The 144179-nt window shown below is 38.4% G+C and overlaps 4 protein-coding genes and 1 long non-coding RNA gene across 8 annotated transcripts; 4 read left to right on the forward strand and 1 right to left on the reverse strand.

Annotated features, from left to right (window-relative positions):
- Positions 1-38895: 38895 nt before the first annotated feature.
- Positions 38896-44075, forward strand: LOC132637733 (aldehyde oxidase GLOX-like). Its single transcript, XM_060354780.1, has 2 exons — positions 38896-39755; positions 42339-44075. The coding sequence occupies exons 1-2, from the start codon at positions 38896-38898 to the stop codon at positions 43972-43974; spliced, it is 2496 nt and encodes an 831-aa protein (XP_060210763.1). The 3' UTR covers positions 43975-44075.
- A 517-nt stretch (positions 44076-44592) lies between these two features.
- Positions 44593-48304, reverse strand: LOC132636353 (uncharacterized). The gene is made up of 2 exons (XM_060353178.1): positions 47975-48304; positions 44593-44987 (listed from the first exon to the last, which is right to left on the reverse strand). The coding sequence occupies exons 1-2, from the start codon at positions 48180-48182 to the stop codon at positions 44704-44706; spliced, it is 492 nt and encodes a 163-aa protein (XP_060209161.1). The 5' UTR covers positions 48183-48304; the 3' UTR covers positions 44593-44703.
- Positions 48305-51492: 3188 nt separating this feature from the next.
- Positions 51493-55776, forward strand: LOC132636355 (uncharacterized). 3 transcript variants are annotated; one of them, XR_009581210.1, is made up of 5 exons: positions 51493-52066; positions 52628-52687; positions 53845-54030; positions 54131-54215; positions 54448-55776. It is a non-coding gene; the product is annotated as an uncharacterized LOC132636355 (long non-coding RNA). The 3 variants fall into 3 exon arrangements; XR_009581209.1 differs by having other exon boundaries at positions 51497-52066; positions 54123-54215; XR_009581208.1 differs by lacking the exon at positions 52628-52687 and having other exon boundaries at positions 51520-52066; positions 54123-54215.
- A 6696-nt stretch (positions 55777-62472) lies between these two features.
- On the forward strand, positions 62473-64829 carry LOC132636356 (uncharacterized). 2 transcript variants are annotated; one of them, XM_060353179.1, is made up of 6 exons: positions 62473-62638; positions 62767-62794; positions 63154-63227; positions 63326-63427; positions 63507-63863; positions 64506-64829. In XM_060353179.1, the coding sequence occupies exons 1-6, from the start codon at positions 62480-62482 to the stop codon at positions 64545-64547; spliced, it is 762 nt and encodes a 253-aa protein (XP_060209162.1). In that variant the 5' UTR covers positions 62473-62479; the 3' UTR covers positions 64548-64829. The 2 variants fall into 2 exon arrangements, with proteins under 2 accessions (XP_060209162.1, XP_060209163.1); XM_060353180.1 differs by lacking the exon at positions 62767-62794 and having other exon boundaries at positions 63135-63227.
- A 4293-nt stretch (positions 64830-69122) lies between these two features.
- Positions 69123-73411, forward strand: LOC132638557 (probable serine/threonine-protein kinase PBL23). Its single transcript, XM_060355396.1, has 5 exons — positions 69123-69468; positions 70165-70346; positions 70752-70941; positions 71544-71935; positions 72776-73411. Exons 1-5 carry the CDS (start codon positions 69336-69338, stop codon positions 73109-73111), a joined length of 1233 nt encoding a protein of 410 aa, XP_060211379.1. The 5' UTR covers positions 69123-69335; the 3' UTR covers positions 73112-73411.
- Positions 73412-144179: the final 70768 nt, after the last annotated feature.

A 144179-nucleotide genomic window follows, 5' to 3' on the forward strand; every position in this document is an offset into this window, starting at 1 on the left:
CGGAGCTCCATTTCATTCGGAGCTATAGCTTTTGGGTACTTATTCTTTTGTGTACATAATTATGGGCATAGCGGGGTCCTGTCCCGCCTATATGATATAACATACTCTCCTTAGAGGCTCGTAGACATGTGTATATGGTTAGATATGTTTGGCCTTGTCGGCCTATACTTGACATCATTTTATGATAGCCTTGTCGACTTATGTACATTGATATGACATAGATGCCAATGTTGATATGAAGGTGTTATCGTCCAATGGGACTAGCATGATGGATGAATAGAAATATATGTTTTATCATGTGGCTCACCTAGATGTAAGTGTAAAAGTGTGCTAAGGGGTGCCCGGGTGGGCTAGCACCGGGTGCCCGTAGCGGCCCCGAGTCGGGTCGTGACAAAAAGTGTCAAACAAGACTCAGTTTTTTTAAACAAAAGAGCTTAGGTAGTTTACTGAGTAAGCCAAGATTCACTTAATAAATCAAGTTAGATAAGCTTAGGCAGTTGACACCTTCTCATTTTGATCCATAAACAAACTATATAAACACAAGTAGTCACCAATAATCATGTTGCATTGGCTAGATTACAACAACAACAACCCAGTGAAATCCCACAACGTGGGGTCTGGGGAGGGTAGAGTGTACGCAGACCTTACTCCTACCAAGGTAGGATGGCTGTTTCCGAGAGACCCTCGACTGCATTGGCTAGATTAACATTCTTTATTACAAAAAAGAAAAAAAATCACAGGGTTAATCACATGCTAATATTGATACTATTTCAAGCAACTCAGAATACAACAAAGGGGAGAACCAACTTATTCATAGAGTTAAGACCAATTTTAAGCCATATTTAGCTACATTAAACAGGAAACCAAACCAGAAACAGACAATCAAACAACTAACATGAAACTCTAGGCTAAATACTAACTAGCTAAATTAAACATGGAACTAAAGCACAAACAGGAATTGAAACACACACAAACAAAAATAAAAATAAGAAAAATAGTAAAAAGGGAATGAAGATTACCTTTTTCAGAGGCCGTGAACTAAGACGGGGCCTCGAATCTACTCCCTCGCAACGAACAGATCCGAAGCTCGACAAATGAGTTCGAACGTCTCTCTTATGGCCAACAGAGACCAATGAAGCGTCTTAAAAAAAAAAAACTCCTCGACTCCGCTTCTTCCTCACATATTGAAACAAATCTGATCCGAACGCGTAAAATGCTAAGCTCCTATTTTCGAGAACGACGGCTAATTAAAGCTTTTCTTAGAGGTGAATAATAGTTAAAGGGCGAGAATAGTATATTTTTTTGATGTTTTAGAGAGGGACAACAACAGCCAAACTTACCTCAATGAAAACCAAACGAGAGTATTTATAGGATGAAATTAGGGTTGTAGATTTTTGGGCGGGATCTTGAATTAAGGGTTTAAACCGAGTCAAATGAAAATGTTCAAATCTGAACGTTGTATTCTTGGACGGACTCGGTCAGATTTCTCAGAAAGAGGAAGGAGCAGAGTTGAAAAAAATGAAAAAAAAATCGAAAATCAAGATGAAAGCAACATGTAATCCTATACCTTTCTGATATAAAGGTCAATCTTTCCCGAAATAAGGCATGCATTCCTCTGATATGGCTAAAGAGGGATGAATTGCTATGTAGAAGAAGAAACTGTGCCAGGGCGCCGTTTGGATGGTAATGAAACCCAGCGTTGTGTTTTTGTTTGTGAGATGGGCTGCTGGTAATTGGGATTAACTTGGTGAATGGGCTAGGCCTTCTTGGGTTGGAAAATACTTTCTTATACAGCTTTGGGCTTCTAAATTCAAATAAAAGACCTTCTTCAATTAATTATATATTAACGCGTGCTAAAATATTACTTAATATAAAAATATATTTATTACTACTCAAATAAAATTATACGATATCGTAATAGCCGTGCGATAATATTTTTAAAGTTTAAAAGTAAGTAAATGCTATTGTTTAATTGCATAAAATAAATGTGATGCGTGTGTGCATAAGACGGTAAATAGAAATGTTAAAGTGATCATGACGATTATAATATTAAGTGATGGCAATGTAATGAAAATAATAATAATAACAATAGTAGTAGTAGTAGTAGTAGTAGTAATAATAATAATAATAATAATAATAATAATAATAATAATAATAATAATAATAATAACGGTGATAAAATGATAATAGCCAATGACTATAGTTGGATAATGAAAAATGACGATATTAATAAAAGCTAAATTGTAATAAAATATAAATAATCGTTCTTAAGTTATCAAAAATATTAGAAGCGCAAATAACTATTTTGGAAGAAAGGCGGGACAAAATTGGGTGTCAACACCTACCTCAATGCCAAGCGGGTGCCACGAACTATCCCACGAGAGCCTTGCCCTTCCGAAGAGCTTCCGAACGATCTAAGTTTATTCAACAGCGTAATCTATGTTAGAAATGGAGACTAATGATACCCATATTACTACAATATTATTCGATTCGAAAACAACCCTTTTAAAGAGGAAACCAGGCCCATAAGGACAAAATGGGAATTTCAATATTAGAATCGGTAACCCAATGTTTAAGAAGTTCAATGCATCCCCAAATTACTGAATAAACTCTCTTACTCATCAATTTCACCATTAGATCGAAAACCCCCAATTTGGGAAGAAGCCCTAACTTTCCATAGTCATATTCTTAATCAAAGTAAAGATTCAAGCTTAGTATCTAGTTATTCACAAGGTTTCATGACTAAATTTAGCAAGATTCACCAATAAAACTCATTTTCAGCGTAAGACTCAAACATCAAAAATAGGGTTTGTACACACATCTTCCCCAACTATTCCCCTTCGTTCTACCTTAGAATCCATACTTAGAACATAAATAAACATAAATAGAGTAAGAAGACTTACCAAATGAAGATTCACTCCCAAGAACTTCTCAAATAGCCTCAAAGTCTCTTTAGGTTTCTAATTTAGTGTATGGAATGAAATGGTTCAGAATAGGAACATATAAGTTTCTGATCTCAGCGTTTCCCGCTTCCGCGGATCTCGGTCCACCTACGCGACTCTGTCTCAGCGGATACTAGTCCGCTAAGGCGGATTTCATTAAAGAGTCAGCATCTCTGCCGAAGCGGGAGATGCTTGCCTATGCGCATGCGCACCTGCGAGAAATCACCTCGCAAGTGCGGGAAGTGCCAACCCCTCAGAGGCCGGCATCTGTTGACCAGGCCTCGCCTAGGCAGGCCCGCAGACACGACCAACCAGTCGCAGAAGCGCACCAAGTTCAACCCTAAAATCCCGACATCCATCCGAGACCTCCTAGATACAAACAGACTATGCAGACACATGTAAAAGCACGCTACGAACTCAATCGTATCCTCAGGATTCCCAACAGGGGTCACCTTGAGCGGGTCAAACCCCAAACAGCCAACACCAAGTTTCCAACCAAGGGTACAAAACGCTCCCTAATGCCTCGAGAACCGAACTAAACATCCCACCAAGTCATAATCGACCCTCCGGACCTTATGGAATCGACGAAATTTTGAAAAAGGTCCGTTTACCCAAAAGTCAACTTTTGGTCAAAGGGTTTTCACATATTCAATTTAGAACCTCTAACTTCCTCAAAATCAAACAAGGCTGGCCTGATCTCTTCGGGAACCGTGCTACCCATCCCCACAAGTCAAACACGCTCTAACGAGGCTAGGGGAAAAGTCAACGGGGTAAGAGGGTCAAAAAAGTAATAACAACCAAACGGATCGTTACATTATTATAGGTAAAATGTTTGTTATAGAGAAGTAAAATATAACATGAAAAATCGGTTCTGAAGAAAATCAAGCCGCTATAGTGAAATGTTATAACGAGGTTTGACTGTACAATTTTGTTTGTAGGTGGCAATGAAAAACTAGAATTCTACCAACGGAAAAGAATAAAAAATGTCTTGACTTATTCTAATGGCTAAAAAATGTCTTCTTTCTATCTACTGTAGCAAACATTTACCCCTTCTTCCACCTATTACATAAAAAATGTCCTTAATCTATTAAATTTGGCTAAAAAATATCCTACTTTCGCCTATTGGGTAAAAATTCCCTCAATATTTTTCTGCTTAAAAATACCCCTAAAACTAATAGTTGACTAGATGGGTTTTATAAAAATGTCACTGGCAATGTATGATTGGTCCAAATATTAATCTAATATGAATTAAATGGGCAATTGGCAGGATTGCCCTTCGTTGGGGGTGGTCTTTAATTTTTACTCCTCAAAATGGTGGTTTTTAAAATTTGTCCTTCAGGCAGAAATTCGACAGAATTTGCATAGGCAGATTTGTAAAATTTTGCCTTTTGATTTTTTTTTTTACTGAGCTGGGTTTAGAATCCACAACGTCGAGATATTAGGCGTAGGACAAAACTTAAAGACCACCCCAAATGAAGGACAATCCCTAAAAAAAAAGGAATTAAATTACCCAACTCATATGTACTCTAGATCAGGGGGCATTTAGCTAGAGGTGACTCTTAAGTCTTTTTATTGAGAGAAGGTGACTCAAGTTTTAAATATTGAGTGGAGGTGGTGTTTTTTGATTAGTGATTAAGAGGTTTTGACCTTGCCCAAAAGTTTTTATTTTGACACTTTGACCCTTAACTTTATTTTTAACACTTTGCCTTCAAGTTTTATTTTTAACACTTTGACCCAGTCAATATAAACCCTAAAATACCAAAATGGGTCCAAAAAAAGGGCGCCAATAGCTGCACCCGTTTTTGCTCTTTTCCCTCCTCTGTTCTTCTTCTTCTTCTCCTTCTCCTTCCTCCATTCGTTCTTCCTTCTTCTTCTTCTTCTTCTTCTTCTTCTTCTTCTTCTTCTTCTTCTTTTCCATCCGCCTGTTTTTCTCCCTCCATTCTTCTTCCTCATCTTCCATTGCTGCTTCCCCTGCTTCTTCTTCATCCATTGTTGTTCCATTTTGAAGAATCTGCTCAACAAAAGAAAAAACTAAACCACCAAATTTGCAATTTTTTTGGTTGGATTTCGTTAGTGTCTACATGGGCATTACTTCATAAGTATTGCTGCTTCCCCTGCTTCTTCTTCTTCCATTGATGCGGCATTTTGAAGAATTTTCTCAACAAAGAAAAAAACGAAACCAGCAGATTTTGCAATTTTTTGGCTGGGCATTACTTCAGAAGTAATTTCCGCTCATTTGGTAAGTAAAATATTGTTGTTTTGTTTCAATTGTTTATGTGGGTTTTGCTGCTGATTTTCCAACAATTTACAGTAGCAATTGTACTTGTTGCAACAAGTGCTAAAGCTGTTGTATAAGAGCTTCTAAATTTTTGCAACAACTGTTGTAGTTGCTGCAGAAGCTGCTGTAGTTTATGCAACAGCTATTGTAGTTGTTGCCACAATTACAACAGATTATGTAGTTATTGCAACTTCTATACTAATTGTTGTTAAATACGTTGTATGAATAAGTTGCAACAGATTTGTGAGTTGTTGCAAGTAGTGTACTACCTGTTGCAACAAGTATATTACTTGTTGCAACAACTCACTGATCCGTCGGATTCAGCTTCAGTCCAACAGATTCCAAAAACTGGACCAAAAAAAAAAACTGTAGCTGACTCCAACAGATTAGTTAGTTGCTGCAACAAGTGTATTACCTGTTGCAACAAGTAATTTACTTGTTGCAACAACTCATTAATCTGTTGGACATCTTCAACTGTCTTTGGATTAAACAGAACTCAAAAAAACTGAAGCTGACTCCAACAGATTAGTTAGTTGGTGTAACAAGGATAGTACTTGTTGCAACAGGTAATCCACTTGTTGCAACACCTGATTCATCTGTTCCAACAAGTCATTAAGTTATTGTATTTTGTTACTATACAGTCATGACCTTTTTTTAAAAAATAAAATATATTCAGGTAGCATTAATGGGGGACTCAATAACAATAGGTGTTGATTGTCATGGCGAATGGATCGAGAAGACAATCGATATCTTTGGCGATGGAAGGGTAGTCACATGTTAGAGACGATAGCGATGAGTGTCCAAAGAGATGTTGTATTTGATGATTTTGTGAACTTAATCATCACCTATTGTGAATTAACTTGTGAACCGAAAGATCTTGCCATCACTTACATGCATAGCTCTTTTGAAAACCATAGGGTCTTGCCTTTTAAGATAACCGATCAGGATCGCTTGCGTACTTATTTGAATGATGTAGCTAGGCCCATTTTAAGGGTATACGTGGTTGGAAGCCCGGTAGAGAACCATAATTTAGGTCAAGACCAACAAGATGTGTTAAATGATAAATTGGATGGGGTAGATATGGATATGGATATGGATATTCCAGATAATGGAAGTGGGGGTGAGCCGATTCCTACACCCGAAGTTGCGAGCAATACACCGTGTTCTACACAATCTTTACAGTGCAGCCATGTTCAAGATGATGAAACAGGCTTTTATAAAGGAATGTCATTCAAGAACAAGGAACAACTAGCAACTATGTTGAAACTCTCTTGCGTGAAGAAAGATTTTACACTCAAGAAGGTGATTAATTCGCGCACTGTGTATTGCTTTAGATGTGTACATCCGGAGTGCAAGTGGTGGCTGAGGGCTATGAAGCTTTTAAGTACTGAAAAATTTTGTATTACAACCTACGTAAAGTATCACACATGTGGTTCTGAGCATATTACTAGCCATAATCCACACGCCACAGCGAAAGTCATTGGTGAATACTTCAAAGATAGGTTTCCCGACGGTAAAGGCCCATCTACAAAAGATATGAGCCAATCATTCCGCACAGAATTGGGTTGTAAGGTAAGTTATTGGAAGGTCTGGAAGGGCATGGAGATTGAAAAATCTTTGACAAGGGGGACACATGAGCACGGGTATGCAGTGCTTGATGCGTACCGTTATATGCTTCGTTCCGCAAATCCAGGAAGTAAGACGGCATTGAAGGTTGATGCTAATGGGAAGTTCAAGTACTTTTTTGTAGCCTACAAGGCTTGGATGCTTGGTTTTGCGCAAATGGGAAAAGTCATAGCTGTCGATGGGACATTCTTGAAGAGCAAGTTCGAAGGAGTGTTATTGTCAGCCGTGGCGCAAGATGCGGAGAATCATGTTTTTCCTGTGGCATTTTGTGTAGTGGACAAGGAGTGTGATGCCTCATACAAATATTTTTTTGAACAAATGAGAAGCTTTGTAGATGATACCAAAGAGTTGTGCATAATTTCTGATAGACATCCAAGTATCAAAAAGGCAGTTTCAATTGTCTTCCCTTTATCTCATTATGGTTGTTGCATGAAGCACCTTGGGGAAAATCTCCGAACCACCTTTCACAATACGAATGTCATATCTCAGTTTTATAAAGCAGCAAAATCGTACAATACAGATGAGTTCAATGACCATTTCAATCAAATCAGAGATACCGTCCCTGGGGCCGCCGAACATCTTGAACGTGTTGGATTCCACAGATGGAGCAGGGTATTCTTCCTAGGAAATAGGTATTCATACATTACCTTTCCAACAAATAACACATCTGTTGGAACAACTAACTAACTTGTTGCAACAGGTAAGTTAGTTGTTCCAACAACCCACTTAGTTGTTGCATCTTGGTATGACACAGAGACCATAACTGAAGCTCTCTCCAATAAGTAACACATCTGTTGGAACAACTAACTCACTTGTTACAACAGGTCAGTTAGTTGTTCCAACAACTCACTTAGTTGTTGCATTTTGTTATGGCACAGAGACAATAACTGAAGCTCTCTCCAACAAGTAACACATCTGTTGGAACAACTAACTCACTTGTTGCAATAGGTGATTTAGTTGTTCCAACAACTCACTTAGTTGTTGCAATTTGTTATGGCACAGAGATAATAACTGAAGCTCTCTCCAACAAGTAACACATCTGTTGGAACAACTAACTCACTTGTTGCAACAGGTGATTTAGTTGTTCCAACAACTCACTTAGTTGTTGCATTTTGTTATGACACAGAGACAATAACTGAAGCTCTCTCCAACAAGTAACACATCTGTTGGAACAACTACCTCACTTGTTGCAACAGGTGATTCACTTGTTCCAACAACCCACTTAGTTGTTGCATCTTGGTATGACACAGAGACCATAACTGAAGCTCTCTCCAACAAGTAACACATCTGTTGGAACAACTACCTCACTTGTTGCAACAGGTGAGTCACTTGTTCCAACAACCCACTTAGTTGTTGCATCTTGGTATGACACAGAGACCATAACTGAAGATCTTTATTTTCACAGGTATAATATTATGACGTCAAACATTGCTGAGTCGGTGAATTCAATGTTCAATGTTGAAAGAGAGTTTCCCATTACTGCTTTATTTGATGCCATAAACAGGAGATTTGCAGAAAAATTTCATGAGAGACGTATGGAGTTCATCGACTCACCAAACATCTTTGTTCCTTCAGTTGATTTTTTTTTTCAAAATTTGTCAACTTGGGGAACAAGTTGTTAGCCCATCAAATAGCCAACTACAAGTTCAGCATCATCGGTCACGGTGCAGTTGCGACAGTCGATCTGCAAAGTAGATCTTGTACTTGTAGAGTTTTTGACCTGGACAAAATACCTTGTCCACATGCAATGGCAGCGCTTCGTGTCCAATATGGTGACGACTTTGGAAGGCGGATTTATGACTACTCACCTCCATATTATAAGGTGGAGAATTACATAATTGCATAATGTGAGGAAATTTGTCCTGTGCCTTCTGAAGAATCTTGGGAAGTTCCTTTGGAGATTTTAGAGAGAGAGATACCTCCTCCATATGTTGATCCAAGCAAACCCGGAAGAAGGCGGACAAAAAGGAGGCGCGGAATCGGGGAATCATTTCCAACGAGGAAAAACAAATGCTCCTTATGCAAAACAGCTGGCCACAAAAAAATAACATGTCCAAGCCTAAATGCTCCATAGTTGTAAATTGCATTATGCTTTAACAATAGTTATCTGTTGGAACTTTATGACATTGTAATGTTATTGTTTCTTAGCATGGTAATTTATGTTTAACTTCCAGCAAGCAATAAATCTGTTGCAACAACCAAGTTATATGTTGGTGTTTTTTCAACTAAGTTATGTGTTACAACATGTGTTTTATCCAACACGAGTAAGGATTTGTTCAACAACTTAATCACTCAAAAGAAACAGATATTACAATTGTTGCAACAGATTCTACATATGCTGCAACAAATATTGTATTTGCTGCAACAGATACTGTACTTGCTGCGACGGATACTATAGCCGCTACAACAGATACTATAGTTGTTGCAACATATATTGTACTTGCTGCAACATATATTGTACTTGCTGCAACAGATATTGTACTTGCTGCAACGGATACTATAGCCGCTCCAACAGATACTATAGTTGTTGCAGCAGATTACTCACATGCTGGAGCAGATACTATACTTGCGGGAGCAGATACTATACTTGCTGCAGCAGATTACTCACATGCTGCAGCAGATACTATACTTGCTGCAGCAGATACTACTTGGTTCACCCATATTTAGTGATCAACTACTCGATTCACCCATATTTAGTGATAAACAAAGGAAATCAACCATATTTAGTGATAAACAATGGAATACTTAATCAATTTGATGTATTTTTAGTCAGCGAAGAGGATCTCCTAAGCCAGCATGCACTAAATCGAGTGGTCATTAGAGCGAATTGATGTGAACTACTCGATTCACCCATATTTAGTGATAAACAAAGGAAATCAATCATATTTAGTTATAAACAATGGAATACTTAATCAATTTGATGTATTTTTAGTCAGCGAAGAGGATCTCCTAAGCCAGCATGCACTAAATCGAGTGATCATTAGAGAGAATTGATGTGAACTACTCGGTTCACCCATATTTAGTGATAAACAAAGGAAATCAACCATATTTAGTGATAAATAATGGAATACTTAATCAATTTGACGTATTTTTAGTCAGCGAAGAGGATCTCCAAAGCCAGCATGCACTAAATCGAGTGATCATTAGAGAGAATTGATGTGAACTACTCGATTCACCCATATTTAGTGATAAACAAAGGAAATCAACCATATTTAGTGATAAATAATAGAATACTTAATCAATTTGATGTATTTTGTGGTAACAACTAAGTAAATTGTTGCAACAGAAGATCCATATGTTCCAACAGATTCTTTACTTGGTGCAACATCTTAAGCAGCTGCTGGATTATTTGCAACAGAAGATCCATATGTTCCAACAGATGCCTTACTTGTTGCAACAACTAAGTAAATTGTTGCAACAGAAGATCCATATGTTCCAACAGATTCCTTACTTGTTGCAACATCTTCAGCAACTGCTGGATTATTTGCAACAGAAGATCCATATGTTCCAACAGATTCTTTACTTGTTGCAACAACTTAGGTAAGTTAGTTGTTCCAACAACTCACTTAGTTGTTGCATTTTGTTATGACACAGAGACAATAACTGAAGTTCTCACCAACAAATAACACATATGTTGGAACAACTACCTCACTTGTTGCAACAGGTGAGTCACTTGTTCCAATAACCCACTTAGTTGTTGCATCTTGGTATGACACAGAGACCATAACTGAAGCTCTTTCCAACAAGTAACACATCTGTTGGAACAACTACGTCACTTGTTGCAACAACTAAGTAAATTGTTGCAACAGAAAATTCATATGTTCCAACAGATTCCTTACTTGTTACAACAAGTGAGGTAGTTGTTCCAACATATCTGTCACTTGCGTAAAACTACTGAAACAACTTAAACAATATATAAGGGTACTGAGCATATAATACATATTTAACAAATTTACATAATGTGTTCATCCACCATAATTCAAATGCAAGCAAAAAATGAGAGAAATTGTTTAATGCAAACATAGTTTAAGAGAAATTGTTTGTCCCCACATTAGGGCTCCAACACCATATCAATAATTCCACAAGCCCACCTCCATTGCATCCTCTCCACAGTATTGTCACTCAATAAGGTATCGGGCTTGGTCATATTCGTGCGGGTAAGCAAAGCTTCAACAAAAGCAAGTGACCAGGAAGCACATGCCTTATGGGTCTCATTGTGGGGGATATCCTTCTTCCGAACAAAATTCCATGATTCATTTAGCAACTTTTCAGGTAAGTGTGAGAACATGCCACTCTACTTTAGCAACTTGGGGAACAAATCCATTAACGGCTGCATGTGGCAGAAGAAATCACCGTCGTCATTACATGGAATGTTGCAATCATAAACATTTATGATACCCTCCTCAATGATGATCTCAACAGTGACAAAATGGTTGTCATTAATATTCATGACAGCTATGATCCTTTTGGCACCAATCCACTCGCAGCCACCTGGGTAGGGCACACTACCTCTGGGAAAAGCGAGACCATCATTGTCCCACCTAAAGAGAGCAAGTCTTTGATCATAGGGCACGTCACCCACATTTGTAGACTCATCGGACAATCCTAAGTACCTGTTGCGACAGTGATGGTAGAAGTTGAGGTCTATGATTTTATCAGAGGAATCATAGTACTCAGGGAAATTGAGTTGCCTCATACGCATCAGCAACAAGATTTCATCTACATACTGCAGTAAAAGTATCAAAACAGTCAGCCACTTGCTGCAACAGGTAGTTAGAGTTGTTGGAACAACTAGTGAACTTGCTGCAACAGGTTGTTAACTTGTAGGAACAACTAGTTAACTTGTTGCAATAAGTTAGTAACTTGTTGTAACAACTAGTTAACTTGTTGCAACAAGTTCATCGAATTACATGACTTGTTCAAACAGCATACTGAATTATATACATGAGTGTTGAAACTTACCCAATCCTCCCACCATTCGTGCATGTTTGTCATAACCTTGAAGTCTTCTGCCCCAAATTCATGCATTGAGTACAGTGCTCTCCCACTCTTTTTGGATTTGATCAAGGTTTCAAGCTTCTTCTTTTTTGGGGGGTTTACACGCTTGAAAATATCAACGTTTTCAGCACTTGTGGCACAACTTCAGCAGGAGGAGTAGCAATAGACTTCTATGGAGTACTTGTTTTCCTTGCTCTACAATCAGCAAGTGCCTTGGAAATTGTTTTTGCCCTCTTACGAATCCCAATAGGAGTATAGGGTGAGCTGAGGTTTTTGGATGGCTGGACACCCCTCTTGGACATCAAACTCTTTATAGCTGAATTCGTAACTTTTTGTGCCTGAAGCAACTCTTCAACCTTGTTTATCAAACCTTCCATTTTCAGCCTGCAAGTACTGCATTCACAAGCACAAGAATACACCTTGGAGGAACCGACACCAACTGAAGAATATCTACCCAACCTATAAGGGATATCTGTGGTCTGCCCACCACCACCACTTTGGGGAGTATATCCACCAACTCCACCACCAATTCCATCACCACCACCACCATCATCTCTTCTTTTATCAGCAAGACCTTCCACTGCTTGTCTTGCAACATCAACAACAGTATTCGTATCAACAACATCACCAACACCATCACCATCACCACCACCATCAACAATACCAGCCCTTATGATGGTTGTGGCTCCAACCAATTCTTCTTTTATCTGATCAATCAATTCATCATGCACAGATTCCCTATGCCCTAAACTAACGAGGCATGGCATCTGCACCTCTCGTTTTGTCGGGATTAGCCTTGGATGTACAACCTACAACAAACAAAAAGATATATTCAACTAATAAGTGTGTAATCTGTTGGAACAACCCCCACATATGTTTCAACAACCTCCTAGGTTGTTGCAGCATATTCTTTAGCTGTTGGAAAAAACAAAACAGCTGCTGCAGCTTCCTCTGCAACTGTTATGATATTTTCCAACAGATTGTGAACCTGTTGCAACAACTGATCAAGTTGTTCCAACATCTTAGGAGTTGTTGCAACATATTCACTATCTGTTGGAAAATATCAGAACAGTTGCTGCAACTTCCTCAGCAACTGTTTTGATTTTTCCAACATATTCTGAGGTTGTTGTAGCAGATAAATGTATCTGTTGCAACAAGTAGTTACTTCTTATAAAACTATTCAGGGATATTTTTCAATATATTCTGACTTACTGCTTCCTTGGGGGGGGGGGGGGGTTAAAAGGATCAAGATTCATTTTTTTGTTGCTGTTTTTGGTAGTCAACCATCTGAGGATCCTTGAAAAACAAACTTCTTCTGAGTAGTCCCTGACTTGACTCCGTAGGTGAGGAATGGCATCAAATGCCCAAGCATAGAAAAAATTATGCCACAAAAAATCAGAATAATCAATGAAGGAAAAGAATTAAAAAGATTTAACATTGAAGAAAGAAAGTTTACCATGAAGGCCCAAGGGAAGCCATAGATGTTGGAAGTCTTCACATTAGGGTTTAAAGTTTTGCACAAATATTCAACAATCAACTTAAAACTTTTATGACCCCATGGATAGTTATTGAATGCCTCATGATCCTCCGACAGTTTAATCAAACCAAGTTCTATATTATTCTTTACATCCCTTGCCCAAAGAATAGAATTCACAAACCAAACTAAGCACAATGACTCCTTGTGCTTTCTTGACATAGTTTCTGACTTCAAGTCTGCTAGCAAATCCGCTGCCTTGTAGCTCTTTCCACAAACATCCACTAAATCCAAATCATCATCAACCTTGGCTTTGCCTTTCTTGGCTGCCTTGGATGACTTGGGTGTCTTGGCTCCCTTGGATGACTTGGGTGTCATGGCTCCCTTCTTTAATGTAACTGTAGGAAGAGGCTGAGAAGGATCATGACACCTCAGTCCGGTGATTGTGGCAAACTCCTTGATGCCAAAACAAACTGGCATGCCGCAGTAGTTTATCCATATCTCATCAGTTTTGCTGCAAATAATTCTTCGTTTGAGAAGACCATACACAATGGTCATTTGAAACCTTACATTGTTGTCCTCAGGCAAATCTAGATACATGCCAAAACATGTGGCCCTGAAGAAATCCTCCAAGTCCTCCTCCTGAAGTATCTTCCTAAAGTGATCAAAGGGCTTGCCCATGACTGATGTTACAACAAGATCACCATTCGAATCACCTAGTTTATCCATCGGCATCTACACACGGAACTTCTCAATACTGAAAGTTTTGACAACTTCATCAGTGGAAGGTCTGTCAATATCAGTCCCAATAGAAGAATCAACAGCCCCGGTCGTCGACCTTTCAAAAGATGCAATTTTATCCTCTTCATTGTCATCATTATTTACATCATCTTCTTCTTTATCTTCTTCTTCTTCTTCTTCTTCTTCTTCTTCTTCTTCTTCTTCTTCTTCTTCTTCTTCAGCTTCTTCTTCTTCAGCAGCTTCTTCTTCTTCTTCTTCTTCTTCTTCTTCTTCTTCTTCTTCTTCTTCTTCTTCTTCTTCTTATTCTTCTTCTTCTTCTTCTTCTTCTTCTTCTTCTTCTTCTTCTTCTCTATTTTGTTCTTGTTCTTCTTCTTTATCTTGTTCATCTACTTGATCTTCTTTACTTTCTTTGCCAGAAACTCCTACTTGAGAGGTTTCCTGTTCAGCAGTTTGATCAGAAAGAATATTTGCCTGTTCAGCAAGATCATCTAATGATGGCCCCTTAGCTCTTTTACTAACTGTAGATGATTTCGATGATTCCTCCCCTTTTCTTTTTCGTGAAGACATTTTATTTGCACACAGGAGATAAGCAAAAACACTTTCAATTGATTTGTGCACCATTTAAAGTAAATAAATAATGAATTTTTACAAGAGCTGAATCATATGTTGCAACAAGTGTGTAATATATTGGAACAACTCCATCATATGTTCCAACAACTTCATAAGTTGTTGCAACAGATTATACATCTGTTGGAAAATATTAATATAGTTGCTGCAGCTTCCTCAGCAACTGTATTGATTAATTCCAGTAGATGGATAATCTGGTGCAACAACTGGTAAAGTTGTTGGAACATATGATTGAGTTGTTCCAACAGACTAATCTGTTGGAAACCATCAGAACAGTTGCTGCAGCTTCCTCAGCAACTATTTTAACAATTTTTAACAGATTTTAAATCTGTTGCAACAACATATTCACTTGCTGCAACAACCTCAGCAATTGTTGGATTTTTACTAACAGATTAGAAATCTGTTGCAACAGATTACTCAGCTGTTGGGTAAAAACAAAAAAAAAATGGCAAAGCCATTTTTCCTAAGCCTTACAAGGACAACAATAGGACAACAATATCTATTTCACTATCAGGCTGCAATATCAGTGTATTACAAACACACAACAGTAAAAAATTGAACAAAATACACAGCATTGCATAGACACCCTGCCCATGTTCTTCCTCTTCTTCTTTAACAAAAATTAGTTATTTTCGTACTTTTATTTCAAAACTCTAACTTTTGAACCAGAAAAAACATTTGTTTCAATACAAACACACAATCATCACAAGTTAAACAAAATAAACCAACCTCAACTGTCAAACAAGTGCTGAAGTTGCTGCAACAACTTACTCAGCTGTTGGAAAAAATCCAAAAAAAATTCAAACCCTTTTTTCGAAACCCCAAGGAGAATAAGAACACAAAAAGTACCAAAAATCATAATTTCACAACCACATACACTATTTAACAACACAAAAACCCCCAACAAGTGGAACAAATAGAGCAAATGCGGGTTTTGTCAAGCCCAACAAGCCCTTTTTTCGAACTCCTAAGGAGAACGAGAACACAAACAACACCAAAAACAAGAATTTCACAACCACATACACTATTTACAAACACACAAACCCCAACAACTCGAACAAATACAACAAATAAGGGTTTCTCAAGCATTGAACAACAAAATAAACAACATTGCAGACAAACCCATGTTATTCTTCTTCTTCTCTGACCAAAATCATCATTTTCTCACTTTGATTTCAAAACCCTAACTTTAAAAGAAGAAAAAGTTGAGCGATTTTACCTGAGAGAAATGGAGAGCAGCAGTTCGTATGAGACTCGGCTTTTGAAGAGGTTGAAGACGGTTTCAACAAGCATATTTAGCAGTTGAGATCAGTTCGTGGGTTTGAAGTTGAAAGTTTGAAGGAGCAGTTGAGATCAGTTCTTGTTTTGAATGAAGTTCGTATGGTTTGGTTTGATATTGGACCGATGTTGATTTTGAAATAAATGGGGGGTTGGATTAAATGATTTGGGGTCTTTTTTGTATTTTATAAAAGATTAACAAGTTTGGCAAAATACATTTTCAACTCCAATTTTCTTAATCCCAAATTTAATTGGGTTTTGACTTGATGTGGTCCCTACAAGTCACCTCTAGTAATTTCCAAACTTAAAGGTCACCTTCAGTTAAATTTTCGCTAGATCAGATCCATCCATATAATTAAATTCGGATTCCTGATTATTACTCCGATCCCCATCCCGGTTCCTTTCCTCTTCCTCATATATTCCTCTTGACCACAGAGACCACCTTATCATATTTTAATACACTATATTAGCCTCACTTCCTATATATGATCTTCGAAAAAGAAGCTTGTCCTTTTTTATAATTTTCAGAACCCAATAAACAAGCAAAAAATAACAGAAAACTCAGCTTTGCTTTTTTTTTTTTAACTGGATTGCCATTTAAACTATTGCTCGAGTGGGATAGTGTATCGGAATGGGAGGAGACAAAACAAATACTACTCTGTAATAAATATCCCTTAGAAGAACAATTTATTTGCATAAAAAAGAAGCTGAGGTGGAAAGAAATTGTACTAGTTCCTCCATTTCAAAATAAATGATTTTTTGAGTGTTGAGCCTCCCTTCAAGAAAGTTAATTAAAGATATAAAAATGAAAAAGTAATTTGTCAATATTTTCCTTAACGTCTTCCCAAACATTTCTTAAAACAAGAGATAATGAATGTTGGGATTTTTGAAAGACTCATTAAAGAGGAGTAATTTTGAAAAACATTAATTAAGTACATCTTTGGACTTTAAAACATTCATTCATTTGACTTTAAAAAATTCATTCATTTTCAACCATTAAAAGAAGTGTCAGTAATTCATTCATATTGAAACGGAGGGAGTACTACTAGTTTATATATAGTAGTTTGATTATTGAGGAAAGAAAAAATTTCGGATTTAACAGAAGAGCTTGAAATTTTTTGGACGATCAGAAAAGAAGGAATTAATTAAACTTACTGGGACGGACAATTTATTTTTGAATTATGAGAAATGTATGAGGAAGAAGAAAGAAATCGAGGTGAGGGGTTAATAATCAAGAACTCAACTTTAATTATATCGGTGGATCGGACCAATAATGTATATAGATTGTGTAATTTAATTCATATGTTGGATTAACATTTGGACCAATCATACACAGTCACGTGGATTTTAATAAAGCCTTCTTGAGTCAACTAGTCAACCGTTAGTTTTAGGGGCACTTTAAAGAAAAAATAAGTTGAAGACATTCTTTATCCAATAGGTGGAAGAAAACTATTTTTGAGTCAAATTCCATAAAGTTAGAAACATCTTTGGCCTTTTTCTGTTATAATAATTAAGCTACTTTTGCATTTGCGATTTGACAATTCCTTCTCTCCGGTTCCTTGTGGCGTTCTTTTAATTAACACAAAACTAGTGAATCAGTAAAATATCAATTTTAAGCAACACATTAATTAATGTGTTTTTGGTGTGTCGACTTTTCCCTCACAACATTTAATCAATCATAAATAGATGAATCCGAGATTTTAAATTTATGGGTTCTCAATCACATGCAACTCATTTACTTACTGAGTTTTGAATATATTATTTAAGTATATTATGTGCATTTTTTTTTTATAAATACAAATATAAGTTATAGACCAAGTTATTGGGTCTGCCATACCCATAACTCCAACTATAGTTTGCCCTTGAATTTATATAAGGAAAAAGGACATGGTATGACAACCAGCAAATAAAAAAAAAAAAAATTCAAGCAAATGACTCAAAATAACCCTTAGGCCCAAAATAAAGATAATTTTTAATCCATTTATCCGATTAGTTTTTTTTTCTCGTCTCTTCTTCCTTTTTGAGCCTCACTGCGAGTATGTTTAGCTTAAATCCAGCGTTTGCATTTAAGAAGTTCCCAGTTTCTGTCCTGAACATTAAAACAGATTTAGTTCTCTCCCATTGCAATAATAAGCAAACATTATTTAATTCAAAAAGGAACGTAAGGTGAGGGAATGGGAATGTGCAGGTTAGTGCATGAAGGTGAGAATTTTTGTATTCTTCTTACTATTTGTTATTTTTTGTCTTTTTCTATATTAAAGTTAAGAAAAATAAAAAATATAAACTTAAGAGAATAAGTGCCTCCGCCCTTTTCTCTTGTCAGTGTGCAGACCTGGCTGGAGATGATAACTCACAACAAAACACGCCGACGTCGGCTAGATGTGGATGAAGCTAACAATTGGCAACTGATTTAGAGATTCTTGTTGGTGATAATACAATGAAATTACAATTACAATTACAATTGAAAAATAAAATGAAGAAATAAAAAATATCTTCGGCTGAGGCGCGGATATCTCGCTCTCTTTAAGGAGATTCAAGTCCACTGCAGCAAATCTACCGGTCCAGCAATAATATTTCTGACTTGTCCCCTCCAGGATACAACAGCCCAATCACATCGTACAACTCAACAAACTCTGGACAAGATGTTGAGTCCAAAGCTCCACCAAAAAGAAGAACATCTTGCTTCAACTAATAAACTCTTTTTTTTTTACTCACTTTTCAAGAACTCTCCAAAGTATATATTTTTCTCTACACCCACAAGGTAAAGATGAATAACTATTTATAGGTGAAGCAAATCATCCTTGTAATAAATTGGATGAAGAGGTGGAATAATGGTGTATTCAAATGACGAGAATGTGGAGTAGTAAATGAGATAATGGAGAGATAAGTTTCATAAGAAGTAATGATCATATTCAGCCAAGTAACGTTGGGAAAATGAAAGCCCAAACAGATACATCATCACTACCTATTATGGCTGCTAACTGCAGAGCTTAAATGTCACTTTATTGCATCAAAAAACCATAAGAAATTAAGAGACCCATGCTGCTTCTTTGTGGCTACCAACGGAAAAAGAGTTACAAGACATAAATTGCCACAAAGAGGAATAAGTATGTTTACCCCGAATTTGGATAATCAATTAAATTTGTGAGTGGGTATAAGATATGTGGTCAAGTCTCAATCTACTTGACGAAAGAAAGATATAAATATAGATATAATATGACGAGAGCAATGATAATCTATGGTTTGCTATATACTCGTATGTTTACTAATGTATGAGTGTTACTCGATTGGAGAAATGCAAGAAATAAACACAACAAATGTGACCGAAATCAGGTATTTGAGAGAGAGATTTTGTACATATATATTGTATTACAAAGTGTTCTTGATGTGTGGAAGCCAACCCCCACAAAGGAGAGGGATGAGCCCTATTTATAGTGTTGCCTCCATGGCCTTATACAATACAAATTATTTAAAAAATAAGAGGAAGGACAACTCTGAGTGGGTTAGGTTGACCGTGCCGTCTGACACACGCATGGTTGGTGGTTGACCATGGCAGGACGCTACCGACGCGTGGCTCACGCGCAACAGCTCTACCGGACCAATAGCCACGGATATTCGGACTAACGACCCCGACCGACCCGGTGGTGAAAAAACCGGACCAAACGGTGCCCCTGCTCAGCTCCGGTTCGAGCGTTCCTCCGGTCCGAGCGTTCCTCCGGTTCAGAATGAAAGTCTTCACCTATGTTCTGGTAACCTTCTTCCTTCGGTCTCTCGTCTCACCGGTTTGACTAATATCCGGTTTTTACCGTATACAGATAGTCCCCACACTTCCCGGATCACCGATCTATCGGAGTAACGGGAAGTGGATGAATCACGAAACCGGTGACTCCGTTAGCTCGTTGTTATCTTCTCATTTCCGCGGGAACGGTTGCGTCACGTTTCCCTTTTCAGTGGCCACGTGTCCTATCCCGGATGGTCCGCTCTGACAACCGCAGCATGCACGTCGTTTCGAGTCGCTTCTCATTAATTATGGGGGCACGTGGCGCTCCCGGATTGGCCGGGGAATCGTAACTGCCACAGTCCCATGCCTATATAAGGCCCTTCCATTCATCATTTGAACATTTTAGTTCTTTGATTAATCCTTTCTGCTTCAAACGTTCCGCCTCTTACACATTCAATATCTTTGCTCATAATCTTCTGAAAAACTCGATTCTTGTTGATTTGCTGCTTGCATTACGTGAAAAGGATCGATACCGCCACCTTTTCTACTTGTTATTCTCGCCTGTTGTTGCTTCCTTCTGTAGCTTTTGCCATTTTTTGAACCTTTTGACTGTTCCCTTCGCTCTTTTTCCTTCTTTATCTCCTCTTTCGAATCCATTCAACTTCTTCCTTTCACATTTCCTAATGTCTGAAACCACTTCCCATGACATTTCCTCGGTTTCATCCCCAGGAACCGAGGCCGCATCTCTGATTAAAGCGAAGAGCTCCTTCGAGCCTATAGCCTCGGATATTATACCGGCCAAACCCAACTTCAACAAAGACCTCGAGGTTGAAAAACCTTCGTCGGTGTCCGACAAGGGGTTCGACGTGAGGCGATACCCCTCCTCCATTACCGAGGATAGGCTCGACCTGGTCCGGGCTAACTGCGGGTGGCATACGCGTTCGGTTCAAGTCTTCGCCCCTGGGCCAGACGAATCAGTCGCCGACCACCGGAAAGTCTTTTTGTACGTTTACACTTACCCCTTCACTCTCAAACTCGACCCTCCGATCGACCTGGTCATCTTAGACATGTGTCGGACTTACGGCGTGACCTTGGCCCAAATCGGTCCGATTTTTTGGAGGGTCGTGGCGTGTCTCCCGCTACTGGCCAATAATGCCGAGAAATAGCTCACGTTGGCCCACTTGATACGCCTATATTCCCCTAGGCTATTCCGGGGCGGCGTAATAAAACTAGCAAAACGCAGTCGGAATCCCTTTTTCTTGAAGATAGATGAAGACAGAGACCGAGGCTAGTTGGAGCGGTTCGTCCGGGTGCGGACCTCGGACATCATTCCGAATGATTTCATGCCCTTTCCGGAAGAGTGGAACAACAAGCGTAAGCTTGAACTTCGAGTTATTGCCTTTGTATGTTTTGTCATTCTTCGGTCCTATTTCCTCACTGCTTTTCTTATTTTTATTAGCCAACGGATACATTCCTCCGGTCGTCCGTAACCTGAATGAATGGGCCACGACACTCCTCAGCCAGTATGACCACGACAACCGGACATGGGCCCACCTGTCACGCGGCCGATGGGTTGCCCAAAACCACAGTAGTACTTTGTTTTTACCCGTGTTCACTGCATTTTTCACTATCCGTACTCATTGTCTCTTCGGCTTTCAGGTTTGCCCAAGGGCTCGGTGGATCCAAGACCGGAGTCGGGCACCGAACCCACAACGTCAACACCTGAGTTCTATTCAGCGGGTGCGTCTCGTGCCCTTGCTGCTGCTGCCGGTGCCAAAAGAAAGAGGACCTCGGAGAGAGGGCAAAATTCGAAAAAGAGGGCGAGGAGCATCGCTCGGACCTCACGGGATGAAGCAGAGCCCGATATCATTATTCGGAGAGTTGATGCCGATTCTCCCGTGGCTCCAATCCCGGATGAAGTTGTTGCCATTTCACCTCTTCCTTCTGCTGCTGAAGGACTTCTGGTTCCAGTCTCACAAACGGGTGCGGAAGAAATTCTTTCCCCGGCTCCTCTAAGGTCGACTGACTTTGTCGACATTACAGGTGAAACTTCTTCTGAAGAAGCTCCCCTGCAAAGGATAAGGAGGTCCGGGGAGGCGGCCGCTGCTGAAGTCGGTCAAAAGACTGGGCCGGTCCCCGAGACCGAAATCCCCGTTGACGTTGATTGACGCCCGAGCACGAGCTTGCCGCAACTACGGAGCCCCGAGCTTTGCCGAAGATATTAAGGCTTCTCCAAGTTCCTCTACTCCGGCTCCGAGGCCTGACGAGTTTGACAATATATTCTCGGGCACCCCTCCCACTACCGGCGAAGCTGCGGGATTCGGGCATCTCCCTATCCCTCGGGTCACGAGGTCGGCCAACCGATCCTCCGAATCTGGGTCCAGGGACAGCTTGGTGCGTATTTTTCCGGTGCCAAGCGTGGAACCGAGGAAAACAAAATCGGTCGTGGTCACCGTCCCGAGGACTGCAGCTTCCTTTCTCACCCGGTGGGCGTAGCGAGCTATCTGAGGCCTCTTGTCTCGGATTCGGACAAGTGGAAGATGACCGGGGTCACCTAGAAATGCCTCATCAACGAGGGTATGCATGCGGGCAACCGGATAGGATTTTAAGCCGTTTCTGCACACCTTTACTAAGGATTTTAACCCTGTCCCGTTCAAGTTTTTAACTTGCTTTCTTTTACAGAGTGTGGTGCTTGTCAACGTGGCCTTCGTCCGCACCTAGCAAGAGATGGATGATCTTAAGAGACAATTGGATGCCCAGGGTCAGGAAACGGAGAAGTATCTGCACGTTCTTTAGGAGAAGGAGGAGGAGTTGAGACGAGCAGTCGATCTTTCCAATCTTTAGCCGGAGCTTGACGCAGCGAAGGCCGAGAACCGTCAGCTGAGGAGTGAACTGGTTGCCATGACTGAATACAATCGGAGCCTCGAAGTTGAGAATATCGGCCTTAGCCGGGATAACGCTCAAATTTCCTCGAGGCTCGGTGAGCTTGAAACCACTTTCTCCCAACTCCGGGAGGAGCTGGATTTGGTGAAGTCGGATGCTGCGAGCTTGGCCGAGAGGAACCGGCTGCTCGAATCTGAGAGTGCCCGGTATCAAGAGCGTGCTAGGGTGTTCGAAAAGAAAGCGGAGAGCAGGGCCCGGATGTGCGATGATCTAAAGAACGAACTTAAGGAAACGGCCGATGCAAATGACAACCTCCAAGCCGAGCTTCAATCGGCCATCCAGATGCAGGATGTTCTTGGGGAGGCTCGGGATGCCCTAGCAGCGAAGTTAGCCCAGGCCGAGGCTGATTTGGACGAGGCTCTAAAGAGCGTCGAGGACGCCGAGGCTCAGGCTACTAGCGTTGCTGAGCACGAGAAGTGGAAGTCCTGGAGGATTACTCTCGAGCAAGCCGAGCATGGCTTTACCGATCTTCCGGCCCTTATTGCCGAGGCTAAAAGGGTCGAAGGAGAGGCTAAGGATGCTCTTGGTTCCGACTCCGATGACTCTGAGCGGACAGAGTCTGAGCGCTCCGGTTCCAGCCATTCCGAGTAGATTGGGGCCTGTACTTGGCTTTTATCTTTATTTTATGTTTTGCCTCTGTAGGACTTTGGTTTTCCGATGTAAAAAACATCCCTTTGTATAAATGAAGAATGCATCTTTCTGGTTTCCTTGTTTGAATGTTAGCTATTATTTTTGCCAGAAGTGTTGGTCCGTTTTGAGGGCGAGCTGGCTCGTGGTCGTTAGTTCATCGTGCCCGTAGGATTTACCCGACGCTTTTTTAGAACAAGTAGACTCGTAGTCGTTAATTCACTGTGCCCGTAGGACTTACCCGATGCGTTGGGAATTCAGATGTCTCCGAAACACGATAGGCATTTCCTTAGGGCCGGTATTTTTTTTGAAATATTTTAGGGCCGGTATTTCTTCGGCCTTGGCTAAATTTTGACGTAACAGTCCCCGTTTGGGGAAGGTTATCAAATTTTGGCTCGGATCACTGTGACCTTGTTGCCTTAGTCGAATTTTTTAACGATTTTGGCTCGGTTCGCTATGACCTTGTTGCCTTTGTCGAATTTCGACCATTGTGCCCGGTATATGGCATGTGAATGAAGCAGTGTCGAAATACAACGGTTATCACCGGGGTAAAGTCCATTTATCAGAAAGACACCCGAGATATTGTTGTCCGAACTTTCGATAGTTTTGTGCTTGCAAAATATTTGTTCACATGAGAATTTTCATTCCTTTTGCCTTTGCCGTAGCAAATACTAAATGGGACACGATTCATTATGATCGTTTGGTCCTTACATCGAATGCTAAATGGTACACGATTCATTATGATCGTTTGGTCCTTACATCTATGGCCTGTGGCTGGGATAATTTTGTCGTAGCAAGTGTTGAGTTTCTCCGTCTTCTTTGAACGGGGTAATCTTCGATGCGGGCATAGTATACCCCTAGTACTTATCCGAGCTGCAAGGTCAGGTGAGTGCTATTAAGTCCCCACTCGGAGGGCGTGACCTTGATGGTCCAGGCATTCGTCCTTTATTTTTGTCAAGTAACACGTTGTACTTGTTGCCTCATTAAAAACCTTGTCGGAAAACCCATTTTGGGACAAAACCGTACTAAGGAAAAGAGTGCAACACGTGTTTTCAGATTCGGGTTCCTTTCTCTGCCTGGTACTCGACTTTCTGCAAAACAGAAAGGTCGAAAATAGAGGAAACGTGGGGTATTCTTACCTCAGCAGTAGTATCTCTTTAGATGAGCCACATTCCAGTTATTGCGCAGCCGTTGTCCGTCCATGGACTCAACTAGCATGATCCTTTTCCCGCTACCTCAGTTATTTTGTAGGGTCCTTCCCAGTTCGGGCCCAGTTTTCCTTCGTTGGGATTCTTGGTGCTCAAGGTAACTTTTCGGAGCACCAAGTCCCCAACTTGGAAATGATGAAAATTGGCTCTCCGATTGTAGTACCTTTCCATCCTTTGTTTTTGAGCGGCAATACGGACCAACGCGTTTTCGCGAAGCTCGTCCGTGAGGTCGAGTTTTACGGCCATGGCCTCCTCGTTTGATTCCTCGATTCCATATCGGAACCGGAGAGTCGGTTCGCCAACTTCTACGGGGATAAGGGCTTCAGCCCCGTAAACCAGCGAGAAGGGAGTCTCCCCCGTGCTTGATTTCGACGTAGTTCTGTAAGCCCACAACACCTCCGGTAATATTTCTCTCCAATGATGCTTTGATGCTTCAAGTCTTTTCCTCAGGTTTTGGATTATTGTCTTGTTCGTGGATTCCGCTTGTCCGTTTGCACACCGGTGATACAGAGTTGATACAATTTTCTTGATCTTCAACCCTTCGAGAAATTTGTTAACTTTGCCGCCTACGAACTGGGGCCCGTTATCACAGGTTATCTCGGCGGGGATGCCAAAGCGACAGATGATGTGATTCCATATGAAGTCGATGACCCCTTTTCTCTAATTTTTTCAAAGGCCTGCGCTTCACCTCATTTGGAGAAATAATCAGTCATAAACAAAATAAAACGGGCTTTACCTGGTGCCCATGGTAACGGGCCGACGATGTCCATTCCCCACTTCATGAAAGGCCAGGGTGACACCACCGAATGCAATAACTCTCCGGGCTGATGAATCATCGGAGCATGCCTTTGACACCCATCGCATTTACAGATAAATATTTTTGAGTCTTCGTCCATCCGGTTCCAATGGTAACCGGCCCTAATAATCTTTTGGACCAGAGCATCGGCACCGGAGTGATTTCCGCATGTCCCTTCGTGCACCTCTCTCATCACATACTCCGTCTCCCCGGGGCCCAAACACTTGGCCAGTGGTCCGAAGAAAGACCGCTGATATAATTGGCCATCTACCAAGCAAAAACGGGCAGCCTTGGTCCTTAGTGACCGTGATTCCTTTGGGTCATTTGGGAGCTTACCATCACGCAAGTGTCGAGGTATTTGTTGCGCCAATCCCAAGTTAGACCCATAGTGTTTATTTCAGCGTGTTCATTTTCTATGGTTGTGTTTAACAAGTGCACCATCGCACCGGGGTTGATTTCCTCCCCTTCGACCGAGGATCCCAAATTTATAAATGCATCGGCCTCGTTGTTCTGCTCCCTTGGTATGTGCTGCATGGTCCATTCTTTAAATCGATGAAGTACCACTTGGGTTTTTCAAGATACCTCTGCATCCGTTCGTCCTTGACCTCGAAGACGCCATTCACCTGGTTTACGACCAAAAGCGAATCGCACTTTGCCTCGAATATTTCGGCCCCCATACTTCGAGCCAGTTCCAAACCTGCAATCATAGCCTCATACTCGGCTTCATTGTTAGTCAATTTAGCAGTTCTAATGGACTGTCGAATGGCATCCCCGGCCGGGGTCCTAAGGACGATCCCTAGCCCGGAACCTTTGAGGTTCGAGGCCCCGTCCGTGTGTAGAGACCAAATGCCCGAGTCCTTTCCCGAGGTCAGCAGAAGCTCTCTCTCGACCTCGGGGACCATAGCCGGGGTAAAATCAACCACGAAGTCGGACAAGATCTGGGATTTGATGGTCGTTCGAGGTTTATACTCGATATCATAACTGCTAATTTCTACAGCCCATTTGGTTAACCTACCTGATAATTCCGGTTTATGCATGATATTTTTCAGAAGGTAAGTAGTTACTACACATATTGGATGGCATTGAAAATAGGGCTTAAGCTTCCTGGAAGCGCTTACCAACGCCAATGCCAATTTTTCCAAATGGGATAACGGGTCTCCGCATCCCCCAAAGTTCTACTCACGTAATAGATAGGGAATTGTGTACCTGATTCTTCTCGGACCAAAATGCCACTTACTGGTACCTCTGAGACAGCAAGGTAGAGAAAAAGCGGCTCGTCCGCCTTCGGTGTGTGCAGCAACGGGGGGCTAGACAGGTACCTCTTCAGTTCTCGTAAAGCTTCTTGGCACTCCGGTGTCCAAGCGAAGTCGTTCTTCTTCCTTAGTAAGGAGAAGAAACGATGACTCTTGTTCGAAGACCTCGATATGAAGAGACTCAACGCCGCTATTCTTCCGGTGAGCCTCTGTACCCCTTTGACGTTGTTTACTACCTCGATATCCTCGATGGCCTTGATTTTGTCTGGGTTGATTTCAATACCCCGGTTTGACACCATGATACCCAAAAATTTACCAGATCGGACACCGAAGGCGCATTTTTCCGGGTTAAGCTTCATGTTATACTTGCGGAGCACGTCGAAGGTTTCCTGCAAATGCTTCAAATGGTCCTCTGTTTCCAGGGACTTAACAACCATATCATCAATGTAAACTTCTATAGTTTTTCCTATTTGTTCTTCGAACATCGCATTAACTAGGCGTTGGTAAGTTGCACCGGCGTTTTTTAGGCCAAAAGGCATCACATTATAGCAGTAAGTCCCATTCCGGGTGATGAAGGACGTTTTCTCTTGATCCCCCGGGTGCATCCGAATTTGGTTATACCCGGAGTAAGCATCGAGAAAACGTAACATCTCATGTCCAGCCATCGCATCGATCATTCTATCGATGTGAGGCAACAGAAATGAGTCCTTCGGGGATACTTTGTTTAAATCCTTGTAATCGACACACATTCGAAATTTGTTATCTTTTTTGGGCACCACTACTACATTAGCAAGCCAATCCGGGTATTTTACCTCCAGGATAGAACCTATTTTTAAAAGCTTTGTTACCTCGTCTTTTACGAAGGCGTGTTTCGCTTCCGCCATGAGCCTTCTTTTTTGCCTCACCGGGGTAAACTTCCTGTCCAAGCTGAGCTTGTGAGTTGCTACTTCCGGTGATATGCCTGTCATATCTATATGTGACCATGCGAAGCAATTGGCGTTAGCTCGAAGAAATTCAATTAACTTGTTCCTGAGCTTCGGGGTAAGCCCCGTGCCCAGGTATACCTTTCTGTCCGGTAGGTACTCGAACAGGATGATCTGCTCCAGCTCCTCTACAGTTGACCTGGTTGCATCCGAGTCATCCGGCATGACGAACGATCTGGGTACCTCGAAATCATCCTCTTCATGCCCTGGATCCGACCCGGTGTGCTTTGATTGCTAGTTGGTGTCCTCTCCTCCGGTTACATCCTTTTCCTCCTGAACCGATTCTTTGGGCCGAGGCGCTGCTTCCTCTACTGCGAACATTTCCCTTGCAGCGGGCTGTTCACCTCGGATGGTTTTCACCCCTTCCGGGGTGGGGAATTTCAGCAACTGATGCAGTGTTGAGGGCACGACCCTCATGCTATGTATCCAGGGTCTGCCCAGTAATGCATTATACTTTATATCCCCTTCGATCACGTAGAACATCGTTTGTTGAATGGTGCCATCGACGTTTACAGGCAGTGAGATCTCCCCCTTAGTGGTTTCGCTCACCATGTTGAACCCGCTGAGTACCCGGGCCACCGGTACGATCTGATCGAGCAGCCCTAGCTGTTCGACCACTCTCCATCGGATGATGTTGGCCGAGCTACCTGGGTCAATCAAAATACGTTTAACCTTAGTTTTAAAGATAAGTACAGAAATTACCAATGCATCATTGTGCGGTTGAATGATGCCCTCTGCGTCCTCGTCGTCGAAGGAAATAGAGCTCCCGACTGAGTGATCTCGGATGCGCTTTTCACGAACAATAGAAACCTTGGCCCGTTTCATTACCGGCCCCCGAGGGGCATCGATACCCCCAACTATCATGTTGATTGTATGCTGGGGTTTGACCGGCTCGGCCCTTTGATGAGCTTCCCTTTCCTTGTAATGACTTTTAGCTCGCTCGCTCAGCAGATCTCGGAGATGACCGTTCATCAGTAGCCGAGCTACCTCTTCTCTCAACTGGCGACAATCCTCGATTATGTGACCATGGGTTCCGTGATATTCACACACCATGCTCGGGTCCCGTTGGCCCGGATCCGACCTTAGAGGTTTCGGCCATCTTACATCCGGGACGCGACCGATGGCCGAGACGAGGCCCGAAGTACAAACGTTGAAATTGTACTCCGATATCTTTGGCAAACCCTTATTACCGGCAGAACTTCCGGCATCGCTCCTGAATGAGAGACCCCGGCTGTTTGACAGGCGTTCGACCCGTTTACTACCCTGACCTGAGAAACGGCTTGGGCTCACCCTTGACTTTTCCGACCTAAAACCTTGCCTCTCCGAATGGGAGTATGGCCGATACCTTTCCTTCGATGATTCGGACTTTGTTTCGTAACCCTTCCTTGGTTTCTCAAAACTTCTATCCACATTTATTGACCCCAGGGGGAGCTCGAATTGATCATCCTCCACCCGAATCTTCGACTCTACCGATTATGGACATCGGCCCATGTCACAGCCTCGTATTCCAGCAAGCTTTCTTTTAATTTGAACGAAGCTGTTGAACTTAGAACATTGAGCCCCTTTGTGAAAGCTTGCACGACCCATTCTTCTGGAACCGGGGGGAGTTCCATCCGTTCCCTTTGGAACCGGTTGACGAACTCACGCAACAACTCATCGTCTCTTTGGGTTATACGGAAAATATCGGCCTTGCGGGCCTGCACCTTTTTGGCACCGGCGTGGACCTTGATGAAGGCGTCGGCGAGCATTTCGAAGGAGGTGATCGAATGCTCGGGTAGATGGTCGTACCACGTCAATGCTCCTTTTGACAGGGTTTCCCCAAACTTCTTCAGCAGTACCGATTCAATTTCGTTCTCCTCCATATTATTACCCTTTATGGCACATGTGTACGAGGTCACGTGATCGTGCGGGTCCGTTGTGTCGTCATATTTCTGGATATCCGGCATTTTAAACCTCTTCGGGATTAATTTCGGGGTCGCACTCGGAGGAAAAGGCCTTTGGATGTACCTCTTCGAATCCGTCCATTTCAGCAAAGGCGGAGCCCTCGGGATTTGATCCACCCGAGAGTTGTACGTTTCAACCCTCTTCTCGGTCGTGTCTACCCGTTTTGCCAAAGTTTTGAGCATTTTTAGAACCTCGGTTGAGGATCCAGCTCCGGATCCATTTCTCTCAATAACGCGTGCATCCTCCCTTCTGGGTTCAGCAACACCGCTCGTTTTTTTCGGGGTCGTTGTATCCCCTCCGTTCTGCAACCGGGCTATTGCAATTCCCTGCTCGGCAATCGCCGCTCTTTGCTCCTGCAACATTTCAAAAATTAAACGTAGGTTGATATTATCATTGGGTGCACCCGGTTCTTTCCGATCCTGTGCCCGGGACGGAGTAACAGAATTGTGGGTATTTAGAGGATCAGTGGCCGGTAAAGTGGCATTCTCCTGGTTTACGGTGTTTCGTTGGTTGAGGCCCTCCCTCGAATTAACGGGGTTAGGATCAGATGGGTTTGGTGGTCCTCGGGGACCGCTTCCTTCGTTCTCGGCCACAATTTCGTTGTTCTTAACGTGACCGGATTGCCCACTATCAGCCATTTAGTCCGTTTTATCAAATACGAACAGAAGGTGTTTTTGATTTAGATGGGTAAGGTAGGGATCAAGACAAAAGGCCACTATTATCCTAGCCCCACGGTGGGCGCCAAACTGTTTACCCCGAATTTGGATAACCAATTAAATTTGTGAGTGGGTATAAGATATGTGGTCAAGTCTCAATCTATTTGACGAAAGCAAGATATAAATATAGATATAATATGACGAGAGAAATGATAATCTATGGTTTGTTATATACTCGTATGTTTACTAATGTATGAGTGTTACTCGATTGAAGAAATGCAAGAAATAAACACAACAAATGTGACCGAAATCAGGTATTTGAGAGAGAGATTTTGTATATATATTGCTATTACAAAGTGTTCTTGATGTGTGGAAGCCAACCCCCACAAAGGAGAGGGATGAGACCTATTTATAGTGTTGCCTCCATGGCCTTATACAATACAAATTATTTAAAAAATAAGAGGAAGGACAACTCTGAGTGGGTTAGGTTGACCGTGCCGTCTGACACACGCATGGTTGGTGGTTGACCATGGCAGGACGCTACCGACGCGTGGCTCACGCGCAACGGCTCTACCGGACCAATAGCCACGGATATTCGGACTAACGGCCCCGACCGACCCGGTGGTGAAGAAACCGGACCAAACGGTGCCCCTGCTCAGCTCCGGTTCGAGCGTTCCTCCGTCCGAGCGTTCCTCCGGGTCAGAATGAAAGTATTCACCTATGTTCTGGTAACCTTCTTCCTTCGGTCCCTCATCTCACCGGTTTAACTCATATTTGATTTTTACCGTATACAAAGTAATGCAGATTAATGGAAACTTTAATATGACATTTTTAATATTAAAATGTTCACTAGAATCATCAATCTCCCACTCATTTTAATATTAATATAAGAGAGTATATCAGTTGAAGGTAGACTATTGTGCATAATGAAGATGTGCTCTGCATTGAACCTTCACTTAGTAAAACAATAATCTTTACTCCAGAGCCGTAGTAGTCTCAGACTTGAACTATGACTGCTTTAGGGAAATAAAGAATTATTGCTTACACATAATAATGAAGGTGTTGACATGAGCTTTAATAGCCAGCACATTACGGCCTTGTGCTATCTCGATTTTCATGAGTGCTTTGGAGAACGAGCCAATTCTTATAGGAAGCGGCCTACTTTCACACTCACATAGGTGAAATCTGTCAAGGATGCTTCTGTAACTTAACACCCCACTCATACGAGCTATAGAATTTCATTAAGAGTTTATACTCAACTTCCACACACTGTTACAGAATAATGCACTCACACCATAGGGAGGGAATAAATAAAATAGTGAATTTTTTCATTAAGTCATCATATGATTCGTTTTTCACATTGAACCTGGTTACAGGATCTCTAGTCCCCAGGTTGGGTTTCCTCATACACAACTCATGACTTTATGGGCTTCAATCCCATCCCCCTTGATGTGCTCCAGAACCTTTCTCTTGCCAAGGCCTTGGTTAGTGGATTTACAATATTATCACAAGATTTGACATAATCAACGTTAATGGTATCACTTGTCAAATATGATCTCACAGTACTGTGTTTTCTCCTTATAGGTCTGGATTTACCATTGTAGTAACGGTTTTGAACTCTACCAATTGCAGCGGTGCTATCACAATGAATTAAAATAGGAGGAATTGGTTTTTAAAAATAAGGTATTTGAAATAATAAATCTCTCAATCAATTCGCCTCTTCACTAGCTGAAGCTAAAGCAATTAGTTCAGCCTTCATGGTAGAGTTAGCAATAATAGTTTGCTTTTTTGATTTCCAACAAATAATACCACCTGCCAACGTAAAAATCTAACCAGTGGTAGAACAGGAATCACCAGATAAAGTGTTCCAATCTGCATCAGAAAAGCCTTCAAGTACAGCAGGATATTTTTTATAAAACAAGCCATAAGTTTTTGTATCCACTAAATATTTCATAACTCTCGTTATGGCATGCCAATGTTCACTACCTGGCTTGCTCGTAAACCTGCTAAGTACTCCAACTGCATACGCAATATCAGGCCTAGTGCAATCAGTCACATATCTCAAACTTCCAAAGTTCCAATTAAACCTAGCATATTCCTTTTGATTTATCACATCATTTTCACTTTGAACAGGAAACAAGTGAACACTTGAATCAACAGAAGTTACAACATGCTTGCAATCAAGAAAGTTATATTTTTTCAAAATTTTCTCAACATAATGTGACTGGTCAAGGAAAATTCCATCACATGTTTTAGTAATTTTTATTCCAAGAATTAAATTTGCCTCACCAAGATCTTTCATGTCAAAATGGCTTCTAAGAATATTTTTAGTTTCACCAATGACATTCATGTTAGAGCCAAAGATCAATAAATCATCAACATAGAGGCAAACAATAACATGTGAATTATTCCAAGACTTATGATAAATGCAATTATCACACTCGTTTGTTTTAAAACCATTTTCAATCATGCAGGAATCAAATTTCTCATGCCATTGCTTCGGTGCTTGTTTCAAGCCATATAGGGATTTAGTAAGTTTACATACATTGCTTTCTTGGCCTGCTTCAACAAAACCTTCGGGTTGTTCTATATATATTTCCTCATTTAGGTCCCCATTTAAAAAAAAAACAGTTTTTACATCCATTTGATGAATATGCAAATCAAAAACTGCAGCAATAGCAATTAAAAGCCTTATGGATGTAATTCTAGTTACCGGAGAAAAAGTATCAAAAATTTCTAGGCCTTCTAGTTGTTTAAAACCCTTAGCAACTACTCTAGCTTTGTATTTATCAACAGAACCATCCGGTTTTAACTTTTTTCTAAGGACCCATTTACACCCAATTGTTTTACAACCCGGTGGTAAATCAACTAACTTCCATGTTTTATTGGAAATAAGTGATTTCATTTCATCATTTACAGCCTCTTTCCAAAAATAGCATCATGTGAAGATAAAGCTTCTTGTAAAGTGAGGGTCATCTCCAACATTAGAAACATAAAAATCAGGACCAAAATCTTTTTCTACTCTAGCTCTTTTACTTCTTCGTATTTCAAAATCATCATTTCTTTATTTTTCAAAATAGAAGTAGAAGAACTAGGTACTGATAAAATATTTTCTTCAGTCCTAAGACCCCCACTATTTTTAGAATCAAATGGAAATTTATTTTCATGAAAAATAGCATCACCTGATTCTATTATTATATTATCTTCAAGACTAAAAAATCTATAGGTTGTACTATTTGAGGCATAACCAAGAAAAGCACAAGTAGTAACTTTTTTACTCAACTTAGAAATTTTGGGATCCATTAGCCTTACATAAGCTAGACAACCTCAAACTCTTAGATATCCCAAATTTGGCTTGTGACCTTTCCACAATTCAAATGATGTTAATTTTGTCTTTTTATGAGGCACACAATTCAACACATAACAAGCAGTTAAAATAGCTTCACCCCAAAAATTTTGAGGTGCACTAGACTTAATAAGCATGACATTTGTTAACTCAACCAAAGTTCTATTTTTTTTCTCTCCGCTACACCATTAGACGTAGGAGAATATGGTGGAGTGGTTTCATGAATTATTCCCAATGATCTAACAAAAGAATTAAACTCATTAGACTCATATTCATAGCCTCTATCACTTCTAATTCTTTTTATTTTTCTACCAAAATGATTTTCAACTTCATGGAGATAAATTATAAAATTTTCAAAAGCATCAATTTTATTTTTTATCAAGAAAACATATGTATACTTATAAAAATCATCAATAAAAGCGATAAAATATCTATTTACTCCACGAGTCAAAATTCCTCCAAGTTCACAAATATCAGTATGAATTAACTCTAATAATTTAGTTTTTCTTTCAACTTGAAAATGAGGCCTTTTTGTGATTTTGGCTCTACTACAAGCCTCACATTTTTCAAAATCCTTTTTAATCATTGGGATTAATCCTAAACTACTCATGATTCCCACATAAAGATTATTAATATGACACAAACGAGCATGCCAAAAATTAGTAGAAGACAACATGTAAACAGAAGTAAAAACTTTATTCATCTCAACATTCAACTTGAACATCCCATCACAAGCATATCCCTTTCCACAAAAATACTTTTTTTACTATTACATATTGATCAAACTCAATAATTTGTTTGAAGCTAGCTTTATTAAGAAGAAAACTAGACATCAATTTTTTTCTCATGGAAGGAGTAAAAAGTACATCTTTTAAAGTTAACACCCTTCCTGAGGTAAAGCTCAACTCGACATCTCTCTTTCCAAGCACTTGAGTAGTGTGAGAATCACTAAGCATGATGGTTTTGGGCTCCTCAAATGGAGTATACACTTTGAACCAATCTTTGTCATAGCAGACATGACGGTTTGCACCAGAATCAACTCACCATCCATCAACATTTTCAACCATATTTATGTCTGTTATCACCACCACAAGTGGCTCTTCGGTAACGTTCGCCTGAGGTGTATGACCACGTTTTCGAAACTTGCAAAAATCGAGCAATATGCCCACTCTTGCCATAGACAAAGCATGGTCCTCCATTTTGTGCTTGGTTATTACCACCATTATTTTTCTTGGGAGGTCTACCATTATTTTTCTTAAATATTTTCTTCTTAGGCTTCATAGAGGTATTTTTGTTAGCATTAGGAGCAACATTATTTGAAGTAATTAAATTTACCTTATTTGTGACGGGTTGTAAGTTGCTTTCTTCCGTTTGCAAAAGTGCATATTGGCCTCTTGCCTCTTCTTCCATGCAGATTCGCATAATCAACGTCTCAAGAGAAGTTTCCTTTTATTTGTGGCGCATAGTTTTTTGAAATTCCTTCCATGAAGGTGGAAGTTTATCTATTATGTCACAAACAATAAGGTTATCTCCAATTTTGATCTCTTGGGACCTTAGCTCCCCAATAATCATTATAAAATCTTGAGCTTGGTCTACCACTGATTTGTTGTCCACCATTTGGAAACGAAAAAATCTACTAGCAGCATATTTTTTCGCTCCAGCCTCCTCGGTATCATATTTACTCTGCAACGCTTTTCAAATTTTCTTTGCAGTAGAGTAAGTTCTATCATAATAATCATAAAAATTATCTGATAGACAATTAAGTAAATAATACCGACATTTGAATGAATCTTCATCCTACTTTTCAATTTGTTCTTAAAGAGAAATAAGTTCTTCATCATTCATGGAAGAGTTATTTACTTTGTTTGGACTCTTCTCAGTGAACACATAAGAAACATTGAGAAGACTTAAGTAGAATAGTACTTTACCCTTCCATCTCTTAAAATGAGTACCGCTGAACCGAAATGGCTTGTTAAGATCTCCCACTTTGACATCCGCGGATTTTTCAATTGTAGTCATTTGAATCTCCTTAAAATTGTTAGTGATAATACAATGAAATTATAATTACAATTGAAAAATAAAATGAAAAAATAAAAATATCTTCGGTTGAGGCGCGAATATCTCGCTCTCTTTAAGGAGATTCAAGCCCACTGCAGCAAATCTACCGGTCCAGCAGTAATATTTCTGACTTGTCCGCTCCAGGATACAACAACCCGATCACGTCGTACAACTCAACAAACTCTAGACAAGATGTTGAGTCTCAAGCTTCACCAAAAAGAAGAACACCTTCCTTCAACTAATAAACTCTCTTTTTTTTACTCACTTTTCAAGAACTCTCCAAAGTATATATTTTTCTCTACACCCACAAGGTAAGGATGAATAACTATTTATAGGTGAAGCAAATCATCCTTGTCATAAATTGGATGAAGAGGTGGAATAATGGTGTATTCAAATGACGAGAATGTGGAGTAGTAAATGAGATAATGGAGAGATGAGTTTCATAAGAAGTAATGGCCATATTCAACCAAGTAACGTTGGGAAAATGAAAGCCCAAACGGACACACCATTACTGCCTATTATGGTTGCTAACTGAAGAGCTTAAATGTCACTTTATTCCATCAAAAAACCATAAGAATATAAGAGACCCATGCTGCCTCTTTATGGCTACCAACGGAAAAGGAGTTACAAGACATAAATTGCCACAAAGAGGAATAAGTAATGCATATTAATGAAAACTTTAATATGACATTTTTAATATTAAAATGTTCACTAGAACTATCACTTATGGCATAAGAGCTTCAGAGTGAATTGCTTGGACTTTGTAATGGTGCCGTAGACGGTGATTACGGCGGCGTCCCGAATATGGATTTAAGTAGTCTGCGAAAAGTACCAAGGTTGGGGAGGAGAGATTTTAGGCCTGATAGCATACAGAGTGTTAACTTGGGCCCCTTAGTTTATGGAAATATACACATAATATGTGTATAATTAGTGAGTACACGTTGATTATACATTTCTTATATACAAATTATACAAAAAAGATATATTTTCTATACACATGATGTAGGAATACATATTCTATATAATAATGATACAATTTCTATACTTATAACATTTTTTGTATACATATATAGTAGTGGTAAATTTTTTATACAACAATAACACAATTTCTATACATATGCTGGAATTAGTATAAAAGGCTACGAAATGGAATTATTTTCAAAATGCTAAAGAATTTCTTTTAAGTTTCTTGGGCCATCCGGTGTCAATAATTTTACGCGGATGACCATTTATGTATTTGTCTCTTTATATAATGAAAACCATAAACATAATCTAATTCGTCCTTTTGTCATCCCTAATCTTAATTAGTAACCTTACATTCCCTCGCAAAAGATAAAATCTCAACTATTAAATGATATATTATGGATGAACCAACTTTTTATCATAATTTTTAGGTTATTTTCTCATTCTCTAATCTATTACGTGGATCAAAACTTAAGAAGATGATGAAACTGAGAAGATAGAAAAGGAGAAAGATACAGAAACCTTAAATAGCTATGTTAACAAGGATTGTGATGGAGTGGTAAGTACTTCTTCGTCCTTAAGAAGAAGTTTCAGGTTCGAACTCTGAGTATTAGAATTGTCTTTGTTAGGAAGCAGCTACCGCTCAATATGAGACTTCGAATTCCCAGCGCGGAGTCGACTTTAGTCAAGTCTAATATTGCGACTATCGAATATCTGGTTGGGGGAAAATATTTTGATCAACGAGGAATAAGGAGTCGACTAGATAGACCTTGTTTATTCCTCAAATTTTCTGCGCAACGCATTGGCATATTATACAGAATAATATTTGTCCTTGTGAGGAAATAATGCAGAAGTAATTGCACATACAATTATGTCATTGCGCACTAAACAGCCATGACAAACCACCATCAGCATATCGATGAAAATACTATGTATCGTAATCGTATACTTATATATATTTCTGAAATTACATATTCTAAGGGAATGAGTGCAAATTAATAAGTTAAATAAACAATTATTTGATATCTAAACAGCTAACAAACAAGAGACATCTTTGACAGATGGGGAACTAATTTTAATATAATAAATCAATAAACTTCTTTATTCAAGCTCTAAACTAGAATTATTAGTACTATAATTATTATTATTGTTATTTTATTTCTTTCTTGGGAATGATATCGGACCAAATTAAAAGTACTTGAGATATACATTCCCTGTGTGCATCAGTTGACATCGTGCTGAAATTGTAAGTTTGGTCCATCATCTTTCACGGATTTGGTTTTTGTATGGGATAAAATCCGTCGACACCAAGTGGACGTACCAAAGGACGGCACGTGGTGATGGTGACATGTCAGATTTGAGTCAGCAAGCGAAGGGCTCCGGGAAAGCATAACGACGCTCCGGAGGAGTAACTTGACAGCTGCTACCGGAGACAGAAACTACAAATGGTCCGAAGAAGCATGCCAACTCATCGGTCAAACGTCATTCAATGTGCAACCGTTACAAGAAACCCCAAGTCTTCCTCCGGTCTTAAATGTGCATTATTTCCCTTCATTACCATAGCATTAAATCCCTTTATTACCTTTTATTACCTTTGGCATTAATATTGGTAATGAAGAGGGCATGATTTGTGGATCATGCATCTCATAGCTCTAGTATAAATAGAGGTACTCATTCTATCGTAAGGCATCTGAAACATTATACAGAAATACAAAGTATTCAAAGTATTCTTAGCCTTTACTCTTTCTTGCTCAATTCGTGGTGATTCACCGCCCGGAGACTCTAGCTCAAAGCTTCTCCAAGGCCCAGGCTACATAACTAGCTATATATGCTTTACTTTCACTTGTCATGTTAATTATTACTTGCTATTTCATAATTTTGGTCACATTGATCCACGTGTCCTTGACCTCGCGTACAAAATTCAACTGTATCGATTTTTCGTGTAAATAGTTTGGAGCCCACCGTGGGGCTAGGACAATTGTGGTATCATTGTGACCCACTGTCTTATACTAATTCTCTTAAGTTTTTCCTGTTAAAACATATATCTCAGATATGACAAACACTACCAGTGACCAAGCTCATCTCACTATCGAAAACAACGATGGAGCAACTGCCCCCGGAGACCGTCTAAATCAACGGGTTATAGAGAAAATAACGCCTGCTGACGAAACCCCCCAAGCAGAAATGCAGACCATGAGGGAGCAACAATGGTCACTGATGGAGGAGATGAAATCCCTGAGGCAAACTATCTCATCTCTTTCTGGCAATCCAAACGCCGGAGTCAGAAGGCCCGGGTGGACTCTTCCGGCACCAACTATCGAAAACAATACACCCAGTGGAGACCGAGCGGAGGAAAGAACCGTTGGGAATGAAGATGCATCCGGGAGCGAATCCGTCTGAGATGATCCTTTCCGGACACAAGTCTTGCAATTTATGAAAGAGATAACTGATAAGATGAATAAAAAAGCTAAGGAAGCGAAAATGAACGTAAAGGAGTTGCAAGCCCGTATGGATCAAATTTTGGGGGCTCCGCCAGTGGTGGAGGGCCCAGATGCAAAGAGATACAGCCAGCGGGGATATAAGCCTAAAGCCGCGGAGTTGATCCCAAAGAGGTTCAAGATGCCGAACATCCCCAAGTATGACGAGACGATAGATCCGCAGGAGCACATAACAGCCTACACCATGGCTGTCAAGGGAAATGACCTAAAACTGAATGAGATCGAATCGGTCTTGATCAAGAAATTAGGCGAGACATTGGCTAAAGGGGCTTTAACTTGGTACTCTCTTTTGCCCGAACACTATGTTGATTCATTTGCTATGCTCACAGATATGTTTGTTAAAGCATATGCTGGAGCCCGAAAGGTGCGAATGCGAAAGGAGGGCATTTTTTGCATATCACAAGAGGGGACCGAGCTGCTCCGTGACTTCGTCACCCGATTCCAGGAGGAGCGGATGTTGTTACCAGCAGTTCCGAATGAATGGGTCGCTAAAGCTTTCACTGTGGGTCTCAACCCTCTGAGTTCGGATGCTTCATGGAAACTCAAGAAAAATCTGCTAGAGTTCGAGGCCTCGACATGGGAAGATGTTCACAATCGGTATACGTCGAAGATCCGCGTAGAAGATGAACAAGTAAATATACCGACATCTTCTATTGGCCGCAGTCAAGGTCAACTGAACTTTCATCGAAGGCATTCCAGGCACCGATTTGAACCTTACCCATCAGGACCACGGACTGATAGAAGGCAGGAGCGTTTCCGAAGCGAGTCACCGGAAAGTAACTCAGAGCAAGAACAGTAATGTCTACGGACATGGGGCACTGTTACATCAAAGCACGAAAACCGCAACAATAAGTACTGGAAGCATCTGAAGATGGCTCCGGAGTAGTGACTAAAAAAAAAGGAGGCAATTGTGCCTAAATGCATCATGTCCGAATAAGATACCAAAGATAGCCCGAACTGGCTCCGGAATAATAAAGAAAAAGACTGGGGGCTGCCAGATCAGCCCAGGAAAAATAGAAGGAATCAGAATCTGGAACCGGCTAGACCCAATAGATGTCAACCCAGCCGCAATTCTCTTGCAAGGTATTTTTGTTCATTTCATGTAAAAGTCGTATATGCAAAGTTGTAAACACTTGTGTACGTTCAAGGAATGGAATGAAGCAAAAATTGGCCTTCTAAACATTCTCATATACGTCCGAATGAAATGAAATCATTCTTAAATTTGCTCACACTTAAAAGTAAATAAGGATTACGAATCCGAATAATTGTGCCTAAATGAGCAGGAGACGTCCTCTTCATAGCACCGAAATAAAAGGGCCCTCTCTTATAAAGCCGTCAAGTTAAATGGCCAAAGTCGGATGCTTTGATTCCCGATCGTAAAGTTAACCGGACATGTTATTCCGGACTTTACTAGAACCAGAAGATTTAAATTCCTGGTCATTAACATCTTCGGTTTCCAAGGCTGTGAGGTTATAAAAGTTTCAGGTATAATTAAAACTCCTAGAGTCATCAACGCTACAATCAAAAGTTTTGGGGAAAACTAAAAACCCAAGAATCAGACTCAAAGAAAAGTTTTGGGTACAACTAAAAACCCAAGAGTTAGGACTCAAAGATTAGAAGTTTTAGATAAACACTGAAAATACGAGATCAAGCTTTCTATAGTGATGGTACTTTTTTAGCACCAATCGGCGAAAAACCAGTGGCAGAGTTGTCATCTGAATCCCTAAGTCCTGCACTCTTTTTCCCTTCGCCCGGTTTTTGTCCCAATTGGATTTTTCTGGCAAGGTTTTTAATGAGGCAGGCGGGAGGGTGATTACATGAGTTTCTGGCGAGAAGGGAAAAATCTTCCACTTCCCGATCACATCTGAGCGAGTAACCGGAAAGTTGGGGGACTATCTGTATGGGGTAAAATCCGTCGACACCAAGTGGACGTATCAAAGGACATGTCAGATTTGAGTCAGCAAGTGAGGGGCTAGCTCTAGGAAAGTATAACAACACTCCGGAGGAGTAACTTGACAACCGCTACCGGAGACAGAAACTACAAAGGGTCCGGAGAAGCATGCCAACTCACCGGTCAAATGTCATTCAATGTGCAACCGTTACAGGAAACCCCAAGTCTTCCTCCGGTCTTAATGTGCATTATTGCCCTTCAGTGCCATTCAGCGTCATAGCATTAAATCCCTTTATTACCTTTTATTACCTTTGGCATTAATATTGGTAATGAAGAGGGCATGATTTGTTTATCATGCACCCCATAGCTCTAGTATAAATAGAGGTACTCATTCTATTGTAAAGCATCTGAAGCATTGTACAGAATTACAAAGTATTCATTTATTCTTAGCATTTGCTCTTTCTTGCTCAATTCGTGGTGACTCACCGCCCGGAGACTCTAGCTCAAAGCTTCTCCAAGGCCCAGGTTACATAACTAGCTATGCTTTACTTTCACTTTTCATGTTAATTATTACTTGCCATTTCATAATTTTGGTTACATTGATCCACGTGTCCTTGACATCGCATACAAATTCAACTATATCGATTTTTCGTGTAAACAGTTTTAACTTAGCATTTACTAAAGAAATTACATCTTACGAGCAACGCGACATAAGTTCGGTACGCTAGAGGAGACGAAGGAACACTAGTTTTATTGACTCTAATCCCGCATTCTTCCAAACGAGGGCCTTCTCTGTGCATTCATGTGCAAATAGAGGAGTTGCAGGCCTAATTCAATTTCCAAAGCTATAAGTCCTTATTTTGCCTTGCGGGCTTATTTTCTTGTGTAATCTCTTCCCCCATTTCTCCTTCCTCTACCCCCTATGTAATAAAACAATTAAAAAAAAAATCATTTTCTTGCTTTTTACTAGATCATTAGAGGAACAATTCTTTATAAAAAAAGAAAATAAAATCTCTTCTTAATTTATGAGAAACAATTCATTTTAAATATTCACTATAGTTTTTTCCAACAAAGAAAATGGAATCGAGCTTGGCACACGTATTCAAAATTATTGCAAGAAAAGTTATGCATGCATGAGTTAATTACTTTCTATATTCTGTTTCATTGGGAGATGGTGTTGACTAAATCTTTCAAAAATATTCCGAAGCTCTATTTCCCATTAAGAAATGTCAACCCAATATCCTTTCTAGTTTCTTCTCTCGACAAACTGTCACCAAACAAACTTATTTTTGCAAACTAATTATTTGATCCTGGTACTATCATTAATTTCCTATAATATACCAGCTACCGTGCACCCCCAACAGTATATAAAGGACATTCTATCTCACACTTTCATAACACACTTTCCTTCTCTCCTATATCAAAACTCAGTTTATCATCTTCCTTTTGTCTAAAATTCATAGCTAATGGCTACTAAAACATGCAAGTCTTGTTTTCCACATTCTTTGGCAGCTGCCTTTGCTTCTGCTACCATCATGTCACCCCAATTTGGCTTATGCTGCAGGTGGCAAGTGGAATATACTTATGTCGAACATCGGCATTTCAGCCATGCACATGCAACTCCTCAACAACGACCGAGTCATCATGTATGACCGTACTGACTTTGGCGCATCCAATATCTCATTGCCTAATGGCAAATGTCGCAACAACCCTAATGACCTCGCCTTGAAAGTCGATTGCACTGCCCACTCTGTTGAATACGACGTTTCCACCAATTCTATACGACCCCTCATGGTCCAAACCGATGTGTGCTGCTCCTCTGGCTCTGCCACGTCTGACGGGACTTTGGTCCAAACTGGTGGCTTCAACGACGGTAAACATATGATGAGAGTATTCAAACCGTGCAACACTTGTGATTGGCAGGAAATGGGAGCTGGCCTAATTCAAAGTCGATGGTATTCCACGAACCATCTTCTTCCTGATAGAAGGCAAATTATCATAGGCGGTCGTGACGTTTTTAACTACGAGTTTTATCCCAAGACTGCTTCAACCAACAATGTATTTAGCCTACCCTTTCTTCAGCAGACTAATGATCCAAGACAAGAGAACAATATTTACCCGTTTGTTTTTGATCTTAGTGTGGACGGAAATCTGTTCATTTTCGCCAATGACCGAGCTATCTTGTTTGATTACATGACATACTTAATAGTCAAGACGTACCCACAAATACCTGGTGGCGACCCAAGAAATTATCCAAGTACTGGTTCAGCAGTTCTTCTTCCGTTAAAGAACTTGCGGGCACAAATGCTTCAAGCTGAGGTTTTGGTGTGTGGTGGAGCACCAAGAGGCTCATACCTCAGAGCAACAAGAGGTGAATTTGTCGGTGAATTAAACACGTGTGGGCGGATTACAATCACAGACCCGAATCCACAGTGGACGATGGAGACAATGCCACTGGCTCGGACAATGGGAGACATGGTAATTCTACCAAATGGTAACGTGATGATTGTCAATGGAGCAGCAGCGGGAACAGCCGGATGGCAAATTGCTAGGAACCCAGTCTTGAGTCCGGTGATTTACCGACCCGATAACCCATCTGGTTCTAGATTCGAGGTACAAAACCCGAATGCAATACCAAGAATGTACCACTCGACAACGGTTTTACTTAGAGATGGACGAGTTCTTGTTGGGGGTAGTAATCCGAATGAGCTTTACAATTTTACAGGAGTACTTTTTCCAACAGATTTAAGCTTGGAGGCATTTTCTCCATCCTACTTGGATCTGAAATCTGCTAATTCCCAACCACATATCATTTCTCCCGCTTCTCATAGTAAAATCAGGTACGGGCAACCTGTTAACATTCAATTTACTGTTTCCGGGTTACTAAACACAGATTTGGTCAAAGTGACAATGGTTGCACCTGGATTTAACACACATTCAAATACGATGAATCAAAGAATGCTAGTGCTTTCAAGTGGAAAGGTGAGAAGGATTGGAAGGTTTACTTACCAAACCAATTCAATCTTCCCGAATTCGGGTAAATTAGCACCACCCGGTTACTATATGTTATTTGTGATTCATCAGGACATACCAAGTGAAGGAATTTGGGTCAAAATCCAATAATTTGGATTTTTGATTTTGAAATAAGTTGTTGTAATCATGGTAGTATTCTATTTGATTGTTCTGTATTGCAGAAATTGCAATAATAAATCACTTGTTACCCTGTTTAATTTCCTCATTATCTTATATTAATAGTTTTCTTTTCTTGAACATATGTCGACGATTTGCAAATTTAAGAGGGAATGATAATGTGCCTATGTGATGGCTTAAACTGGTGAGAAAATCACTGTAATATAACTAAATTGTTTCATATACAACTTCACAAGTTGTTGCATAATTGCAATTAGAAATTAGGAATTAGATTGGACCAAATATGCTCTTATAAAGTATGCATATAGGTCCAAATATGCCCTTAGTAGTCTTCTGTTAAGTTTTGTGTGAAATTAGGACATTTTTAGCCCAACCAAGTAACGACATGGGCATTGTTGGACCAAACTATTAACGGAGGCCGAAATTGATGAATTTTGCATACTTTAAGGGCATTTTTAACCCGTTCCCGCTATCAATTTAATGTAACATTTCCCCTATTCTGAACTCAAAATCTGTTTTACTTTGCGAGTGTAGGTGGAGTTGATAACATATACTCCCTAATTCTAACTGCGTAAACTGAACAGAGAAATGTTACCAGATATATCCAGATTGCTACTGGATTTTCAATAAAATCAAGGCAACCTGCAGGATACAATAACAGTAACAAGCTTAGATAGCTTGTAGCATATGATACAATATTTATTAGATGCAGTACGTTGGAACATTGGTGGGACGATATACAAATGGTCTAACTGTGTGTGAATATCCTGAAGGATGATTGTAGCTGAACTTCACCCCCGAGTTGCTATCTCCCAGGCGTGTGCAGTGCTCGTGGAAGCTACTGATAGGTCTCGCTAGGCACGCATCCCAACGATCGCTCTCAGGCATTGTCTCGGCCACTCTATATATCCCCTTTGAATCTGTGAATGCCTGATAATTCAAAACTTCCCCAGATTTCGTTATGCAAAGAACAGCAACCTCTGCACCTGCAAGAAGGAAATAAGATAACCGCCTTAAGATACGGTATACGTGTATCCCTAGCACCAAAATTAGGATAAGATAGTCTTGCATTGTGAGTTGAACCAGCATCAACAGTACAAGCAATCACATAAATCAGCAGAAACATAGTCGATACTTTATCCCAAATTGACCAAAAAGAGTGCAAACACTTTTTGATAATGAAAAGATTTATAAAAAATTTGTTCTATGCCTTCGTTGTGTAAGGATCTTGATACCAGCAGGATGTCTGCAGAGACATCTTCTCTCATAAAATAGAGGCACAATGAAGCATCTATTTTGATGAGCTAACATTGGGCAGCCCGGTTCACTATGCTCCCGCTATGCGCGGGTTCCGGGGAAGAGTCAGACCACAAGGGTCTATGATGAGCTAACATTAAAGCATTTAAAAGTAAATCATGTAGAGTACCTAATGCTTGGACTTTATCCCATAAAAGTCCAATAAAGATTTTTTCTTTTGTCGCAGCCTTAAGTTTTGATTGATCTTTAGTTTGACCTTAAACCTGCCAGAGTACAAACCAGAGCATATTCTAGGAAAAAGGAAAATGAAGTGTGTCTGGAACAAAAAGCGGGAAGGAGGATAGCAAAACAAGAACCTACAATCTAACATTCCCTTAAAGAAAAACACCCAGCAACTGCTCAACACTGTATTCTGTATAACAATAGATGGTTAGGAAAAAGGAAGGAGCTTAAAAGGTGATAGACAGTGGGCGTGTTACCCTTCTCACCATCATCAGTGGAACGACCAAACCATCATGGTATCCATTACTAAAATTGACACCGTGGAAAAATCCAGTCATGCGTTTTTGTTGAGATTGCTCTCTACTCTTTGATATACAGTCAGACCTCTCTATAACAACCCTCCTCTATAACAACATTTCACTATAAGGGCCAAAAAAATTTTGGAACTGATTTTTCATGTTATGTTACATATATTATATGTTCTCTATAACAACCTGTCGCTATAATAAGCAAAATATCCGGAGCAACGACGCTGTCATAGAGAATTTTTGGCTGTATTAAGAAAAATAATGTGGAAACTCTCGATAGACTTTTGGAGTTGGTTAAGAATTGAAGCCTAATATGAATGAATCATAGATCAAATTTCCAGACTTCCTATGACAATCTTTTGGCACCTTTTTTCTATAAGCCCCAATATCATAGGCAAATACCAAACAATAAAAGCATATGACATAGCAAAGCTTATAATCAATGAAGAGTCAAGTGATGAACTAAACAAGGCAGAATAGCCAACAGAAGCATAGCAGGTAGCAGGAAGACTGAAGTAGAGAATTACTGTGCATTAGGCATCTACTGGTGCAATAAGATTCTCTTAATTTCTTTCTTATGGATAAGATTAAGGGTGATGTTGAACATGCGGAAGGATGGTGTTCGCAAGTGCAATTGTGTAGTACCCGAGTACACATGCCAAGATTTGTCATTGTGCTTCCAAACCCATTAGCCTTTACAAATTCAACAGAACTATACAGTGGTAGAGATTTTAATCTATATAATTTCCAGGAAAACGGAGATAGATCCGTGGTGTAATTGGTACATAATAACTTTTTTCCCAGGACCACACGGAGTATATAGGGATGCTTAGCCTATATTTCTATGTAAGTGTGTACGGATAGGTACATGGAAGGAGAGGAAACAGAAGGCATTATTCAGTCCTATTCAAAATTTCAGGAATTTGGTTTACTTTCTGCTGCATTTTAAACATCAAATATCAAATAAAACAAATAGCCCGTCAGGGTTCAAATCTTTTATTGGTTAGCAAAGCATAACAGTTTGCTTCTAAAAGATCCTTAACAATTTCACATTAGGATTTCCCAAGGTAAGTTGATTTCTATCATTTAGTGCACCATTTACTAGATGTCCAATGAATCTTCTTAATGATTTTTTTGTTGCATTTATTTTCTAATCAGTTACCTGCTCGTCCCTCCATCCCAAAATACTTGTCACGTTTCATTTCTCTCGAGTCAATTTGACTAATTTTTGGAGCTACATTGGATTAGATTAATTTAATATTTTAAAATTAAAACTCAGATATCCGAAAAACTATACGAAAAGTGCTATAAATTGCAATTCTTCTCATATGGATATGGTGAAAAAATACATCTTAAAATATTAGTCAAAGTTCATATAGTTTGAATCCTGAGAAGCGAAAAGTGGTAAGTATTTTGGGATGGAAGGAGTAATAAGAATATTTTGGGATGGAAGGAGTAATAAGAACTCAATGATTAGGATATCCGATGCTTTACCTTACTTGTAACTAGGTTCATGAACATTCTGCCTTGGTTTAATCCTAAACAGGAAGAATTCATCTCCTTTTAACCAACCAACATAGAAATGAAAAGAGTAATAAAGGAAGAAATAAGAGTTAATGGTCAAAAACACACCTGAACTATCACTTTTCGCGAGTTTCACACCCCAACTATCAGTAGTTCCCTTTTATTACCTCAATTATCACCATCTATGTATTAAAACACAATTCGAAGCTGCTTAGGCCAACTATCAGTAGTTACCTTTTACTACCTGAATTATCACCTAAGTGTGCTTTAATACAAAGAAGGCGATAGTTAAGGTAGGAAAAAGGAACAACTGATAGTTAGATAGTGAAAGTCGTGAAAAAGTGATAGTTCAGGTGTGTTTTTGACTATTATCTCTAGAAATAAAGTTTGGAACTTTAGTTGATGCATAGGGTACAATCACCCCTATCTTTGAGAGCACTAAGCAGGCCAGTTTCTCTGAAACTATCACTAAGCATCCAGCATAAACATAACAATCATTTAATCAAGCAAAATAAATACCCCACAAGATTCTAAACACTGCAATCCATAAAATTAGTAAAACTCTTAAACAAAAACACCAGAACAGTAGCAAGATCAGCTAGTAAGAAAAAATGAAACAAAGCTAAAATCAATCAAATAAAGATAAAGGGTAAAGAAAGAACCTTGTAGAACATGATCTTCAGGACCAACAGAAGAATCACCACAAACATCACAAACAACTCTTCCATGAATGTCACCAGTCCAAGCTCTAACTCCTTCTAAGGTCAAATTTGTAATTACAATCTGGTAAAGTATCATTAATAATACCTTTCTCCAACTTGACTCCATTGTTTTTTTTTTTTTTTCTTCTTGCAAAAAACAAGATTTCATTTGTTAAGACAAAAGAATTGGACCGGTGAAGTGTTTTAATAAGGTAGTTGAGAGATGGTTGGACCGGTATTTGAACCCGGTTCGCTCTCAAGTCATTTGTTTCGTCGGTGACTCGGTACTGTTGGAGTATAAGGAATTTTCTATAACTAGACAAATCTCTTAAAATAGGAGGGCTATGCAGGGTGTGTGTGCATAATTTAATAAAGTTCGGATTACATTAAAATTTAGTAGGATGGGGTTATTTATGTATTAAAACTTGCATAACTAATACTATTATGTTTGATAATTTTTGGTTGTTTTGTATAAAATTCAGCACAGCAAATACGGTATTTATAAAATTAAAAAATTAAACGCCACGATTGTGTAGATTATTAAGTACGATATTTAATTTTCGATCCACATCAAGTACAGTATTTAATTTTGAATTTATTTGATTTTTCGATTATGATAAATTGCCATTCAATCTGAACCAAACAACTTTAGTTTGGTTAGATTTTTTTTTCTTAATTTTCTTTTTCAGCTGGTTTTTGATGTAAATACATTAATGAGTTTCTAAAACTTCTTCTACAATTTGTTATTGAACTAACATATATTTTGTGAAATGGTTGTAATTTGGAGATAACTAGTAATTGAGTTTAATTTTTTTTTTCAGGCTTAATTTTTCTGTTTCTTTTTATTTATTTATTTATTATTATGTATACCATATGGCATTACCACTTACTATACTTTGTAAAGTTTGCTTGTTGCTCCTCCACAAATAAAGCATTGGTTACTATTGCTTGCATCACTATTGTAGATAGATGGAGAATAGCATGGATCATCATATAGATTGATCCTTGACTAGTTTATTGTAACGATCCAACCGGTCGTTTTGAGTTCTAGAATCCCTCTTTCATATTTGAGACTTCTTGTATGTTCATTTGGTAATTTATGACTTGTGGCTATGGGTTGTACGGGTCCCAATGGGCTCGAGAGTGTTTTGGAGCACTTGAACTTGAGCTAGTGCCTAAAGTGCTTAAAGTGGACCAAAATCAACATTTTGAGTGAACGGATTAGATTTATGATTTGAAGGTTCCTATAGGTTCATATGATAATTAGAACTTGTTTGGATGATTAGGTTAAGACCAAAGGAGTTCGTGTGTGGTTTGGATTGCAAAAAACAGCTTAGACCATGCGAATTTATTTTACTAATGTTAGTGCAATCCTTTGCGTTCGCGAAGGCTAGGGCAGTCATTGCGAAGAAGGATGAGTTTGGTCAGCACGGTTGTGAGGTCATTGACCGCAATCGCGTAGGATCCACGTCTTGTTTCTCTTCAAGATCATGAGCAATCATGTCGTGTCGCGAAGAGAAATAGTCGCAGATATAAAATTTAAATCTCGGAATTTTTATTGCATTTCAAGACTTTAAGGGATTTTGAAACTCGGCCTTGATGATTTTCAGTAGAGCTTTTGCCATTTTAAGTTGGGGCAAGCTTTTTAACTTGATTTTGGTTATTATATTCATATTACCATGAGATTTATATGCTATATACATGTTTTTGAAGAGTAAATTTAAATTCAAAATCTAGTTTAAAAGACTATAAATTGAGGGTTTAACTATCGATTAATTAGAGGTTGGATTGAGCTGAAATTTTAGATTTGGAACCTATAACTCAATTTTGGAATCAATTTCAGATTTTGACCCTGGGGCTCGATTTGACTTTGGTTGACTTTTGTTTGGATTCCTTAAATTATGCAATATGTGTGTCGAAGGACTCATTTAACCTCGTAGAATAATCTTTTGAATAGATTGGACTAATTTGATGAATTCTGAACGCGATAGAAATATTGAGAGGATTAAAGCTTCGCTTTGACCGAGGTAAGTCAAGACTTTGACTTCAATGACGGATGTTTCTTAATTAATTAATAACTGTGATGTACTGTGGGTACATGGGTGGCGTACAGGCGAGGTGACAAGCATTTTTGTGGGCACCGAGTGACATATCGGGTTAATTTGCTTAATATGCCTTACTTGATTGATTTGACTGATTATTTATTTGATTGAGCATAATTCCATAATAGAGGATTTTATAAGCCTTGTTAGATTACATTTCGATCAATGCACATGTAGATGACATGTTAGGCTATTGACCATGCCTTGTTTATATTCCATACGATTGCATATTAAATTTTGATTTTATCATGATATGCCTGTTGAGTTCATCCGTGCTGATTACTTGATATGCATGTGGAATTCGTCTGTGCTGATTCTTTATATGCACGTTGAGTTTGTCCGTGCCAGTTACTTGATATGCACATGGAGTTTGTGCGGTGTGTCGACAACGCGGTTGTCCACCATGGATCACTGCTTTTGGACACCCCTAATTGAGCAGTGTCCGTGCGCTTGTGTTGAAGGTACTGGTAGTTGACATTGAGATTCAACACCATGTGCATTAATTCATCGATTCATATCATATGCATATCATTACATATGTTGTTTGTGTGCATTAGATACATGCCTCAAGGTATTTGGATTGTTGAAATAGGGAGTATTTCTTCACATCCTCTATCTGTGCATATTACTTTCATATGCAATATCTGTGCATAAATTACTACAATGATGTGGTTGATTTACTAGAACTGCTACTACCCTTATCTGTTGAAATCATATTAACTGCACAAGTGGACATAATAATTAATATGCGTTGATTTTGTACTCTCATGCTATACTTGTTGCATTGATGTGCGTAGGTATGAGTTTGGGCGGTTACAGAGTTCGTGGCAAACAATTATAAAGTTAAAAGTATTTTTGTAAAGAAAAGGAGAATGCCAGATACAGAGTAAAGAGGAAATTAAGAATTTTGTTTTGGAACAAATATTTTGAGAATTAGAAAAAATATATTAAAACTAATATGGTAAAATACTTGGTCAAACCAAAAATTCTTATAAGCTGAAAAGTCATAAGTTGAAGATAATCAGCTTAGGACTTTTGACTGAATTTGGCTTATAAGTATTTTGGTGTTTACCAAACATAAATAAGCTAAAAAGTGTTTATAAACTAGTTTGACCAACTTATAAGCTTAGTCAAACACCCTCTAAGCATCAAGAGGAAAAAGTGATGAAATTTAATTCTGAAAAAGTTACCTCATGTTAAAGTATTAGGTTCCTAAAAAAATGATTGTTCAGAGCAATAAGCAGCTTCGTATATAGTTATACTAGATGGTGGGTTCCCGTGCATAGCACGGGCGGTGTATGCCCGATATTGTTGGTCTTAAAGCAGAACAAATTAAAAAATATAGCACTCATAAAAAAGTCGGTGTATTACAAACCAACCTTCTAATTTTTACATGAGAACATAGATTCATACAAATAAATAAAAAGGTTCACTTGATAAGAGAGTAGCTACTTCCAATTTAAGCACAACTCACATCAACTATTTACAGAGTTCTCTATAATCTATTGATTAGCTAATGAGAACTGAATGTTTCATGCTTTGGAAATTCTTTAGCAGCATTTACTTATGTTGCACAAATAGTTTCTTCTTCTTTCTGGATATGACTCCAATGGTAGACTTATCAAAACCTACAAAAATAACATGTGAAATACCAACTTTCACCATTGAACCAACATTATACTCCTATTTAAGGTCACCCTATATTATGTATTTTAATAAATAATAAGCAGTGGTTTCAACAAGGCTGCTTCCTAGCCAATAAATTTCAACTTAAGGTCATAATGAACTTTTCATCTCTTTATTATACGTGTCTTCAATGCTGTAACCCAACAACCACGTAGCATATTGCTTTTCAGTGTTATCTTTTATCCCTCTTTTACATCTTGTTCGATGTCATCGTTCTTTTTCTCTCTTTAGGCGTTGCTGTCGATGCTACTTTTCCTCTTTGAAGGTACGTGTCTCTGTTTATCAATTTTGCCATATCTTCTTATCCTTTCCTTGGTTCCATTTTTAGGTTTTATTTTGGGTTTCTTACCATCTTTAGTAATTTCGAAATTGAATTGCTGTTGTGGGTTCTCTTTCGCTGCTTCGTCTCCGATCTTCCCTCAGGTCTCCTTCTGGTTTCTCTTAATTTTCTTGAGAAAGGCAATTTCGACCCGATGAATAGTCATAAAGAGTAATTGAATTTGAGGAAGAACAAAATTGTGAGAATGGTTGGGCGTAAAAACCCATGCCTTTACATCTTTACATAATACACATAGTTGGCGATATGGGTCTATGTTGAGAAGTTCGAAATTTGATAGATGAAAGGAAAAGTAACTAATTTCCACAAATGAATTTGCATTTGTTATGTACTGATTAATTACGATTGGCTGACTGATTTTTAGTATGAATTTTGTAGTCCTTGCCAGTCTTCAATCTTTTCGTTATATTGTGTTTTATTTTATTTATAATTGCAGCATCCATTGTGCTAGCTGCCATTAATTACTGATGCTTCTTCATTTTCAATTAGGTCCCGACCATTAGAAAGATTATCATTTTGTGCAATGTATAATGGTTTTACAAATTACAGGTATGTGCGAAATTTCCTTTAATGTATTCTTTTGTTCCACCAAATTTTGAGTGGTTTAGGACTCTCATCGTCGGCATGAAGTTCCCTTTATCAGATATGTATGGATGTGAAGAGATGAGAATATTATTAGTCCCTTTTATGTTCTTATTGTGTTTGATAATGCTCTAAAGAAGGCAAAAAATATGGCTATCTCTGTTAGGAACTTAGGTGCAAGTAATATGTATTATCTTTCATCGATTTCCCGAATTTTCTTTTTTGTGGTGGCTCTTTGGGGTTTCTATCTATCCATCCTCGATAATTTCATAATTCAAGAGGACCTAGATAAGGATATTTACATTTTGCAGAGAAGGATGATTTAAAGTTGTGATTTTGATGAATAGGTAAAGCCGTATTTGTTTAGTCTCAAAGACAAGAGGGTGCCAGCTTATGATGGTTTGCCCCTTTCATTGTGAATGGGTTATTTTGCTTGCTACAAAAGAAACAATCTTCCCTGATTTAAAAACTATTCTGGATCCATGGAAGAAGCAAATATTCTTACCTCTTAAACTACTCTGGTCAAACTTTCATATAAAAAGCCTCACCTACCAAATTAATATGCTATATTCTACATAGATATTCCTCAATTATGATTATTGATGTATTCAACTCACTGTATCTCTTAACTCTAAAGAAAAAGAAACTAATTTGAAATTCCTGAAAATACCACTGTTTGGTTCTATTATTGATGTCCTGCAGCCACAGTATTATCGTAAAAGCTTTTTGTTGAACTGCTGCTATCATTCCTAATGGTAAGTATTTTTTTTCTCTGTATTTTCTCCCAGGGATATCACCACTGATTTTAAGTTCACTTGAAAATGACTCTCTCTATTTAGATTATTGAACATTAAAAGAAATTTAATCAGGAAAGTTTTACTTTAAGTTGACCTCGACTTGGCTGCTTCTTAGTCTATAAACTTCAACCTAAGGCCATATAGGACCTTTTCGTTACCTATTTATACGTGTCTATCAATTCTGCAATCAAACAACTACGTGTCCTTCGGCCCAAAAACTCAACAAAACGCCGCATCAGTTCTTGGATGCTTCACGACGGCTTTGGCTATTCCTTCCTCAAAGTTTTTCCAAATTCTCTGATAATATTGCTGAATTTTGCTTTGCAGGTTTAGATTGTAATGGAGAAAATGTTGCAATTGCAAAAAAATCAAAGTAAAGGGCGGCGAAATTGACTGTTGTTGGTGAAGTCTAATCCACTATGAACAACACTGAAATGGGCTGTTTAAGTTCTGATGGTAATGATGAGATTCACAATGTTTCTGTTCGGAAGCGGTTTAAGTTTTCCCGAAAAGGTATGACGTTTTAGCTCAATTAGTATATATCAATCTAAAATTGGAATGTATTATAAATTGTTGTTGGTCTGCTTATTCACAACCCATTCTAGAGTTGCAGTTTTTTTAATGCTTCTGTGCTCTCGGCTTCTTCGCAAGGAGTATTCTGACTGTTCTGTCTCGCCCGTGCCTTTGTCTTCATTTAGGTATAGTTGCATCTGAGATTTTCTGCTTCTTCTTGATTTTTTCTGGTTTTGTTTTTATGTTCCGCTGTTTTCTCCTGTGTTGTATGTCCGTTCTCTCTATTTGCCTATGGTTTGGTGTTTAAAGATTTCTAAATTTTAAAGTTCAAAGTTCAAGACCGATAAGTCTTCTCAAACCCGGCATTAGCATCATGGGTAAATACTAACAACTACTTATTACTCCATAACTGTACAGGTATTTTTTGCCAAATGCTCCTGAGAAGGAGGCTACAAAGCAGAGACAAAATGCGGGAGAAAAACCACACCACCATTTCCAACATGTAAATAGTGTGGCATGTACATATATTTTTCTGATATGTGATGTAAATTATGGAGTCATGGATGTAAACAATATAACACTTGCCAACGGTATGATATCTGCGTGTAAATAATATTTGTCAGTTAGCTACCAAAAAGCGTCCCACCGTTGGGCTCGTGTTAGCACGGGCTATCACCCCCTAGTTACTACTATTAAGAAGAGGGAGTTGAGTCACTTTCTCGTTGTCTGTTTCCTTCCAATTTAATTAAAATTGTGGGCCTCACTCATATATATTAACCAACAACTAATATAAAAAAAAATTGTGGGCCTCATAATTCTATGGTATATATATCCGTTCCAAATTAAAAAACAAATTGTGGGCTACATATATATTAAATAACAACTAATATTAAAAAAATAGTGTAAATTAATAATGTCAAAAAAAAGTGCACATTAATAATGTAAAAAAAAAAAAGTGCATCTCATATTAAAAAATCAAACAATATTCATGTAATTTCCAAAGTATCTCATTAAGTCAATAATGATGGATTCATTGCCACGTGCGTATTCGTAGCAAACACTAATATAATAAAGTTTTAAATACGGAGCACAAACTACAATGTTATATTAATCGTGTTTTGAACATAGTATCTCATATTGATCAAGCGATATATATATAAAAAAAAGGTGAGCCCAGCCAGCTCTTCTTAATAGTAGAAATATAATAAAGTTTTAGATACGGAGCACAAACTACAATGTTATATTAATCGTGTTTTGAATATAGTATATGTATATATATTATATTCATAAAAATAGTACAAACTAATAATGTCCAAAAAAAAAAGTGCACCCCATATAGGGTGGACCTCATACTAAACAACATCAAGCAATATATATATATAAAAAAAAAATTAAAAAAAAAGTGAAACCCACCATCTCCAAACTCACTGTAAACAAAAGTGGACCCCATATTAACAAAATCAAGCAATATATATAAAAAAAAAAGTGAACCCCATATGAAAAAAAAATAATGTAAAAAAAAAAGTGCAGACTTTGTATTCGTAGTAAACACTAATATACTAAAGTTTTAGATACGGAGTACAAACTACAATGTTATATTAATCGTGTTTTGAACATAGTATATATATATATATATATGCATAAAAATAGTGCAAATTAATAATGTCAAAAAAAAAAGTGTGCTCCATATTAAAAAATCAAACAATATTCATGTAATTTTCAAAGTATCTTATTAAGTCAATAATGATGGATTCATTACCACGTGCGTATCAATCCATTAGTGGGAGCAAATGAAATTGCTTTTCTTCAAAAAGTTAAATAGTCAAACCATACAGTTTTTTTTTTTTTTTTTTATATTAGTCTGAGATCTAATCTAAATATTAAACTGTTGTATTTGCTATTCCGCCATGCCATTTATTTGTTATGTTCACTAAAATAAATATACTTAAAATATTTATATTTTAAAATAAGATAGAACTTAATTACTTTTTTATTTTTATTCTTACTCTAATAAATGTGAAAAGAGATTAATTTCGTAAAAAAAAAAATATATATCAAATGGAGATCAAATAATGAATAAGGTAAATTAGTCAAATTATAATTCTAATCGACGTTTTCTTAAAAAACCATGCAAAAGACAACATGACAAGTAAAATGAGCTAAACCGAGAATATTTACCAAAAATTAAAAAATAGTATGTCTTCGTTTAAATAGAAAATCAATTTCTACTTTGTTTCGTTTTAAACATGTAAAATTAATTTAATAATTAGAATTAGCATTATCCAAATCAAAATTTGATAAAAAATAATAAGTATTTTACACCTTTAAATTAATCGAATTAAAATTAAAAGTATCAAGTCAACTGATGCTTAAATATTGCTATTGTTTTATCTCAAAGAAAAAAAATAGTTTCCTTTTAAACAAATCTTCTTTTTAAAAAAATATTAATAAATTTGTCGATTTTGTATTCGTAGCAAACATTAATATAATAAAATTTTAGATACGGAGCACAAACTACAATATTATATTAATCGTGTTTTGAACATAATATATACTCTATATATATATAATCACTATTTAAAGATAATCACGTATATATAGATGCACTATAATCTAGAGCGTTGGCCCGTGCGCATAGGCCATCTAGTATATTACAAAAGGCTTGGTTTCGACATGCCTGTTTCATCGGTGAAGGGCAATTTTGTCTTTTAAGTGCTTCATTCTTTTAAGTGCAATTTTGTATCCGACTTCATCTTCGTCTCTTTCATCGCTCCGTCTCCATCTCTGCTATTTTCCTTTCACTTGTTTCCTTTCTCTAAAAGTTTCAATACTTGATAACATCCCAACCACCAGGTAAGGCTCTGAATTTCACTCCCTCTTTCTCTCTGCTCGCAGATTTCTCTTTTTCTCTTTTCTTCTATTTTTCTTTTCTTTTCCTGTGGTACGTTTGGTGTAGATTTCAGATCACAAATTGTAAAAACTCTGTTGTTTTTTGATTGAGATGACAGTATGATTCATAGAACTATAATTCCCACTTTTTGGGAGGGTAATTCAATTATTACAAAGAACTTGCTCTAAGTGATGCACACAAGATGTTCGACAAATTGTCTGAGAGACGAACTCATTCGCCTGTGAAGTCTGAGTAACCGATCGCTATTAGGAGTCGATTAGGAGCAAGTTTTGGATAGTCAGGTAGGTGTGGACTGCTTGGTCAGATCGCTCAACTTGAAAATTGTCCGCACCTAAGTTAAGCAATCCTTTGGTGTTGATCTATAGTAGAATTGCAGCTAAATTTGGTATGCTCTTGAATTTTGAGTGAAACTACTCTTGGATTTTGAGTGAAACTATCATGCACATCAGTAATGAGCTTTGAACTGCAGAAAAATGCAAAATTTTTTGTATTCCTTTGCTTGAGTTTTGTCGTCGATAAAACTGATCTTATTCGACTAAGGGGTGAATTGCACTGGTTCTTCATGTTATTGTGTGCTCGAACACTTTTGCCTGTGGAGTATCTTTTTTCCTGCTGTAATATTATGATTAGTTCACCTGTTTAATATTACTATCTTTATGGTACTCACCTGTTCTCATATTACTCTGCTAACTCGTTCATCGTGGTTTATTAACACATCAATTCCGGTTGCAAATTGAATGTTGAGATGCCAAAAATACAGAGTTTGCATAGGAGAGACTCCTAAAGTCTATAAACTGTTTTGCATAGCAATCAAATTTTCAAGTGTTAATATATATTTCCCAAGTATTAGATTGACTATTACATGTCCATAAAGCCCAATATGTCGTAACATTTGCCAAAGCATTTAAAGGTTCAATGATGCAAGGTTTTGTTGCAATGCACTTATGATGTCCTTCCTTCTTTTTTTTTTTTTTTTTTTTTTTTTTTTGAGCTCTTAAAGCAGTTTTAGTATATCAAATACTTCAGCTAGCTCCTATAGTTGGGTTAAGCCAATATCCATTTTCATTACAATAAAAAAGAAATGCCATTTATTTCTCGACACTTCAGTGAAATGACTATAAAGAATTTAAGAAAGTTTGTAGAAAGAGTGGAATGAACTGTAAAATAGAACTGTGTGAATTACCCTTTTATCTCTTATCCATGAGAAATTGAGTCATGAAGTTAATCTCTCTTCTCAAACACCCACCCGGAAATTCTTGTTCACAAGATTGTCCAATTTCTTTGTCCGTTTTCGCAATTTTGGAGTTCAAATTGCTACCTATGTTTTAGTAATGCTTGAAACTCATTATAAGGAAAAGTTGCTATGCCTTTATGAATGTTGTGGGACTGAACTAGATTTAAGCCAGTATTAATGTTGCCAATTGTTACTAGCTTCCTTATCTAATAAACATGAGAGGTACATAAAGTTGGAGGCAGAACGCCGGAGAAGAAATTGTAATTTGCATTTAGAATTCATTTACTTCATTGTAAATATCTTGAAAGTGATCTGTGTTTTGATACTCTAGAGGGTCCCTTACTGCTTAGCATGTTTCTCTCGATAATTGTCAAAATGTAATTGTGACTTCTTGAAAGCTATGGTTTCAATGTTAGTGACAAGTTAACTTCTCTATCTCTATCACATTGAAGGGGAAATTCTTAATAAAATTGGAGGCGATCTGTTGGACTAGTGGTAATTGGCTTGAGTCTTGGGGTGCTCCCCTTCAAGGTCTCAAGTTCGAAACCCACTGGGTGCAAACAATTTCTGAGGGCCATCGGACTGGGGTAAAACCCTGAATTAACCGTGGTGCACTTGCGGGAAACTCCTTGCCGAGGGCCTGTGCACCCCCGGGATTAGTCGGGGCTCAAAGAGACCCGGACACCCGGTGCTTAATCAAAAAAAAAAAAAAAAAAAAAGATCTGTTGGACTAGGATTTCAGCTAAGAATAGAAAATTCCTTTATTTGGTTTTTTTAGAGTTACTTCATCAATATGTTTTAGAGATGATTACCCAGCTTGTTTAATCCATGGAAAATTTTAGGATGGAGAAAAAATTGGGATGTGAACCTTTTGATGATCAATTCACTGTTTCCTTGAAAATATCTCGTGCTGATTTACGATCTACATTGATTGAGTGTTCCTTGGCTAGAGAAAAGCTTGCGATGAGCAATGTTAATATTGAGTGATCTTGAGTCACTTTGATGTGGGCTGTTGCCATACTTGAGGCCAAACAAATGCACACTCATGAGCTGCTATACTTGATGAACAATGGCTACACATCAAAAGAGAACTATGGCTACATTTGATATGAACAGATTGTTGCATTTTGAAGAACTGCTACTACACTGCTGTTGTACCTGATGAGCAGATGCAGCACTTAGAATGTTCAGCTGTTTCACTTTGAATGCTCTGCTACTACACTTGATTATTGCACCCTGAGGTGCCTGTTGCTGCATTGTTATATGAAATGTGACGCTGTACTATGTTACACAGCTACTGCATTTCTGAAAGCTCAAAGTGCTACTCTCTTGTTGAAGCATATTCTTATTCAGATATTGGACATATCCTATATCATTTAACAACAGCTCTAAAACACTCCTCCCAACATGAAAATGGAATTTCTAAATTCAATATGCACGGGCCATTGCTCCCTAGTAGATGAATATAAAGCTCATTTGTTTTGGTGATTTGAAGGGAAAGACAAACTAAAGATGTCGAAGGCGGGGTAAGTTTAGCAATAAATCTCTCTACAGAACTTTGAATTTTTCTTGCATCTTTCAACTGCTTCCACCATTCATCTTGCTCAAATTCCTGGAATAAGTTGTTGATAGAAAAACCTCGTCTAAAGAAAAATAATCATTATAGGACATACAACATCACTAAACAATAAGTTACAAATTAGGGCAGTGAAAGAATTATTTATTAAAATTTGGAAATGCTAACTGCTATATATGCAAATGAAACTGAAAGCAGCTACTTATTGCTCGGATTTCCTCAAGAAAGAAATAATTTGTTGGCTTTCTGTTGCATGGCAGTCTTTGTGATAATTATGAAAGAATTAAAAGAATTTTAGAATCTTATGTTACCTCATATTTGTTGAATCGTTTGTTGAATCGAAGCTCCAACTTATTCATTGCAGTCCCTTCTACAATTGAGATACTGGTTCAGTTGAAATCTAATTTTGGTTTGAATCTGCACTTGGCCGCAAACTACTTAAATGATAGCTGACCTCATTTCTTTGGAATCTTGAATTCTTGTAATCCAGATTTCAAAAATAAATATTTATCCTTCATCCTAACCATCTCCTTCCATTTATATGAAGTGCTTGAGCAAGATTTTCCTCGCCTCTCCATTTACATAATACACGAGTCGATCTTTTACTGGATAGCATTATGCATAGAATGCTCTTTTAGCGAATTCCGTTTCTGCTTTTCTGATCACCTCATTGTTAGCTGCTGGCATTGATTTTGTATTGAGTTGTTTTTTTCATTTACCAAATGATACCGTTAGACTTGTAGTGACCTCTAGATTATGTCACTATCCAAGAACAAAACTTCATACATTTTATATTATAAAGTAACTCCTTTTAACTTTTATTTGGCTAGTTTACGCAACGACATACATTAAGTAAAAAGTACAGTGACAATGATGTAAACATAAGCAAGCAGCTTTAGCAAGATAGTTATCCGTATTTTATGAATGTATTGATTGAATCAACTGAACACGTCTTCTCCCTGGAAAATCCTTCTATTCCTCCTCAATCAACATTCCACGATATATGGCAGAATGTCCAATAAAACTTTTTCTCTAGATAATCATTCTTTAAGTACTCAACAGGTAAAGAGGTGAAGGAATTAAAGTACTACCATATTCAACTTGAGAAGATATATTCTTTCACGGTCGTTGAAATATATGAAGCAGGTTAGCGGATTGAGAAATCAGATAAGTAAGCTACAGAATGGGTATATACCTGTCTACAATTCATCACCACATTGGTCCTTTCTGGAAAGCATCTTCAAAATTCAAGGTTGTGAACTCTTAGAGCAGCATTCGGCAACATGATATAGTTCTTTAGTTATTGTTGTACTTCCCTGCAATGAAATGAATCATTATAGCCTGTAGAATTACCAGTTCAATATCTCTCATTATCTCTATTTCAAGCTGTCCTCCTCTGCACCATTCAAAGAAACAATAACTAGGTAATCTCGCACAAAACAATGATTCTTTCAGGTTGATTGGTAAAGAAACTGTTTCTCTTACTATTAGGTCTATGCTCAACATTTGTTACAAACAGGCCTCACAAAAAAATCATCCTCGAAATGTTATCTTAGCTCACAAAGTCACAGGAATGTATCCGGACCAAGCCCCTAAATATATACTTTTGAGCATCATGTCTAAATCAGGTGAAAATAATAAGATGCATGTAACAAAATCCACCAAAAAAAGAACCTAAAGAATATAAAAAATAACAAAAATTCATCAAATTCCAAAATTAAGAAACAAAGGAGCAATGCTCAGCAGTACTCGCTGATACAGCGGAAGCCAATCAAACCGAAATGGAGAAATAGAGCTTCACACAAGTCTGTTGTGTTTAGCCTCCATAGTTGTTCAACATGGAAAACTTCAAGGCAAACATGGAAGAAACTGTATCTTGATTTCTTTTCCTCGAAGAAATAGATGCAATTTGAGATTACAACTGGAAAAAGTATACGCAAAGAAGGAAAAATGCGTATCTAGAAATTAGAATAAGAAAGACAATGAAAAAGAGAAAGAAACAACAATGCGGAGAAGAGAGGAAGAAACAGTGGTAGCCAGCTGTCAAGCTAGTTAAAGCATGTTTTATCTAGAAGAGTCAAATGAAAGGTTGGAATCGTGAGAAGTTACAGTCATTGGCTTCAGACGTCTCACCTCCCCATAAATGATAGCTGGCTTTATACAGAGAGACTCATAACATTGAACCCATCCATTAGCAGTGAAGGCAAAACTAGAGAGCTGCTTTCTGAAGTACTCAACAATATATTTCCTCAGCATAGATCAAACACAAAGTTACTAATCCGTAATCTACACGTGAGCTTGTATGCATAATATGGACACATCGAAAACATGCATGGAATAAAGAAATGAATAGCAGTTTAGCACTGCTTAGCTTTGGAGGTAAGGTAATTAACTCCTTAAGTGTATAGTGGTTTAATTACCTCCTTAGAGACAACAGATGAGCCCTAGGAACAATCCTTTTCAACTTGGCGATAATTTTCAGTTATGGCTCCTTTGTTGGTATAAATTCTTTCACAGAGAGCCTGTAACAAGAATATGACCACTTAGAACATACTCAAAAGGATTGTAAATAAGCAAATTCTTCAAAATTAAATGCACATGGTAAATATATTTCCCAATCTCCTATACCACCCCCCCCCCCCCCCCCCCAACCAAAAAAAAAAAAAATGAAAAATGCGAAAAGAGAAGAAATTCTACATTAGAAAAGCATCAAACCTTGCAAGAAGTAATGCCTCACCACCCAAGCATCAAACCTAGATGTTCTCTCTATCATAGCTTTTATAAAGAGTCACTGACTTTTGAGGAAAATGTTGCAAGACGTCCCGGTGGAATTGATCTTGACCAGTGGACATGGTTTCTTCAATACCGCAAGGATAAGAAAACACAGGTAACATATTATTTGGTGGGTTCTTTAAGCTTCAAATCTCAAACCAATAGAGTTTGAGGTTTTGAACAGTGCATAATATGCACAAAATTACTTCAGCTCACAGTTGGCAATTCCACTTCTGCGTGCAGCCACAAAAAGCAACCAGCAGGCCCAACACTTTAATTTTTGGTTTAGATGGTTATTCTTACTATTTGGTCTAGGTAAATGTTTATGTAAACATTTCTCCTCTTATTTTCCTTCTAAAACCCACTTGTGCACACACCAAACTCCCTGTCCTTTAGCTTAAACCCAAACCTTTACCTTATCTGTTGGACAAAGGGATTTTTTTTTTTTCCGAAAATGTTGTTGCATATATTAACTGTTTTATCCTTATCTGTGTTTGTTGTGGAGTGTTTAGACCCTGCATTTAATAATGATGTTATGGGTTTAATTGTTTTCAAAGCTGAAAAAAAATTCAACTATGGCTTTTATTAATTCTTGGTTAATACAAGTGCAGAAGATGTGCAAGCAGAATGCTGAAAATCGACGGAAGCAAACTTATACACACACTAATGGTTCAAAAAGCTTACCTAGGAGAAAAGCTGAAGAGGTTTGTCAATTAAAAAGCTCAAGTTATTTGTTTCCTGTTCTTCAAATTTTTCATGGTCTTATAGTTTTAAATATATGATTGTGGTCATGATAATGTAGGAGCGTAAACGTGGGAGACCAATGAGTAGAGGAGAGTTGTGGCCCTTGACTCACAAACGGAAAGACTCGACATATATGAATGAAGCAGCCAAGCTTATTGGTGTAAGTAATAATTGATCAATTTTCTTTATATACCTAAAATAAAAATTCTTATTTAATGGTTGATACTAAATTTATGTAGGAGCAAATAGAGAGGATTGAAAGTCTGGATGGCGTGTCAAAGAAAATTTCAGAATTTGATTCACTTGCACAAGTGTTAGGAAAGGAGCACGCTGGTCGGGTTCGAGGAGTAGGTTATGGGCCGACACCTACTCAAGTGTTTGGCCAAACAGCCTATCAATTTAAGGGTGTATCTTCAACACAAGCTAATCGAGATCATGAAATGGAGGAGATGAAGTTGAAGATGCAGGAGCTTCAATCCGTGGTGGAAAGTGAGAGATCTAGAAGGCGTGCTCTTGAGAACTTTCTAACAAGATATATAGTCCAACAAGGAATGGAATTGCCGGCCGAGTTGGCTGATATGGATAGTGCTGCGACGGTATGTTTTTACCTCCTCTCTCTGCCTATGCTGCTTTCTGGTAATTGATTCTTTGGCAACCATTAGAGTTCTAATATATTGTTTTGTTTGGTTCATAGTAATGAAAATTGAAAAATCTTGATATATTGCTACTTTTGTGTGAATGTATTATACTCTTTAAACTTTGGAAAACATTTGAATTTGTGTGCTGCTTGTGAAATCAATATGCGTCTGTCAAGTTAATCAGTTCACTATATCAGCCTCATCTATTTATTTTCCTCTGTTGCTAGTTCTAGGTGGAAATGGAACTAGCAACAGAGGGAAAAAAAAGGTCTACTCCTTTGACTTTTTGTGAAGGAATTTTTAAGTTGGTGCTTCAAGAAAAGGACAAGGTCAAATGAAGGTTTTATTTACATGGTTATAAGGTTTAAATCATGTGGATGGTTTTGAAATTTGCAAATGGGAATGATGAGAAGCAAGTAGTAGTAAAAGTGAAGTGGCAGCTGCAGTAATCACCATAATCTTTTCTTCTACCTTTTCTTAAAAATTAGCTGCCTTTATTGAAAGTGTTAAACTTTGTGGTACTCAAGTAGTAGGTTATTCTTTATCCAAAAAGTGTTATTCCTTATTGTTCTTATTTGTTTTTAATGTTTATATTTTCAGGCATCAAACAGGCCAAGACCATCTTCCTCATCCAAATGTTGAAACCCACAGCGATGCTAATCATGTTGTTCAATCTGAATTTTGCTTATGGATTTCAGTTCTAATTTTGTTAGCAATGAACTTGTTTTTCCGGAACTGTGGATTTTGCATCAGTTTATCATAATTTAGTTCTTATATCAGATTTTGGTTCTTATATTTTGCCTCTGTGCCTTTTATTGAGTAGTGCAGATTTTATGTCTTGTGATCAGATCTTTTGTTATATGACCAGAAGCTCTTTTAATTGCAGTGAGCTATATATTTTGCAAAAGTTCTTTTTCTATTTAATTGCTATGTTGGTTATAGGTTGGAATATGTAAAAATTAGGCAAATTCTACAGAATGAAATGGGGTCAAAGTGCAACAAATTGAATTGCAAATTGCCGGAAAATCGTATTTTTAGTTTTATGGGTTTAACCGTCGTAAAATCAACCTAAACCGCTGGGAAATCGTATATCAGTTACAAACCGCCGCTAAACCTAACAAAACCGCCGGGAAATAGTAGCTCACTTACAAACCGTCGCTAAACATAACCAAACCGCCTCTGTTTAGTAATTTGTTGCGGTTATACTAACCCGTCGGAAAAGGGTTTTCCGACCCCTTATCAGGCGACAGGTCTAAACTGCCGCTAATTTTATACTGCGGCAGTTTGAACCGTCGCAAAATAAAGGAACAAACTGCTGGGAAAAAGCGTTTTTATTGTAGTGGTACCACATATCATCTTTTCACAAATGCAAATTTCTCCAAATATATAATTTGGCTCCTCACCGTCCAGACAGACGATTGACTTTAACCTGGTATAGAGGGCATAATATCAGTGTTTACCTAGAAATAAGATAAGGAAACATTCCAATTTTGATAAATAATCGTCCAAGATGCAGAGGGGTAGTTACAAAAAGCATTGGCAACGGCCAAAGATAATCAGTAAGTCTACTACACCACTTTAAAGTACTTAAGAGTGTAACTAATTTTCATTAAAATGTCAATTTAGGCAAGGTCCATTGATAACCCGGTAAGAATAGATTTCTAGTTTGTTTCAGACTTTCAGTTTCTTTCTACGCTAGCCTACTCTGATGGTTATTTATTTTCAAAAAATAGATTGGGGAACCTGGTTTATGAAGACCAATTTCACCCTCAATAAGCATCCTGAGACCCGAAGGATCCATTTTTCATTGCTCAAAACCAAAGTGAAAAACAAAAGATATGCACCTAAGTATTTTCAAACATATATGAAGAAATAAAGGAGGAGAACTCACACATAACATATATGAAGAAATAAAGGAGGAGAACTCACACATGCATATATAAAATCAAGCAACCAGTAATGTGCAAATGAGATGACATATATGTACAAATTCATCCAGAAAAAAAAGCTGAAAGAGTAATAAAACTAAGACTTACCCATCAAATTCCAACAACCATGCAGCTAATGGTTAATTTTGAAACAAAGAAAAAAAAACTTGAAGCGGAGGCCCCAAAATAGTAGCAGTCGGAACATAATTCAGAGGGTGAGCGAGAAAGAAGAATAAATGCGCTTAACTTGGAATGAGGAAGAGGACGCACATATTTCTCAGCAACAGATTATCTGAACCAGTGGCAAACAACTCAGTAATTAATATTTCTAATTCTTGTTTTGTTCATGGTATGTTGCTGAGCAGTGTCCATCTTCAGCAGACCTGGAAGACAGAAGATGAAAGTAGAATGGAACCAGAAGAAATTAAAAAACTGAGCAAAAAGAAGAAACGAAAAAGAAGATCCCCAGCAACTAAGCAGAGCAAGAGAAAGCCGAATGAAAATTTGAGAAGGTGCTCTCAGATGGCAGCCAAGAAACCAAAGGATGCGCAAAAACAAAACATGCGTAGTGTTTACAATTGGACACGTACAATACATATAAGAATGATTTAGTGTCAATTACAGAACTACCTTTGGTCGTCCAAGGGGTACTCACACTTATTACGAAGTTAAATATATTCTTAGTTACAGATGAACTCTTTGATACAACAACAACAACAACATACCCAGTGAAATTCCACAACGTGGGGTCTGGGGAGGGTAAAGTGTATACAGACCTTACCCCTATCTCGAAAGATAGGGAGGCTGTTTCCGAAAGACCCTCTGCTTAAGAGAAAACATGACGAGAAAATGTCAGATAAGCGCAGATAGCTCAAAGCATTATGAAAATGCAACTAACAAAAGCGAAAAATCCTAATAAAACAGTCTGAGAAAAAAGAAGCAGCGGTTATCACAAATAAATAAGAGAGTCGAAATACAAGAAATAACATATAGTAGCAAGAATCAAAGGACAATAAACTGTAGGTCAAAACTGCGACTACAAGTATGAAGGGATACGCAGGACAACCTACTAGCCTTTTACCCTAATCTGATTCCTCCATAGCTTCCTATCTAAGGTCATGTCCTCAGTAAGCTGAAACTGCGCCATGTCTTGTCTAAAAACCTCTCCCAATACTTTTTTGGCCTACCTCTACCTCTTCTGAAATCGTCCATAGTCAGCCTCTCACACCTCTGCACTGGCGCATCTGTGTCTCTCCTCTTCACATGTCCAAACCATCTCAACCGCGCTTCCCGTATCTTGTCCTCCACCGATGTCACTCCTACCTTATCCTGGACATCTTTATTCCTAATCTTATCTCGCCTAGTGTGCCCACATATCCATCACAATATTCTCATTTCCGTAACTTTCATCTTTTGGACGTGCGAGTTGTTGACTACCCAACACTCCGCCCGGTACAACAAAGTCGGTCTCACTACCACTTTGTAGAACTTACCTTTAAGCTTTGGTGGCACCTTCTTATCACACAGTACTCCTGAAGCGAGCCTCCATTTCATCCACCCTGCACCAATACGATGTGTGATATCATCATCAATATCTCCATTTCCTTGTATAATAAACCCAAGATACCTGAAATTTCCTTTCTTTTAGATGGCTTGGGTACCAAGCCTCACTTCCACTCCAGCCTCATGTATCACGTCACTAAACTTGCACTCCATGTACTCTGTCTTGGTCTTACTTAACTTGAACCCTTTAGACTACAGAGTTTGTCTCCACACCTCCAGCTTAGCGTTCACTCCGCTACGGGTCTCGTCAATCAAGACTATGTCATCCGCCAATAACATGCACCATAGCATGTTACCTTGAATTTGCCACGTCAGACCATCCATCACCAAGACAAATAAAAATGGACTAAGAGCTGATCCCTAGTGCAACCCCATCTCCATTGGGAAGTGCTTCGAGTCTCCTCCCACAGTCCTTACTCTGGTCTTGGTACATGTCTTTGATCGCCCTAATGTACGCCATAGGTACACCTCTAGCCTCCAAGCATCTCCATAACACCTCTCTTGGCACTTTGTCGAAAGCCTTTTCCAGGCCGATGAAAACCATGTGTACGTCTCTCTTCCTCTCCCTATACTGCTCCACCAGTCTCCTCACAAGATGAATGGCTTCTGTAGTCGAGCGACCTGACATGAATCCGAACTGGTTCTCTGAAATGGACAGGCCTCTCCTCACCCTTATCCACCACCCTTTCCCTCACTTTCATAGTGTGACTCAGCAGCATAATACCTCTATAGTTGTTGCAACTTTGATACTAACAACATGAAATCATGTCACAAACGACTAGATTTGGGGATGCATTAAGTCAGCGTACATCTCTGCTAAAGGGTTTTCCATTGTTCATTATCCAAGATGAGACTAAGTGAATGAGTAACCAAAAAAGGGGGATTGGGCAACGGAGGACCGTAGCATGTGGCCGGTTATGAAGGATAGGTAAATTCGAGGGGTTTGACCTGATAATTAGTGGTACACACAACATTTAGCGCAAACAGTATCAATCTATTGTGGCATTTAGATTTTTAAAACGGTTTAGATTTGGAACTATAAAGATTTTAAGACTTTACTTTCTCTTCCAAATTAGAGAGGTTTAGCTCTTTAAACTTTAAAGCAAGGTCAAACAATTCGCCATGTAATCTAAGATTACATGATTATTAATTAGTAAATTAATACTAGGAGTAAGTATTTTGCATCTTGCTCTAGAGTCTAGTCTAATTGTTAATTGTTTAATGTTGTTTTACAATAACCACAAAGGGGAATAACTAGTTAGTTGTAAGCTAAATAATATTTTGAGCATATTTTATTATAAACTCCGTCAAGTATGTTATTTTTGACTTATTACCAAGTGATGTGGTGGGATGAATGAGATCTCTACATTTTTAATCATAGGTCATAGGTTCAAGTCCTGAAAATGGAAAAATTTCCGGTAAGTAGCGCTTTCCCCTTAATTGCGTCTATGTGCTCCGAGATTGAATGCTTGTAGCAGTGGATTCCGAAATCATATGTTTAAACCGAAAATAAATAAATTATATTGACCTAATTCAAAGAAATGGTTGATTTAATACTAATAGGGCACTATGGTCTAGCCGACTAATAAAATGTACAATTTGACATAATCCTTTCCCTCCCGAAATAGTTGGGTCTGAATGGCTAGGCAGCTTAACCGATATTTTGCTAAATAGGATTAGAAAGAGAAAAAAAAATTGATTTCCTGGGAGACCCAAAAGTAAAAAAGATTTGACCCTTTCAGGGATCAAAAAAGTTATCAATTTTTTTTTTTTATCTTTGATATGGGTATCAAGTCCTCTGTAAAATTATCGTCAATAAACTTGATAATTACAATCACATTTTGTGACCAATTCCAGATTTTTTTCTTGATGATTCTGTGAATATTATAATATATGATATGGTATATAGTAGTAACAGCCTAACAGGAGGAAAGTGAGAATGATCTGTTTTTCATGTTGCATGTCATCATCAGAGGAAAACATTCAGACAAATTCTTTGGCAAAAAGCATTAAAGATCAACAAAAAGACACAAAATCTATAGCGTCATTTGCCAACATTTCTATTAAAACTGGTAATTAAATTTGTCCTTTTTTTGTCATCTCTTTATCTCATGCACCTAATTTTGTCCCAATTGCTATGCATTAAATTTGAATTATTTTGTTTTTGCATATCATGCATGTTTTTTTCTGATTTTACAATCTCTCTGTATAAATTTGGATCCTAACAAGAAAAATGAAATGAATAACCCCACCCAACAAGCATGGTACTGTATAAAATTGAAAGTCAGGGCTTGAAATGCATTCCTCCATAAGAGAGTCAAGTGCTTTTCATTTGGAAAAAAATTGTTTTCTTCTTTTTTTCCCCAAAATATAGTAATATCAAAGGCGGAGCTAGAATTTATAGTTTATGAGTTTTGGAGTGCATTTTCTTTAACAGAAATATAAAGTTTGAGCTAAAGCTACTAGGTTTTGCCGAACTTGTAGCTAGCATTGTGGCTCCGCCACTGTGCAGTACTCCTATCATTTATTAATGGAACGACATAGATAGGAAAGATTCAACATATCAGATCTCAACTTGTATGAGATTGAGGCATAGTTGTTGTTGTATTGTATCGGAATTTCACTGAATGACTTTTCTTTGCAAATACTTTGGTCTAACAAATATTTTACAAATCAGAATTTTCGAAACTTCATTCTATTCTGCCATTTTTTCTGTGCAATTGAATAATCCAGTATTGCTTTTCTGACATAATGTGCCTGCTGTGCAGATAGCAGCAGAAGGAGATACATAATTGAAGAAATAGAAAAGTATGGAAAAGGAAACATTTCAGCTCAAACATTAACATACAATGACTTGGCTCTTGCAACTAAGAACTTTGACTCTGAGTGTTTGCTTGGTGAAGGTGGTTTTGGGAAAGTGTACAAGGGCCACATTGAAAGCAAGAATATAGTACTACTCTTCTCGCACTTGTTTTTAAAAATATTAGTCTATTTGGCCAAGCTTTCAAAATCAGCTTATTCTGAAAAGTGTTTTTCGAAAAAGTACTTTTGAGGATTAACAGTTTGTGTTTGACTAATCAATTTGAAAAACACTTTTGTCAATATTAGAGCAGTATTTTGTGTTGACTAATGTTTCAAAAGTGCTTTTGGGGGAAAAGCTATATTTTTGTAGGTCTGAAAAACATCTACTACTACTCAAAAACACTTATTTTCCATTAAAGCTTGGCAAAACACCTTAACTTTCTACAATAAACACTTTTGGCTTCCCAAAAGCTTGGCCAAACAGGCTAATATGTGTCCAACGTTATTTTCTTGTTGTTTTAGTTATTAACTGTATATATTCTGTGTTTTTCAGGATGTTGCTGTAAAGCAACTTGATAGGAATGGCTTCCAAGGAAATAGAGAGTTCCTTGTGGAGGTTCTGTTGTTGAGCCTGCTTCATCACCCTAACCTTGTTACTTTGGTAGGATACTGCTCAGATGGCGACCAACGAATTTTAGTATATGAATTCATGTCAAATGGTTCAGTAGAAGATCATCTTCTTGGTATGCATTCATATCCAAAGAATTATAAACTTTGTATTGCATAACATAAGATATACATAACCATCTTGGTATGCATTAGTACTTTGATTGTGTCGTACAACTATGAAGTACCCAACATTCTAGTTGGATTAGCAGGAATAGGCTAAAAGGACGGTTATAAGGCATCTAGAGCCCAAGTACCACCAATCCGGAATGAGGAATAAAGGCATTAAGAAAGAGTTTAAGCTATATGCACTGATGGTGTAAAAAATGTTTACATAATCAGGTCACTTATTGAATAATTACATGTAAATCTCTTGAAAAACATAAATTGACAATTTAGTAAAGATGGTAACTAACTTGCTATTACAGATAAAATTAACTGATAGAGGAAAAAAGATCATTACATTGTCATTGTATATAACTTAAATCCATTAAATAAAAGGGATTCTCTTTTCAGCATGAGGGAATAGCTGGCGGAGCATCAGGAGTTCCTTGATTCATTTTCAATACCTCAAAAAGATGGAATTAACATTGATAATAAACATAAAGACAACTACAACCTTAAGGTGCATCTTACATCTTTAATTTAAAGTTACTAATGATACACCTTTGTTTGCCAGAGCTTGGTCCAGAACAAAAACCACTTGATTGGATTACCAGGATGAGAATTGCTGAAGGAGCAGCGAGAGGACTTGAATACTTGCACGAAACTGCTAATCCTTCAGTAATTTACCGTGACTTTAAAGCATCCAACATACTTCTAGATGAGAACTTCAATCCAAAGCTTTCTGATTTTGGACTAGCCAAGCTAGGTCCAACTGGCGAGAAAACTCATGTTTCCACCAGGGTCATGGGAACGTATGGTTATTGTGCACCCGAGTATGCTTCCACCGGTCAATTGACTACAAAGTCTGATGTTTACAGCTTTGGGGTTGTCTTTTTGGAAATAATCACAGGCAGAAGAGTCATTGACAGCTCAAGACCGAGTGAAGAACAGAACCTTGTTGTTTGGGTAAGTTACAAGAGTTCAATATACTTTAGTTATCCAATTATAAATGAACATATAAAGGCAGAATACCTACAGATTCCCCTAAACTTGGTGCGTTTTATTCAAATCCCTCTTAAATTATATTTGGTCCTAATTACACCACAAAACCTTGTTGTTTGGGTAAGTTACAAGAATTCAATATACTTTAGTTATCCAATTATAAATGATCATATAAAGGCAGAATACCTACAGATCCCCCTAAACTTGACGCGTTTTATTCAAATCCCTCTTAAATTATATTTGGTCCTAATTACACCCCTGTATTTGGGCTTTCTACAATCAAAGTGGTTTCAAATGACGTTTGGCACGTGAGAGTGTGAACCAACAGCCACATCATATTAATCTGATGTGTCAAAAAAAAAATCGAAAATACCATTTCGTTTCATATTTAGCCATTACAACAGCTATTTCCTTATTTCCCTCAATATATCGTCCCTATTCTTCCATTAAAATACAACTGGCAGTTGTTTCTTCTTTTCCATTTTTCTTTTGAAGGGGTAACGATTATAGAAAACTCAATTACAAGGGGTAATCAGGACCAGTTATTGTTTGAGAGGGTATCGATTATAGAAAAGCCAAATGCAGGGAGATAATTAGAATCAAGTATAGTTTAAGGAGGATCTGAATAAGATGCGCCAAGTATAGGGGGTCTTTAGGTATTCTGCCAATTATATATGAGTTTAACTTCTATACACACATAAAAGACGTTTAACACTGTCAGATCACCTAAAAGATAACGGTAGGTAACCGTACATAAAAAGTGAGATTGGTAACGTTATGTCATCTTGACAAATTGCTGCACAGGCGACACCGCTGTTCAGAGACAAGGCAAAGTTTCACTTAATGGCAGATCCGTTGATGGGAGGGGATTACCCGATGAAGGCATTGTACCAAGCACTAGCAATAGCAGCAATGTGCCTGCAAGAGGAAGCCAACACACGGCCTCTGATGAGCGACGTGGTGACTGCTTTGGAATTTCTATCAGGGAACAAGAAAGAATTAGATGCAGAGGATGAGGAGGAGGAGGAGGAGGAGACAGCAGAAAACACTTTCAAATCCCCACCTGCATTGCAAAGTTTTACGAGTAGACTTGAACGTGCTGAAACTAAAGATGCCAATGGCGTTAGAGAAAGAGACTAGAACACCTTCTGTGCATAATCAAAAACTTTTTGTGATCTTGATAAGCTTTTGAAGATTTTGTATATTATTTTGTCGGTTCCTCACAAAGCTTTAGAAGTAATATCAGAAGTATTTGAAAGAATGAAGCCTAAGGTGTTAGAGACTAAAACCTTCTGTGAATATATAAAACTTCTTTTCTTGCTAAGTTTCTCAGTTTTTCTATATAATATATTCCCTACCTGCACTGCAAAGCGTTGCAAGTTGAGTGTACAGTTTGTTAGCTATGATGCAAAGGTGTTAGAGACAGAGACTCAAATATGAAGTCTTGCGCCAAATGTGGTGAAAATCAACCATCTTTCAAAATCTTATAAAGAATAAAGTTGTCAGTTTTTACAATAACTAGTTTCTGGACAGGTATCCTATATAAATTAGTACAAACTTCTTAAAACATCATAAATAATATTAAAGCATGTTTGTGATGATTACTGCAAATGTTGAAGGGAGAAAATGTAAGTCCAAACTGATGAATTGTGAGTTTGTTCGACCACCTTGATTATTGTACGTTGTTTGAATCTGGAAAGTTGAATAACTAAATTTGGTTAGGTATGTACAATGTGCAATTAGATCAATTTTAATTTTATTATGTACAAATATGTGATAATATCATATCTTGCTTAATACTTTCATATTGACGCTATTCTTGGCAACCCACCATAAAAGGTTTAATTTTTAACATATATAATTTCTCATTAACTAATTATGTTGGGTTCTTCTGTTGAGGGCTTCTTTTATCTTTTCACACATCAAGAAAAAGTATATTTGCCTTCAACCAAAACAAATTTGGCAGGAAAAAAGTAAACAGCAGATAGGGCTTCAATCGACACATTCGACGATATCAATGATAAATTTCTAAACTTTTTTTTTCTTGTAACGATATTGTCCATATTCGAAAATCGTTATGATTAAAATGTTATTAATGTGACAACTACAGAATCCTTTCTCCTACTAATTCGGTCCTTTATTCAGCCTTTGTGCTTTTTGGTATTCGAAAATATTGTCCAGATTTGACAATCAGCACATTAAAATATTAAAACTTATGTAATTACCCTATATAGAGAAATGGTTGGAGAGTATGAAAAAAAAAAGTTAAGGAATTATGAATTACCAAAGCATCCGTAAAAATAACATGTAAAGAAAAAGGAGTCACCTGATTTAACACTTGTAGATGGGGACCCGAAACTTTTTTAACTCAAAAAATAACTTTTGGAACCAAGCTAACCCTTTAAAAAAAAAGAACCAAACTAAGTTTCACGCACAGAATCTGTGCGTGAAAGAGGGAGGGTACCTTTTTTTTCTTCCTTTTTTTAAGCTATCAAAATCACGTTTTTTTCATACGTTGGGCAAAGATTAGTCATGTTTCAAAACCCCGAAATATCAATATTTTATATCGAACTTAATATATTTTTTTGCGTACAATAACGTCGGCTCATTACATCAAGTATATCTAAACGTTTGAATCGTCGTTTTAGGGGTTGTAGAGTGCCCCGAAGTAAGTTTTGTTTGGTTGGAAACTTGTCATCTTTAGATCTAAGTGTCATATTTTATAGGGTTTTGAATAAAAATATTATATTAAAAAATAATTCATCCAATACGAGAGGTTCAATCAAGGTATAATATATTTCATTCAATGCTCCCACCAAGGTTTGATCCCATGTTATTGGCATAAAAAAAAAGTAAGTAAAAAAGGGAGGCTAAATCACCAAGCCAAATTGGTGAAAGCAACAAAGTAGACACTTTTTTTTTTTTTTTTATAATGTTCACTAATGCTATCTAACTCGTTTCATAAATTGAATTTCAAACCTCGAAATTGACATTCAAAAAATCAGTACCACGGAATTAGCATCTCGAAATAGATTTTTTATCATTAGATTTTTACTAAAGAAGAACGAAATTTTTGCACAAATTTGGGGCAAAATTCAATTTGAATGGGATAACGGGCCTTTTTTGGAAAATCGGCTCGACCAAACCGCCTTGTGGCCATTTGTCCGCGTAGACCTCGAAAAAATACCCCAAATAAAAAAAATCGATTAAATCGGACATCAGAGCGCAAAGTTATGACCATTTAAAGTTTCGACAATTTATAACTAGTTTTCTACCTATGCTCCCGTCCTTATTTTTTATTTACGTGAGTGAGAGGCATATGTATACTTGATGTAATGAGCCGATATTATTGTACACTAAAAAAATATTAAGTTCTATATAAAATATTTATATTCTGACGTTTTGAAACGTGACTAATCTTCGGTCAAAGTACGAAAAAAAAAACTTAAAGATAACAAGTTTCCAAACTTACTTCGAGGCACTTTACAACCCCTAAAACGACGATCCAAACATATATGTATACTTGATGTAATGAGCCAACATTATTTTACGCTAAAAAAATATGAAGTTCTATATAAAATATTAATATTCCAGTATTTTGAAACGTGACTAATCTTCGTTCAAAGTACTAAAAAAGGCTTAATTTTGAGTTTGATTTCCAAAGAACAAAGATGACAAGTTTCCAAGCAAACAAAACTTACTTCGGGGCACTCTACAACCCTTGAAACGACGATCCAAACGTTTAGGTATACTTGATGTAATAACCCGACGTTATTGTATGCAAAAAAATATATTAAGTTCTATATAAAGTATTGATATTTTGGAGTTTTAAAACATAACTAATCTTTGCCCAAAGTATGAAAAAAACGTGATTTTGATAACTTAGAAAATGACAACAAAAAAAAAAGTACCTCCTTTCACGCACAGATTCTGTGCGTGAAGCCTAGTTTGGTTTTTGTTTTTTTTTTAAAGGGTTAGTTTGGTTCCAAAAATTATTTTTTGGGTTAAAAAAGTTCTGGGCTCTGTAGATGGTGACCAAATATGCAAAATTAGAAGAACAACGTTTCTTATGACAAGAAGACTTATCCCTTGGGCAATGGCTTTTGCAGAAAGATCAGTACGTTTTTGACTTAAGGTTGAACAAATAAATAAAGGAGTATAAAAGGTTAATGTACATGAATTTGTAATTATTGTTGGAAGGTGAAGAAAATGAATTTGTAATTATTGTTGGAACTTGTGTTGGATTTTGCATCTGTTACTGTTACAGGTTTTTAGAATAATTAGTTGTTTTATTATAGGAAGAGTCTAATAGTTGATTTAGTAAAATATTCAGTTTTTTAATTTTAGTAAGAGTCTAGTACTTTAGTTATAGGAGGAGTCAACTACTTTATTTATGTGCTTATTTAAAGACTTATGATTAATAAAATTCATATGATAGAGTTTGTCATTCATATTTTCTACCTTGTTGCTTGAATCTCTCCCAAAAAATCATAATAGTGGTTTCAACACCTTCATTGATCTTTATGGGTTTATGAAAAAAAAAAAGAATAGTTTCAACCACTTTTAACACATACCTCTTTGAATCCATTTTAACCCGTGCTTATTTTTAATGCTCAGGACTATTTTCAACCAAGTTTAACCCGTGCTTATTTTTAACTCTCAGGGCTATTTTCAACCAATATCAATTTTCAATCCATACTACTTTTTAACCTTATTTTTTCAACTATGGCAAGCAATGGTCTTTCTTTGATTGCTCACAAATCTTCACTGGTGAAAATTATCAAATTTAGGCAGTGAAGATGAAATCCTATCTTGAGGCATATGATCTTTGGGAAGTTGTAATGGAAGAAAAACCCATAAAAGAACTCCCTGAAAATCTTACCCCTGCCAAAATCAAAACTCACTCAGAGGAGAAAATCAAAAAATGCAAAGTCAAAATTGTAATTCAAAATTCAGTTGCAGATTCTATCTTCTCTAAAACTATTGCATGTAAGACAACAACAGAAGCTTGGGAAAAATTCAAAAAAGAGTATCAAGGAAGTGAACGAGGAAGACAAAATCAGATCTTGAATTTGAAAAGGAATTTTAAATCTCTTAGAATGCAAGACGATGAGAACATCAGTAACTATTCTGACATGATCTTTTTGATTGTCAATAGAATCAGATTACTTGGCGAGAATTTTAAAGATAATAGAATAGTTGAAAAAATTCTTGTGACTATTCCAGAGAGATTTGAGTCCAAAATCTCCGCTCTAGAAGAGTCTAAGGATCTCTCTACTATCTCTCTTGCAGAATTAATAAGTGCACTTCAAGCACAAGAGCAAAGAAGAGCTTTCAGATAGGATAAAGTTGTTGAAGGTATTTTTTATGCAAAACACTAAAAAAGAAAAGTTGATTATCCTCCCTGCAAATACTGCAAAAAGAAAACACACTTAGAAAGATTTTGTTGGTGGAGATCTGACGCAATATGTGGAAATTGCAAAAAAAAAAAAAAAAGGTCATGTTTCAAAAGTGTGCAAGTTCAAAGAAACTCAAAACAGTTCACAAGCACTACTAGTAGAACAAAAAAGTGGAGAGGACCTACTTTTTTAGACTGCAACAATAGAAGCAAGGAGGAGTGTTGGATTTTGCATCATGTTACTACTGCAAGTTTCTAGAATAATTAGTTGTTTTATTATAGGAGGAGTCTAATAGTTGATTTAATAAAATATTCAATTTTTTAATTTTAGTAAGAGTCTAGTACTTTAGTTGTAGGAGGAGTCTACTACTTTATTTATATGCTTATATAAAAATTTGTGATTAATAAAATTCATATGAGACAGTTTGTCATTCATATTTTTTACCTTATTGCTTGAATCTCTCTCCAAAAATTTTAACACTTGGAAGGTGAAGAAACAAATATTGGATGCACATTCTAAATGGTGATATACACAGTACATTTGCAAAAAGTAGTGAAAGATGGAAAAATTCTAAAAGAATTGAATATGTTGTACTCAACGGCATCAACTTTAAAAAACCATGTTCCCATATATACAATCTAACGTCAAATTGATTGATTCTTTCAAATTCTCAAATCAAAACCGCGTCCATGTGATTTGTCTAGTCAATTGTTACTATACATTCGCTTTATTGTTTCTTTAATGGTAAATTTAAGTTTTTGTTCAAAAATATTATATGAATAGCATTCAAGTCAAGGGTAAAATCGTCAAATAATTTTTTATGGACTTTTTCGTAATTCAACTTTTAACTTAGAAGTTTTTCACTTTGAGTATAATATGATTAAGTGGTTCGAATTTTCTACCACACTAGTCATTGAAATGAAAAGTAAGTCATTGGAAAATCTCAACCAGTGGCGTAGCCACCAATTGAACACCCTCAGTTGGAAATTCTTACGGTATATATTTATATCTATCTATAATATATTAAAAGCAAGAACCCCAAAAGCAAAAAGTTAAATTACTTAAATGACCTTCTTATTAATATATATATTTTATTTAATAAATAAAAAACATACCCTGCGAAAAAAAGCCAGGCGCCTGTTTATACTGCTCCCTTTCGCGAAAAGTTGCCATCGTTAATCACCTTTTCTTTAAAAATCATAACCCACACTTTCTCCTCACTTACGATCTTCTCTATTAATTCTTCATTCGGCCTTTAAATCTGCGTCTGTGAGGATACCAGAAATTGTTTAACTTATGAAAACAAAATCTTTCATCTTGCGTTTAATTTAATGGAATTTTTGGTGTTGAGCATTATGGTCCTAGAATAATTGGAATTGCCAATTGCACTGGCTTTGAAAAATCCTTCATTGATGTTGTTTCCGACATTTCAGATCACCATAAGGTGAATATTACGTAACTGCTTTATCTGTTTTGTTTCTAATCTTTTTTTCTTCCTTGAATTTGGTCTTATAGACTGTTTGAACATATATTATCCTTATTTGAAATCATTATGCTTTGAGAAGTTTGCATAGACTGAGTTAGAGATATTTTTTCTAAAAAGAACTTAAAATAATAGAGAATTATCGATCGTAGTTATATTGTGCTATTCTTTTTACTTATTTTGTAGTAACTTTAAATTTTGTACTTTTCTCATAGAGGATCAAATTTCCACATAAACGTTCGTTATTTGCCCTCTTTGTTGCAATTCATTCAAACAGTTAAATGCTTCATGTTCGGTCTAGAGGCCACAGTACATACTTGTGTCTTAATAGGTTAAAAATATTAAACCTTATGATTATGGTCAATAGGTTGGAATTGGAAGAATAAAATATGGGATACTGTGGAGTGATGGTGGAAATTTGAAAGAAATATCCATTAGGTAATATTGGTGTACTACTTATTCCAATTTCAAGTGTTCATCTCTGTATGCTAAGGGTGGGGCGGAGGGGTAGAGAAATCAAAGTTACTGCTAATAATCATGATAAAACTGATCATATGTTTCATGTTTAAAGCACTCATCCAAAGTTTTGCAAGGGAATACATGGTATGTCAATAGTTTCTTATTGTTTCTCCAATGCCAATGTTTCCAAAACATGCTTTTACACTTGATCAATCATTCCAATTAAATATTTCTTATTTGTTCGACATATTTGCTTGATGTCATGTCATCATATTGATATAAGAGAGGTATATGGTCCTGCCAAAGCAATAAGACCATTCCATGCTACTTGTAACAACAATGAGATTATACTCATCATGGGTAAGAATAACAAATTTGGAGGGCTTGGTTTTCATATATTATAGAAAAAGGGGAGGGGAGGGGGGGGGGGGGGGGGGAAGGAGTAGGTGTAACACTACTAAACACTAGGAATTAGCAACGGATAAATTCTAGCTAAACAACATACTCTGTTGCTAAATAAGGATCAGAGATAAATTATTAAAAATTTAATTAGCTAACGGGTTATTTAGCGATAGATTGACGATGATGTTTGTAGCTAATTCCAATTTTCTGGTAGTGTAATAATAAAAAATCTTATGCTTTTAATTATATTTGAATAATTATTCTAGCACTCTTCTCCTCCTATTTCAGCATATTAAAATTGGGTCATATAGTACTTTTAGTTATCTGATCCCCATACTATATGTAGGGGCACCGAGGCTTATAACTCATGAGTTTCTAAATTTATTTTAAGAATTCATTATTGAACTAAAAAATGTTATGCTACATAGTTACGTTATAATTTGAAGATGGTTAAAGTTTTAAGAGTTCGAATTTTTTCAGGCTTAATTTTGTCTGTTATTTTTATCAGTTGTTTGATTGTTCATCTTCCTACCTAGGTTTAGACGATTTATAATCATCTTGACCTCGACAAATCAATCATCATATGAATGGATCTATTTCGATTCTTCAAAAAAATTGTACTTTCCTCTTTCATGTAAAGTTATTTACCAAAAATTTTATTTTAGTAATATCTATATTATCTTATAAAATGTGTACTAGATGATTTGGCATACGTGCAACACACGTGCCAAGAGTCTAGTGTGTGTATATATATATATATATATATTCCTCAACACTTCCGTCACTATATATGCCACAATTTTGGCAGTGTAGAATCTGCACTCGAGTTCCATACAATCTTATTGTTAACATTAAAGAGTGTTGGTAGCATAGCATTGTCGTCTGAAGGCCGAGGCCGTTCTCAGTTAAGGATATCTACTTCTAATACATCTTTCATTCCCAAAATAAGGCAACTTTTTCATGACAGTTGAACATTTCATAAATTGTATTGTTGACACTATAAGAAAGTAGAGATACGACGATATTTATTTAGTGACATTTGAAATAAATGTCGGGAAATAAAGAATTTCTTGACATTTATGAACAAATGTCGTAAAAACAATGACATTTATGAACAAATGTTGTTTTTTTAGCGACATTTTGCACCAAATGTAGTTGTTTTACGAACCCCTCTAAATGAAAACAATTTATTTGGATTACTCTTTAGCTGAACCTCTAGATTTCCAAAACAAATAAGTTCTGAAATGGTTTAAGTTCATATTTCAGTCATTACTCTATTCAAAAATCAATTAATTTTGTATTTGCTTTCTTTAACGGGAATCCTTAAATTGAGGTTTTTCTTTTAAAGGTTTAGCTTTCAAACATATATAGCTAGTCTATAACTTGAAAGATTCTAAACGATTTGTTGTCTTCTTGCTATTAATCCAAATTCATTTTCAAATTCAACTTAGTTTCAAAGCTTTAGCACGATCTCTTGGACCTTTGACTTACCCTTTCGCTGATTGTTACACATATTATCTATATATAACTAAGTAATAGCTATATTTGATAAGGGTTGGACAAAAATATGAGACTCTTTCATTTATCATGTTTCAAAATGAGTTCCCTAAGTATTGAAGCGCGAAAAAATCAATATAATGTTTTGCATTATGATTTGATTTTGAGTTAATGATCAAAAACACACTTGAACTATCACTAAAACAAAACAACACATCCGTCGCTATTCAGCTTATGTCTGTCGCTAATCATGTTTTGCGACGGATTAGCGATGGTACGTTGAATGTTACTATTTTGCTCATAGCTAACCTCTTAGCGACGGGAAAATCAATTTTGTAGCAAGTTTAGCGAAGGTCTAGCAACGCAACAAATCCGTCGCTATGTTGTAGCGACTAAAAATTCTGTTGTCATATAGTCCGTCGCTAATTTCATGATTCATTTCGTTGTTTAAGTGCAGTATTCGTCGCCGTCGCAACATAATTGAGTCATCTATGCCCAGCTTTTAGTGACAAAAAGCAATCCGTCGCAATTTTTTTTTCCTTTAATGACGACCAAAATCCGTCGCGAATATTTTCTTTTAAATCTTTTAATTTTATTTTAAATACACCTAGCGAAACATAATAAACGTAAATGATGAAATACCATTAAAAATAACTGACATTCATAAGAAATAATATTTATAGAAGGTTCAAAATAAATTACGAAATTCATATTGTATAATTAAATCCAAAACATCTACCAACTATTGAAAAGAACCCACATCCATCAAGCATTGTTAATGCATAATTTGTTCGTTCTAACAAAAGAAGACCATATAAAAAACTAATGCACGGGTGAAAGACTACGATCCATCATCTGAAACTGAAGGATCAACCTCATCAACGTTAGCAGTAGTAGGAAGAGGTACTATAGGTGTCACTGATGAGTCGTCGGTAGGAGTATTTGCTTGATTTGGTGGTGTAGAAATCACGTCGCGTGCCTGCTCAATAAATACAGGAAGCATGCGTTCAGTAAGTGTAGGAGTCAATCACATCACTAACTGCTCCAAATTTTCTGTTGGTGCTGAATGAGAAACTGAAGGCGGAACTGATGAAAAAGGATCTGATCCACAAGAGACACGAAGATTCTGCCCGTAGTAACTTTTTGCTTCAGATCCAAGACCATGATGAAAATCAAGAAGCTATATTGGGCTTTTGTTATTTAAGGCGTCAAGAACAAGCTCTTGTGAACCCAAGAATTGGTATGTGGACTTGTCTTCAAATTCAAGAAGCCCAAGGATGATTTCAAGCCCAAGAAGCCAAGTTAAAATTATTTCCTTCTTAAATTAGTATTAGTTGTTTTCCTTTTTCTAGTAGGTTTTACTTTCCCCTTTCCTTGTAGAATAGGAATTTTACTTTCCTTGTTTTTAGCTATTTCCTTTCTAGAGTAGAATAGGGATTTGTAGTCATCAAAGAAGAGACCCTAGGCCTATATAAATGGTTCTTATTCTTTGTTAAACACTATTCACGTTTTTAGCATAAACCTAAATTTTGCAATAGAGTTATTCTCTCCATTTCTTGTTCTTTATCCTTGTTTTTTGTTCCAAGCAAGGTGGTGATAGTATTTACCTTGTTTTCAGTTGCGTGTGGTGTTTCTTTATCACGTTAATTGATTTCAAGTGGTGACTTAGGAACTTTATTTGTTCTTGATCATTCAAGAACACGTTTCTTGAAAAAAAAATCGTTCTATTTCATACCCAGAACCCTAATTTTCTTTCCATTATTCCACCTTCAATACTTACTTGATTTAAGCAATTCAATAGTTATTTTTATATTTCAAATCGTCATCTTTCACATAGTTTTTGAATCACTTTAATCCGACGCCTACAACTTGAGATACATCCGTTTCTTGAATTTCCCCATCAAACCGCTTCAAGAACAAGATCCCGGTCGATTGGTTCTTTATTAACTCGAAGAATCACATCAGACCATATATTCTTCTCTTCTTTTCTCCTCCCGCGGTTTGGTAATATGCTTCAAATTGATCAATATCATACTGAGACTTGGTTTCTCCTGTAATATTTCTTGATATCTTTCCTGTAATAAGTGGTGAAATTAAAACAAACAACAACCCTAACCATTCAATTTTACCAAATAAAAAGGGACAACAAGAAGCTATGGCATTATGAGTAATCTTCAATGTCTCTGAAACTTGGAATTTTCAAGATTGAAACAAGAGATAAAGTTTGAAAAATGTGTACATAAACTCAACAACTACATTCCTCAAAATACCAAACTGGTTAAAGAATACTACATGAATCCGTAGTATCCATTCTGTTTCCATTGAAATTGTTTTATTTTAACACTAATAATTTGTCTTCTAAGAAAAATGAGAATGAATGCATAAAATTCTCTTTTGACATTGTGTTCTTGAAATTATGCAAAAAGCAGAAGAAAGAACATGAAACTAAAAAGAACGCAACGACTAATATTGATACTTTATAACATTCAACTTGAAAAGGAACATTTTTCCTACTGCCAAATTGAACACTTTCATTAACTTAAGGAAGATTCTTAAGGAAAATAAAAAGGGACATGTTCTTCTGACATTTCTTGATGCCAAGCCCGAGATATATCGTAACTGGTATAATAAATGCTAAAAATGACTTGATCCTGATGGAGGATTATTCGATGTTGGGCGTACTTTTATTGAGATTTCTCTTGAAAATCCAAGTTGGAATCGGTTTGTATAGGCATTTACATTGGACTTTATGTTTATGAAACTGCTATGGTTGTTTGTCTTTAATGTTTGAACTGCTATAGGGTAACTCGGAAGGTCGTGTCTTATTTCTACTGGAAAGTTCAAGTAGGATGTGGTTAACTACATTTACAAGTGTCTAAGAAACTGTTGTGATGCTTCAATATACTACCATCCTTAAACAGCTCAGTAACAATGATCTCTGATAGGCCTAATGAAACTTCATTACAAACCTGATTGTTAACAGTTCCAAACATTGTCAAAAAGTTCAAAAAAATGACTGGCCAAGGAGATTGTAGTACATTGCAAAGAAAAAAAAATCATATTGCCATATTTTTATGATCTGGTCTTTCTGCATATGCAATTTAGGGGGACTCAGTCTACAAAACCAGACAGATTTCAAAAGGTGACCACAGTTAATATCCATTTCTACATATGCAATTTAGGGAATTTATTCAATTAGTTTCAGGTCATTGCTATCTCACAAAAGCTAGAGAACCTTTAATTAAAATGAGATTAGAGCTCACACATTTTATCATGCAACATATTTCTGCTCAACTAAATCTAAGACTCATGTAAAGATAACCACATGTACTCATGAAAAGGTCCATAAAATACTAGTACTAGTCTCTGTTATGTCTTATTTCAACTGAAAATTTCAAGTTGGATGTGGTTAACTACATTTACAAGTGACTAAGAAACTGTTGTGATGCTTCAGCATACTACCATCCTTAAACTAACTCAGTAACAATGATCTCTGATAGGCATAATGTGGTTGCAGAAAAACATCAATTTTATGTTTGGGATTGTTTGGCCCAGGAACAATGACACTTTAAGAACATATATGCCTCCTTCATGCACATCCCTGGAGGTAAATTATGCGGAGTGACAATCACTGGCCATGAAGAATATTTCCTCCCAAACTGACCAAATGGTTGGAAAACATCAGTACATAACCCCAACCTTACATTCCTTGGTTCAACAACAAAAAAAGCATGAGTTTCTTTGAAGTGCTTCCAAGCTTCAGAGTCTGATGGATGACGCATTATCCCATCCTCTTGTATATGCTCATGGTACCATATCATGTCGGCAGCTGTAGCATGGGATGTATATAATCTTTGCAATCTAGGAATCAAAGGAAAATAGTACATTTTCTTGTAAGGGACCAGTTTCCACTTACGAGAGTCGACACGACGCTTATACCTCTGGTAGCCACAAAATTTACAAGATGTAAGATGTTCATCATCACCCCAATACAACATACATCCTGAATCACAACAATCAATCTTTTAAACTGGCACAACCCTGTCACGACCCATTTTAGGATCGTGCGGGCACCTACCGTTCCCACCTCGGTAGGTGAACCCTCAACACAACACAAATTATTTACAAGTAAGGAACAAGATTTAATAATCTTCAAGAAATATAATAATCGGAAACTAGAAGTCAACCAATATATTTAAACGAATAACGGAAATGTTTACAACTATTTAATAAATACAATGACTCAGTTTCCCATGACCTGGTCTAGACTAGTACAAGAGCGGCTAAGATTGAACCAGAATACAATAATAAATCTGAGACCCAACCTCCATCTCGGAATGAAAATGATGGAGGCCTTCAAACTAGGCACCGTGCATCTTCTGGAAAACTCCAACAATCAATAACCTGAAAAACTCTACACCCCAAAAGGATGTAGCAAGAGTAGTATCAGTACCACACTAGTACTGGTAAGCACCATAGGCCAACAATGGTTAGAAGTACATATCAGTAATAGAATTCACAATTAAGCATGGTAGGTAAAAACTAAGTCAACAGTGCACATCACCTACCGCTCGTCTCAACAACTCTCCCCTAGTAATCTATTTGCCTGACCTACATTATACTTACTTTAACTCATCTAACATACAATAGACGATTTGGCTCAAGCATCGCAAGTCAACTACCATTCCATTATCCCCTCTTACTATCGGAAAGTTATCTCGTCATCCTGGTTTTCATTATTCTCCTAAATTTAGGAAGCCAAACATATACGCAAGAGCCAACTAGTATCAAACATAAGTAATTCAAGATCATGGCCTATGGTTACAGAAACTAAGCCCAATTGTGTCAAGTCTCAATACATCCAATCTGAACCCGTATATCACAACTAGATCACAAGAAGTCAAAAGGTATAATGCAATGCAATAATGTATGAAATATGGGTGCAATGCATATGCAGTGTACACATGTACTGCGATGATAGAACATCACATCTCGGAAGCACAATCCATGGGGGACCCGCGAAGCCCGTGTACCTCACGATTTTGACAACAACCTCGGCAATCGCTACTTCACGAACCCGGCAACAACCTCGGGAATCACTACACTCAACCTCGATTCTGGGATAAACATCTGCCATCGGTCCTCACTCACTCTCATCCAACTGAGCCTAGCTCATAACAGTGTTTCCTTAAGTATCATCAAGGTATCAACAATATATCATAAAGGATGAGAATGCGTGCAATGTATGGGTTCAATGCTATAATCAAATCAATATCAAAGTACTGTGCATGAGCACACCAACAATAACATGAAAAGGCTACACAATAAGACATAATAGAACACTATTCTCGTTTCAAATGTTAACAAGTAAGATACTACAATATCATGATCAAGATATATCAACCGTCTCCAATATCTAATATCTCCACATGACATCGAGCCAACAATAACAGAACAAGATAAGTCGCAACATAACGGGATGGCTAACACCAATCACACCACAGGCCCAACTTAAGACAATATCCAATCTAGAATCATTTCATGTCCTTTTAGCACGTCTATCAATTCCAATATCAAATTACGATTCAATAATAATTAGCACATAACCTGATTAAGCGCACATCATGTGGGAACTCTTCATCAATGTATCATAGTAAGCCAAGTATCGAACTACTAGTCTTCCAAGTCACATAAAGTCCACTAATACGCAAGGAATACCAACACATGAACCTAGGGAATCTACAGGCCCCAAGGCCGAACACATAAATCGCACAACAGTACCATCCTAAGAATTCCATCCCAATCTCCAAAATCCTATACATGCATTCCCCGTTTCATCTAATACACGAATATGTAAGTCTAACCGGAGTCTACCAAGAAAGGAAATCGTAACCTACCTCGGGGCCGAGCGGGTGCCACGAACATCAACTGATATTCAATTCGTTCATCACATCGTAATCTGCACGAAGGAACTTGAAATAATCATGAGACCCAAGAATAGGAATCACCAATAGAACACTTATAAGAGATTTCAGATTGATAAAGGAAGTTTGGGAATTTAGACTACCTCTAGATTTTCTAGGCCTTCATTACTAAATGAACTCTTTTCTAACCATAATTTATGCTAAGTGCTTACTTTCCTTAACACCATAATTAAGAGCTTGTTTGGCTTAGCTTATAAGTTGCTGAAAATAGCTTATAAGCTGTTTTTAACTTTTTTGAGTGTTTGGCTGGCCAGCTTATAAGCCATTTTGTGCTTAAAATAACCTAGAAAAATAAGTTGTCCCGTTTGGCTTAGCTTAAATAAGCTGAAAACTTTAGCTTATAAGCCAAAAAAAAAAAAAAAATTGGGATAAGTTGGGCTACCCTAATTTTTTTTGGCTTATAAGCTGTTTTAGCTTATAAGCTACTTTTTTTAAGCCCATCCAAACAGGCTCTAATACTAACCATAAAGAGTTATTGCTAGATCAAGTTACCATTTTTAGCTCTTTCCTTTAGAAACCCATTTTCAATGTTAATGGAAGAACCTACTTACTAGTTGGGGAAGGTAAGAGGAAGCTACGTTAATAATCATTCTAGTCTTATAAACAAGAGAGATTATATCTACGTAATCCATATTAAAACATGTTTATCATTTTTCCCACCTAAGTACATGAATTTGGTGACATCCATTTTTTTTTTTGTAGTTTCTAGATGAGGGACTTTAAGAAGAGTAACTAATGTGAAGAAATGAATATAGGAAGTTAAAACGATTACCTTTCCCAAGAAGATATCATTTTAGGTTCCACAAAGACTCCAAGGGCGACTGAACTTTTTAGGGTTGTGAGAAATGGGGTCAAATCCTAAAATGACACTTAAATAGGGAAAAATCACTGCTCGTCACTGCTGTTGCAGTCTGAAAGGCCGCTTCAGCGGTACCTCTTCTACGCCAAGGCATCGCTGGGCGGTCCTTGAGGAAATAAACTACACAGTTCCTGCGATGTACACACCATTACTGCGCCACCGCTGGGGCAGCATCATGGGCATTGTAGCGGTACCACTAGGTCAGGGTGGCTCAGATCCGATATTTATATGCAACTCGCACGATTGTCCGATTAAGTTAACGATTTTTCAAAAGTGTAAAAGGGCCAAAGATGTTTCAAGGAGTCATCATCGCGAATTTTTCGAAAATCACGGTAATGACGAAACGGGTCATTGCAAGCCCAAGCTACGCAATAGCTTCTTGGTCTGATAATAGTTATCAAGCACCTTATTATCTTCAGGTAAAGCCTCTTTCAATAATTGCATCATTTGGTTATAACCTCTCTGTGACAAAGTGTTCTCCATTTTGATGTTTAACATCCTAGAGACAACTGTGAGTTGAGAGAGGGAAGAATTAGGATACAATTCTTCATCAGCAGCCTGTAGAAAATCATAAAATTTTTGGGACTCGGGTTAGGCTCCTCCTCCATTGAAGGTTCATAAGGATGAGTGACTCAGGTTCAATGTTGTTATAAGATTGCCAACTCGAGCCGTGGTCAAAATTGGGACCAGCTGCATCCAAAATCAATTGCCGGTATGGATTATCGAATGCCAATTCAGGTTGGCACCACTATGCAAATCATTACCAGAAGATATGACCCTGATCATATCTTTTTCCCCTTGATACAGCCAAACAAAATAGTTCTCAACAAATCCAAGATTAAAAAGGTAACACTTAACAGTTTCAACATCCTTGTATTTAATGTTGTGACATTTTTTACATGGACATATAATATTGTCACCACTCATGTAATTTCATGGAGAACATGCAACCTAGATAAAGTTATCTACACCGGTTATGAAACTAGAGATTACACCTCCTCGTCCATCCAACCTCTCGTACATCCAACCACGCTCTAGATTATTCATGTTCCTATTAATGTTGAAAAAGACAGAACAATCATAGTTCGCTCTTTTTGTAATTTATACAACCAGGAGGACCTCTACAGGGAAGAACAAGTTGAAATACCTTAATGAAATAGAACATATCTTTCTTTTCTTATAAGAAACAATCATTCACTTTAAAAAAAAAAAAAAAAATGAGAAACTGAAAACAAAACATATCTTTCATTGTCCTTCATAATAAGGGTCTGAAAACAAAACAAAAACCTTTCACCTTAATCACCTTCAATTCCAGCCTTAAATTTCCCAAAACAAGAACTTCAATATAGTAACTCAAATAAATCCCATAATGCAGCACGTAGAATCCAGCAATCAATTGATCAATTGTAACTTTCAATCAACTTGTAACTTACAAATCCTTAAATTAGTCAATTCAAAATCAACAATTTCAAAAATAGAGATAGACAAACTGAAGTTATAAACAGAACTCAAGAACCCAACAAGCACAGCTAAAAAAATGAGCAAGCAGAAAGGAAGTTCAGAGAAGATTACTTGAGGTGCTTGTTTTTTTTTTCCAAAAGAGATAGTGAGAACTTTGTTTTTGAGGGATCTGTTTTTGTTCTTGAGGGCTCTCTGCAAACAATACGAGGAAAAATTATATAAATCGACAAATCAGGGAACTTTGTTCTTTAATCAATAGCCTTCAAAAGCTAATTGGTGGATCAACAAAGTGAAACAAAAGAATATTAAATTGTAGATACAAGTTTAGTCCAAAAAAACACTACAAGGAAACGAATTAACAACTAGAATAGTACATTCCTCTAGTTGCACTATTGAACAACGCTCCTGCTTATTCATCTGGCCACGAAATCATCTAATACCAAGACATGTAGGTAGATTTATTTGTTTCTCTTACTGATACACGTTCTTTCATTTAATGTTTCTAGATAAATATTTGAAAGCAGTAAAACTAAAAGCAGATAAACAGTTTCTTTTCATTATAGACTCAGATCAATTTCACAAGGACAAGTCAGTCAATTTACATAGAAATAAGGACATATACACATTTTTTATTTCAATAGGTAAATAAGTAATAGACCTTAATCCCTACTATGAACTGAAGACAATTTCCTTATGCAACTATAGATTTTCTGTCACATTCCAAATCAACTTCTTGTGACTCAATTTTATTAATCTTAAATCTAGACTCACTTCTAAGATCAAATTAAACTAAAGGAAAAAAGAAGTTAAACTAAGCCGAAAAAAGAAACTCACTGATGTTTCAAGGAACTGGCGCAAACTAAAGGAATTATAAGAAAAATCCTTGAAATAATATATATATATATATATATATATATATATATATATATATATATATATATATATATATATATATATATATATATATATATATACACAACAACAACAGCCCAGTGAAATCCCACATCTTGGGGTCTGGGGAGGGTATAATGTACGCAGACCTTACTCCTACCAAGGTAGGATGGCTGTTTCCGAGAGACCCTCGGCTCAATAGAAGCATAAAAAGGGGGTCAGATAAGGTTAAAAGATTTAAAACGATATTGCAATGAAATAATGCAAGCGACACAGTAAAACAGGATAATCAAGGAATTCAAAGCGATATGGAAATGCAAATCACGAAAGCGGCACAGATAAAATAGAGTAATCAAAGTACAGAAAGTAGCAAATAATAACATAAATCAAAGCACAAGAAATTATAATGCGCTAATGCGCCTACTAATAAGTAAAGATAACGAGACTTATATACTAGCCTTCTACCCTAATGTGGGTCCTCCACACCTTCCTATCTAAGGTCATGTCCTCGGTAAGCTGTAACTGCGTCATGTCCTGTCTAATCACCTCTCCCCAATATTTCTTTGGCCTACCCCTACCTCTTCGGAAACCATCCATGGCTAACCTCTCACACCTCCGCACTGGGGCATCTATGTCTCTCCTCTTCACATGCCCAAACCATCTCAGTCGCATTTCCCGCATCTTGTCTTCCACCGAGGCCACTCCCACCTTATCCCGAATAGCCTCATTTCTAATCCTGTCGCTCCTAGTGTGCCCACACATCCATCTCAACATTCTCATCTCGGCAACTTTCATCTTTTGAACGTGAGAGATCTTAACTGGCCAACACTCCGCCCCATACAACATAGCCGGTCTAACCACCACTCTGTAGAACTTGCCCTTCAGTTGTGGTGGCACCTTCTTGTCACATAGCACTCCTGAAGCTAGCCTCCATTTCATCCACCCTACCCCAATACGATGTGTGACATCATCGTCAATCTCCCCGCTGCCTTGCATGATAGACCCAAGGTACTTGAAACTACTTTTCTTTTGGATGGCCTGAGCACCAAGCCTAACTTCCACGCCAACCTCCTGGGGTGTCTCACTGAACTTACACTCTAAGTACTCTGTCTTGGTCCTACTCAGCTTAAATCCTTTAGACTCCAAGGTATGTCTCCAATCCTCCAGCTTAGCGTTAACTCCGCTACGAGTCTCATCGATCAGGACTATGTCGTCCGCGAAAAGCATACACCATGGCACCTCACCTTGAATTTGTCGCGTCAATCTATCCATCACCAAGGCAAATAAAAACGGACTAAGAGCTGATCCTTGATGCAACCCCATCACAACTGGAAAGTGCTCTGAGTCCCCTCCTACTGTCCTTACTCTAGTTTTGGCTTCCTCATACATGTCCTTGATCACCCTAATGTATGCTACAGGTACACCTTTAGCCTCCAAACATCTCCATAGGATTTCTCTTGGAACTTTATCGTAAGCCTTTTCTAGGTCGATGAATACCATATGCAAGTCCCTCTTCCTCTCCCTATACTGCTCCACCAGTCTCCTCACAAGATGAATGGCTTCTGTAGTTGAGCGTCCCGGCATAAATCCGAACTGGTTCTCTGAAATAGACACGCCTCTCCTCACCCTCATCTCCACCACTCTTTCCCACACTTTCATAGTATGGCTTAGTAGCTTGATACCTCTATAGTTTTCGCAACTCTGGACATCCCCCTTGTTTTTGTATAGAGGGATCATTACGCTCGACCTCCATTCTTCGGGCATCGTTGCCGTCTTAAAGATGACATTAAACAACCTAGTCAGCCACTCCAAACCTGCCGAGCTCGCGCTCTTCCAAAATTCCCCAGGGATCTCGTCAGGTCCAGTCGCTCTTCCCCTGCGCATCCTACGGACAGCACCCTTAACCTCCTCAACCTTAATACTCCTGCAATACCCAAAATCGTGACGCCTCCCTGTATGCTCCAAATCTCCCAACACGATGTCTCTCTCCCCTTCTTCATTCAAGAGTTTGTGAAAATATGACTGCCATCTCTGTTTAATGAGAGTCTCCTCTACCAATACTTTTCCATGCTCATCTTTAATGCACTTCACTTGATCCACATCGCGCGCCCTTCTCTCCCGCACCCTGGCTAGCCTGAACAATTTCCTATCCCCGCCTTTCTCTTCTAGTTCAGCATAGAGGCGTTCAAAAGCTGCCGTTTTTGCCGTCGAAACCGCCGACTTCGCCTCCTTCCTCGCTATCTTATAAAGTTCCCTATTCGTCCACATCTCCACCTCATCCTTGCTTTCTATCAGCTTCGTATACGCCATCTTCTTTGCTTCCACCTTCCCTTGCACTTCTCCATTCCACCACCAGTCCCCTCGATGCCGACCATGACTACCTGTCGAGACTCCCAACACTTCCCTTGCTACAACCCTAATACAACTAGCCGTCCTATCCCACATACTGGTCGCATCCCCACTACTATCCCAGGCCCCCATATCCTTCAATTTCTCTTCCATCTCCAGGGCACTAGCCGTGGTCAAACTCCCCCATCTGATCCTAGGTCGATCATCCCCGACCCTCTTCTTCCTCGTCATCTTAATCCCTAAATCCATCACCAAGAGCTTATGTCGGGTTGTAAGGTTGTCCCTCGGAATGACCTTACAATCTTTACACAAACCTTTATCATCCTTCCTAAAAAGTAAAAAATCTATCTGAGTCTTAGCCGCCGAACTACGGAAGGTTACCAAGTGCTCTTCCTTCTTTGGAAAACTCGAATTGGCTATCACCAACCCAAAAGCTCTTGCGAAATCCAAAAGTGAAACTCCTCCTCCATTTCTGTCCCCGAAGCCAAAGCCTCCATGCACATCATCATAACCTCCCGAAATAGACCCGATGTGCCCATTGAAATCCCCTCCCACGAAAAGTTTCTCAGTAGGCGGTATGCCTCCCACTAACTCGTCCAAATCCTCCCAAAAGCGCCTCTTCTCCTCCTCGCGTAAGCCCGCTTGCGGCGCATAAGCACTAATAATGTTCAAAGTGGTCCCTTCAACGATCACCTTAATCGACATCATCCTATCGTTGACTCTCCTAACCTCCACCACCTGATCCCTTAAATCACTATCTACTAAAATGCCTACCCCATTCCTATACTTCGATCTACCAGAGAACCAGAGCTTATACCCGTCTACCTCCTTAGCTTTAGGTCCTACCCATTTGGTCTCTTGGACACAAGCTATATTAATCTTCCTCCTCTTAAGGGTCTTAACTAGCTCTATGGACTTTCCCGTTAACGTCCCAATATTCCAAGAACCTACTCTCAGTCTTGATGCTCCTTTAACCCACTTACTCCTCCTAACCCTCGTCCCCGTCCCCGTCCCTGAACGAGAACATGACCCTAGTCTACCATCAATATCCAAAGCCACGAAAACGCGTTTGAACTAATAAATTAGTCAAAGGTCTAAAGTCAGCAAATGTAGCTACAAATGTATGAACAAAGCATAGATATGAGAACCGGAGGTACCAACTCCAGTCGAAATGAACCTGTTCGCCGCCGGAAAATACTGTTCACGCGGAGTACTGTTCACACCGGGGTACTGTTCACGTCGGGGGTACTGTTCACAGCGAAAAAACCAGAAAAGTTGCCGGAAAAATTCGCCGGCGACTGAGCAGCGGCTATCCGGCAGATAAAAAGGGAAAAAAGTAGAAGAGAAGAAGAAGAGAAGAAAAAGGAAAAAGCGAAAGCAAACTAAATGTAGCCAGAAAAGTCGCCGGCGTTACCTGGTCGCCGGTATTACCTGAATGTGATAGTGGCCGGAAAAGGATCTGAAATATCAGATATCAGATCTAATCTGATCTAAATCTCAGATCTAATGTTATATATATAGACACACAACTGTGCTCGATCAGAAATTCGCGCAAAACTAAAAATTAAATAGATTCAAATTTCCTTGCATATGCATTGATGGAAATAAAAAACCAAACCATATATTTGAAAAGACAGAAAGTTTCTCCATTAAAATAATGTTACTAAAATTTTAGGATGAAATATTTAACCATTAAAAAAATCTGATTTATGCAAAAAAAAAAAAAAAAAAAAGTGGGACAATAACAATGTGAAAACCAAATGCAAGACTAACTTGCACTTTAGGAAACCTGTAAAAAATTATATTACTCAGAAATGGATGGGCTTTGAAAATTCTACTTACAATTGCAAGCTGTAGACGTATAGCTTAGAATTTGTAGTTGTATCCTGTCCCCTTCATAGTTATTCCCAAATAAAAAAAAGTCTAAACTTAATGAATACTCCAATGACAAGTTCCATGAAGCTCAAACCAAGACTAATTTACAGTAAAAATAAAACTTGCAGAACACACATAACTAAAAATAAAATAGATTCAAATTTCCTTGCATATGCATTGATAAATCACAACAAACTGAAATAGCAATTGGGTATGCTTACCTTTTATGTGAAAGAAGATGTCGGCTTGAATCTCCGATGAGTCATTGCGAACGAAAGAGAGAAGAAGATGATTTTTGAACCAAACAGCTCCTCACGATGATCCTGTTAAGATGAACCATTTCCATGTGGGAAAATTAATTCCTAAGCTCTAAAAACATATTTATTTCTTCTAAAGACCCAAAATTAAAGAGATATCCAAATCAATGGGAGAAAACCCAAATCAACAAAGAGAACGAAGTAAAAACCCACATGCAAGATGGAAGAAATACCAATAAAGAAATTCAATGAACTTTTACTACACACAAAATACAAAAATTACACCAAACTAAAGAGTAAAATAAAATACCCAGTAGATATTTTTACCACTAAAGAGAAGTTTAAAAAGAATTTGAGAATGAATTTCACCTATATGATACTTCGGCCATGATTTTGTTAAGACCCACTAGATTTGGACTCAAACCTACTGGATTTTGCTCAAACCCACTGAACTTTTGATGGTTTATGCAGTCATACTCGTTTCTACAGTTATGATAAGATGATATACAAACAAATTCATATAGAGAAATATACTTACCGATTTTGAGCAAGAAAAATCAAGGGAATAGACCCATTTCACAACAAGTACATATTTTTTAGTTTAACCTTATCTGACTTCTTTTTATGCTTTTATTGAGCCGATGGTCTTTCGGAAACAGCCGTCCTACCTTGGTAGGAGTAAGGTCTGCGTACACTCTACTCTCCCCAGACACCACGATGTGAGATTTCATTGGGTTGTTGTTGTTGTAGTACATATTTTTTAGTTGTGTGAGATATGTAGAGAAAGAAAAAGGTTTTAGACATATTTCAAACAAATTTTACTCATGGGAATAGAGCCATTTCACAACAAGTACATATTTTGACCCAGTTGATTCCCATTGCTTCATGCACTTCGAAAGTGACCCAAATGAGAACACACAAGCAAAAGATACAGAAATCATACACAAGCACATTATAAAGAGAGAGGAAAACGTACTAAGTGATTACGGAAGGACGATGGTGTTCACATGGTGGAAAACAGTGAAGAGACTGAGTGATTTCTCTGTGTATCTCTCTGTGTTGTGTTGTGGTGTTTCAAAATAAGAGAAGTGTGAATTTGTGCCCTAGTTATTTATCCCTTAATTTAGACCTACCGACGGAATTAACGATCCTTTTAAATTTTGTCGCTAAACAAAACCTCGTTTTCAAAAAAAATAAAACTTAACGACGGAATTTTCCGTCGCTACAATTATAACTATTTTAGAGATAAATTAAAAGATCTTGCAAGGGATTTTCCGTTGCTAATTCCGTCAATAAATATTGTCACACCCTTAGGTTGCTAAATCCATAGGGAAAATTAGGGCGCCAAATTTCCCCGCTAATATTTTGCAACGGAATGACGTTTCTGTCGCTAATATAATCAACTGAAATTTGAATTGTTATTTTCGCGACAAAATGATCATTCCGTAGCGAAATCTGTCGTTACGTAGCGACGGAATGTGATCTATCCGGAGTGTTCACTTAACCTTTATTTATTGGTTCAAAAAGAGAGTCTACTTACCAAATCAAGAAAAAATTAACCTTATTAAGTGTTAAGTGATCAAATCTCAATACCTATTTAATTCGGGAATTTTAGTCAAATTACCTTTTTTTGTTTAGGTGTTAATATTTTTCTTAAGGGATGTGCAAATGGCTAAGTGAACACTCTTTTCTCTTTTCTTAACAACTCAGTTTTGCCTAAGTTAATCTTATCGCTAATTTTGGTTTTGCAATTAGTCTTTGTTAAATTCTCTAAGTGTCTTTGTTTAAGAATAAGCCAGTCTCTTAAAGGGAAACTCTGTCTAGTTGAAGGTCAATAACCTAGGTTGCGGTTGAATTTGTTTATTTTCAGTCATTTAACTCTTTCTAGTTGAAGGTTAATAACCTCAGGTTTAGTAGATTTTAAAAGCATTGTTGCTTACGACTAATCCATGGTTTTTTATCAGATATCTGGAATATAAAGGATAAAAGGATTTTCTTAATTAAAGATTGAATTCCTTTCCTTGTGTCTTTGTTTAATTATTATCATGAAGCCTTAAATTTACTTAATTATTAAAATTGTTGCAAGTCTTTTATCTTTTTTTTAGTGCATGTGAAATATTAAAATGGGGCTGGGCCTTCCTCTGTATTTGCCAAGCTTGTGCATGTTAATCAGGCCTACATGCATTTCTTTCCAGCCCAATAGAATTCAGTGTCTACTCAGCCAGCCCAAATAACAAAGAAACAAGAAGTTGGACCTGAAGCCTAAATTCTGTTTATACACAGCCCAGTAGTGGAGCAAAAGGGGCTTGAGCCCAGTTCAAAATAACCCTAAAATGCCATTTGCTTTGCAGTTGTTTATTAAACGGAAAAGGCTCATAAATATCCCTAACCTATTGAAAAAGGCTCATAAATACCCTCCTTCCACCTTTTGGTCTAAAAATATCCTTCCATCCACCTTTTAGCTCTAAAAATACCCTTAAGGTTTGTTTTTGGCTCAAATATACCCCTCAAACTAACAAGTTAAAATTAACTCTTTTAAAAAGCCAAATGACATTTTGTAATTGGTCAATAATAAAATTCCGTAATTTAAAAAAAAAAAATCCAGATTTAAAACAAAATTGCCAATAATAAATTGCCAGTAATTTAAAATTCCAGATTTAAAAAAAAAATTGCCAATAATAAAATTCCGTAATTTACATATTTTTTTTTTAAATTGTGTGGAAACTTTAGGTTTAAGTGTTTTATTTTTTAAGGTTTTGATTCAAGCGTGTTATGTTTTTTAATCAAGACATAACTTTATTTTTAACATAAATCTAATTCAATTATTCTACTATTTTTTGAAAAGAAATGGGTGGGTTTGCGTCTTAAAAATTGGGTGGGTTTTACTTATTTTAAAATTAAAATGTATGACCAATTACAAAATGCCATTTGGCTTATGTCTTGATTAAAAAAATAACACGCTTGAATCAAAACCTTAAAAAATAAAACACTTAAACCTAAAGTTTCCACACAATTGTTTTTTAAAAAATATGTAAATTACGGAATTTTATTATTGACAATTTTTTTTTAAATCTGGAATTTTAAATTACTGGAAATTTATTATTGGATTTTTTTTTTAAATCTGATATTTTTTTAAATTACGGAATTTTATTATTGACCAATTACAAAATGCCATTTGACTTTTTAAAAGAGTTAATTTTAACTTGTTAGTTTGAGGGGTATATTTGAGCCAAAAACAAACCTTAAGGGTATTTTTAGACCTAAAAGGTGGATGGAAGGATATTTTTAAACCAAAAGGTGGAAGAAGGGTATTTATGAGCCTTTTTCAATAGGTTAGGGGTATTTATGAGCCTTTTCCGTTTTTTAAATGATTAGTTTTCCATTAAGTTAATGTAATTTTTTTTAATAGATTTGTATTTATGACTAAATCAGTTTACACCACTGGTGTAAAATGATTTAAATCTTAGACATAATTGAGATTAAGGACCCGTTTGACCATGAGAATTATTCACTTTTTTCCGAATTGTTTTTCCACTTTTTTCAAAAATTAATATTTGGCCATAAAAATTTCAAATACATTTTCTTTTGATGCTTAGAAAATGAAGACCTTCAATGGAAGGATGAACCTTGGCAAATAATGCAAAGGTATTTTGATGCTGCGTTATACGCTATACATACTTATAAGTATCAGATGAATTATGAGTTGATTCTCTCTTCCATAGGATCGGCAGAATTTCAACGTTTTTATCCTGCTAATAGCAAAAAAGTTTATAACTATTTAAAAATTATTATTAAAAAGGTTTTTTCTCCAACTGAATGGGGATTAAGCACTCTCAAAGAAAGGGATTATATCCATCCTGAACAAAAGATCCCAATTAAATTTAATTATTGGGAATATGTCGAGAGCTTTAATAAAGTTCTTTTATATGAAAATAATAATAAAAAACATTCTTGGTTTATAAAAATATGTGCCAATGTTTATAGACAAGGCATATCAAATTGGTTCTGCTAATGGTGGATTCACTATGGTCCAACAGTCAAAATATAGCCTGAACCTTTCAAGAGTTTATATACTGAATGGGTTGAAGTTTCCCAGGTAATAGACTTGGAAACTAATACTACATTCTTTAATGGAATAACTAATATGTATTTCTTCATCGAATTCTCTATTTCATGGATTATGAAATGGTCAGTAGAAGTGGGTTATACCCCTCAAAATCTTCTTTGTCTCAATAGGATTTTTTATACAAAATTTTGGAAGAAACTTATTCAAAAAGCAGCCGATGGTAATATCCCTGGCTAAGAATTAATAAATCAAATTGAAGCTACTATATTAAGCTATAGAGATTAAATTAATTCCAGACAACAGAGGGAAATTCCCAGTCCCTTCCAGCATATAGCTAGAAGAATCCAGATGAAAAAAGGGTTATATCCCAAGAAGAAATGATAGCAGCTTATATGGAAGAATTCAAAAATGATTTAATACAAAATCTGGACATCGAGATGCCCTCCGATATATCAATGGCATCTGTTGGTAATACCACAGAGAACGACAATGATGATGAACATCAGACTTGTTTAGAAGGAGAATCTCAAGGAGATGATACTCCAGACGATGTAGAATTTTTTTTGGCACTATTCAAAAGCTAGAAGGAAGAATCTTCCACCTCCGCAAAAGACAAAGGGAAAGAAAAGATGAAGTGATAAACGGACCCAGTATTCAGCAATAATACTGAAAAGCAGATAATGATTTTCATAAAAGAAACTTTTGCCTTAACAAAGCAAGTACATATCCCGTGTTGATTCAGCTAGCCATGTGGTTCACTCGGTCAAATGCAGTTAGGCACCGAGTGCCGTTTTACATCCAGGTCCAGGTTCTGGGCATGATAAAGCTCGATATTAGAGACTGAGGTTCAAGTGTCTTTGAGAGTCTATGAAACCGCCAGCCACACATGTAAATGGTTAACTACCAAGACATTTAGGGCTGTCTCACTTTTTTCATACTCTAGATCGTGCAATTAGAGCTACGCCTTCAAGAATTTTTCTAACTCGTGCCTTGATGCTTAGAGCATTAAGAAACATTCTCTACCTATCGAATTACGTACTATCGAATACGCGAGCAATGAGCAAGAAATCCAAGGTCCAAGTGAGGATGATTACCATTGGGGTAAAACTGTGAAGTGTTTGATAGTCAGGATGGTACTTGGCATGATATTGAAAGTGGAATAGAGTGCATGTCACCTGAGAAGGGGTAGTTGTATCATGGATGTAAAAGTCAAATAAATCGACATGCTTAAGGAAGAAGAATGAGAAATTGCAAGAAGATAAAGAAAGAGAAATTAGCAAAAGTGCTAAGTCTATAGGAAACGTTAGCCATGGAGGATCTTAGGAAGATAGAGGCAGCCAATTTTTTGACAGGAGGTCATCAGGGCCCTCTCTATCTGCAGCCAGTGCACCGGTCTCGAGGTCCCGATATTATCAGAACGGTCAATTCAGCCAGAAATAGAGTTTCAGAGCACCAGGCTCATGGTCACATGCCAGTATGGGCCACAAGATTTTTAGAATCCTATGTGCCAAAACTGTGATAGGAGACACCACAGGGTGTATCGTTCAGGCATGAATGTGTGTTTTTGGGAAGGGCCAGCAGGGTCACTATTTGAAGGACTATATCACGACCCAAATCACAGATCGTGCGGGTACCTACGTTATCCCACTTGGTAGGCGAACCCTTCCCAAAACAATTGCTCAATTATACCAAAATAAGAAGAATAAATACTAGCTATTTCCCAAACATCATTTCAAAAGAATAAAATAACACGAAATACTTTATTAAATAACTCTTTCCCAAAACTGGGTCTAGACTCGTACAAGAGCTTCTAAGATTTACAACTCAGAATGAAATACAGTACAACCGAAGTACAACCATTGTTTTAGAATGAAATTTAACAGAAAATTTGAAGTGGACACCGTGAGATATTCGGAAGCTAATGAAATCTCGAACATAACCTATAGCAACTATACATCCCAAATAGGGTGTCGCAAGGGTAGTATCAGTACAACACACGTACTGGTAAGCATCATAGGCCGACAGCGATTAGGAAAACATATATAACAGATAGAAATCAACAACATATAAGAATGATAGGCAATCAAGCTCAGTTACTAGGCATGCTTAGATAATGGTCCACAACAAACAATTACAAACATAACAATTGTCTCAGATCTTGGGCCTAGATATAACCTTCTAATCCTCAGTCCATTAGTTTTCTAATTACAGACTCAGACCCACATAACCTGTCTTGACTCGTCAGATAGAATAGTCTTACTGTATTCTGTTCACATCTTAAGTCATACATCTAATTCTCAATATATATCCTCCTTACCAAGAATTCTTCCATGTAACTTGAAAATCTTTTAATGAGAATTTCACAACCAAAGAGCAGATAATAAAGCTATCACCAAGATGTAAATGCAATGCATATGCATGGAAATGTATGCAATGCAATTGCCAATATCCCCAATCATACACATATGTTACGGACCGAAATCCTCACGTCTCGATAGTCATGACCCATGGGGGACTCGCGAAGTCAATGTACAGTCACTCCGCATACAGCCCAGAGGTGACTCTCACAAAACCAGCCATTCTGCACACAGCCCATAGATGGTTTCCATATCAGACCTGTCCATAACCTCAGATGCTCCTTTCTCTCTTATCACTACCAATGCAAATCCCATTCCATATCAATGAATCATGTAAGATGTGTATGAATGCTATGCATTATATCAATATTGAGTAGAAATCATGATTGGATCTTGTTCATGCCCCTACGCGAGCCCACATCACAATAAACCATACTAAATCAATGATAAGCGACAAGACAAGTGAGAGATGGATGCATCAAAAACACAATGTTGAAAAAGTTTAACAAGCCCAACACCTCACATATGGTAACAAGCAAAATCACAATAAGAAAGGTGACAAGTCCACAAAGTAAACAACAATACCAACCTAAGAATATCCATCCCAACTTTATACCCGAAGGCTTAACATGCTTTCTCTATCAATAACTAACTTCTACATATACTATGCTAACTGAAGTCTAATCGAAAGGTAAATAGGACAACAAGTTCAACATATAAAACCTAGCATAAGCCTAATCACACAAACAAGCCACAAGTCTACATGGTCAAACAACGGCGTGACGTTCAATATAAAAAATGGCGACAAGCCACACATAAATGGTACCAACCTAGAATATCCATCCCAACACCATGTCCGAAGACCTAAGCATGCTTTATCCATTAATATCTACTATTCATATATGAAATCCTAATAGGAGTCTAACCCAAGTAAGCCGTAACCTACTTCAAAGCCGAGCAGGTGCCGCGAATGTCCACTTGAACTTCACCTTTCATTTCTGGGAGAATGCTGAGACGAAAGGGTCTAGGAAAGTCAAGTAACTCGAGTAAGCATGCATTAAGAACGTATGATTTGCTACAACCTAATAAAGATTCTAAAACACCTAAGAAATGACCCGGGCCCTTAATGGTAAAATTGAAACTTTACTTTTGAACAAGTTTACTTGGTTTTCCAATGAGTACTTGTTATACCCCGTATTTTTTTTTTTGCATATTCGGAAAACTCGAAATAATTACGATTTGTAAGGAATAAGGCCATATGTGGATTTGACCTTATATATGTATGTTGTTCATGAAAAATATTGGTGTGGAAGTGTTGGAGAATGCCAAGGGCAAAAATTGGAATTTCGGAAAATTGTTTCGGGAATTTTGAAATAAGAATTTGGACCAATTGGGCTCAAAAAAATAAAATGAAAAATTTAGGCCCAAATTGAGGGGGGGTGGACGGCCACATGGTGGCCTTGGCCCAAACCCATGATAATTAATCACATGATTAATTATATAAGGGAGCTTAAGCCTTAGAAGTTTCAAGAAAACAAAGGAACAATCAAGAAAAAAAAGAGGGAGAGCCATTCGGCCCTAGAGAGAAAAAAAAAAAAAGAAGAAGAAAAATTCTTGGAGCTTGGTCTTTGATTCAAAAATTTGGTTCTTCTTGAATTCATAGTAAGTTCAAGGTGCTCTTCAAGTTGGTATAATTTTTAAAGCAAGGAAGTGCTTCCTTTGGCAAGTGGAAAATTTTTTGGAAAAGGTAAGAATTGTACTTGTTATGTTGAAGGAATTATATATATGTTGTAGCATATGTAGAGTACATGAGAATTATGAAAGTGTTGTATGCAAGTGCAAGCCGTGTGGTGTGTGTTGTGTTGTGGCCGTGTGTGTATGTTAATGTATAAGTGTGATGAGTTAAATTTTTATGTTGTATTCTAGTTGTGGATATGGTGTAATTCACATTGGAAATGAAAGTTGAATGAATTTAATGGAACTTGGAGAAAGTAGGTGTTGGCCGTGTGGTATGGAGTTGAGAAGAAAATGAATTGATTTTGTTTGATATGTTAATTGTGTTGTTATGGCTTTGTGAAGTAGATGGAAGAATAATGGGTTAAGCTAACATGAAGAATTTGTTGTTAAGTTGTTGTCGGAAAGTATGTCGTTTTAGTATGATCTTATGAAATTAAGAAAATGAAGTGGTTAAGGTGCAAATTATGATTAATGTTGATGAACTTGGAAGATGGAAATGTGTTATGAACTTGTATGTTAAAGATTAGGAGAATTGGATAAATTATGGCTTTGATGGAAAGTTTGCATGTTTTGTATATCTTGTGTATATCTTGTGTATATATTGTAGAAATGTTATGATATGCTTCAGAATGGTATTGTAATGACCTTGATTAATAATGAAGGTGAAAATATTGAGATGGAGTTGGAAATGCGAAGTTCGAAATGAGAGTTATTGTACTATGTTGGAAGGAGGACTAATTAGTCTATATTGTGTTTTGTAGTTGTTGTTGGTATTGTTGTTGGGTTGGTTGTTGCTATTCTGAGCCGAGTTGTATTCTCGGGGTGTCGCATTTATAGGGGAAGTGCTGCCGAAATTTCGGTAGGCAAGGATTGGTTAAGATTGAAATTTTAAGTCTCATGAATAGTAACTGGTAAATGTGACCATTTGCAGTTTTGGACGAAACGGGAATTGAGATTGGACGAGCGTAAGGCACGACTAAGGTATGTAAAGTTTCTCCCTTCATTCTTAGGCATGTTCTAAACGTAATAGGCTCGGTCGCGAGCCTTAGATATGACTCAGTCTCTCGAAATCCGAGATTGAAATTGACCTCATTTCATTCAGTAAGATTGAATTAGTTTCCTTACAAATTGTTGTCAAAATGACTTATGTGTATGAAACCTTCCCAATTGAAGTCGAATGGTTCCGAAACTCTCATAAATGACTCTATAAGGTCTATGATTCATAACTTGAGTTCACCACCTCGATTGACCCGAGGTGGGCCCGCAGATTCCGAGACCTCCTACTACCGCTTTATTTGTCTTATATCTATACAGTGCTTAAAAGAAACTTTGGATTATTGTTCCGTTTATCAAATAATAAATGTGAAGAATCTGTATTATGCTTTGATACGTGCTATGATTCTAGAAACATGATTTGATATGATGAATCGTGCCATCCCCAAAAAGGCCATACATGTACACTATGACTAACGTCCGACTTCTTTCAACTGGTTTGTCATTTGAACTGTTCCATTAGTTAAAGAACGACCATTCTGACTATCCTGTTGAACCCATGGTATATTTGTTATGTACGAACAATCTCAGAAATTCTGCTTGACATAATCCGTCGCAAATTACGAAAGGTACATTCTATGATTTATTGTTTGGTTTGTCTATTGAGTCTGGATTTATATGCATATGTTTCTGCATCACTCTGTTCGTGCTAGTCACAGTATGTCTTTTCACTGAGCCCGGGCCAGGACATGATCTCGCGCGCACTCCTCTGCATTACTCACCGAGTCCCTCGTACTTGCGGGCTGGGACATGTTATTTGTATATGTTTATGATATGATGATACGGGGATGGCGGCCAGGATGGCACATGATGATTATTCACCGAGACCCGCAGTAAAGGGCCGGGACACGTTATGTATACATAGTACATGATTCTGACATGCATGATTTCACCACCGAGTCCCTTAACAAATGGCCGGGACACTCTAGTCGCATATACGATACATGTGTTTATATGATGTTATATGATTTGGCATGCATCATCTATGCTTTGACATTACTTTTCTGAGGTCTCGGATAAGGTATTCACCTTTTGTACTTCGGACTCTGACTATAGCTCCGTCTGTTTTATTTCTGGATCTTCGACTCCGAGTATGATTCCGCTACCTATATCTTTGTACCTCCGGCTCTGATTGTGGTTTTGACAGTTATAATTTTGTACTCCTGTTCTTGACTATGATTTTATTTGTTACATTTCCGCTTTACATACTCGGTACATTTTTCGTACTGACCCCCTGTTCTTCGGGGGCTGCGCTACATGCCCGCAGGTACAGACACTCCTTTTGATACGCCACCAGCTTAGGACACCTGTTCCGCTACTTGGGAGTGCTCCTGTTCAGGATGTTTCTCTTTCTGACGAAATGTTATGTTTTCAGCGATGCCTCCAAAGAAGGCGACGGCTGCCCAGAAGGGCAAAGCGGTGCCAGAGACCGGGGAGACTAGCCGGGCCCAGAGGGTTACCAGAGCCCACCCCCAGACCATTCCCGATGTTGTGCCATAGTCAGAGGGTTCTACTGTACCACTACCGGAGGGGCCGGAAGCAGCTCCACCCTTAGCCCCGGAGGCCCCAGCTCCCCAGCCAGAGACTGAGAACATGACTTTGAGGGAGGCCGTGCAGCTGTTGACGACGATAGTGGCCGGACAGGCTCGCGGACGCGGGCGGAGAGGTGGTGATGACGATGACAGGCGCGATAGCCTGAGAGTCCGTGATTTTCTGACGTGCGGCCCCCCAGAGTTTTTCGGGTCCAAGCCCGAGGAGGACCCCCATGACTTCATTAGGGGGATGAGGCGCTCATTGAGACTGGTCAGGGCTACGGAGACCGAGTCCGTGGAGCTAGCCTCACACAGATTACGTGATGTGGCGGCAAATTGGTATGAGTCCTGGGAGCTGTCCAGGGGTGAGGGTGCTCCCCCAGCTACCTGGGATGAATTTGTGGCCGCTTTCCTTCGCCACTTTCTCCCTCCGGAGCTGCGACGGGCGAGAGTTGACAGGTTTTTGCAGCTAAAGCAAAGAGGCAGGAGTATCTGGGAGTATAATCTAGAGTTTGATTCCTTAGCCCGATATGCCCCTACTATCGTAGCCGATATGAAGGACAGAATGCACCGGAATGTGATGGGGCTGGATGATTACTTAGTTGATGCCTGTATGGCGATGGCGGCGCAGACAGATATGGACATTGCCCGATTGCAGGCTTATGCCCAAGGGATGGAGGACCGCCATCGAGCAGATCAGCCCAGCAGAGATCGTGATAGGAGGCCGCCCAAGAGGGCCAGATCTGCGGGATATTCTGGAGATTTCTGAGGCGGATGGTCTCAGCAGTCGTCTGGTAGGTCCCTTCCTCCGTCAGGCCGGGGTACGCAGTTCGCCGGCAGACGTTTTGATGGCGTAGGTCTGTCTAAAGCAGGCCAGAGTTCTAGGGCCTTGGATTTGCAGCAGAGTAGGGGTTCAGTCAGACGAGGTTACCTATGCCTCAGTGTCCTCAGTGTGGCAGGTACCACCCGAGAGAATGTCAACTCGCCACCGGAGCTTGTTTCTCGTGCGGCCGTCAGGGCCACGTTATGAGGGAGTGCCCGTACCGGGGTGGTTCAGGTTCAGTCCAGCCTACTGGGTCAGTTGCCGGCTCATCTTCTCCTTCAGTAGCTACGCGCCCCACGGGGCGAGATATGCCGGCACCAGCGAGTCGTGGCAGAGGTCGTGGAGGAGCTTCCAGTTCCGGCGGACCATCACACCGCGTGTATGCTTTGACCGGCCGGCAGGACCCAGGAGCGTCCTCGAGCACAGACCCAGGTATATTGTTAGTCTTTTCTTGAGAAATATATGTATTGATGGATCTGTATTCTGTTATATTACGTGATTTTCTCTTTCTGGGCGTCAGTGAAAGTAAGGTAAAAATCCAAGCCAATAGAGCCGTCTGAGATAGTTATACATACAGATGAAAATGAATATCGAGAATTCAGTAGGGCGATATGGTCATTGCGCAGGTTAGACCGGGGTGGGACCCGCTACGAAAATTTCTTTTCAAAATTTTATTAAGACTCCGACCTGCCCTAAATTATGTGATGAAGGTTGTGCGGGGCAGTCGACGCCATTATATTAGCAATAACACACCAAAACATATGAAAGTTTCGAAGTTAAGCGTGCTGGAACCAGAGCAATTCTGGGATGGGTGACACCTCTGGGAAGTATACCCAATTTTCATGAATGCTGCTATAAAAGGTAAATGGGAACTCTGGGATAACCTAAAGGAAAGAAAGTAGGTATGGACACTGGAGAGGATGAAGGATAGGAAATATGATCAAGGGAAACCTCTGAAGAAGTCGACGAATGACACATAAAACTATTGGTGTGGGAAATTTGGCGGACAAGTAGATAAGTGAGTAGTGAAATGTCGACAAGGGAAATTTTCGTAAATCACTAAAGCATTAGTGGGAGTGGTCTGGTTATAATAAAAAATTCTGTCTGTTATACTTCTACGCCTCTGATTTTGATGAAGCTCTGTCTATTATGCCTCTGTACGTCCGACTCTGATCACAAATCTATTTGATACATCTCTGTACGTCTGACTCTGATCATGGATCTGTCTGACACACTTCCATACGGCTAACTCTGACTACAGATCTGTCCGACATAGTTCAGTACATCCGACTCCGATTATGGATCAATCTGGTATGCTTTTGTGTGTCTGATTGTAATTATGAACCTGTTTGATATAACGTGGGATTATGATAGCGTTGTAAGGAGCCGAGAAGAAGTGTGACGAGAGGTGAAAGATGTTGATGGCTAAACCGAAAAAGAAAGGACAATGACATTGTTAAATATAGAAGCGAAGGGTATGCGGGGATAGAATAAGCAGGAGCTGAAAAATGAATACCCCCACAGGCGCTTTGGTTAAATACGAGTATGTGGTTGGGAAGATAGACACCTCCCCGAAGTATCTTGAGACCCCATAAGGTCAGTTGAACATTCGAGGACGAATGTTCTAAATAGGGGGAGAATGTTATACCCCGTATTGTTTTTTTGCATATTCGGAAAACTCGAAATAATTACGATTTGTAAGGAATAAGGCCATATGTGGATTTGAGCTTATATATGTATGTTGTTCATGAAAAATATTTGTGTGGAAGTGTTGGAGAAGGCCAAGGGCAAAAATTGGAATTTCGGAAAATTATTTCGGGAATTTTGAAATAAGAATTTGGACCAATTGGGCTCAAAAAAATAAAATGAAAAATTTAGGCCCAAATTGAGGGGGGGTGGCCGGCCACATGGCGGCCTTGGCCCAAACCCATGATAATTAATCACATGATTAATTATATAAGGGAGCTTAAGCCTTAGAAGTTTCAAGAAAACAAAGGAACAATCAAGAAAAAAAAGAGGGAGAGCCATTCGGCCCTAGAGAGAAAAAAAAAAAAAAAAGAAGAAGAAAAATTCTTGGAGCTTGGTCTTTGATTCAAAAATTTGGTTCTTCTTGAATTCATAGTAAGTTCAAGGTGCTCTTCAAGTTGGTATAATTTTTAAAGCAAGGAAGTGCTTCCTTTGGCAAGTGGAAAAAAATTTGGAAAAGGTAAGAATTGTACTTGTTATGTTGGAGGAATTATATATATGTTGTAGCATATGTAGAGTACATGAGAATTATGAAAGTGTTGTATGCAAGTGCAAGCCGTGTGGTGTGTGTTGTGTTGTGGCCGTGTGTGTATGTTAATGTATAAGTGTGATGAGTTAAATTTTTATGTTGTATTCTAGTTGTGGATATGGTGTAATTCACATTGGAAATGAAAGTTGAATGAATTTAATGGAACTTGGAGAAAGTAGGTGTTGGCCGTGTGGTATGGAGTTGAGATGAAAATGAATTGATTTTGTTTGATATGTTAATTGTGTTGTTATGGCTTTGTGAAGTAGATGGAAGAATAATGGGTTAAGCTAACATGAAGAATTTGTTGTTAAGTTGTTGTCGGAAAGTATGTCGTTTTAGTATGATCTTATGAAATTAAGAAAATGAAGTGGTTAAGGTGCAAATTATGATTAATGTTGATGAACTTGGAAGATGGAAATGTGTTATGAACTTGTATGTTAAAGATTAGGAGAATTGGATAAATTATGGCTTTGATGGAAAGTTTGCATGTTTTGTATATCTTGTGTATATCTTGTGTATATATTGTAGAAATGTTATGATATGCTTCAGAATGGTATTGTAATGACCTTGATTAATAATGAAGGTGAAAATATTGAGATGGAGTTGGAAATGCGAAGTTCGAAATGAGAGTTATTGTACTATGTTGGAAGGAGGACTAATTAGTCTATATTGTGTTTTGTAGTTGTTGTTGGTATTGTTGTTGGGTTGGTTGTTGCTATTCTGAGCCGAGTTGTATTCTCGGGGTGTCGCATTTATAGGGGAAGTGCTGCCGAAATTTCGGTAGGCAAGCATTGGTTAAGATTGAAATTTTAAGTCTCATGAATAGTAACTAGTAAATGTGACCATTTGCAGTTTTGGACGAAACGGGAATTGAGATTGGACGAGCGTAAGGCACGACTAAGGTATGTAAAGTTTCTCCCTTCATTCTTAGGCATGTTCTAAACGTAATAGGCTCGGTCACGAGCCTTAGATATGACTCAGTCTCTCGAAATCCGAGATTGAAATTGGCCTCATTTCATTCAGTAAGATTGAATTAGTTTCCTTACAAATTGTCGTCAAAATGACTTATGTGTATGAAACCTTCCCAATTGAAGTCGAATGGTTCCGAAACTCTCATAAGTGACTCTATAAGGTCTATGATTCATAACTTGAGTTCACCACCTCGATTGACCCGAGGTGGGCCCGCAGATTCCGAGACCTCCTACTACCGCTTTATTTGTCTTATATCTATACAGTGCTTAAAAGAAACTTTGGATTATTGTTCCGTTTATCAAATAATAAATGTGAAGAATCTGTATTATGCTTTGATACGTGCTATGATTCTAGAAACATGATTTGATATGATGAATCGTGCCATCCCCAAAAAGGCCATACATGTACACTATGACTAACGTCCGACTTCTTTCAACTGGTTTGTCATTTGAACTGTTCCATTCGTTAAAGAACGACCATTCTGACTATCCTGTTGAACCCAAGGTATATTTGTTATGTACGAACAATCTCAGAAATTCTGCTTGACATAATCCGTCGCAAATTACGAAAGGTACATTCTATGATTTATTGTTTGGTTTGTCTATTGAGTCTGGATTTATATGCATATGTTTCTGCATCACTCTGTTCGTGCTAGTCACAGTATGTCTTTTCACTGAGCCCGGGCCAGGACATGATCTCGTGCGCACTCCTCTGCATTACTCACCGAGTCCCTCGTACTTGCGGGCTGGGACATGTTATTTGTATATGTTTATGATATGATGATACGGGGATGGCGGCCAGGATGGCACATGATGATTATTCACCGAGACCCGCAGTAAAGGGCCGGGACACGTTATGTATACATAGTACATGATTCTGACATGCATGATTTCACCACCGAGTCCCTTAACAAAGGGCCGGGACACGCTAGTCACATATACGATACATGTGTTTATATGATGTTATATGATTTGGCATGCATCATCTATGCTTTGACATTACTTTTCTGAGGTCTCGGATAAGGTATTCACCTTTTGTACTTCGGACTCTGACTATAGCTCCGTCTGTTTTATTTCTGGATCTTCGACTCCGAGTATGATTCCGCTACCTATATCTTTGTACCTCCGGCTCTGATTGTGGTTTTGACAGTTATAATTTTGTACTCCTGTTCTTGACTATGATTTTATTTGTTACATTTCCGCTTTACATACTCGGTACATTTTTCGTACTGACCCCCTGTTCTTCGGGGGCTGCGCTACATGCCCGCAGGTACAGACACTCCTTTTGATACGCCACCAGCTTAGGACACCTGTTCCGCTACTTGGGAGTGCTCCTGTTGATCCGGAGCTTATATTTTGGTATATATCTTCTGTTGTTTTCATCTTCTGTACATGACTTTGTGGGTTGTGGATTGCCACAGTTCTGGTAGGTACATGTGAGACTGCGATTTAAGTGACCCTGCTTACTATGATCGCCTTAACGGCCTATGTATAAGTCTGTGTATGTATGTATTTTCGCGCGATGTATTCTATATCCGTATGAATCTGTGTATGTCTTATTTGATTTGTTGATTAGTATGCTAACTCTGTTAGGTAGGTACGTACGGGTGTCCAGTTAGGACACCAGTCGCGGCCCACGGGGTTGGGTCGTGACAAAAGTGGTATCAGAGCAGTTTGTCCTCGGAATGTCTACAGGCCGTGTCTAGTAGAATCTTGTTTATCGGTGTGTTGTGCACCACATCTATAAACAGGAGGCTACAGGACATATAGGGTGTTACCCTTTCTTTGGATCTTAGATCGTGCGTTAGAGCTGTGTTATCAGGATGTTTCTCTTTCTGACGAAATGTTATGTTTTCAGCGATGCCTCCAAAGAAGGCGACGGCTGCCCAGAAGGGCAAAGCGGTGCCAGAGACCGGGGAGACTAGCCGGGCCCAGAGGGTTACCAGAGCCCACCCCCAGACCATTCCCGATGTTGTGCCATAGTCAGAGGGTTCTACTTTACCACTACCGGAGGGGCCGGAAGCAGCTCCACCCTTAGCCCCGGAGGCCCCAGCTCCCCAGCCAGAGACTGAGAACATGACTTTGAGGGAGGCCGTGCAGCTGTTGACGACGATAGTGGCCGGACAGGCTCGCGGACGCGGGCGGAGAGGTGGTGATGACGATGACAGGCGCGATAGCCTGAGAGTCCGTGATTTTCTGACGTGCGGCCCCCCAGAGTTTTTCGGGTCCAAGCCCGAGGAGGACCCCTATGACTTCATTAGGGGGATGAGGCGCTCATTGAGACTGGTCAGGGCTACGGAGACCTAGTCCGTGGAGCTAGGCTCACACAGATTACGTGATGTGGCGGCAAATTGGTATGAATCTGTGTATGTCTTATTTGATTAGTTGATTAGTATGCTAACTCTGTCAGGTAGGTACGTACGGGTGTCCAGTTAGGACACTAGTCGCGGCCCACGGGGTTGGGTCGTGACAGTACTAACCTAAATTTATAGTCATCTATCCCAATTAAGCTATCAATATTTTTTTTTATTTCAAAAGCCCTCAATTAAAGAGGAACCCTCCCTTAACCCATTTACAAAATTAATTCCAAAATAGAGTTTGGAGTTAGAAAATAGTTTTTTCAAGCTAATAATCCACTATTACTACTTAGCGAACAGGGTTTTAGTAAAAGAACATCATTTGCCGACCTAGGGTTCACAAACCATTGACCTTCCTCCCCAAAACAACCTTTCCACCATGAAAGCTTTCAAATATCTAAGATGAAATTACAAAACAAGGACATAGAACTTCCCCCCAATGGTCCACCTTGAAGAATTTCTCTCAAAGGGTCTTCCTCCAGCATTTTAGGTTAGTAAATGTGAGGGGAGTAAATGAGCCTCAAATTTGGAAATAAGATACTAAAAGGGTTTGCTGATTTCAGCCATGCCGCCCTGGTGGAAGGAGGCTCACTGGGGAGACCTCGCTTCGGTGAACAATTATTCCGCTGACACGGACCCACTTAAATGGCCGTTTTCCATCTAGGCGGCCCAAAACTGCCGCGAGTGCAGTATTGACGGCACGACCCTCAGACCGCTAGTGTGAAGTACTATATCCATGAGTCTTAAATTGATTTGAATTACTGCCATTTCTCGAAATTCCCATGTGCAGACACTAAGGTGTGAACTCGAGCGAGGGTATTTTGGGAAAATATAAAATGAAGGTCCGTAACGACCAAACGGGTCATTACATTAGATACCAATTAAACAATTATTCATCCTCTAACGGAAAGGAACGAAAAGGAGATATATAGAGCCGATATGAACACATAGACTGACATACCCCGAGACAACACTACACCTCATACTGAAACTTAGCGATACCAGCTTTGGTTTATGAAATGACTCTCGTCGCAAGTAATCTGAACCCTCCAATTGTGAAAACCAATTGAAAGCATAACCTTTGGAATGAAAGAGCGGAGAAATTTTTGCTCGAGAGATCGCAACCGTGGTTCATGTCATCGGTCATACTGGGAGATGCGGTACATCGTTTAGATGCTGAAAGCGGAGGAAAGTTAGAGATGGTGAACCTTTACTGATTACATATAAACTATTAGTATATCAGATTGCTTTTCTCAAGTTAATCGAAGTTTACTCAACTATATCGGATCCTAGTTTGCATTATTGAATTTGTAACTTCGGCCTTCTTATGGTTTGGAGAAACTTCACTGAATTGGTCAAACACTTAATAATGGGTTTTGATGGTCTAATAGACTTGCCATAGTTGCATCTCAATCGTGCAATGGACTTGAATTACATTAGTGTGGAATAGTTACTTCTGAAAGGGGACGGGTACTGACCGGTTTCGTTCCCATGGAATATCTATACGCCGGGGCACACACGCTCGTGTGATATATTTGTTGCTGAAGCAGCTCATTAGGAAAAGAGCGAGATTCACGGAGGTGACATCATTATCCGCCAAGGCGGATGCACTGAAGTGGGACTCTTTCGCTGAAGCGGAAGTCGACAACTTTAACAAAGTCAGTCGGCATCATCCAACTTTACCACTTCCACCTCAAACCAAAACACACCCCACCCCTAAAATTCTTTCCCCCACTTTAAACATTCCATCCCCTTTACTTCTCCACTTTTCATAAAACACTATCCTACTCCCACTACTACCTCATGCTCTACTCCTAAGCACAAAACCCAGTACTCCAAGGTAAGAAGGAACTTTCGTCGACCACACAATATTCTCCGAGTCGCTAATACAAGGTATGTACTTTCTTCCATTCACCTTAGGATGATTTCTGGATTACGAATCTATGTCTAAACATGCTTGAATATTGAGAATTTGGGTTAAATTGAAATTCTTGTGGTGTGAGTTTTGGTGGTATGTAGTTGTATAATCTGAAATTTTGATTGTTGTTTGACGTCATAAAATTCTTGTCACGGTGTAATGCAGTAGCATTGTTTGAGATTTTGTCGAAACTTCAAGAATAAAGGGGTGGGTCTCCCATGGTGGTTGGGATTTGATTCTCTCAAATTTTGGGGTTTTTGTTGCTTGAATCCATGTTTCATGAGGAATAGTAGACATGTATGCTTGAATACTAGACGATCTAGGCTTGAAACACTTGTTTTGTTCGAAATTTTATTGGGTGGTTTCGAGGTAGAAGATGGGGCTTCCCCAGCGGAATACGTTCCGCAGGCGTGACCCTACCTTAGCGGTTCACTATACGTAGGAGCGAAGGTCTGCACCGATGGCCAGTCCGCCTGCGCGAACCCTTTTTCACGGAAGCGGCCCCGCTTTGGAAACACTCTCTCCGCTGAGGCGAGACCTACATAGTTTTGGTGAAACCAGTAGCTTCGCACGGGTTGGCCTGGGACTGTTTTTGCTGGTTTCTTTGGCTTGATTGACATATGTTTAAATACTGGACGTGACACAATTTCCGAAACTTACTTATTTACTGGGTTGCAGGTACAAATTCGAAATTATGTCTCAAAACGAGGGAGGAAGTGCTGCTCCTAGTCAAGGGACTATCGGAAGGGGCGGTGGAATAAATTATGACACCCACCGTCTTATGTGTCGAGACTACGAGTGCCGTTACTTCAAGGATATGGAAGAGAAAGGGGACTCAATGTGAAAAAGGTGAAGCAAAGTTTTCACGACCCAATTTGGGCTCGTACGGGCACCTACCTTCCCACCTTGGGAGACGAACCCTCTCATTTATATAACGTTTCAATCACACAATATTCCCTTTGAAGCATTTGGTAATTAAGAGATACAGCAGAATTTCATTCATAAATATTCAATAAACACAAGGTTTATACGTTTACAACAACACCAATTTACAGACTCGATACGACTTCCCATGACCTGGTCTAGACAAGTACAAGAGCGACTAATAATCTCAGAATTTCCACTACGCTCTAAGACTCAACCCCCATCTTGGATGAAGTGGGAGGAGGCCTTCCAGATAGGCACCGCATATTCCGCATCATATCAATCAATTGCCTGAAACAATCTGCACCCGAAAAGAGTGTAGCAAGTGCAATTAAGTACAAACACGCGTACTGAGTAAGTATCATAGGCCGACAATAGTTAGTAATACATTTTGCTAAAGAATTCACGAATAATGATGATAATCACTAAATCAAATCACATATCCATATACAGTACATCACAAAGTCAATGTACCTTAGGCCACGACTACTCTCTAATGGATTATAAGCTAACCATTCATCTACATAGACTTCTCAATATATGTGCAATTCCCAAGTCGTTTATTTGTGTTCAGGGGTGAGCGTATCGTTACAATGCCTTTTAGTCTTTCTTCACTTAGAAAAAATTCACGACTAATTTTAGGTTAATTTAATAGGCACATGTCAACAATATAATTTACATATAATCGAGTCCAAATGTTCGTCATTGCCTATGTAAAGCATCTAAGCCCAAATATGTCAAGCCCGAATATATTCGATCCAATTCAATCAAGTACCAATAGTGGGTACGCCAACAATATATCAATAATATCAAGTAGCAACAGTGGGTATGACAACAATAGATCCAAGTACAAATACCAACAACGGGTATGTCAATCCTATCCGAATCAGGACAACAAGCAGAACTCGATATCTAGTAACTACATATGGCTTCAAGCTAACATAATCAAACACATATAACGGGTCTCTAGTCCGAACACACATCAAGTCAATCATTTGACACCCTGAGCGCATAGAGACGCACTTTGATGAGATGGAGGCCATGTTCCGGGCGATGCCCATGCCAGATGATGGTTCCAGTTCATCAGGTGATGCTGTCACTTTTTTCACCAAGGATGAGATGAAGGGTTGTTTCAATACCCAGAATACTATGGGAGAGTCGTTTGCCTCCATGAAGACAGTCTATTCCACCTTATCCACTGACCACAGGAAACTTCAGGAGGATTTCGATGCTGAGGTTTCCAGGAACAGATCTCGGAAACCTGTGTTCATCTATAACTGGAGAGGGACTAAGACCATATGGGACACCATGCGCCCTGGCGTACCGATTCCCGTGGGCAACGAGGACGACTCTGACAGATATTCCTTCCTGGAGATGCCCCGTGAGGCTGGTGGTACAGTTGGGCAGGTGGAGGCAGTTGGCAGTTCTGATGATAATGACGCCATGAGCAAGATGGAGGATCAGAGATCCTTTTCCCCCTTTCTCTTTTGGTGATGATATGGTTGCCCATGTTGGGTTCTGCAATTTCAGACAATCTTTCTTTTTCTTTGGTTTGTTTTGTTTCCCTTATTTGGATGATGTTGTTTTTGGTTTTCGGCCAGCCTGGTTTATGGCTCATGTTTGGATAATTGTTTTGGATGTCGAACTGCTTAGCTTCTTTGCTTAAGTAATGGTAATCATTTTTGTAGTAGTGACTCGAATGATCCTTGCCCTTGTGAGGCTTGTTATGACATAATTGCTATTTCAATTGCTTTTGCTATTTATCTGGTCTGTCAATTGACTGAAACAAGGGAAGCAGGTTGAAAATAGTGGAAGAGTTTCAGGCTCTGAACCTGGTAGTACCACTTCGGCGGTCTCTTAGACCGCTACAACGGTCCGCTTTGGTGGTTAGGCCGCAGAAGCGGTCGAGGAGTAAATGGAAGGAGCCGCTTCAGCGGTGACACTACAGCGATATACTGACCGCTGGGGCGTAATACCTGGCAGCAATATTACACCAACTTGGATCGTTTCGCAACTAAAATCTTAACTTGACTATGCTCCACACATATCAAAACTAATTTCAAGAACAACTTGCTTTTCGTACGTAGATACCAATTGGAATCATCTAGATACCAATTGGGCTCACCGAGATACCAATTTGACCGAAGCAACACGAATTGAAAGAAAGAAGGGAAATTTTCCTAGATGCCCTATAGCCTCCTTGGACGGGTACAAAAGTCTACGTACCATTCCACGAGACTCTACTAGACATTGCTCTTGTACCTAGTAGACCGGTAACCTAGGCTTTGATACCAACTGTCACGACCCAATTTGGGCTCGTGCGAACAACTACCTTCCTACCTTGGTAGGCGAACCCTCTCATTTATATAACGTTTCAATCACACAATATTCCATTTAAAGCATTTGGTAATTAAGAGATACAGCGGAATTTCATTTGTAAATATTCAATAAACACAAGGTTTATACACTTACAACAACACCAATTTACAGACTCGATACGACTTCCCATGACCTGGTCTAGACTAGTACAAGAGCGACTAATAATCTCAGAATTTCTACTAAGCTCTAAGACTCAACCCCCGTCCCGGATGAAGAGGGAGGAGGCCTTCCAGATAGGCACCGCACATTCCGCATCATATCAATCAATTACCTGAAACAATCTACACCCCAAAAGATTGTAGCAAGTGCAATATCAATCCAAACACGCGTACTGAGTAAATATCATAGGCCGACAATAATTAGTAATACATATTGGTAAAGAATTCACGAATAATGATGATACTCACTAAATCAAATCACATATCCATATACAGTACATCACAACGTCAATATACCTTAGGCCACGACTACTCTCTAATGGATTATAAGCTAACCATTCACCTACACAAACTTCTTAACATATGTGCAATTCCCAAGTCATTTATTTGTGTTCAGGGGCGAGCTCATCGTTACAACGCCTTTTAGTCCTTCCTCACTTAGAAACAATTTACGACTAATTTTAGGTTAATCTAATAGGTACAGGTCAACAATATAATTTACATATAGTCGAGTCCAAATGTTCGTCATTGCCTATGTAAAGCATCTAAGCTCAAATACGTCAAGCCTGAATATATCTAATCCAATTCAATCATCACAGTCCAATTATCACAATCCAATCAGCACACATCTAAGTTAAGTCATGATGCAATACAGTGCAATGATGATATGAATACAATGCCATGCCATGTAATGAGGTGTACACATGTACTCCAGACGAAAATATCGACGTTTCGTTAGTACAACCTAGCGTGACTCGCGAAGTCTAAGTGTCACCCATCCTGGATCTTTGCCCAACAGACAGACGGGACTCTGGCTAATTGCTCACAGGGGGAGTCTTACCGGCACCACCCTAGGGGACCCGCGGAGTCCATGCACTAATAAAGATTTCAGGATAATGTCAGAATCGGCCATGCAACAACGATGCCCGAATATAACCATCGGATATCGGCCTCCTTAAAATCACTCAAATGAGTCGGTCAAATATCAGTTTCACAAATCAACGATTCCGAAATTGAACCTCTAAAATCGGTCACCTCACAATCACTCAAGTAAAAGTGTTTATCAAGTATCAATTCCATGTAAACAACGATTCCGGAATGGATCTTCAGACATCGGACTTTTCACAAACACTCTTTTAAAAGAGTTTATCAAATATCGGTTTCGCTCAATCAACGATACCGGATCATCACCAGACATCGGCCATGCATGATAATTATGAGAAATGCGTGCAATGCATATGTCAATCATCAATAATCAAGCTCAATATCACAAGTACCTCATGGGGGGTACGCCAACAATGCATCACATCACAATATCAATGGTGGGTATGCCAACATATATCAAATCAAGTACCAACAGTGGGTACGCCAACAATATGTCAATATTTTCAAGTACCAACAGTGGGTATGCCAACAATAGATCCAAGTACAAATACCAACAACGGGTATGTCAATCCTATCCGAATCAGGACAATAAGCAGAACTCGATATCTAGTAACTACACATGGAATTAAGCTAACACAATTAAACAATCAAACACATATAACGGGTGGCTAGTCCGAACACACATCAAGTCAATCATTTGACATACAGTATTACCAATTCCCTAAATCAGCATATTTGCTTAGGATAAGAATCTCACCCTACACTCGAGTCATTCTTCACCATTTAACTAGGACATCATTCACTACGATGGTACATTTTATATTTTCAGCTAGCTTTAGAGTCACAACAAATAATTTCATCGATAGGCATAATTAGATTCCGTCCACTACTCCCAAGTCACATAAATCCACCGATAATCAACAAAGCCACATCAATACCTAAGGAGTCTACAGGCTACAATCCCGAACAAACAAGTCACACACAACAATACCATCCTAAGGTTCCATCCCAGATCTCCGATTTTCTATACATGCATTCTCCGTTTCTTCTGCACAACAATACAGAAAACTAACCGGAGTCTACCGAAAGGAAGCCATAAGATACCTTGTGGCTGAGCGGGTTCCAAGAACATCCAATGACGCCTCAATTAATCACCACTGCGTAATCCATATGAAAAGCTCGGAGACAAACATGAGACCCAAGAGTAGAATTCACCATTAGGGTCCTTTTCAAGGACCTCGAAATTGCTAAGGCAGATATGGAATTTTATCCTACCTCAAAATTCAATATCACAACGCTAGTTGATCAATCAACCTTTATGTAGGACATTCATGACCATATTCAAGTCACTAGTTTGGTTAAATTGCCATTTTAGGCTTATTTCAAGAAACCCATTTCCAAGATCTAAAATAGAGTCCCATATACATTTTAATGGGGTGGGTGAAGGATTAGGTTGGGAACCACGTTAGGTTGATGAGCACAGGAAAATATTCTAAGGATTTTTATATTAAGAAGGACAAGGGTTCACCATTTTGGAACTTAATAAATTTGAGATACCCATTTGTGATTCTAGACAAGGATCTTTAATGAGAGTCAATGTTAGGAGAATTAATGGAAGAGGTTAGGGGGATAACCTTTCCCAAGGAAGTATCATTTTTGGCCCCAAAATTAATCCAAAGGCGGCTGGACCCTCTAGGGTTTTGAGAAATGAAGCCAATTCCTTAAATGTCACATAAATAAGTGGAACCACTGTACGTGACCACTGGGGCGGTCTCGTCACCGCTTCGGCAGTACCGCTTCTGCTTCAGAGTCACCGCTGGGGCGGTCAATGAGGATTTTCTGCAATGCCACTTTTGTGGCAGACAAGACACTATTGTGGCACCGCTGGGGTGGCCTGGATGGCGCTGAAATAGCCCTCACTGGGCTCACTGGCCTCGATCTAATTCTTCACACGCAACTCATACGATTTCCTGATCAAGTTAACAGTTCCCCAGTCGCAAGGGAAGGCTCAAGCATGTCTTCAGGAGTTGGTGACACAAATATTTTGAAATTCACCGTAACGACGGAACGGGTCATTATAAAAGTGCCCTCGAGTTCTTTGAGCGAGCAAAGTGCCCCCGAGTTCTTTGAGTAACTACACAAGATTGGCTGGAATTGCTTTATCAGTGAATCATGCCAAACTAATGAGGGATGCGTAAGGTAATTTTATGCCAACTTTAAGATGGTGAAGTTGACCGATCCGGACCCAGAAATTAAGGTTCTGGCATGATGGTAAAGATTGGTGTTGAGGTGATAAATGCCTACTACGACCTGACCGACCATCCTGTGAGTTTTATAGAAGAGAGAGACTTTTGTGGTAATGGGGCTTGGTTAGTCTCAAAGTTAGTCACGGAGGAGGAAAGGGGGCAAGTCGACTGGATCAATTAGAAGATAGGGATCAAGAACGGCTACTTTACTGCCGATGCCAAGAGGTGGCAGAATATCATCACTCGCCGAGTATGTCCTTCGAGTAACACTATTGATGTGCATAAATTCGTGCTCTTATGATTTCCTGCATCTTGGCCGACGTTCCAGTGAATGTAAGTTTTAACATGGTTCAAGGAAGGAAGGAGTACGTGGAAAAGCCAAGTTCGAGTGTGATGTTTCTCTCTCTTATCGGCCTTATGAAAGGTTCCTGTGAGACATTCTGATGATTGGATCAATGCTGACATTGCGTTCAACCCTTTGAGGGTATATGGAGCGGGTAGCGCGATGCAGAGTAAGAAGAGAAAGTTTGAGGTGAACGTTGGAGAGAATGAGGATGATGCTTAACCTTCGCAGCTGTAGGGGCCTTTGGTATTGCTGAGCTCTCAGATAAAGGATATGAAGGGACTGGTTTTCGGGATTTCAAGGCCTTCCACAGAGGCCGGTACATCTGGCGCTGTTGCTGGCTGCTTTACTCTGGAGGAGATAAAGGAGTGCCTGAAGGCGTATAAAGAGATGAAGACTTCTGTTGGCGCTCTTGATGCAGCTTGCACCTCAATGGCTAAGGCTCACAGTAAGCTCTGCCAGGAATTTGACGCAAAGAAGAGGAAGAGTAAATCAAGGATAAGCTGCTGATCCAGGTGTGGAGGGGTTTCAAGGGGATGTTCAAGATGATGCGCCTGAAGTCAAAGCTTCCGATCGAGGACAAGGACGACGATGAGAAGTACTCTTTTTTATCAGAGCCCGTGGGTTGTGTTGATGTCAGTAGCTTGGATGAAGAGGGTGACGAGGCATCCAACATGAGGTAGCAGTAGTGGTTCTCCTTTAGCTTATGGTTTAGCCCTTATTGGGCCTTTATTTCAAAAAATTTCTTTAGTTTTATTTGTCGGATGTTTTGAACAATTTGGATCCTTTGTTTTCTATATTTTGGTTTTTGTTTTGGTTGGTAGACTATTCAGATATTTGCTTTGCTTTGAAAGATGGAAATATGCCCTTGCCAGGATTTGGTTTACATGCTGAAATTCTTGTTTGAATGCACTGCTTTTTTGAATTTTTTGATGTTGCACAGGTCTTTGGAATTTAGGACAGAACCTTATTGGTTTTGCTGGCACGGATCGGGTACACGCCGGGGCGAATGCGTTTTGACGTGCAACTATTCGCGAAAGCGGATAGGAAGGGATCATCTAAGGTCCGCTCCGGCGGATAGAATTTCGCCAAGGCAGCCCCGCATCTACGGACTATATCCCTCAGGCGCAGTACTTGGACGAAATCTCGGCTCCACATCGGCGGCTCTTCCTTTGCGGGCGCAGTACCACCGATGCGAGCCATGATCGCCCTAGCGAGACAACTAAAACTAGAAGGGAATATTTCTGCTACTCTTGAGAACTTATGCGACACTCAGAACTCATCTAATCGCTCGTCGTACACGAGCCAGACATGCACAACACCACAATCACACTATCACTAGATACCAATTGGAATCGATCAGATACCAATTTGACTGAAGTAGCATGATAAGAGTGAAAGAAGGAAATTTTTCTAAATGCCCTATAGCCTCCCGTGGATGGGTACAGACATCTACGTACCATTCCATGAAACTCTACCAGATATTGCTTTTGTACTCATGAGATCAGTAACCTAAAGCTCTAAGAGAGACTGTATCATGACCCAAATCACAGATCGTACGGGCACTTGCCCTATCCCACCTGGTAGGCGAACCCTTCCCAAAACAATTGCTCAATTATACCAAAATAAGAACAAATCTAGCTATTTCCCAAACATCATTTCAAAAGAATAAAATAACACGAAATACTTTATTAAATAACCGTTTCCTAAAATCGGGTCTAGACTCGTACAAGAGCTTCTAATATTTACAACTCAGAATGAAATACAATACAACCGAAGTACAATCTTTGTTTTAGAGTGAAATTTAACAGAAACTTTGAAGTGGATACCGTGAGATATTCGGAAGCTAATGAAATCTCGAACATAACCTATAACAACTATACATCCTAAATAAGGTGTAGCAAGGGTAGTATCAGTACAACAAACGTATTGGTAAGTATCATAGGCCAACAACGATTAGGAAAACATATATAACAGATAGAAATCAACAGATAAGAATGGTAGGCAATCAAGCTCAGTTACTAGGCATGCTTAGATAATGGTCCACAACAAACAGTTACAAACATAGTAATTGTCTCGGAACTTGGGCCTAGATATAAGCTTCTAATCCTTAGTCCATTAGTTTTCAAATTACAGACTCATATACACATAACCTGTCTCGACTCGTCAGATAGAATAGTCTTACTGTATTGTGTTCACATCCTATGTCATACATCTAATTCTCAATATATGTCCTCCTTACCAAGAATTCTACCATGTAACTTAACAATCCTTTAATGAGAATTTCACAACCAAGGAGCAGACAATGAAGATATCACCAAGATGTAAATGCAATACATATGCATGGAAATGTATGCAATGCAATTGCCAATATCCCCAATCGTACACATATGCTACGGACGGAAATCCTCACGTCTCGATAGTCATGACCCATGGGGGACCTGTCCATAACCTCAGATGTTCCTTTCTCTCTTATAACTACCAATGCAAATCCCATTCCATATCAATGAATCATGTAAGATGAGTATGAATGCTATGCATTATATCAATATTGAGTAGGAATCATGATTGGATCTTGTTCATGCCCCTACGCGAGCCCGCATCACAATAAACCATACTAAATCGATGTTCTTTCATTTATCGATGATAAGCGACAAGACAAGTGAGAGATGGATGCATCAAAAACACAATGTTGAAAAAGTTTAACAAGCCCAACACCTCACACGTGGCAATAAGCCAAATAACAATAAGCAAGGCAACAAGTCCACAAATTCAACAACAATACCAACCTAAGAATATCCATCCCAACTTTATACCCGAAGGCTTAACATGCTTTCTCTGTCAATAACTAACTTCTACATATACTATGCTAACTGAAGTCTAATCAAAAGGTAAATAGGACAACAAGTTCAACATATAAAACCTAGCGCAAACCTAATCACACAAACAAGCCACAAGTCTACATGGTCAAACAACGGCGTGACGTTCAATATAAAAAATGGCGACAAGCCAAACATAAATGGTACCAACCTAGAATATCCATCCCGTCACTATGTCCGAAGACCTAAGCATGATTTATCCATTAATATCTACTATTCATATATGAAATCCTAATAGGAGTCTAACCCAAGTAAGCCGTAACCTACTTCAAAGCCGAGCAGGTGCCGCGAACGTCCACTTGAACTTCACCTTTCATTTCTGGGAGAATGCTGAGACGAAAGGGTCTAGGAAAGTCAATTAACTTGAGTAAACATGCATTAAGAACATATGATTTGCTACAACCTAATAAAAATTCTAAAACACCTAAGAAATGACCCGGGCCCTTTAGGGTAAAATTGAAACTTTACTTTTTAACAAGTTCACTTGGTTTTCCAATGAGTACTAACCTAAATTTATAGTCATCTATCCCAATTAAGCTATCAATATTTTTTTTTTAATTTCAAAAGCCCCCAATTAAAGAGGAACCCTCCCTTAACCCATTTAGAAAATTAATTCCAAAAATAGAGTTCTGAGTTAGAAAATAGTTTTTTCAAGCTAATAATTCACTATTACTACTTAACCAACAAGGTTTTAGTAAAAGAACATGAGTTGTCCACCTAGGGTTCACAAACCGTTGACCTTCCTCCCCAAAATAACCTTTCCACCGTGAAAGCTTTAAAAGACCTAAGATGAAATCACAAAACAAGGACATGGAACTTACCCCTAATGGTCCACCTTGAAGAATCGCTCTCAAAGGGTCTTCCTCCAGCCTTTTAGGTCAGTAAATTATTGGGGAGTAAATGAGCCTCAAATTTGGAAATAAGGTGTTAAAAGGGTTTGCTGATTTTAGCAATCACCCCTCAGCGGAAGGAGGATCGCTCGGGCAACCTCGCTTCGGCGAACAATTAGTCCGCCGACGCTGACCCATTTAAATGGTCATTTTCCACTGAGGCAGCCCAAACTACCCCAGGTGCGGTACCGACTATGCGGCCCTCTAGTCATTAGCGTAAAGTATTATATCCATGGGTCCTAAATTGATTTAAATTTGTCACCCTTTCTGAGAATTCCGGTGCACACAAAATATGATGTGAACCCAAACAAGGGTATTTTGGCGAGAAATAAAATGAAGGTCCGTAACGACCAAACTGGTCGTTACATTAGACCCATTCATGAGATAGGGGAACCTGAGGTAATGTGTCATAGTCCGTAAATTCAGCAGCTCCCTATAATTCTCAAGCCCATGCCGGGTATAATGTAGCTAAGTCTAGTAATACAGGTGGAAGTCAGAATCGCTTGTTTGTTTTAGCAGGTCGTCAGAGCTCATACGCATCCCCACATGTTGCCACAAGTATGATGATGATAACTCTAATGTAAGACCCCATGGGGAAGCACATTATGAAATTAACCGCAAGAGGCATAGGTTGGTCACTATAATTTTGAATAGAATAGAGCCTAAGGTCAAATTACTTGTGATTCTAGAAGTCTAGATTTGTTCCAAGAAGTGTATTTTGTCGTACGACCCATGCACATGACCAAGAAGAGATTGCATACGATTTGAGAACCATGTGCAAACGATATTGAAATTCTTGGAATTGTTTTAAGTTTGTTTAAGTTTATTCAGATCATAACCCAAGTACATGACGTTGGTAAGTTACTATAAGAAGTAGACATTGCTATGAGATAAGAAAGTGTAACAGTTCCTTCTTAGGTTATGTGATCAAATGTGTACCCCAGATGTGTGTAGTTTGATAAGAGTTGGAAGTGTATAGAAATAGGATTAGGCATTTGAATCTTTCATTTAAGAGATACGTAATTTTCCTAAGTTTGATCCATGTCTAGCATTCAGAAAAGATAGTATATGACCGTAAAATAGGGTTGGATGAGGGGGAAGTTAGAAATAACCTTGTATTTCACTTTAGTATTCAAAGCAGAACAAGAGAGCATGATGCTAGCAGGTGGTTAGTAGAAGAATAGTGAGTAAGTTTTGAGTAGATATAATGAATTAGCCATTCCAGCAAAGCTAGTAGAGGTATGATTTGATTTTCTTAGTCAGGTTAACACTAGTGAGTGGGTAACAGTTCGAGTACAATGCGTGTTAGAACCCAATGAGTTAAAGTTAAACTTAAAGTACAGTGATAGTGGAAGAAGTAATCAACTAAGCAGTAAGCGAGCAAACAACAGAAGAATATTCTTTAAGAGTTATCAAAAAAGGGGGGATTTTTCCTTAAGAGTGACAGTGAGAGAAAAGTTAAGTCATTAAGACAGAATATGTAGTAATTCAGCCCATGTAAGTAATTAGGATCCCAGTTCATGTAAGTAATTCAGTTTTCCTAGTTCAGAATATTGCTCAGAAGTGGGTCGAAGGTTGAGTTGTCAGAGATGTCAAGTGCAAAGAATTGCAGAAGATAAGGAAAGTTAGTTGGATCCCAACAAGTGAGATGGATCCGCAGGTATAAGACCTTAACCTTTAATTTGAGGGAGAGATATGTACATTGTCAGTAAGTCCAGCACAACATTTGAAAACCCAAAGGGTTAGCATGAGAGATGAAGAGCCTCCATTCAGTAATGAGGGCACAATGAGATAGCATCCATAAGGAATATGCCTCCATGTACAAAGAAACACATAGCGAATAGAATGATTATCAATCGACTTGTGTCAAGGCTAGTAATATTCAATATTGATCACAAAAAAGCTAGAAGATCATGCCCAATTATGTGTCACAAGGGTAGTGCCATTGCACGAGACTCTATTCTTCGGAGTGCTAATTAAAGACTTAGCACACAGTAGTCCTATTAGTATTTCAGGGGGTATCTCCGGAATAAATCAAGTATGGGGAGTTTAGCTCATGTTGATTCAGACAAGAGTATGATGGTGAGAGAAATTTATCGTTTAGCAAACCTAGGAGTTCAACTTTTGGACCCCAAAGATGGTAGAGTTGTTGTGTAGAACAGAGCCAAATCCTCCTTAGTAGCTGAGCAGAAAAGGAAAATAGTTTCATGATATTTATCAATTGCTGCTAAAGGAAGGGATTCACAGGCATAAATCCATGGCTTTCGAACAAGGGGGAGATGATGGTACTCTAAGGTACCAAGGAAAAATAATGTGTCTCATATATAGATAGACGTAAAGAGAGGATTATGGAAGAGGCACGCAAATTCAGATATTCTACCTACCCAAGCTCCACGAAAATGTATCATGATCTTGAGAAAATTTATTGATGGGATGAAAAAAAATGTAGAAGATTATTCGACTAAGTGTCCAATTATAAGCAAGTGAAAGCCAAGCATCAGAAGCCCAGGGGTTTGGCACTTAATACATATATTCTTGAGTGGGGATGATAAATATGGACTTTATAACAGGGTTATGTCGCTCATTTCAGAAACATGATTCGATTTGGGTGATTGTGGACCAACTTACTAAGTCAGCACACTTTATGCTGGTAAGGACCACCGATTCAGCAGAAGATTACGCTAGATTGTATCTTCAGGAAGTTGTCAGATTGCATGGGATCCATTGTCCATTGTTTTGGATCGAGGTGTCCAGTTCACAACAAATTTTTGGAAATCCTTTCAGAAAGGATTAGGTGCCAAGGTAAATCTCAGTACCATATTTCATCCTCAGACACATTGTTAGGTAGGTGCACGATCCAAATGCTCAAAGATTTGTTTAGAGCATGTGTCCTAGACTTTAAAGATAATTGGGATGATCATTTTCCTCTCATTGAGTTGGTTTCTAATTATAGATAGCATACCAGTATCAAGATAGCACCATTTGAAGCCTTGTATGAGGGAAGTGTAGATCACATATTGGTTGGTACGAAGTTGGCAAAACAGAATTGCTATGGCCAGACTTGGTCCATCAGGCTATGGAAAAAAAACTTTAAATTGATTAGAAGCGTTTGAAAGTAGCTAAGAGTCGCTAGAAGTCCTATTTAGACGTGTGGTATAGAGATTCTGAGTTTCACGTTAAGGTTGGGAGTTTCTTGAAAGTTTTAACTATGAAAAGTGTGATGTGATTTGAGAAGAAAGGGAAACTTAGTCCCATATATAGTAGACCATACAAGATCCTATGAAGGACCGGTCAAGTGGCTTACGAGGTAAAATTTCCACCAGAGTTGGTCGCTGTACACTTAGTGTCATGTTATAGCATTCACGTTTCCAGTATTCAGATCTCATGTTATAACATTCATGTGTCCAGTACTCAGATATTCATGTCAATTTGGCACTCGAATATTCATGTCAGCTCTATATTCATTCTGTAAGCTATGATCTCCATATCCCTAGTACTCAATCAGTTCAACACTCATTCAGTTCGATATCCAATCATTTTGGTACTCATTCAGTTCAGTGTCATGCAGTTCAATATGCATTCAATTCAGTACTCATTTAGCTTACTCATTTAATTTAGTATTCATTCAGTCTAGTAATTCATTTAGTTCAGTAAACATTACAATCCATAATTCATGCAAGCATGTCCTTAAGGCGTGGAAGTTCGACCATGAGAACCATGACCTATCATTCTAGGATGAATGATCCTAAGGGATAGATAATGTAACACTCCATAAATTCGAGTTAGGTGTGAATGTGTTAAATGAGTATTAGTGTGACATTTTAGCCATATGAAGTCCAATCGGGATGAGTCTGGGTGGAAATAGTTAGTTTCAATTCAAGATAATAGTGAGATGCATAAAATTCTAGAATCGACTAAGTTTACGATAGGTCTGTCTTCCAGGCTGTTTACGTGAAAATCGTTGAGAATTGGAGAAAACTTAAATTATCAAAGGTATAGCACTTTGAAATACCTTTCTAACCATACATAGACCAGCTTAATCAGAGCTGTGTGCTGGGTGTTCTGGCCACTTTACTGAAAGACATTGGTAAAGTTGAAAAACATAAACCTTTGGCTAAGTATGAAATGGACATGGGAGCTCCAGAGCGAGTTAGGAGGTTGCCATAAACCTTTGTCAGCGAGTTATAGGATACAAAAGTGAAAACAAATCAGAAAATTGGCCAAGTACAAATTAGAAGGGCGAGCTCGCTGAGCTGAAGCTCAAAGCGAGGTCACCCCTCACTTTGGAGCTCACTCGGTGAGCCACATTGTCCAAAATGCCCCGTGCTATAAATTCAACACTTAATTTAAAAATCATTTGTCAGAAATTCCAACTACGCAGAAAAACCCTCAAGGACAATTTTCTCTCATCTAAAAAACCCCTAATCAAGGATTTCCAAGGTAATCCTTCTCAAGTGATTCAAGCTAGGGTTTTGGGTGTTCTTCGTCAGATAAGCAAACGAGCTCATTAGATTGGAGCGTTTACAGGTTTGTAGGGCTTCTATCTATGCGTAGGAACATTATTGTTCCCTGCACCACATTAATTCATAAAACCCTACTTCTCCTCAGAGTTTAAGAATTAAGCTTTAGTTTAGAAAATACCTCAGATATAAGTTAATTATATATTTATATATATGTATTGTCATGCTCAATCATGTTTTAGATAATTGTTACACCTCGCAGTTCTGGCGTTGAGAATCCGTAGGTGTTAACTGCTTAATTGTGAACACTGAAGTGATATATGCCTATTTTATGGTTGTAAGGGTTTAAGATCATGCATGAGAAGTACTGTAAGGATTGGCGGGCAAGTGAGTCAAGGAAATTAAGTTTGTTGGACTTCGGAGAAAATATGAGGAGCAATTTATGCCCAAATTGGGGGAAGAATATCTTTTAGTATATGGCGAGGTTTGAAGTGAAACAAAATCCTAAAGTGAAGTTCGGGAAGTCTAGTTTCCAACGCAAAAAATCTCTCTCCAATAGGACATCGGGGTAAGGAGATATGGACGTTACAAGTCATGCTGGCAGGCCAGGAAAATGGTCTGCGCGAACGCGCCAGGGAGTGGCGCGAATGCGCAGAAGGCCAAGGGCCAACTCAGCCCGAACGCTCCACCACGGGGCGCGAACGCGCTGAGAAAATTTTAGGCTCGGGTCAGGGATGAAAATTATATGATTTGAGAATAAGAATATGTATACATATGACATTCAGAGACCATATGGTGTAAATCGGGTAGTACGTTGCTCGATGAAAGCACTCGTTACTGCAAGCTAAGTGGGGCCCACATGCCGAGGTTTTATTAAGCACATATGAAGAGATATATTATTAGTACATGGAAAGTTGAGAAAGTCCTAAGGACTCCTAAGCCAAATATGGGCATAGGCCCTCCAAAAGGACGATTTGAGGAAACATTTTCGGATGATCTGACTTGGAGGGGCCAAAACAATATTATAAGTTTGGCATTTGGAAAAACACCAAGAACTAAAGTTTTAGATAATTGAAAGGGATTTCCAACCATAGGTCGTGGTCCCTCACACAACATCGGGATCAAGAGTTATGACCTTTTTAGTAAACGAACGCGTAGGCAGAAAATTTAAGCCTGCGCGAACGTGCCATAATGCACCGCGATCGCGCTGAGCGATTTTAGAGGCGGTGCAGGTAGATTTTGGAGCTTTATTTAAAGGGGCCAACCCCCCATTTTCTTCACCAAACACCCCAAAAACCTCTCCAAAAATCTGGAGACTTCTCCCCAACCCCCCCCAAGCCAACTTTTAACCCAAACTAGGTATAATTTCCAAAATTCCGATCCGGATAGCGTATGGTTATTGTTGCAGAATCATATAGCGGTGTGTTGCGGCCTAAACTTAGGGTGGAAAAGGGAAGATACAATAATATTAACGGGAGAAAGGTATGGATCTCTTCCTATTTATGTTGATATTGACTTATTTACAAAGATAGAACGGTTAAATGGTTGTATGGTGAATTGATTAGTTATGGAAGTTGGAAAACAGCGTGTGGGCTGTTTTATGGAATACTTTGAAAGTGAGCCTAACAATAGTGTGAATGGTTTTATATGTAGATTTCAAGACAGGAGGTAGATTGGAAAGTCGAGAAGCGAGCTTCCAGGTATGTTAAGGTTAAACGTTTCTTTCAAAGGCATGATTCCTATGTTTTGATCCCATACATGACATCTATAATATTTTTACTCCTAGCAATGCCAGAATTCTATAGTTTCTGAGAAATATTACGATGACTCCAATCCTAGAGATTTTCAAGCCTAAGTTTCTAGATGATTTCATGACGCGACTGAGCGTGCTATATAACATATGGCCTCGGCTTATGTCTAAGTGTGCTATGGCCTCAGCTTATGTCTGAGTGTGCTATAGCCTCAACTTATTTCTGAGTGTGCTATGGCCTCAACTTATGTCTGAGTGTGCTATGGCCTCAGCTTATGTCTGAGTGTGTTATGGCCTCAGCTTATGTCTGAGCGTGCTATATAACGTATGGCCTCAGTTTATGTTATGGATCATTCAAAGTGATAAAAGATAGTGGTGATGATTATGGTCGTGATGAAGATCCTTATTATCTAAACGAACCCAGCAAATAAACGAATTCCAAAGACTCTATTCCTAGACAGTATAGAAGTATTTGTATCTTTGACCTCTTGAGTCCCGAAGGGGCATCCATAAATTGTGCAATTTCATAATGTTGTCTAATTCCCAAAGGGGACATTCAAAAGGTTTTCTCTTTCCTATGCATTTTACATTTAAATTTTTGGAGTCTCGAAGGAGAAAAATGAAAAGGGGAAGAAGTTCCCGTTTTGCGTTAAAATTGCTCCGAAGGGAGTCTTTTGATAGTTTTCAAAGATTTTCATGCATTTGCATATTTACATACATGCACGACATAATTTCATGGGGAAGGGAAAGGGATAAGGCGTTATATACGTAAACCACCTGATCAGCTGGTATACGATGATTATGATGCCCGAAGGGGCTGCGAGCAGGGTGAAGGCATGCTTTATATATATATATATATATATATATATATATATATATATATATATATATATATATATATATATATATATATATATATATATATACACACACACACACATAATCATGCTGCATTAAAAGTTCATATGCACATACATGTTTATCAGAGTTGGCTACAGGCACAAGTTGAACCTGTTACTCTTTTATCATCCGAGTCGAGATATATTGTTTCAATTCTGCCTTACAGACTCGGTACATTGTTCGTACTGACATCCCTTTTCCTGGGGGCGCTGCGTTTCATGCCACGCAGGTGTATACAAATGAGTAGAAGACATTGGCTATAGGATGTTCGCAGGCTATCAGCTGGATTGGTGAGCTCCATCTCAGTTCGGAGTGTTGCCGAGTCAAAGTACTTATGTTATGGTATTTTATATATGTTAGAGACTTTGCAGACAGTGTCCTGTGGATAGGGCGTCGAGGAGTCGACAGTTGTGTAAAGCGACCAAATAGGTCGATGTGTCTTTATGCTTTGTTTCCTTTGTAAAGATTTTATTTGTGACTAAAGGTTTTCTCGCTTTAACGATAAGGGAGAAGTCCCTGATTGGACAAAAGAGTTTTGTTGAAAAGTTTTTCTGTACCTGACAGAAGTATCATTTCATAGATTAAAGGTTCACAAAAAAGTTATGAATCATGGATGGAATGGTAGTATGGCACTCGGCCGAGTAGGGTCTTGGGTGTCAGTCGCAGCCCTCCGGTTTGGGTCGTGACAGATGTGGTATCAGAGCAGTTCGTCCTAGGGGTTGTCTGCAAAGTCGTGTCCAGTAGAGTCTTGTTTATGGTGTGTTGCGCGCCACATTTATAAATAGGAGGCTACAGGGCATTTAGGATGGTTACCCTTCTTTCATATCTAAGATCGTGCGATGAGAGCCAAGTCATAGGAAATGCAATTCCTTGCACTAACCCTTGATTTCAGCAGAAGACTGGCAAAAGAAGTGAATGGTGATATTGGGATTATAGGGACAATAAAAGTTGAAGAAATCAGCATAGAGGTAAGTATTGGTTAAAAGGATTATAAGTCAGATATGGTAAGAATGTCGCAAGAATGATTGAAATGTATAGCTAATGAATGGAAGAGGAAGTGACTAGGAAAGTACAAAAAGATGATGGTTCAGGTATATTTCGAGTCGTGACGTAAGAGGTAAGCTGGTTTGCATTTATGATTGTTTTCTGGATTGCTTATACAACTTCTAAATGTGATGTTGCTTGGCCGATGAAGGAAGTAGAGATTGTACCGACCTTAGGAACATGTGGCATATTTTTAATATGTTTAGCTAACCCTTATAAGAAGACTTTACCTCGAGATTTATTTTCAGATGGGTATTGTGAAGGTTATTTGATGATAGAGAAATTAGGTACAATGCCGATTTATGTGTAAGGAGAGAAGAGAATAGGTGTATAAGTGAAGGTAAAATATCGCAAGGATCGATTCAATTGCTGCAGGAAGGTAAAGGATGTGAGGTTGATTCTTTTAGACAAGGAGACAGGGTACGAGTACGAGTAAAGATTTCTAAGTAAAGATATATTGCCGGGATTCACAGTTAGGATGTGGAAAGGTGTGCTAGGAAGACCTACAAATTTAGGGATACGAAAAAGGGAATATGAGAAACCAGAATAGCCCGAGGGAAAATTAGGAGCATATGAGCTTTGCAATTAGAATTTCGAAGCGATTGCGAGGTATGAGTCTGGCTAGTCGGTCAAAAGAGGGGAGATGTATTAAAACTACAGATTCAGGACAAAATCAAATGATAATGGGATATCTTGCAAAAACAAAAAAAGGGTGTTGAAAAGAGATACAAAGATAAGTCACGAGTGGCTACATCGAGTATTTTGTATATCCTTATGATTGATGTTACGACATGTCAAAAGTATTGATTGCGCTGTATATCAAAATTGAGGTAGCAACCGCCACAGAGGGAATCAGGATTGGGTTTTCTCGAGGATTAAAGTCGGATAGCGGTACCTCGACTAACAATATAAGAAGGAGCGTTAGGAAAAAGAAGGTTATGACATCAAGAAGGAGCGAGCAACTTGGACAAGGAAAAAGGAATACCCATTGAGGGTCAGATATATATAATTGAGGAAAATATCAAGATGAAAGGAGGAAAGCAGACGATAGGATCAAGCTTAAATAAATCAACAGGAGATAGAGTAAGATTGTGCGTGACCAAGGATGAATGTGAGGACTCCGGAACCAATCTATACGTCCTTATAACCAGAACTAAGAAGGTGGTAAATAATGGGCAGTCTGCCAAAATCCTCCAACAAAAAAAAATTCTTATTAAAGGACAAGGACCAAAGAAGGACAAGGACCAAAGATTTAGGAGATCACGAAGATTATACGTCTATGACGGTTACGAATTGATTAACGGGAAAGTATGGGACCATATGATATGGAATGATAAGATGAAGATGACACTACAAATGGACATTGGGCGTTAATTATTGGAATAAAAAGTAATATTCCGGCTGGACAGATAGTTAGGTACATCATCGTTTCGAGTATCCCTAGGGATTATTATAGACAAGATTTGAGATTTAAAGTAGTATTTTGGGTAATGACAAGTAGGGAACTTGAAGGATTCGTAAGTGAAAGAACAAAAGTGATGACGAAAGGATTATTATGGGATGAAATTTCGATCGAGAATGGCAATGGGATACAACACCATAAGGTAAAGTTTTTAAGGGGGGAAGCAAGTAAGCTTGAGTACGAGCACTAGGACTAACTAAGGTATTAGAGAAATTATGACACCCGACAATGGGAAAATCGAGAAGTAATAGGGAGTTCCAAAGACTAAAACAACATTTGCGTGGTCAGTAACATGAGGAACTTTTCCAATTCGGTGGGAGATGCATGACAGGAATTTTTCTTGGGATCCGTTAGAACTTCAACTTGTTTTAGGTCACGTGATAAAGGCCACACAGTAGGATGGACGTGATCATACCAGCACTAATGCACCTGATCCCATCAGAACTTCGAGGTTAAGCGTGCTTGGGTCAGAGTAGTAATAGGATGGGTGACCCCCCTGGGAAGTGTGCTAAGGAGACCTACAGGTTTAGACATAAAGGAAGGATAAGGAACTATAATAGTTTGAGGGAAATTAGAAGCGTGTGAACCTCACGATTGGAGATTCTAAATGATTGCGAGAGAAGAGGTTGACCAACCTATGTTAAAAATAAGACGATCGGAATATAAGAGAAGGACAGTCACTTTAAGACATCAGTAAAAACATCGTGGATTTGTAACTACAACATTCGAGGATGAATGTTTTTAAGGGGGGAAGAATGTTACACCTCGCAGTTCGGGCGTTGAGAATCCGTAGGTGTTAACTCCTTAATTGTGAACACGAAAGTAATATGTGCCTATTTTATAGTTGTAAGGGTTTAAGATCATGCATGAGAAGTACCGTAAGGATTGGCGGGCAAGTGAATCAAGGAAATTAAGTTTGTCGGACTTCGGAGAAAATATGAGGAGCAATTTTGGCCCAACTTGGAGGAAGAATATCTTTTAGTATATGGCGAGTTTTGAAGTGAAACAAAAGCCTAAAATGAAGTTCGGGAAGTCTAGTTTCCAACGCAACAAATCGCTCCCCAATATGACATTAGAGTAAATATATATGGACGTTACAAGTCATGCTGGCAGGCCAGGAAAATGGTCTGCGCGAACGCGCCAGGGAGTGGCGCGAACGCGCAGAAGGCCAAGGGCCAACTCAGTGCGAACGTGCCACCACGGGGCGCGAACGCGCTGAGCAAATTTTAGGCTCGGGTCAGGGATGAAGATTATATGATGTGAGTATAAGAATATGTATACATATGACATTCGGAGACCATATGGTGTTAATCAGGTAGTACGTTGCTCGATGGAAGCCCTCATTACTGCAAGCTAAGCGGGGCCCACATGCCGAGGTTTTATAAAGGACATATGAAGAGATATATGAGTAGTACATGGAAAGTTGAGAAATTCCTAAGAAGGACTCCTAAGCCAAATATGGGCATAAGCCCTCCAAAAGGGCGATTTGAGGAAGCATTTTCGGATGATATGAGTTGGAGGGGCCAAAACGATATTATACGTTTGGAATTTGGAAAAACACCAAGATTGAAAGTTTTAGATAATTGAAAGAGCTTTCGAACCGTAGGTCGTGGGCCCTCACAAGACATCGGGATCAAGAGTTATGACCTTTTTATTGAACGAACGCGCGGACAGAAAATTTAAGTCTGCACGAACGCGCCAGAAGGCACCGCGATCGCGCTGAACGATTTTAGAGGCGGTGCAGGAAGACTCAGGAGCTTTATTTAAAGGGGAAAACCCCCCATTTTCTTCACCAAACACCCCAAAAACCTCTCCAAAAATCTGGAGACTTCTCCCCAACCCCCCAAGCCAACTTTTAACCCAAACCAGGTATAATTTCCAAATTCCGGTCCGAATAGCGTATGGTTATTGTTGCAGAATCATATAGCGGTATGTTGTGGCCTAAAATTAGTGTGGAAAAAGGAGGATACAATAATATTAACGGGAGAAAGGTATTGAGCTCTTCCTATTTATGTTGATATTGACTTATTTACAAAGATAGAACGGTTAAATGGTTGTATAGTGAATTAATTAGTTATGGAAGTTTGAAAACAGCGTGTGGGATGTTTTATGGAATACTTTGATGTGGGAAATGATATTATTGATTTTGGTATTGTTGTTGTTGTTGGTTGTTGAATTATGAATTCGGGTTAGGCAAATAAATAGGGGAGATGCTGCCCGAATTTTGGCAGATTTTAAGGAGGTTTAATTTAAGGGTTTAGGACAAGTGTATGAAGGTTATCCTAACAATAGTGTGAATGGTTTTATATGTAGATTTCAAGACATGAGGTAGATTGGAAAGTCGAGAAGCGAGCTTCCAGGTATGTTAAGGTAAAACCTTTCTTTCAAAGGCATGATTCCTATGTTTTGATCCCATACATGACATCCATAATATTTTTACTCCTAGCAATGCCAGAAGTCTATTGTCACGACCCGTCTAGAGGGCCGCGACGAGCGCCCGGTGCTAGCCCACCCCGGGCACCCCTTGGCTTACACTTCACTTACATTTAGGTGAGCCACATAATTAAACATACATTTCTAATCACCATTCATGCTAGTCCCATTGGACGACAATGCTTTCATATCATGGTTGGCATCTATACCACGTCAATGTACATGAGCCGTCAAGGCTATCAAAATAATATACAAAATATAGGCCAACAAGGCCAGACATATCTAACCATATACACGTGACTACGAGCCTCTAAGGAGAGTATAACACATCACATTAGCGGGACAGGACCTCGCTATGCCCATAATTATGTACACAAAAGAATAAGTACCCAAAAGTTATGGCTCCGAATGAAATGGAGCTCTGCTAGGTGGTCTCTGAGAATACCGCTATGGATCGAGCCTGTCTCCCTGTGCACCTGCGGGCATGACGCAGCGTCCACAAACAAGAGGACGTCAGTACGAAGGATGTACTGAGTATGTAAAGCATGATCAACATCAATATAGAAGCATAATAAGCAACATGAGAAATAGCACAAGATGGGAGATAGTAATATCATCGTCATAGGAACTTACTTGCCGTGCATAGGATCTTTCCGTTCCGTATTTGTACTCGTATTCGTATACATACCTTTATTCACATTCATATCATATAATATTTGTATTCATACTCATAACCATATCGTATACATAATCATATCATATACATAGCATTTACATAGCATACCCGACCATGCAGGATCGATGTTTCACACATACTTGGCCAACCAAGGCTCAAGGTTACTCATACCTGGCCCTACCAAGGCTTCAGGGTTACATCTACCTGGCCCTACCAAGGCGTCAGGGTTATCCGTACCATCTGCAGAGGTGTGCGTGCGTTATGTAATCATATACATACTTATTTACATATCTTACCCGACCTCATAAGCTCGGGGTTCCATAATAGTCATACATAGACACATTTACACAATAGCTCATAAGCATCTTTACCATTTACATTATTATCATAATCGTTATCAACATCATTGTTACTATTATCGTTATTCATCACCCTTATCTTTATAGGCTTACTCGTCATATGAAGGAATTAGTACAATCGTGGCGTATCAAGAATCATGAGCTTACTAGCTCGGGAGATCAAGTCATTTGAAGGACATCATAGTCTCATAGAAGAGTTAGATATTTGGCCAAAGAACCATGCCTTATGAAAGAAGGGTTAGCCTTACATACCTTTCCGTTCAACTATTTACCACTTGCACGTTCTCCTCCGAAGCTCACGTTTCTACCTTCATTAAAGTCATACTATCATTAGAATCGATAGCTAGCATACATGACTAAACTAGAGAAAATCGGGCAACGTCTCCTCTATTTATACGACATTCCTCTATAGTGTATTTCAACTCTCAAACGTCAACAATACATTCACAATCCTACAACAATAGTCATTATTCATCCACATTATCCATATTCTAGACTCACTTTTCAATCATCCATATCCATGGCCATAATGCACGTCTATGTCCATTCACGTACATTTCTCATCTCATGTTCTCAACATCATTTATAACACATTTACATTACAATACATCAAGAGTCATAACTCAATTCAAACTATTTCTCAAAATGGCACTATTCCATATTCATGACCCATTTTGCCATACCTCTCTACAATCCAAGCATTTCAACTCTTAAATACCTTAAACAACATATAAACATCATAAATCTTACATTAGATGTCGTAGGAACAAACCTTGGTTGATAATACTCCACTTGAGCAAAACCCTAGTTTATCTCTAATGAGATTTCTTGACTTGTATGATCCTTAATGGGTTTTCTTATACTTGATTCACTTAGTTTATGTTGTTGTTCACTAATAATCCTTGTGGAATAAATGTAGAGAGAGGTTTTAGAGAGAAGGGGGTATCATGTGGAAATGAAATAATGAACTTGGTCTCTTATTAATAACCCAAAATCTGATCTTAAATGAACAGTCGTTGAAAGTGCACAGTGGTCGTAAACACAGTTTACGGTCCGTATTCCAGTTTACGGACCGTATTTCGTGGTCGTATTTAAGGATGACAGAAACAGAAAGTCAGGCTGAGGACATGGTGGTTTACGACTCAGTTTAAGGGTCGTATTTCAGTTTACGGTCCGTATTCCAAGTCGTCTTTAACCATTCCAGCATTTGACAGAAAGTTGAAGTTTTTGGAAGCTGAAATACGACCTGGCAGTTTACGGACCATATACCACTTTACGACCCGTATTTCATTTTACGACCAACTGGCCAGAATGCAAACCTGCAACTTTTCACATTTCCAAAACCTATAATTAGTCATTGTGGAGCATAACCTACCTTTCATTGCAATTGCCTTTGAAATCTCACTTAGGGTCGTCAAACGTCGTTCCCTTCTTATTAAAACATCATATACTCGTATTCTTCGCTAGTCTATTCACTGTACGTTCACGGGGGAATTCCCGAGGTGTAACATCTATAGTTTCTGAGAAATCTTACGATGACTCCAATCCTAGAGATTTTCAAGCCTAAGTTTCTAGATGATTTCATGACGCGACTGAGCGTGCTATATAACATATGGCCTCGGCTTATGTCTGAGTGTGCTATGACCTCAGCTTATGTTTGAGTGTGCTATGGCCTCAGCTTATGTCTGAGCGTGCAATATAACGTATGGCCTCAGTTTATGTTATGGATCATTCAAAGTGATACATGATAGTGGTGATAATTATGGTAGTGATGAAGATCCTTATTATCTGAACGAACCTAGCAAATAAACGAACTCCAAAGACTCTATTCCTAGACAGTATAGGAGCCCGAAGGGGCATCCATAAATTGTGCAATTTCATAATGTTGTCTAATTCCCGAAGGGGACATTCAAAAGGTTTTCTCTTTCCTATTCATTTTACATTTAAATTTTTGGAGTCTCGAAGGAGACAAATGAAAAGGGGAAGAAGTTCCCGTTTTGCGTTAAAATTGCTCCGAAGGGAGTCTTTTGATAATTTTCAAAGATTTTCATGCATTTGAATATTTACATACATGCACGACATCATTTCATGGGGAAGGGAAAGGGCTAAGGCATTATATACGCAAACCACCTGATCAGCTGGTATACAATGATTATGATGCCCAAAGGGGCTGCCCGAAGGGGCCATTATGCTATTATGCCAGAAGGGGCTGCGAGCAGGGTGAAGGCATGCTTTATATATATATATATATATATATATCTGTGTGTGTGTGTGTGTGTGTATGTATGTATGTGTATATATATATATACACACATATACTCATGCTGCATTAAAAGTTCATATGCACGTACATGTTTATCAGAGTTGGCTACAGGCACAAGTTGAATCTTTTACTCTTTTATCGTCCGAGTCGAGATATATTGTTTCAATTCTACCTTACATACTCGGTACATTGTTCGTATTGACGTCCCTTTTCCTGGGGGCGCTGCGTTTCATGCCACGCAGGTGTATACAGATGAGTAGAAGACATTGGCTATAGGATGATCCCAGGCTATCAGCTGGATTGGAGAGCTCTATCTCAGTTCGGAGTGTTGCCGAGTCAAAGTACTTATGTTATGGTATTTTATATATGTTAGAGACTTTGCAGACAGTGTCCTGTGGATAGGGCATCGAGGAGTCGACAGTTGTGTAAAGCGACCATATAGGTCGATATGTCTTTATGTTTTGTTTCCTTTGTAAAGAATTTATTTGTGACTAAAGGTTTTCTCGCATTTACGATAAGGGAGAAGTCCCTGATTGGACAAAAGAGTTTTGTTGTAAAGTTTTTCTGTACCTGACGGAAGCGTTATTTCATAGATTAAAGGTTCACAAAAAAGTTGTGACTCATGGATGGAATGGTAGTATGGCACTCGGCCGAGTAGGGCCTTGGGTGTCAGTCGCGGCCCTCCAGTTTGGGTCGTGACAATAATTGTATTCATGTATATCATTATGATTTTCATGAAATTCTGGGAATAATTTTAAGTTTATTCAGATCATAACCATAGTATATGATGCTAGTAAGTTACTACAATAAGTAGCTATTGTTATGAGATAAGAAAATGTGACAGTTCCTTCTTAGGTCACGCGATCAAGTGTGCACCCCAGATGTGTATTGTTTGATAAGAGTTTGACGTGTATAGAAAGTTTGGAGTTAGGTATTTTAATCTTTGAATTTTATGTGATTAGTAGGCCATGTGGTTCGCTTGGTCACATGCAATTAGGCACCGAGTGCCATGTTACGTCCAGGCCCGGTTTTGGGGTGTGACAACCTAGTACGCTAGATGAAGACCCTCAAATTTCGTATTTAATTTTTTATGCATTGAGGAAGATTAATGATTTTAAAATTGGGGGTCAGGTAACATGTTTTGGATTTGAACCGACAATATAGGTTGTATATAGGTTCTTTTGATTTTTAATTTTGTTTCCCCTTGGTTTTTTTTTGCTTGATCCTTTTTCAAGGGTGTATTTTTGTCACACCCTAATTCCGCTAGGGTGTGATGGGCACCCGACCCTTACCTAGGGCCGAGCGAACCCTCAGACTCTTGCTGCACATAAAATCATGTCAAACTTTTCAAATCAAATGAGATGAAATACATCGTAATTTTTTTTTCCAGAAATATTCTTTCACGCAGCTTCCAAGCATAACGAATCAATAATCATACAAAATTCAGTACATAATACAGACCGACATTTTGGCTGACGGAGCCGCTTACAGACTGACAACCAATACCCACGACGTTGTCTGCAAAGTCTCTAACGTAATCCAGAAAGCATAACATACCAACTCTGACTCGGCAGCACTCCGGGAACAAATGGAGCTTGCCATCTGCACTGGAACATCTTCTATACTGTCTTCAACTCACCTGGGAGTACCTGCGCGGCATGAAACGCAGCCCCCCGAAAAGAGGGGGTCAGTACGAAATATGTACTGAGTATGTAAAGCATACAACACAGAAAGCAAAGTCACAACTAAAATACGATATATAGAAAGCGAGCACAATAGCCAGCATACTAAGGAGTCGTATCCGACGTACAACAGGCAAAAGAAGTTCCGGAGAAATCAACACGGCAATCGGGATGACAAAATGTTTGCTTTCTTTTGGAAAACATCTTTGTTTCACACACATAGAAGAATCAACGCACAATTTCCGCGGCCATAAGTCCAGCGGTCACAATCACACATACCGCGGTCAAGTATCCAGCGGTTTTCTATCACAAGTTCGACATACCGCGGTCAAGGGTCCAGCGGTCTATGTCGGCATAATCACAAGTGCGGCAGACGCGGTCAAGGGTCCAGCAGTCAATGCCACACGTCCGACATGACGCGGTCAAGGGTCCAGCAGTCAATGTCGGGCACGCCGCGGTCGAGGGTCCAGCGGCCAATATCACATATGCGCATATTCACATAACCGGCCCGGGACTCGGTAACACAGAAGATAACCAGACAAAATGCCAAATTATCACTTTCCAAACATAATCACACATTCCAGGATCATGCATCACACAAGACTCAGGTATACCAAAATCGTATATCGGAAAATAAAGAAAATAAGTAGTTTGTCCAGAATCTCAGGGTAAGATTTTTAAAAACGCTTTAGATGTCAAAAACATTTTATAATGCTCATGAAGGTGGTCATAACACCTATCATATAGTGAACAGCATAATAACCAGGAGTTACCTGCGAACTCCGGACAAGAGTACATTGGCTAAAGCTGTACATCACATGTCAGGGTTTCGGTCCCCACAATTGGGTCAATAATCATTAAAATCCGTCTCGGGATAGATAAAATATCTCCCGTTTAGTAGTCGGAACAATAACCATGAGTTCCCTTGACTTACCGTACGGGAATAAGACAAACATAACAATAAGAGAGGCATCGGGGATAGCGGGCCCACCTCTGGCCAAGTCGAGGCGGCGGACGAGAATCACGCCCATTAGACTCTACGGAGTCATCCAGGAAAGTTTTAGAACGATCGGGTTACATTTGTAAACGTTTTGGAAGTCCAACCACTTTTCTAGTAAAATGCACCTTTTATAATTCAATTCTATTGAATGAATAGTAACGAAAACTAATCTCGGGTTACGATGAGCAGGATGGTCCCCGAGGCCGAAATCTCAACCTAGTAGACCTAGGGCATGCCAAAGAAGGAAAGGATAAGCTTTACATACCTTTCGCGCTACTCACGCTTGTCCAAACTCAATCTCCGTTTCGCCCAAAACCTACAAATGGTCATTTTTACCAATTGTTAACTATAAGGCTTTTGGTATTCAATCTTTAACTCATCACTTGTCTACAAAAATTTGGGCAGCATTTCCCCTATAAACTCGTCTATCCGAATTTCCAATTGCTCTCCTGTTGACACAGAAATACCAACAATAACATATGGACACAACCATATCTTCAATTCTTTTATTTCAACAAGAACAACAACATATCAAAACAGCCCCCAACTGTAACATAACGATGCCCGAAATTCTAACGAACACTTGCAATACACCAAGCAGCCCATATGCACTTCTTATACCTTATTTCAGGCAATATTTTCAGAAAATTTCAGGGAAATACAACAGCAGCCACTCGACACCACATCATCTACTCATGTGCAATAAAACCACATTATTATCTCTATAATCCTTACAACAACCCACAACAATTTAACTCCAACTCTAACCATTAAATTCCTTCACTCTCCTCACATATCCATGATTACAACAACCAAAATATTAATTCAAATCAGTCCATCAATTTCAATTAAAACAGCCCCTCACCCATAAATTTCAACAAAACAACAAACGAGTTTATAATGCTGTTTTCTCCGTTCTAATTCGTTAAAACTCTAAATAAACACTTTAATAACATAAAAGGAATTTTATAAATACCTTATCAGAAGCTCCACCACGAAAATTTCATCCCCCAAGACCAATATTTATCTCAAATTGAAGGCAACGCAACGTACAACGTTTTTCTCTTCATGAGCTTCGGGATTCGGAGCTCGGATTTTGATCAAAATGGCTTCCTTAGCCTAGGATCTCTCTCTCTCTCTCTCTCTCTCTCTCTCTCTAATGTTTTTGGAGGATATTAGCTAAAAATGATCAGCCCTCAAGTGAATTTGCCATATATATTAACGTTAATGGGCCTCATGGGCTGAAACATTAGTGTTTGGGTCGGGTCCAAACTTGCTGCCCTGCCAGCCCAAATTGCATCGTCCATATGTCCTTATCCAAATATCATTTTGACGAGCGGTTTGTTGCGTTGGAAACTAGACTCGATGAAATTAATTTTAGGCTTTTGAAACACCTTAAAACTCCTCATATACTAGGAGATATGCCTCCAACAATATGGGCTAAAAATATGGTCCGAGATTTATCTGAAG

The sequence above is a fragment of the Lycium barbarum genome, chromosome 4 (genome assembly GCF_019175385.1).
Source record: "Lycium barbarum isolate Lr01 chromosome 4, ASM1917538v2, whole genome shotgun sequence".
Classification (NCBI taxonomy): domain Eukaryota; kingdom Viridiplantae; phylum Streptophyta; class Magnoliopsida; order Solanales; family Solanaceae; genus Lycium; species Lycium barbarum.

Excerpts from the sequence above, each read along its gene's own strand:
- LOC132638557 (XM_060355396.1), top strand. The coding sequence starts at position 69,336 with ATGATCTGTTTTTCATGTTGCATGTCATCATCAGAGGAAAACATTCAG. Across the intron at positions 70,347-70,751 it reads ACATTGAAAGCAAGAATATA|GATGTTGCTGTAAAGCAACT; the intron begins GTACTACTCTTC and ends TGTGTTTTTCAG. Across the intron at positions 71,936-72,775 it reads AACAGAACCTTGTTGTTTGG|GCGACACCGCTGTTCAGAGA; the intron begins GTAAGTTACAAG and ends ATTGCTGCACAG.
- LOC132637733 (XM_060354780.1), top strand. The coding sequence starts at position 38,896 with ATGAAAGAGATAACTGATAAGATGAATAAAAAAGCTAAGGAAGCGAAA. Across the intron at positions 39,756-42,338 it reads AGTAACTCAGAGCAAGAACA|TCTTGTTTTCCACATTCTTT; the intron begins GTAATGTCTACG and ends AAAACATGCAAG.
- LOC132636356 (XM_060353179.1), top strand. The coding sequence starts at position 62,480 with ATGCCTCACCACCCAAGCATCAAACCTAGATGTTCTCTCTATCATAGC. Across the intron at positions 63,228-63,325 it reads CTAGGAGAAAAGCTGAAGAG|GAGCGTAAACGTGGGAGACC; the intron begins GTTTGTCAATTA and ends ATGATAATGTAG. Across the intron at positions 63,864-64,505 it reads ATATGGATAGTGCTGCGACG|GCATCAAACAGGCCAAGACC; the intron begins GTATGTTTTTAC and ends TTATATTTTCAG.
- LOC132636353 (XM_060353178.1), bottom strand. The coding sequence starts at position 48,182 with ATGAAATCTTGTTTTTTGCAAGAAGAAAAAAAAAAAAAAACAATGGAG. Across the intron at positions 44,988-47,974 it reads TGAAGATCATGTTCTACAAG|GTGCAGAGGTTGCTGTTCTT; the intron begins GTTCTTTCTTTA and ends TCCTTCTTGCAG.